The sequence below is a fragment of the Aptenodytes patagonicus genome, chromosome 1 (assembly GCF_965638725.1).
Source record: "Aptenodytes patagonicus chromosome 1, bAptPat1.pri.cur, whole genome shotgun sequence".
Classification (NCBI taxonomy): domain Eukaryota; kingdom Metazoa; phylum Chordata; class Aves; order Sphenisciformes; family Spheniscidae; genus Aptenodytes; species Aptenodytes patagonicus.
The window spans coordinates 99,952,614-100,074,509 of record NC_134949.1 but is presented as its reverse complement, the minus strand read 5'-3'; the positions used below and the strand labels follow the sequence as shown (position 1 = coordinate 100,074,509).

At 42.4% G+C, this 121,896-nt stretch overlaps 3 protein-coding genes across 8 annotated transcripts; all 3 read right to left on the bottom strand.

Annotated features, from left to right (window-relative positions):
* Positions 1-849: 849 nt before the first annotated feature.
* On the bottom strand, positions 850-12,665 carry TAGLN3 (transgelin 3). Of its 2 annotated transcripts, none has more exons than XM_076350727.1 (5): positions 12,324-12,665; positions 11,722-11,951; positions 10,689-10,863; positions 5,639-5,741; positions 850-1,404 (listed from the first exon to the last, which is right to left on the bottom strand). In XM_076350727.1, the coding sequence occupies exons 2-5, from the start codon at positions 11,899-11,901 to the stop codon at positions 1,263-1,265; spliced, it is 600 nt and encodes a 199-aa protein (XP_076206842.1). In that variant the 5' UTR covers positions 11,902-11,951; positions 12,324-12,665; the 3' UTR covers positions 850-1,262. The 2 variants fall into 2 exon arrangements, with proteins under 2 accessions (XP_076206842.1, XP_076206835.1); XM_076350720.1 differs by having other exon boundaries at positions 11,722-11,903; positions 12,324-12,664.
* Positions 12,666-20,971: 8,306 nt separating this feature from the next.
* On the bottom strand, positions 20,972-30,601 carry ABHD10 (abhydrolase domain containing 10, depalmitoylase). The gene is made up of 5 exons (XM_076350707.1): positions 30,499-30,601; positions 26,573-26,756; positions 25,636-25,747; positions 24,574-24,711; positions 20,972-23,486 (listed from the first exon to the last, which is right to left on the bottom strand). Exons 1-5 carry the CDS (start codon positions 30,599-30,601, stop codon positions 23,145-23,147), a joined length of 879 nt encoding a protein of 292 aa, XP_076206822.1. The 3' UTR covers positions 20,972-23,144.
* A 1,472-nt stretch (positions 30,602-32,073) lies between these two features.
* PHLDB2 (pleckstrin homology like domain family B member 2) lies at positions 32,074-106,518 on the bottom strand. 5 transcript variants are annotated; one of them, XM_076350655.1, is made up of 20 exons: positions 106,463-106,518; positions 98,085-98,194; positions 93,378-94,726; positions 84,027-84,407; positions 81,571-81,714; positions 80,557-80,694; positions 69,561-69,689; positions 65,027-65,182; positions 64,115-64,225; positions 63,288-63,377; positions 59,606-59,749; positions 58,593-58,766; positions 57,746-57,886; positions 57,068-57,167; positions 45,256-45,463; positions 41,913-42,003; positions 40,770-40,916; positions 38,014-38,233; positions 34,756-34,841; positions 32,074-34,009 (listed from the first exon to the last, which is right to left on the bottom strand). In XM_076350655.1, exons 2-20 carry the CDS (start codon positions 98,131-98,133, stop codon positions 33,869-33,871), a joined length of 3,999 nt encoding a protein of 1,332 aa, XP_076206770.1. In that variant the 5' UTR covers positions 98,134-98,194; positions 106,463-106,518; the 3' UTR covers positions 32,074-33,868. The 5 variants fall into 5 exon arrangements, with proteins under 5 accessions (XP_076206770.1, XP_076206789.1, XP_076206780.1 ...); XM_076350674.1 differs by lacking the exon at positions 58,593-58,766; XM_076350665.1 differs by lacking the exon at positions 69,561-69,689.
* Positions 106,519-121,896: the final 15,378 nt, after the last annotated feature.

Genomic DNA, 121,896 nt, shown 5'->3' with positions numbered 1-121,896 from the left:
AGATTGTCCTTTCATGGTGAAGAATTCCCTGGGTTTGGAGACTCACCCGCTGCTGGGTGTACTGACTCTGGCTGGGATGGAGTTACCCTTCTCCCCAGCAGCCCGTAGGATGCTGTGCTTTGGATCTGTGACTAAAGCAGTGTTGGTAACACACCACTGTGGTGGCTACTCCTCAACAGTTCCTGCACAGTGTCAAGGTCTTCCGCCTTTCTCATTCTGCCCCCACAGCTGGGGTTGGGCAAGAAGCTGGGAGGGGACACAGCTGGGACAGCTGACCCCAACTGACCAAAGGGATATCCCGTACATATGGTGTCGTGGTCAGCAACAAAAGCTCAGGGAGGAGGAGGAGGAAGAGGAAGGGGGAATGTCTGTGGTAACAAGTAACCCTCATGCACGCTGAGGCCCTGCTTTCCAGGAAGCGGCTGAATGTCTGCCTGCCGACGGGAAGTAGTGAATTAATTCCTTATTTTGCTTTGTGTTCACACACAGCTTTTGCTTTCCCTATTAACCTGATTTTATCTCGATCCACAAATTTGCCAGCTGCAGTCAACCCAGCAGACTAGGTCAGGGGAAATCTGAGCTAAATTGGGTGGGACTACATGAATCAGACTCAATGGATATTATATCTTTTCTTCTTTTTAGGAAAATACATGGGGTGTGCCTTTAGACAAACACTGCATTGGACATGTAACACAGACTGTAAACGCTATAGCAAAGAGCCACTCAGAGAGGGCTCTGGGTTAGAGACGAGACAGATCAACCACTGAAAACATTTAACTCCTCAGCGTTGTACCATATGTTTGTTGGTTTTAATTGCTTTTACCTCCTTTAAATAATGAGTCTAAGAGGTGTCTTTAATTTGTCTTTATTCTTAGGTCAAACAATATCATCACTGAATTGAAGAACGAGGTTACTGGTTGAAATACAAGTGCGGTGTGAGACAAATATGGAAGATAACACTTTGCAAATAAATTAATACAGAATAATCGTCTTTGCATAGTTCAGAAGTGAAAAGTAGGAGGCAGCAGTGCGCACGTGCTGTGAACTGACACACACCACCACGAAAACCCAAGTGCCTAGATGAACTCTTGCAGCTGCAAATAAAACAAACCAAACCAAAAATACCCCAAACCTCAGAGAGCGCTAACTATTAAAAACCAGGCAGAAAGGGAACTAATGAGCTTTTTTTTTCTTTTTCTCTTTTTTTTTTTTTAACAGACCATGCTGCAGAAGGAGTGTTTTCTCTACAGACAGAGATGCTTTTAGATAATCTGCCTTGGCATCCCATAGCCTGTCATACCCGACTGTGATGCTCCTTTGTTGCTGCCCATCTGAAGGCCTATTACGTTCTGTCCCTGACGAAGCTGCTCTTCTGAAAATCCTCGTCGATTCTGCTGTGCTTTCCTGTCCAGATACATACAAAAAAGCAACATACAGACATACCGTCATTCTGTGTACGCCCAGAGAGAGGATCACGAAAAGCAATCTGAAATGGGCTCATGCTAACAGACGTTCCCCCTGTAATGCAGTATTTCATTTGCACCATCCCATGGGATGGACAACGCTAGCTGGGCTAATCGCTTTCCTGCAGTTAGAAGTAATGCTCTAGTCAAACCTACAACACTTCAGACTTTCACTGTAGCGCTTATTCAAGAACCCCAAGGGACTTCCCCAGCAGCTATGACAGGTAAAATATTTATGTGGTGCTGTATATAACACCCATGATAGGATTAATTTGTGTTAAGCCCTGTAGCCCTTGAAAGCTGTAGTCCGTGGGATCTGATCAATGAGACACTTACCTGTGCTCTAATACAAGTTGATACCCATCTAGAGCAACAGTACCAATTGGTATAATTTAACTCAGTGGAGTAAATAAGAGCTGAATGTACCCAGAGAAACAATGGGACAGAGAAGAGACTTGCTCATTTTCGCAGAGCGGATGATGGTTGCCCGCAGGACAGAACAATTGCTCTGTTGCCATTTCCAGATCTCTCTCCTCTAAGCAATAGACTTTGTCCTTTGCACCTGTGTCTTAACTGTATGACAGTCCTTTATCTCCTGTCAAAACATACTGACCACTTCTGTTCCGTGTCCCTGGTCTCAAAAGCCCTTTGGATCAATGAACCTTTGTTGGCATTTAAAAGGAGCCTCTTTTCCCTGAAAATAGCACAGAGGGCCAAAGCGGCGGTTACGAAGCGGCACAAAAGTTTGTACTCTGCTGCCTTGCAAGAAACCGTTCATCTTGGATTAATCTTTCATTTATACAAGGTGGGGAAAACAAGTAATTTACAAGGGAGACGGATCAGTCTGTTGCTGCCAAATAAGCCGTATGAATCGGCAGAGCCCCAGACTGAGGGAGGCTTTCAATCAACCAGACTCTACTCCCACCCAGGTACAATCTTTCTCCCTGCTGTGTCTGTTTGTCCTGGGATCAGGTTACCCTGCAATATGGCATCGCCCTACAATTCCCCTTTTCTCCCCACCCCACCACTAGATGAGAACGCTAGATTAGCTGCCTGCTGTGACTGAAAACCATCAACATGATCCTCTCTGTGAGGGTCTGATCCCGTACTGTGCTGAGCACCCTGGCTCGAGTCCAGAAAAAGCCCTTAAACTCTTTGCTAGGCTCAGGGTGTTCAGGACATTGCAGGAGAAGAACCCATGTCGGCATGGAAGCCCAGCGAAGCAGAAAGGTGAGAAAGATCCACAGGAAACCTGTACTGATCTGTCATTTTTCAGAACGGGTCTCCAGTGTCAGTGTATAGACCAGTAAGAGGGCTTATAGAAGCCCATCACAGGCTCTCAGATCCCACGGCTCCTGCTGGAAAGCGTGCCGTTTTGGAGGGAGGCAGGCAGAACTGCAGGCGCCTCAGAAAGCAACCCCCTTTCGCTGCTGCTTAATTTCTTTTCCAGAATACTTACATGGGCACCGAACTACTGCCAGGATCTCCATGAGAGGATGTTTTTAGAACTACTCCTATTACCTAATTGAATCTCAGGTTCACTGTGTCTGCCTTTATTTTAATTAAAATTCCAGGAACACATTCTCTTATTTTTTTTCTCTTTCCTCCCAGAATTTTCAGCTGTGTGGTGGAATAATTCCACAGAAAGTTGAAAAGTAACTCTGAACAAGAAAAAAAAAAAGAGAACTGCAAAGAAGAAATAAAAAGAGAGACGAAAGGGAAGCCTGGATATGCTAATAAAAGTTGATTACATATACAGTTTGGATCACGTAGTGTTATTTTTACCATCATAAGCACCACATTTAGTATATGATGGTGTTACGGGTAACAACATGTACTTACGTTTTGCTCTTAGGTTGGTGGAAAAGGCCTTAGCTGAGACTGCAGAAAAAGAGGTGAGGGCAAATCTATTCCCCTTAGTGTCTCACACTATGTCACGTTCTGTTTGGCCTGTCTGCCATCACCTGGCATCACCCTTACCGCAAACTGAGCCCACCAGATCTGTCAACTTTTTGTGCCAACTTTGCACCAGTGCTTGTGATTGCCAAACCACAAGATAACAAACAGCCACGGACCCATGGACCTTGCTAAGACATGCAAGGAAGGGGGAATTGGGCCTGGTGGGACTGGGTATGTGAGACACTGGCAATGGAAAGTTAAACAGCTTAGCTCAAGTGTGGGGGTATCTTAATCACTGTAGGTCCCTGCGTGGATACTCTTATTCCATTTAATCTTGACTTCTATCAATTTAACTTAAGGCAATTAAGAACCAGCCTGGAAGCCCTGACTCATGACTATCACTGGGTGGCAGTGAGGGGGCTTGATCTGCCTGAAGGGATGGGTAAGCTACGCAGAAAACAGCTCCTGATCTGCAATACGTTGTTTCCTTATAGAAATAACACCAGTTTTCCTTAAGGCAGTGGCTATAAAATGGTATTTCAGGGGCTGCAATAGATACGGATTGGCTATCCAAGCACTACGGGCAGGACAGGCAGCTAGGGGAGAAGGGAGGTGATCACATCTTCATTTATGCCAATGAAAACTGTTCCCACCCACAATTAAGAGTCCAGATGAAAATTAATTTTTCCATGTAGGACTTTGTTTTGGTTACATAAAACAAATAAGCCTGTCTGGGTCATAGTGATTTCATGTCTGGTTTGTATTAAAGCATGTAACTGGATTTGAACCCAATTTCAAAGCCAATTATATTCTATAAATACAAATCTATTTGTGCACTGTATTAAGTTAATTTAAACTAATTTCATATAAAGAATGCATAGGAGTTTGCATTTATTCACCTAAAATTCAAGTCTCTCTTAGCCTCAGTTAAACCAGCTCAAGGTTTAAGACAAACCAAGTGAAGTTTGCTTTACTTTTGCTGAGCCTCACCTAGACATCAGAAAATTCAAGGAAACCAAAGACAAGCAGCCAGCACTCTTTTTGCTAACATGCCTCAGACATTTCGGCGTAAGAAATACTCTTGGATGGCAGAATATCATGTCAATAATACGCCTGTGGGGCAGGAGGGCTAACTGTGGGAGGATTTCCTTTTCTTCCTGTCCCTGCTTCTCAGCCTCCCTAGCCAAAACAAACGGAGTTTTAGAGCAAATAAATAGCTTTGCCAAGACAGAGAATTCTTCACAGAGAAGTGGTACTCCCCAAGAAAAAAGATGACTAGGAAAGGAAATCATTTTTTGTTTGATGAAAAATGGAAAGAAGCTTCATGCCTTCTCTTTGCTCGGTAAAGGGGTCACTATATGGGGGTTTGCAGACATCCATGACAGCCTTGTCTTCATCAGTCTTTCTGTCTGTTATCTGATGTGAGGCAAAAGTGCACTTTTCCTGCCAGCTACTCTTAGGACACATATCTGCATGGCTGCTGCCATTTTTGTTCCCTTTTTTTCATAAATGGATATAGAGGATTAGCTGAAGCTGCTAAATAGATGAATGTCATCAAAACTGGTGGCTGAATTTCCTAAGTATCATTGCTCTCCTTCTAGGGAGTAAGAGTCAGGGATAATGTCAGTGGACAAGAAAATTATGTGTCTTCTTCAGTGATCAGTGTGGGCCCCTCACGCAGCGAGATGGATATGCTACAGAGGTGCCTGGAGCAGGATGCTGCACTCCTCCCTGTGTGCACTACCAACAGCCAGCCATCTAGTAGGGTCCCCACGCATGCACACACACATCCACACCAACACAGCCTATTACAGCCTCGTTCAAAAGGGGTGCCTCCAGGAGGAAACCAGAGCTGGAGCCACGGGCAATGCGCTCCTTAGTCCTGGTACCAGTAGTGCTGTCCCAGCTCCGGGGCAGGAGGGACACGTAAGGTGGTGTGACGGGGCTACATGAGCAAAGGCTGCGCTACGCAGCTCCCACAGGGCTCCTTCCCAGCAGCCCTGGTGTAACTTTAGGCTGACAAGATATGGTAAGACATGGGCCTAGCAGTGATGCTGATAAAGTTGGGAACCAGTGAAGGGTAGAAAATGTTGCTGCCTGGTTGGGTCTTTGCTTCCCTCCTCTAGACTCCGGAGAGAAAAATCTCTCCATTACAAGGAAACTTTGGAAAGATTCTTCCCTTCCTTTCCCAATAAATTTCCTTAAAGCCTAAAGGCAGATGATATTACCAGCTCCCTGAAGAAGACAACTCTGAGCAGCTGTGCTTTGGACTTTACCTGTGAAACCAGGATGGATCCCCTTTGTAGCAGCCGTCATCCTTGGTGACTGCCAAACTGCCTAGAGCCATTAAGGTTCTCTGCACTGCTGCCATGTCCTTCCCTAGAAAGCCAGACAGTGAAATTAATATAAGAAATCCTTGCACAACAAATAGCTTGGCACACTGATAAGCAGTCTTATCCAATGTATTAACTAACTCCCTCAGCTCTCCTGAAAAAGTGCATAAATAGCATTATAAATGCTATTTTACCGTTGCTGAAATGGAGGTACTGACATGCAAGAGCTTATTAAAAGTCATCAAAGGGACAGCGTTAAAACAAAACAGTTCAGACATTTCCAGGTTTCCAGGCCTCTGGCTATTTTAATGCCTTCCCCCATGCTATTTTAAGTCCTTCTAGATAATCCTTTTGGCAAAATTTTCTCCTAAGAAGAGATCACTTTGGTGTACAAAGAATGGTAATATACTCAGTAAAATGTGGCTGAAGGAGAACGGTGTGTTAAGTAACAGTGCTGTGTCTCGGTTTCTTCACTTGTAAACTGGAAAGACTGGTCCCACCATTTAACCCCTGGCAATTCCAGACAGTCCCTGTGCTAACAGAGCTCACAGCAGTCCTGGAGAGCTCCTGTGCAGATAACTCATATCAGTCCTTCCCAATTTAACCATCCAATCACCTCCCAAATCCTTCCTACTGGCTTCCTTTCTCAGGTTGCCAAAAATCAATGCTCTGCAGTTTCATATCTTCAGTTCCTGCCATGCAGTCCACTATTCTTCCACTTCCTCTCTCTGTTACTTCACTTCATTCCTCACTTCAAAAAGTCAGGGCTCATCTCATCTTTAGCCAAGTAAAAGTTACATATCTGGTCATCACTAGTTCTTTAGGTTCCCTCCACAAACAACAGCGAGAGAAAAGCTTCTCAGGGGATAATTTATCCCATCTGTATTGGGAAGGGTGAAATTGCCTATCACTTGCTTAGAGGCACATTGTCCACCTAGCTGAAAATTCACCAGGTTTCCAAGAGGGCACCTTACACCTTTGAAATATAAGGCTCACTTTCAATAGAGGTTTGCATTTAGAAAATGGTATCCCCTCCTCCTGTCTCTCCTTCCAAAATGAGGATAATAAATAATTTTTCCTTTTTGGTCACCATCTTTTGCTGATTCCTCCAGTGAATTAAAAAAACAAACACACACACACACACACCCCCAACAAACCAAACAAGGGAGACACAGAAATTTTATAAAAATTAAGATTGCTCCTTTTTTCTTGGTTCTTCCCCTGCACTTTGTCACTTGGTGTAAAAGGGGCAGGGAACATAAAGACATCAGAGTCAGACAGACTCTAACTCATTACCCAATACAGACATGTAAACTTTTGGAAGTTCTTCACATGGGAAAACAAGTAATTCATAAAAACATGAGATACTAGAGACATGATGATGATAACAGATTTCAGAAATACCTCCAGTGGACCAATATTAGTAAAAATCACTGTAGACCAGCTGGAGCGTAGAGGGAAGCGAGAGTTGCACATTCTGTGTTTGTGCTATGCATCACCCTGATTATAGGCAGACGCAGTTCAGGGCTTTGGTTCATACAGACCTAAATGCGTAACACACTGGCTGAGGTGAGGAAGACACCCTAAAGCTGAAGACATCTAGCAGCTTCCAACTGTGGCTGTCATACAGCCTATTAACGTTTATAGCAATCTTATCTGCAGGGGACCATTTGCTCAGAAAATAAATCGCCAGTCATCCAGAATCCTCATTTTACTGTATTTGTTAATGCAAACTGTATCAGACGGGGTCCTTGCTTAAGAGGGCAGCTGAAGAGCCGACATCCCACACGCGCACGTACACAGGCGCACATGGAAGAGAGTGAGGCAGAAACGCTCGGAGCTCCCCGAAGCAGCAGATGTACCATATGCTGTAACAGATGCCACATACAACGTCCTTGGGATGCCTCCCATATAACAAGGAGCGCGGTGACTGACTGGGATGAAGAGGGATGTGAAGAAGGATTTAAAAGTGAATGAGCTGAATAATGACGGCAAGCATAGAAAAAAGAAAAAGAAACAAAAGACGGGTAGCAAAATATGATGATCGGCCTCGCATCATCTGCCAGCCATCTGGCAGCCCCCCCGCGCTCTGCACTCAGCTCTGCTTTATTTGTCAGTGGCGAGTGGGAGACGCTGCAGTGGAAAAACAGACCGAGTGGGAGCTGCGTGCCACATGACAAAACAAAGCCGTGGCCACGGCCCTGCTTTGCAGAGCCTCCTTGCTGCATATGAGGGGTGCTGGGGGTGAGGGAAGACCCCAAATCCATGTGGTCTTGTGACATTTGCCCTCTTCCAGCAAAGGATACAAGGGGCTCGGTGGTCAGCATAAAAAGGGCTGTGAAAAATTTTAAATTTCCATTAAGAAAGTCACCTAACGCTGCGGCCACCTGACAGAAGGGGTAATATGCATTCTCTGAAGCCAGGTTTGACTCTGGCATTACAGAAGATTGCGGTCAGTGTCTTCCCTCAGCTCCAGTACTTGCTCATTGACAGCCATGTGGGCTGTCTGCCCGGCCCCCAGCTTCAGCCTCCCTGAATCATGCTGCAGAGACCCACGCTGACGGCATTTCTTCTGCATCTTCAGTGTCCTCTGCAGCGTGCTTTGAATAGCACAGCCTCGTAGAGGATCTTGGCACTGTCTGTACAAGGAGGAAGGGGCCTCTGGTTACTTCTTCTGGTAAGCCTTTCTCTTTGGGGGAAACCTGGCTGGAAGGCCTTCTTCTCCAGGTCCAGAAAGGGGAAGGTTCAAACCCGAAGATGGAGAACTGCTCTGCATAGTACTCCCGAAATGCTTTTTTGTAAAGGCTGAACAAGTACCCAGAGGTACAGCTGCCTCTTGCCTGCCTGGAAATATACTGGGGAGGTATCTGTAAAAAACAGTGAATCCATCCCCATATCTTGGGCATGGATTAGGGGACCAAAAGAGAGGCGATAATTCTCCTGGACCAAGAAGTCGCAGAGATGAAGAAAAATGCACCAGATGGACCGAGTGAGTTTGAAACAGCCAACAGCAGATTGCATCCTAAAACATTTTAATTAATCATTACTAAGAATTTCAAAGCAAAGGCTCTCAGAAAACAATTAGTGCCAGAGAAAAGCTGTTTTTCAGTTACACATACTTTTCTTTCCCTATAAACATACTTTGACATCTCCTCTCTTTCTAAAGAGGTTATGGCGTGAAGTGTAGGAGTGCTGTAATTACAAAACAGTGAAGAAGAGACTGCCCTTTCTGTCCAGCTAATGCATCCAGGTTCAGACGATTCAGCCCTGAAGCAGCACCAATGCTAGAGGTCAGAGTTACGGTTAGACACAAAAAGCTTGCAGTGACTCACTGTTGGAGAGACATACTGTTTCATCTCAGCACTGAAATGAGCAGCAGGAGGGATGAAAAGGGAGTGGGAAAGCGAGGAGACACAGGTTAGTTTTGGGAAGTCCTAAAACAACAGCGGAGAAAAGTCGAGTATGTCTCCCTCCTAGGTTGTGAGCTGTGTTTTGCTTCCTGTCCTCTGGAAGCTACTAGCTTTTTTCCTTCTATCTGTTGAGAAAAGGTGATGAGTGAAAGGAAGAGAAATGAGGAGAGCGCCGCCATCATTAGGAGCTTTTTGTCTTCAAAGCAAGTCCTTTTCATCGTAAGGATCAATGTACCGTACTTTCATTTGCATGGTGTGAAGCCATTACGAGATGCAAAAGACTGCAAAGAACAGCATCTGAACTGAGCTATTACCATCCCTTACAAGATAGATGGAGCCTCTCTTTCAACAGCCTGCTAGGCTGAGGGGGGCGGGGAGGGTGTTACTCCCGGGAAGTGAAAATCCCTTAATTTAAGACATTTAAAGGTAGACTGGATGAAACACTAAAGACCGAACTGGAAGAAACAATCCTGCCCTTGTGCCCAAAGGTAGGATTTGTCAAGCAAATCTGGCACCCTGAGCACGTCACAGATCCCAGTAACTCCAGCTGTCAGTATATCCTACCCTTCTAACCTAGCCACAAAGAGCTTCCTAGTCTTTCATTCCTCGAACTGTCCTTCAGAGGAGTGACCTCTTCCACATATCCTGACAGCCTGTGAAAATAGACCCCACTTTTTTCGCTCCATGTGTGTTCCTACACAAACCAGCTTTCTCAATGGATTGCTTTCCTCTTTCCACTGTTTTATTCTCATGGCAGATTTTTGACCCTTTCACTACCCTGCAGCTGTCCTTGTTTTGAGCCTTCACACAAAGCATTTTGCATCACCTTGTCCAGAAAGACGCAGGATATACAGTGTATTTGCTTAGAGCACCAGGAAGAGATGCCTCACCAGAAAAGCGGGCAAAAACAGCCATACGAATGCACAAATGACTCAGCTCTTCAGGAACTCGAACACACAGTTTCCACTTCGAGCATGGGATGGAGATAGCCTTCACCTGGGCTACTGCAAAACCACAGGGGCACTCTGAATTTTTTTGCTGTTGCCATAGTGACCTCTCTAAAAAGACTGTATCCGTAGAGAGAGATGCTCGGCTAACATGGTGTTAGCAGTGAGTTTTGCTTCTCACTAGTCATAAATGAGCCCTCATAAGCTCCACAGAGGCATATATGCTCCTGGGAATGTATCTTATAGCTCTAATGTAAGCTTTGCTTATAATTTGAAAACTGCAATAGAATCTGGTCATCAGAATATAAGGCTTTTCCATATTTGCTATGAGAAGCTATTTACTTGGAAATAATTAGCATAGAGAACATTTGTTTTATTAGGTCTGCGGATTTCTATCAGAATGATGGGCTTTTGGATAACACATGAGCTTGGAAAGGTTCCGTTATGCCCTCCGGGCAATATAAATCCCTCAGAGGAGATAATGCACCACCGGAAGAACACCGTAATGAGGTAAGGCAAACAGAAACAAAAGATAATTACATTAGAGACTATGCCTTAGACAAAATGCACCATTACAACACATCAAAGCAAAGTAAAACGAAGACTGCAAGCTGACTTCCAGTTTATTATTTTTACCTTCCCATAAATCCACTGTCTGGAAAATATCTGTTGTTCTTACTCCGTAGATTTCAGCAGCTTTTAAGAACTGAGAAATTTGTTCCATCTGCTTGAAAGCCATTTTTGATTCAGAGATCTTTGCAATGGGCTCGTTTCCCTTTGGATGTAAACTGTTTATTAACTTGCATAACAGCTGAGAGATAAATACAGAAACAAAATTAGAAAGCAGTCACCAAACTAGAAGGCGATTTCTGCACATGAAATGATGCTGCAAAATGCTTTTGGACCTGGCCAGATTCTGTCAGGGAGATAATTTCTTCAATTAAAAACAAAGAAGTGAATTGATAATAAAAAAAGTATATTAGAAATGCATGAAAGTTTTCATTAACTGATGGCAATAGCCTGACCACGTAAATCTTAATCTGCTAGAAACAACAAAGCAATCACTGGTAAAGGTTACATAACAACTGACAGAGAAGAAACCACATGCCCGAGCCAAAAAAATAAGCAATGTCAATTGAAATATTGTTAAAGTCACTTTGGCAGAGATTCAATGATTAGCGTATTCTTACAGCCCGCTGCAAACAGCAGCATCTGCCTGTTGTTCAATAAACCAATAGAATACAATGTTTTAGCTACAGAATTATTCCCAAGAAGAAAACAGTTATGACATAATCCAATCCTTCAAATTTTCTGTGTCTCTTCACCTTTCCCTGTCAACACTGATTATTTCTTAAAGAGAAGAGTATACATCTGATTTTAAAACAGATCTCATTTAACTGTATGAGAAAAGGTGCTGAAGGAATGAGTCATACTCATATATAACATGCATGACTCATAAGAATCATAAGTACTGTGCTAATCCCCGTGCACTAGTAGAATACTTATCTTCTGAGATTAAGATTCTTGGTCAAAAGGAAATAAATCAGATGCTAAGATACATATTTATGCATTGGCCATGAGCTCTGACCAATTTAGCTAGATGAAGACAGAAAATCAGGGCACCGTGCATACAAACCCATGCAAGTATATAATTAGACAAAACACTTACCGTTCCATCCATCAACCAGGTCTGGAAATGTTGCCTTCCAGGAGGAGGGTGCTCTATCTGTTCTCCACACTGTACAATAATCCAGTTCACCAGCCTAGACTCTAATTCCGGGTCATATTTCTGCTCAATCTTTTCCTGAACTTCTCGGCTTAAGCCATAGCTTGGTCCTCTGTTAGCCATCTCTGGAACCAAAGCAGAACTTACTCAGTGGGTAGAGTCCTGATCTGCAGCTTTGAAGTACGCACCGGAAAATTAAAGAATAAAAGAGTGAGCAGCCTGCCCTATACGTTAGACAGTTGAACAGATGTTCATCAACACTGAAAGTAACTGTATGGCACCGGTTATAGCTCTTCTGCAGAACAGGGGAGGGATCAACGAGGGAATATCCTTTTCCAAAAGCACAAATCGGCTACAACATTTTTTTTAAAAAAGGAAAAACCAGAAATCCCCCCTGCCCAACCACAAAACCAGAAGAAAAGCGAGATTTAAAACAGAGCAGGTTTTAAAGAGAGGCTTCTGCTATGTTTACAGAGAATACAATAGAGTCGTCAGATCAATGTTAAAGCTGCCTGCAAATCCAAAAGCACTTTAAAATTGCCTACCTAATACTTGCTAATAAGAAGAAGGTTGTACATGGGAGCTCAAGCAATCCGATTAAAGATGCAGTCAGGGTCTTCCTCAGCAGAGATGCAGGGATGGATATCCAGAGATCAGCAAACGGAAAAGCGTTGATGAATTTAAGAGACGAAGGCTGCCACAATGCCCTGCTGCTGCTGCAGCATCGTGGTTTGAAGAACAGTGTATTGATTTGATTTTCCTCACATATGAGGAGGGTCAAAGCAGGGGCGTTGCTAAGAGCCATTAAAGAGGCCTGCCTACTCAGTCACAGCCTGGGGATCCTGTTTATCTCGCCCATCTGCAGTCTGTTTTCATGCACGTTTCCTCAGCCTTGCGCTGTTCACCCTACAGGCTCAGTTTTACTCCACCTAGTCTGCATCAACCCAAACTGCACCAACCATCCCAGTGCCGGATAGTTAGAAATACAAATAGAGGGACTTCGCCAGACTTCACGCTGTTAAACGAAGGTAACAGGAATTACTACACATCTCGTTTATTTTTAATCACAAAGCAGAAGCAAAACCTTTTTCTCCCTGTTCTGCATCACAATACTAACAGGCTTAGAGTGTGAAAAATAACTTCTCCTCTTCCCTGTTCAAGTGCTGATAAAAAGCTTCAACAAGGGGACAATAGGATGAAAAGTCAAGGAAGAGAAGGCAGGTAGCAGAATATTATTATCACCCTATCATTAGTATATATTAGGCTATCAAATAGTGCAGTAGCATCCCGAGAAAACAACTTGACCCACTAAAAACAAGGGGAAATCACCGGAAAGTAGCAAACCTACTATAAAGCACAAGGATTGTATTTTCTGCTGGTATGAGTCAGCATACCTCCAGTGATAGCAAGGGAGCTATGCCCATGTACGGTAGTTAAATTTTGATTATACCACTGCAGCGGTGGGAGGGGAGAGAGGGAGAGTTAAGACAAGAGACTTTGTTCTGGTCCGATTTGTACAGATTTACCCTTTATTAAATAAAATCATTTTGCTCCTCTCCAAGTTGCACCAGACTTTGTCAAACGTCTTTCATCCATGCTGTGTTATCCACCCTGCTACGAAATAGTTCCCTTTTGGCAAATGATTCATCTTCAGCTTGATATGAAAGGAGGTTGATAAACCTGAAGTGGATTCACAATCAGCTTTGCCAACAAAGTCCTTCTGCTGCATTTAAAAAGAAAAAAAAGGAGAAAAGGAATACAGCTCTTGTATATCTATCTCATAATGGCCTCTTCGTCCATTACTTTCTCATTTTAAGACCATGAATTCTCAGATTTATACTGCTTTGGATGCTGCTGGGCTTGAACAGACTCAAGAGATGAAAATTTAATAGATGACCTAATTCATTATTGTCCTCCAAAAGCATTTCATTTAGTGCTTTTTCTTCTCCGCACTGGTAGTTTTAAAACCCTATGAAATATTTGATTACATAACTCAGAGCATGCTACGTGACAGGGCCACCACTTGAGCACTTTCCGTCCCAGCGAACACGCTGTTGAAGGCGCAGCAAACGCGCAGTAACCAAGACTGCAAACCAAGCCTGGAGATCAGAGAAGGAGTAAACTGCAGCTGCAACAGCAAAAGACAGTGCATGAATTTGACGTCCTTTCCATTCAAGCAACTGTTAAGGGCCGGGCCTTACACCCTTTGGCCAGTTCCACGAAGAATAAGAAGCTTTATTTTGCACTTTCAGATTTTTTTGCGTTCTTCCGTTTAGAAGGTCGCTTGGCTGTTTCTGGTCACACCAGGGTGTTCAGTGCTCACTGGCAATGATATTTCATGAAAGCCACCTACCTTTGCATCAGCCTCTGACCCCGTTTCCTAACCTGGGGGCAGGGATGGGTAATTTAACTCTCCTAAGCTGCAGAGCAGAGGTCTCCCCGTTCACAGATGTTGGCTATGCAACCTGTTCTCGAGGGACTGTTCCATACTGTGAAAGCTGAAAAGCAAGCTTGGCCATCAATATCAATTTTTAATAAGGCTTTGAAAACCAGGAAAGCTGCAGAGGATTGGAAAAATGCCAGCCCCCCGCCAATATTTCCAAAGTACGAGTAATCAAATCATAAGCCTGCTTCTGTGCCATCAATCCTGGAAAAAACAATGGAATGAATTGTTTTTTTAACGGAATAGTGTTGATGCAATTTACTAATAACTCTGTAATACATTAGGGTTGGCTACTGCACGACACGTTGATTAGGGAACTAAACTGATTCCGAAACAACATGACACATTAAAGAGATTAAAGCTGCCTAACTAGTAGGTCCTATAATATGACTGTAACTGAAAAATCATTAATGATTGTGCATATTTTTATTCAGTTTGTACAAGAATGTGTTCCCAGGTCTGAACTATTTAATATGTTATTAGAAGTCACAAAAAAAGCCCAGACTCCTAAGAAGATCCCAGCTCATGCAAGCTGTGATGAGTAAACAACAAAGATAAAGACAACTTCTTGAAAGCAGTCTACCTGGAAGCAGGCAAAAATGTGTCTCATTGCAGCCAAAGTCTAGCCATCATCAGAAAAGTCCTTTTCAGAATGTAGCACTCTGTCCTATGAAAAAGCAGATGTTAAAAAAAAAGGCAGAGGGTGATGGAAGACAAGCAGGTGGGCACAGACGCTGGGTAAGACACTGTGACCGAAGGGCTTGGCTGAATAAAGTGTGGGAGGTGCAATAGCAATGGGAGTATCATATCCAGTTCTGACAATCACTCTCCAGAAAAAGCGGTGAAAGAATGAAGTAAATACAAATAGTCACTCCAGTAACCAGAGGACTGAAAATCAAAGCCTTCACAGTAATCACTTCAGAAGGATTATCTGTTCAGCTCACCAAAACCAGAAGTTAAGAAATGGCAAAGCAAATGGCTACAAAGCAAAGAAGAACTGAAGGAACTCGAGTCCCTTCTGTTGGATACAGGCATATTGAAGCCTGATGGCTAGAAATGTGATGTGGAAGAAAGGGGCAGGTTTTCAGCAGCAAGGGTACTACCGTTAGAACACTCCACCTACTGCTTCCGATGGATTTTGTCCTCTTATTTTTCTTGGTAACACAAGATTGGAACTTATGACTAAAAATAGAGATGAAGCTTGAATACTTGAAGTAGGATTTCATGCCTGTAAGAGCTATGGCTCATCTTATGCTTTCAGATAATCACAATATTACCCTATAAATTTAAAAATCTTTGTAAATCTATAAACAAATGCTGCCAACAACAAAACCGACATTAATTAGCTCACTACCCACGTTTAGATCCAGGGTAACTCGATAGCTTTCAACGTCTTCCAACTGGGACACAGAGGGAAAAGTAAAACTTATCCTGCTACAGAGCAACCCTTAACCTTTGTTAGATTCGCTGTTTGGCAATTCACTCCTTCGAAAAAGCCTGGTACTTCAGCCGTCCCAAAGCACTATCTTTCAAAGTATGCTGAGTCAATTCCCATCAGACAAAGCTATCCGGCAATTAGAATAACTGGGAAGTCCAGGCTCCATTTCCCAGGTCTGCCACTGTGCAGTAATGGACCTTTCATAACTAAGCTAAAAAAAAAAAAAAAAAAAAAAAATCGTGGAATTTTCCAAAGCTCTAGAACAGTTTACAGCATCTCCCTTCACAAGGAAACTTCTGAAGGGCTGCTGAAGGAGGCTCCCTGCATATACGCCTATGTCATGATGTCATGTTTTCTAGAGTTGCAGAGAGGATGCTAAGGTTCGCTACAAGCTCAGTGCAAGTACAGGGCCTTTTTCAGGGACCTGCAAGGCCAGGTAAGTGTTCTGCAGACCCTTGGTTTTATTCATGGCCTTGCTTTGATGTAAGATACCTGGAGATGTTCTACGCAAGAGAACTAGTCAGACTAGGGGAAAAAAGAAGCTATTGGAATATTGCCATCTTTTTAACTGTGCAAACCAGGTGGCAGAGATATCAGAACAGGGGGGCAACATTAATTTTAAAAATTCTAACTTCCCCATTAATTTGAAATCTAAAATCTAGAGAGCCTTGAAGACAAAAAGTGCTAACTTAAGCAAGTATCTTCTCTTTCACCTGCAAAAGCGTTTCTTTGCCAGCTCTTAAGATGTTAAGCCCCAAGCAAGTGCACAGTTTGAACACCACAAATTTGGGATTAAAAGCGAAGTAATTTGGGCAGAAAGGACCTTCCCGTTTGTGGGACAGAACAGAATGCACTGACAGTCTGGTCTGCAGAACAAGGCAGCTCCTAAGGCTGCCATCACCAGAGGTGTTCCTGGGATTTGTAAGTCATTGATCACCTTCCAGGCAGCTTGCCAGCAGAAACAGTTACCACTTACCACTGGAAACCAACTCCGGTGGATATAATTGCCAGCATGCCCGATATTCAAGATGACCTTGGTGGTAAATTGTGCATTTTAATTCTCAGGATCTTTTAAGTCTTGTGCTGGATTGACAGACTCCTTGAAAGAAAACCAACACATTTCATCATATCAATTTTTTTGTCTGTCCCCAACAAAACCAATACCTTCCAAAAACTACCTTGGTTTGAAAATTACGCATTGCAAAACACATTTACCAGAAGAACAGAAAAGAAGTAACATCTTTATTTCACTGAAACATAGGTCAAAACAGACAGCAAGATTTACAAACAAACAAACAGGATCAAATCCCCTAACTAAATAAATGCTGCTTCTTATGATTAGGGATTTAACTTTGCTGTCAGGGACGTTTTCAAGGGTTACTGTCCTAAGGACTAGCACGCTCTGGCACGCTTTCTACCAGCAAACCATATTCAATACAGAAGTAAAGGAGAGGATTCTCGTAAGGCCCAGACCTGATCCCAGGCAGCCCATGTCCTTCAGGGATTGCTTTTCCAGGACCAAAGTCTGGGCAGGCCATTTACATCAACCCTTAAGCGTGCTACTGTTCAGCATACTTTTGCCACAGACAGGAGCACCTGCTTCCACCCTGACAGGCAGCAGTGACCTTCTCATGTTGCCATGTAGGAGGCAAGTGGAGAACATGGTACAGGTCAGAAGGCCCAAAAAGAACACAAGCTTTCACATGCTAGCCTAAAAACATTTTAAATTTGTATTTTAGTTTCAGAACCAAGTGACTGGAAGTTTTAGCAGCTGTCATTTGCTTTTCATGCCAAATATAAATGCAGAGCTAGCCAAAGCTCCTTGCCAAACACAAATCAAGACACTGTAGCTGCTTGAGAACATGCCTATTCCTCACCCGTGAGCAGATCACAAGCTACAATTGCTGCGTCATATGGAGGATGCCCATTTCTCTGTAATGGAATAGAAGCATTGGACCATATAACATACATATGCAGGACTTGAAAGAGAAATACAAGGTCAAGCCTGCAACTAGACTGCAGTAGGTCCTGTAATTTAGACTTATGCATAACATGGCCAAGGCTGTAACTAACATTCTTCTGTTCTAGGCAAATACATATTGAAGAGAGATGAGGTCCTACAGTCTCAAAGCAAATCTGAGCAATAAAAACTAACCTATGAGCAGTAAATCTGTGAGCAGTGTATTTTTGTCCTTCACGTCTGTCTCTTCTTCCCAACTGTTACAGTAACCTCTTCCCCTAGAAAACACCTGCCAGGAGAAAAGCAACATGCACAGTGGCATTAAAACCATGTATGTAGCAAGCTGCCTGCTATTAAACAGAATAGTTGGGTTCCCTCTGCCTTTCCTGTCCCTGCTGGGCTTGAGAACAAGAGCGGAAGAGCGAGTGTGCACACTGATTTTTGGTATTTCTGTATGCATTCCTTATACAGTTGTTGAATTTTCACCAAGCTTTAGTGAAATTCTACATTCTCACACATCTGACTGAATTTGTACATCAGCTCAAAGCAGAGATCACTGATCTTAGAGTCAAGTGAAACACAACCCTCTTCTATTTCCAGGGAAGCCTTTAACATATTTTTTAGCACTTTTGTTTAAAAAAAAAAAATCTGAAAGGGTAAGGTAGGCCTCTCTATAACAGCACAACTGAGTAACTTAAAAAACAAGGAAGTTCAAATCTCATTACTCCCCGGGACACAATTTTCCCTCCCACTTGTTGTTTCCCCCTGCGCCCAGAGGAGAGGATGGGGGCCAAGGAGAAATGACAAGCACAGGCCTAATGTAGTGACTCTGACCAAGGCACCGGTTCAGAAAATGTAGTAACTCTGTATTGCAGTACAACCAGAGCATTGAAAACATTTGAGCAGCTGCAGACACATAGCTGGTTGAAAGTTTCTCTCTAAACACGTTTTAATTTGATATGAAAAGTATGGTACCATAAATCTCTTAGCCCCATTGAATAACAGCGTGTCCGAGAGAGCACGTAATCAAAATTAACATAAAAATGAAACAGCAGGAGGCAGCTCTTCTAAGGCCTATCCAGCTAGGGTTTTTTGTGAACACTGCTTTGTTTGCATTTAGTGTTGATGCAAGAGAAAATAAGTTAGCTAAACTGAAACTACATGAAACGCTTAATACCATTTCACTCAACCCCCCCCCAAAACCAGCTGAAGTGTGTAATACAAAGCCAAACAACAGAAGAGACAGAACAAGTAGAATACTTGAAAAGATAAAAATACATGCATATAAAACTGCATTAGTACAGCTCAATATACACAGAATAAAAGCACTTGTCTATTAGGAAACAAGTTGAATAAGCTTTAGAGACTCTTTCAACACATACTGGTCTACTGCAGAGTTTAATCCCAAACACGGGAAAGCATGCCTCACCATTTTCTTCCTTTTTAGAAGGCAGAATAGTTTGTTTCACAAGTTAAGTCTCAAGTAGTTTGATTTTGCAACAGCTCTGAAATGAAAATGTTGGTAAGGACTAGGGACAGTTGAGGTCAGCTGGTAATGCTTTTGTTTCTTTTTAATGAAAACTATTACCTGCTTCTTTGTTATTACATGCTAATCAAGCTTCCTGCCTAGCTATAAAAGTTTTTTGTTATTTACTCATGAAACTTGAATGACATCGACTCCTCCTCATCAGGAGTTAATGTTATGTAGTTTAAGCATTACATATAAGACAAATACCTCGAGGTGCTTATTCAACTAGTATTGTTTCATCAAAATCAACACCACAAGGAGCCGAGTTGCTCGGTTAGTGTCCAGAGCTTCCTTGTACTGTGACAGCAGTGTCAGCCCCAACATGTCAGTACTACACTCAGTGATAGATGAGCCCAGAAGTCATTTTCAGACCTGCCAAAAGTGAAGGACAATGAGAACGCTAACAATTTAATTATTTTCAGTAGCACTCTTAGCTTAAGCGTAGATTAAGGTGTTCAGAGAAAACCACCCCCCCCAGGCAGCACAAGACAGAGTTGGTAAATTTGAAAGCATTAGACACTGATCATTTTGTGCGAATCAAGCTTACTGTTGAGGAAATGTATGTAATATATTCACAAAACATACTTTGTATTTGGCAGAATTAGAAGTCCGTAAAAAAAGAAAAAAACAGAACATAAGAATTAATCACAAAGGATTTTAAAAATTTGCACCATGCAGAGCTTTCCAAATGTGTAACACCCTAGTTCAATACAGTATTTCTACAGAGGAACATGACTAATATTGAAAATAATTCACTATCTAGGCATCTACTGGCAAAGATGAAAGAGATGCCACAGGCATTAACTCAGGGGACAAACCATAGCAGCAAATCGGAATGACACCATAATATGTGAATATTACATTATTCACGTTTGTCAAAACTTCCTGATAGGTCAAGAGCTAGTCACAGGTAGGATGTAAACCGCCCTGGTTATCATCTATCTCTTCTTTCAGGCATCTGAACATGCCAAGTTGACAGTAATCAAAATGCTGGTAATTTCCAGCATGAACACAAGGAAAATGCTATGCTTGCAAAGCAAAATATCAGTGGAACTACCATGGCAAAGTTAGAGGAAGAAGTCTGTCTGCATAAGGTCTACCTCAGAGCCACCTCTTCATATTTAAAATACAGACTGAATTTACAAAATGGTAAGTGAACACAGAGACGGGCACTAGCATTCACTGAATCTCAAAATACTACCTGGAATACTGTCTCTGTGAAGAAAGTATCATCTCTGTCTTTGCATTTACGCTGTATGTAGTAAATTTTGGGTGTACCTGTAATGTAAATGCTCCCATTAATCTCCATTTAGCAAGCAGAGAAGGAAAACAGAGAGAACTACAAAACTAGCGGCATGCAAAAAAACCCAACCTCCCTAGGATCAAGTTTCAGTAATGCTGTGGTTTGAGCAACCGATGATGCAGTTTTGTATCCTCGACAATTGTGTCAACCCTGCTATGCTGCCTTCTCCCACCTGATGTTATTACAGCAGAATAATGGGGGGAAGAAAAAAACCCAACCAAAAAACCACCACCAAACAAACCAGCCTGAAAAGTACTCACACAACTGCTCCCCTTCACATTTGTTTCCAGCTATCTTGCTCTAAGGCATTGTAACAAAAAGACCTTACCCATGAAATACCGATTATTTAATAAAAGCTAAGGTGAAGCTTTGAATGAATACAATGCAGCTCTCTTTTGAAAGAAATACACAGCTAGTTTACGCAGACATATAAAGACTTTTCCCTGTCCGAAGTACTACAGTTCAATTGAATGTTTATGGGTATAACTTCCAAGTCAAAAAAATAGCTCAAAACCTTTCAGTTACTGAAATAACTTTAATACATGTGAACAAAAAGTACATCTATCACAATTGGTAACTTGGGCCTTAATTACAATTAATTACTTCGGAATTACTGCAGTCCACTTTTTTCACTTTTTTCTTCCATTAAGAGACAAAGCAATCTAAGAGATGTGACAAAAGTGGATTAAAAAAGTTGTCATAGGTAAGCTAAGAGCAGAAAGTTTTGAAGTAACTTAATTTTGATTTGACTGTGTCTTTAAAACTCACAAAATCTATTTTTCAGGTTTTATTATGCAAGTCACATGAATACATAGAAAGAGGACAACTGTTTAACAATACATAAATACGAACACAGCGCAACTTTCAGGAATGGAAATGGTTGAGCAATTTGCATAAATTATCTCAATTAATTGTTCTCAAAAGTAAAATACATATTCAAGAGGTTTTAAAGCTTAAGAAAGTTGTGAATTGCGTACTCATACAGACAGGAAAAAAGTCTACTCCCTTCAAAAACAGAAATACTTGGAAACAAGATTTCATGGAATGTTGTAACTTCTCAAACAAGTATCCTGAGCTAGATTAATTGAATTAGGGAATGGGTACACTTGCATTAGGTTTGCAACTAAACTAGAGCCATCTTTTCTACTCTCATACCAGAATTCAAATTTTTTACATCACAGCTTCTTGGTTTTTGCAGTATTGAAGCCTAAATAAAAATGTACTTCACAGGAACTCATCTGAAGTTTTTTGGGGTTTTTTTTTGTTTTGATGTTGGTTTTGGTTTTTTGTTTTAGTTGTTTGCATCTTTTTTAAACTAAACCCCACCACCTCAGCAAAGCTCCAGACAACGTACTTCTACTGACAACGTACTTCTACTGACAATGCTAACACTGAAAGCAACAAACCCTCTAGAAATACCTTACCCCCAGGAGCTTTAGTCTTTTAAGGTAGCAATAGTGATGCCATTAACTACTTAAAATAGTAAGGCCAGAAACAACTATATACTTTTGACTGATGTTTCATATTAAGGCCAGCCTGAACTAATTCTAGCCTCTCACCTAAGTGAGTTCCTCTCTCTCCCCCAAGTGTATGAATGGCACCATATTTTTGGACAAAAAAACAGGTAATAGTCACATTTGCAATTAAATCCATTTACTATTAAATTCTAAGGATTTATGTTACTAGAATTATCCAACTACCGAGTTTCAGTTACAAGTTTTCAGGCTTGCAATCGTGTACCTCAAATTCCTAACTCTAGAAGACACTACTCCTAATAATCCACAGTTCTCAAGTCATAGAAAAGGGGCAGTGATGCCCTACAGTCCTGTACTCCCCACTTAGAATCATAGAATCATTAAGGTTGGAAAAGACCTCTAAGATCATCGAGTCCAACCGTCAACCCAACACCACCATGCCCACTTCAAAGAGGTTACTATAAAAGAGTCACTGTATTGATCCAGTTTCAGTTTACACCAAGATTATATATTCTTCCCTTAATAGCAGGCCCACAAATTACCTGTTACAAAAAGACAGCCTGGAGAAGAGGACGTAAACCCTACTGATAAGCATAGATAAGAGAGCTCCATCTGCACTTTGAGGCCCTGCGTTCTTAGAAGCTAACTTCTTCCTTATGTAGTATCCCAAGCACACCATCAAGGTGTGCCTTCCACTTTTCAATTTTAACAGTACTTAAGAACAATATAATAATTTATCTGAAATCTGTTTATTATGCTTCATGTTATTCACGATTTCTAATAACAAAACTTTAGTAAACACTTAAGTTGTATTTTGCCTTGCACAGATGGTTTCAGACATAAGATACAAGAATGTTACAGCAAAAGGACAATACTGAAAAGGTGTCAAAGACATGGGAAATTAAAGTTTTACTGTACAGGCCAATAGTAACAAAAATGCATCAACATTTCAATACAAAAGTGTAGGAAGCTTGCGAAAAGGTTTAAGTGGTGAAGGAGAGGTTCTGAACACAACAGCAGCACTCCACATTTTGGACTGTCTGTGCAAATGCAGCATTAATAAAATAGCTGTATTTAACAGAGGTAGGGAAACAGCAGATAAAAGCTCAGTTCCTACTGTGAAGTCACAGGCCTGGCGTCATCTTGTTAAGAACAGGGTTTCTGCTACTCATGGAAAAGAGTCAGGTGTAGAGTTCATGCACGTATGCTACTCTGCAGCTTATGCTAGTGTTGCCAGCTTGTCAATTAAATCATCAACGGTATTCACAAGAAGTTTTGTATCCTCCTTCTCACTCATCCGATGTTGGCCAATTTTGCGGAGGATAACATCCACATCTTTGCTCAAAACACGATCAGCAACTTGCATAGAGATCTGCCAAGGGACATCACCATCCTTCATGCCATGAATGAGTCGTATAGGACATGTTATAGGAATAGGACTATTTAGCACACAGTGATTTTCTGCTTCTCTGATAAAGTCGTATGTCAAGGAATAATACCCTTCCTCATTATGCTTTGTCGGAAACTTCCATTCACCTTTTTCCTCTATTTCTTTTTGTGCCTATAAAAAAAAAAGAGAGCAAAGAATAGACAAGACAGATGTTACGAGTTCTTTACAGTGCCTCAATCTATTTCTGTTCTAAATGCAGCAAAACTTCTCCAGGCATAAAATTTCACTTTGTCCATTTTTATTAGCAGAGAAGGTACATTCCTGTTTGCCTTCCAGCATCTGAGAAGACAAAACCCCTACCACGCCACAAAAGCTACTCTGCACGTCTCTCCTGCAAATTAGTCTAGTTAGGATTCGCCAATTAAATTAAGTTTCTCAGCCAGAATCTATCAGAAAGAAAAAGATGTATAGCCACAATAAACAGTACGTCTCTCTGGCTTCAATCAGTTCACTGAACCTCAAACGAGGAGAATCCTAGGAAAAAGGAATTTTCCAGTTATCAGTCTTTGCCACAATAGCTGTGTCTAAACACTGTATTTCCAGAATCTTACCTTAGTCTTAAGTAGCAATACTGACACTACACAATACCTTACAAAAAAAAAAATTCAGGAAAATATTTTAATTATCCTAAAGTATAAGCTATTTATTGCCATCTTTATTTGTCACATTATAACACATGATTTTCTTTCCTGAAGACTGGACATTATCATCATCAAGGAAGCAACTCATAAGGAGACTTCCCACCACCTAAATCTTACAGTCTTCACAAACACACTAATCTGAAGAATTCCCCTTCCACACGCAGAACCTGTGTCAGATTCATCTCATCCAATGTCATGTCAATTGTTTTAGCAGCTACTTCTCCATCCTTGAAAGCACAAGGATCCAATTTGAATGCAAATATAAGATATTCAACACTGAAATCTAATGGACCGCTGAACTGCAGGGATCTGACTGCACGTCCTGTATGCCACAGTAATAATATAAACACATTCTAGGCAGTGTTCACACTAGCTTCATCCTAGAAGCACAGTATTTTGCAGACTTTTAGATTAATGTAAATTTTCAGCTTACCTCCACCACAAACACAGAAAAATTACCAGAAGATTTGCAGAAAAAGTACAGTTTGAACAACAGAATTTCCTAAATGCTTGACAGATTTTTTTAGATTGCACAAAAGCCAACCATCAGCATTTACCTCAATGGGAAGCTTCTTAAAAGTTGTTACAAGATGGTCTGCTGCTACAGCTACTCCAACTAGAGCAGCTACTTTATCTGGGCGTGCTATTGCAGCATGAAGCATCAGCCATCCACCCATGCTGGAGCCCACCAGAATCTTAAAAGAGAGAAAATAAGATATTATTTTACAGGAAACAGCTAATTTATTTTTTCTTTTACCAAGCATCCGTTTTCATTTTGTTTAACTACTTAAGCCTTGGGCATAATCCTGCTGTCCTTACCCAGGCAGAACTGCTGTCACCTCCAGTGGAAATTTTGCCTGAGTAAGCACCACAGGATCTGGTATTTTATTATTCTTTTTGTTTGGCATGGCTGGTTATTGCTGTCTGAGACTGAAACACTGTAAACAAAATGAGAGTTGAAATAATTCAGTATCACAGGCATACTTTATGTTTCCTTCCTAAAATAAATGCACATGGTAAAGGCTCAGTGCAGTGAAAGAGATCAACAAAAGCAATTCATAATACAAAATTGTTTTAAACACAATACTAGGTATTTCCAGGTTGCAGGAGATTTCAAGTTTCTCACAGTCATTTCTAAAGTAACTGAAAAAGTTAAATGCTGCTTCTGCTGATTTTTTTAAGCTATTTTATCATATAGAGTATATTAACTTGTAACATTCCTGCAAATCCTTTCATTAATGCATCAGCATTGGGACAGTGACACCCTTTTTCATGAAGAGGGCTGCGCTGCACTGGAACAGTTCCCTGTTCCCTGTCAGGTGGAACCTCCACCATGAGGCTTTCTCAGACTCCCTGGGACAACAGCCCTGCTCTGAGCAGGAGGGTCTAATAAATGACTTCATGGAAGTCCTGCCAAACCATGTTTCCATGATTTTGTGATCTACCTGCTTGCAAAAGAGGTCCTACGAATATGATCTCTCAAATGATTCAGCTGGAAAGCGAGCAGGTGTAAGCTGTTAAATAGAAGATACTGTTGACCAGAGCTATTATGGCATATTTTTGATTAATGTTCTACCTTGAGGACAAAAAGCATTCAATACTTAAAAATAAAATATAACCTGTGGTCCATCTGTAAGTTCATCCAGTATAGACAGAACATCTTTTCTCCACTTCCCAATTGTACACTCCTTAAAGTTACCATCTGAACTTCCACATCCTGTATAATCAAATCTGAAAAAGTAACCATCAAAATGAAACTTATAGTACTGTCTACAGCAACACAGAAGCTACCTAAACAGTACTGTTTAATCAAATTAAGCTGGGGACAAGGTAACACATTGGATATTTTCTTACATGGTCCTGCATATCACTAGCACCAGAAATCACATGAAAAGAAGTTTAAATACAACAGATACTATTAAGTGATGCAGCGTTCTCTTGCTATTTGATATAACAATACCCAAATTTACCAGGGTATTTCCCAGACAAAAAATTTCCCTTACAGCCAAAACGCAACATACTTCAATTTTAAAGGTATTTTTAAAACGTACAAACTCTCTTTCAAACTCTGTTCCCAACTACAAAGACTTAGGAAACTCAGCGTTCAACCTAATCTATCAAAGGAGAATATCACCAAGCATGTGCGTGTTCCTCTAAACCCACAGAAGGCACTGGAGAGCTTCATAAGCTTTGGCAGTTAAGAAGCACACTTACAGTGATAATTTACAGAAATGAGGGTCCTAAAACTTCTAAGGTTTTCCTTTCTTTTTCATTTTTGTGCCTATAGCCTTAATGTAACACATAGCATTGGCTAGACTACAGAAATTTATCAAAGAATTTTCTGAATTACTTTCAGAATACATTCTCCCGATTTACCTCGGGCTCTCTACAGACAGAAAGCCTACATTTGAAATGGAAGAAAGACACTTCTTAGCTTGTGTACAGCACAGCATGCATTCCAAACCAAATGCCAAAGCTTACATATTTTTGTTAAAACCCCTTCCCCCAACCCATGATACTTGTTTCATTTTCTCAAGAATGATGCTCTGAATGTACCTGACGAAGGCATGACCTAGAGAGTTGCAGAAATCTTCAAGGGCAGTTGCTTTCTGACCATTCATATTTGAATTAAAGCCTGGAAGGAAAATAACCCCTGGATTCCTGCCTTTTAGTTTATGATAAGCAAGACTTGGTCGATCTGGTCGAGTAAGAAAGCTGACTGATGATTTCAGCCTGCAAACTAATAAAAAGAGCTATTTAGTACAATCATCATGATAAACTTGGCAGAAATTCTAGTATTTTATAAAATTAGGATTCAGGAATTATGGGCATATTATGTGAAAATAAGACACTTTAGCTCAAGAGGAAAGAAAAAAGTATCTCCTATACTTTTCAGTGACTAACTAGTATTGATCAACCTGGTAGGAAAGCTGATTGTAATTAATTCTCAAATCATTAAATGCCAGCCATGTAAGGAGTTCACTCAGCAATTAGCAAAGTGGCCGACTGAAGCCAAATGCTAAGATTTCCTATACTTCGGAAACATTCGTCCTCATGTTTTATACCACCTTCAATACATTTACTCATTTCACATGAAATAAGATTTTTCATCTGCTTAGTTTAACTTTTTATTTTTCCTTCTTGTTTTTCCAGACTAAATTTAAAAAAATATATAATTTTGGGACTAAAGTACTGTGCACAATGGTAAGTTTACAAGCACATGAAGTGACAGATTTTTCATTAAAAAGTAAAACTGAAGGTCAAAACTTCATCTGCATCAAACCCCCAGATCCAGAAGATGTATGAAGGAGAAGTACAATGGGAAAGTTCAAAAGTGGGAATTGGGAAAGAATCTTGTGACTAACTTTTTCAACACGATGAACGTAAAACAACATTAGCATTGTTTAAAACCAAGTGAAATAAATAACATCTAGCCTTTTTCATATCATTAACAGCTATTTCTGCTTAAGTTAAAGATTATTGCCAGGAACACTGAGAAAAGGCTCATTTTAACACTATGCCATCTTAACATTAGTCTTTTTCTCAGATATGAAGCACAGAAGGCAAAAACCAAAATAAAGCCACATTTTCTGTGAATACAGAGCCATACATTAAACACATTCCGTAAGAAGAAACAGACTTGACCGTTGTAGAGCTATGATTTTCTTATGCATCTCCAAAAGAGGCACAGATATCCCATTATATGGTTTGGTGTATTCTTGCTGGAGAGGTTACATTATTCCAGTACTCAGATTGTTCTATGTTTATCCAGAATGAAATAGCACTTTGCAAACCTAAGTATTTTGCAAATATTAAAGAAAATGAAAGATCATTTAGCACAACTTCTGTCAAAGTGATCTGCAACATATTACATGAAAGAGAAATCTTCCTATCAGCATAAACTTAAAAATGTTTTGTTTTGGTTTAGTTCAAGATAACAAACCAGACACATTTGGAAAGCAAACACTAGGTTGGACTCTGTTATTCACATTAATAACCATCAAAAAAATTGAGTTGGTTTCAAACAAGGAAAAAAGATTAACAAAGGAAATGCTAATGAATAACTACGCTGAATCTCAACAGCTGCTACAGTATTTAATCCAAGTTTAGCAGTCAATTATACCTCTACCGTGGGTGAGGGCAACTGATTTGTAGAGAGGTGTTACGGTGACTTAATCCACGCTATTATCCCACTCAGCAAGATAATTTGTTAAACTGAAAGCTTGGTCGAGATTTCTAAGACTTTGATACTCTTGATTCTTAGATTAGAAGATGACTGGTTCTTCAATACTGTAAATCAATAGTGGGGTACAAAAACTATGCAACCCCAAATAATACATCAGGGCTTCCTAGTGGTATAATAACTGGATAGATACTGCAAAAACAGGCCGTCACAGTATCACACCACATAACTGCTCTGCAGCTTTGAGTTCTGTGTTCTCACTAACAGAGAGATTACATTCAAGGGGTTTTGGGGGTTTTGTTTGTTTTTAAACTTGCACGTGCACGAGTAAATCTGGAAGCATAAAAGATGCAGGATGCAGCTAGTATTCAGCACTTTCCTACAGTCTAACAGAACTTAAAACCATTAAATCTTTCCTGAAACGATGGGACAGATCTTTATCCTATTGATGTATCAATTATTATAAAGGGGAATAAATGCCACAGTAAAGGTTTATTTATTCAGATGCATCCACACTATGGATTTTGGTTTGTGTGTGTCTCTATCAGTAAGCCAGTCACTTCTTCACCTGCCAGTAACAGAGGAGATACACCAAGAAGTGCTAAACTTGATAGAAAAAGAATTAGGAGTATTTTTCTCCCCCTTAAGCCCTGATAACCATCTCTGAAGTCACTGGTTTTCCATCCTGCAGCACTCTGGACGTGCCCTCAAACTGTTTTGACACTGGGCAGGGTTTAAACTGCAGCTACAAGACACAACCGCTGTCTAACCTATTCCACAAAGTAGTATTCTGCAATTAACAAGTTACCGTAAATACACCAGCAGCAATCCTAACCTGAATAATGCAACACCCTAAAGCAATCACCCCAGCCAATCCAAAAGCAAGGCTCACTGGAGTCACGCTCTGCGACTTCCCTTTACACAGACAAAAACATCAATAACTGAGCAGCTACTCAGTAATTTCTCCTCCTGATTTCAGTGAAAGACCTTGGCAAGAGCAGGGAAGCACTTCTGAAGGGTGCAAGGTGGTACTTAGTATTTACAGAAGCAAGTTACAGACAGCAGGAGCTAGCTACAGGAAGACCACAGGTCCCTTGCCTGATGCTATGGAACTCTCTTCACATCAGAAACACTGCAATTTTAATTGTGTTATGACCAACAGAAACTGTGATTGAGACCAGTGCTACATGTCAAAGCCAAAGAAATCCTCCGAACAACCTTGGGAATGCTCCAGCACTACCAGGATCTACCCACTGCCAACGGCAGCAGCAAATTAACACAGCTCTGGCAGATAACAGACTCAACATTGTCCACGCTTCATTTCATGCAATTGCCTATGCTGCCAGAGTAAGAAGGCCACCAGTTCCGCCAGCAGGAACTGCTGCTTAGCTCAGTCTCACAGCACCTAACGGCACACTCAGTAACCAGCTATTCTGATCACACTATCACTCTAAACACACAGGAAGAAAAAACATCGACAAAAGACCACTGTATTTGTGTTTTTATGCAGATAGAAAATGCACACCCTTAGCGGCAAAAGTTTCACTCACTTCTACGTTGCACAACCTCAGATGACGTTCATTACCTCATCAAGAAGAGCAGTTCTGTGTCAAATTTAAGGCAATTAATAAACTCAGCAAGGCAGACAAGCACTGAGTCTAGAACAGCAAGAAGGGGCACTATCTGTTTGGGCAGAGGATCATCTCACTCAAAAGAGGATGCCAGCAAAGCTTTTCAGGTGCCTGCTGAAGCCGCACACGTAGGCATGCTTCACATCCAAGCAAGCGAACGGGCCCGCTTCCTCTTATTTCCAGCTCCTCAGAACGCAGCGGCGGCAGGAGGAGGTTACCGCCAACTAAACACACCTGGGAAAGCAGCTGCTCTGTAGAGACGCACGGGCGCGCGCGGTACCTGCCCTCCCCTGCGCACACACACCCAACCAGCCCCCTCGGGCTTGGCAGGGGGGGAAAGGCCTGTCAGAAACCCCGTCCCTCGGAGGGGAGCGGAGATTAGCATCCCCATCCCCGTCCCCGCCCCAGGGCACGCGCCCTGGCCGTTCCCGATCGGTGTGACACGGCGCTGAAGGGGAGGAGGGGGTGCCACCTCCTGCCGCCCGCCCCGCGCTCTGCCGAGAGCAAACACGCCTCCCCACGGCCGTTACACATGGTATCTACCAGCCACGGACACGTATCCTCTCCCCTCTGACTGACACCCCCTTCTCCCCCGGCCTCCCAGGCCGGCGGAGGAGGAGGAGCAGCGCCGGAGTGCCAGCAGAGGTGCCCCGAGGCCCTTCCCTTACCCGGGAGCCCCGAGGCCGCCCTTAGCGGCGACAGCAATATCACCGTGGCCGAGGCACGGCCGCCGCCCCGCGCCAACCCCCGCAGCGCGCCCGCCGCCGCCATGGCCGCTGACCCCCGCGCCGCACACGCCCCTCCCAGCTGGCGGCGGGCAGGCGCCTCACTGCGCGCGCGCCACCCGCCGCCCCGGGGTCACGCGCATGCGCCGCACGGCCTCCCGCCTCCCCGGGCTGGCGTGGCGCCGCCCGCGCGCGTGAACCGGCGCTCGCCCGCGGCGGGCGGGGAGGGGTGAGGAGCGGGCACGCGCAGGTGCGTGTGGCGGCGGTTGGCGGCTGCGCGGTGGGGCTGCAGGCCGGCTGGTCGGTGTGGGTCAGGCAGCGTGCTTACTCGTGAAACAGTAAAACGAAGTTTTGTCAGTAAAAGCGCTTAATGAGCATTTCCCTAGGTGCGTGTGCGTTCTGGAGAGGGGGCCCTCCTTGAAGGGCTCTCACCACCCCTCTCTGGTGCAAAGACCCAGTCTGGAAACCCCCAAACTTTAGGTAGCCTGTAGGTCTGCGGCTATAAACTGTTATAAAGTACACGTTTTGTAATCTATGTATGATGTAACGCACGTAATTACCTGGCCCTTACAGACGGCCAGAAAGGACATCTCGAAACCCACCGTCCTTCCCTCGGGCGCTTCTCCAGCAGCGTCGGGGCCTGCACCTTTCTCAGCCTACACGGCATTTGAACCAGCCTGTACCTCCTTACCCATCTCTCCTCCTTGGCCTTATTTGCACAGACACGGCAGTCAAAACAAGGTTTTCCTTCCAGAAAGTCTTTACGCACTGTACCTTTTATAATACAGGCCACGCAGGAAGGAAGAAAACAACGCTAAGAGAAGTCGATGTCTGCAAAGGTATCTTTCCAGGCAAGGGCCAGCCCAGCCCCTGTCAGCAGGCAGGTCAAGGGACAGAGCAGTTGAGGTTTTTAAGACATAGCCTATGTGGTTTTGCAGTTGCTGGAGGTCCTTCAGGGTAGGTGGGTACTTGACTCCCAAGGGGGTAAGCTTGGGGGGCTTGCAGGGCTTGCAGACTGATCATAAAAGATGGTGCCTACCCCCATGCTTTCCTTACCTTGTCTTGATGTCCACTACTACAAAATCCACCTCGCTTTGTGATGATGGTAGCAAACATAGTGAAAAAGTCATAAAACTGCACGGGCTTCTACAATGAGCTAATGCTTCCTGCAATTTGAGTCAAACGTTGGGAAAACTGGAAAACCCTTAAACTTCAGCAATTTCTGTTTTGCAGTTAAACAAAAAATTTGTCCATGTCCAAGGCTGGTGATAAATTTTCCAAACAGGGTCATAAAAAATGGGAAAGGTATTATGTACACACAGTAAACAGACTACACTCTTAATTTCCCTGCCATCTGAAAGATTATTTTCCATGGCTCTTTTATGGGGAAACACATGGAATGGTTAGATTAAGCATTACTAAAAAATACAAAATTGCTTGCAAAACTGTATACAACTGTTTCAAGGACAAGCAGAAATGTCTGAAGATGAAGCAGCAAGTGAATATTTAAAACAAGTATATTTTTAAAAACGTTTATTGAAATGCCTTCATTGCATCATGCAGGATACAAAAAACATTATTAGAAAACCTTTATAACCATACTTAGGAGTAAAATCAAGATACATCAGGGAAAAATAATAATTATATAAACCAAAGCAATTTATTTCTGATAGTGTTTTAAATCATTAGATTACAAGCTGTGATCATCTGTGATCTGCACAGATGATAACAATTATCTTGCGATAACAGTCCCTTCTTTCATGAATCAAGTTGAAACTGATGTTCGTCATGCTAGAGCAACCATATCACCTGTGTATACCACAAAAAATTCAACCTGTTCATTACAGATACAGGGTTTAAAAAGTATAACAAAAATAGTCTGCCAGCATACTTCTATTCTGCTTTCAGTTTTTTTATTTGTTCCATCAAAAGCCATTAACTTTTCATCAAGGAAAAAAAAAAAGGCTAATGTGCTTTCTTCTATTACACAAACCACATAGCACATAAGTTTGATTACTGAAATAGAACCTCTGTAAAGTCCTATTATAAGAGACCTTCTTGAAGTTCAATTAAATAATGTATGTTTTTGCAATATTACTCAAGGACTTGGAAGTGATTTTAAAATGGGAGACCACTGCACCCTCAGTATTTTTGTTGTTTTAGGAATCTCAGTCTCTGCTACTTAAAATTTTCAGGGTTTTTTATTCATACACTGCTTAGCGTAAACCCTCAGAACTTGCCTCTCTCTTTTTGTTCTATTTGACAGCATTGTTCTGTGCAGACATGCATTTAAAAAAAAACAAAACAAAACCAAAACTCTCAGGGGCTGAAAACTTGGCTCCAAAGAATTTAGGTAGGTAGGGATTTTGATGCTGGCTTCGAGGGGACCAATGTTTGAGAGGTTTCAGTAGACCATTCACGTGGCACAGAGTAAGGTTAGAACCACGCTGGGACCCTACTACATAAGAGAAAATTTCTGTAAAAATCCCCTCCTTATGAGGAGGTTAATACATGTGTTTCCATTTCATATCCTTGTGGAAAAAACATACCGTTATAAAGCTATCCTCCTCCTTTTTTGTTGAGCTCCATAGATGCAAACTTTAAACATAACAGTTGGTGTCACTGGGTGTTTGAACACACAGAATATCGTAACAATTTAATTTCTTTAAAAGTCATGAAGAGTTTTGGCACTGTCCCCTTACAGAAAGTTAGGTACAACTAACAATTTGAAAACATTGTAAGGGAATCATATAACTCTTTGGCTCTGTTGTAATACTTAACTACTAAGGCAAGAACTGTGTGTACCTTAGGGTTGCTCCTTTGTTTATATTTTTATAAAATACTTGACTAAAAGTTTTAAAAAGTCACCTAATCATCTATAAATGTCAAATGCTGCATATTAAAATATATGCTTATTACACCTTTTTGTTCCATTACTAGAATTTTTGCATACTGATGACAACACACACGTTTGTAAACTGTTTAGTATGAGTTTACAAAGACATTCTCCATATAAGAGAATGTGTAGAAAATTATCATTGAATCAAGATGCTGTAATTTAAATTGCCCGGTTACCCATTCTGGAGCACTACGATTCTCCCAACAGCTTTAGGTCTTTCATTCCTATAAAGATCAACTAAAACAAGTAACAAACCCCCCTTTTCAATGCATTTGTAAAACCGTCTCATTCCGAGGTTTCGGGTGCACATCATAAGGAGGACCTTTCAGAGTATTCACTGGCTTTTCGGATGTCACTGCATATGGCTAACTTCATATGTTACGTTATTGCAGTATGCCCTATTGCCCCCTTTTATTATAACATGAAGTGGGTGTAGCCTTCCGCGCCTGTAACAATAACATCCATCCATATCCTCATGGCTTCTGGCGAAGGAGCAACCATATAGTATATCCGGTCATGTGTCTTAACACTGAAAGTGAGCAACGGGTTGGGACTCTAAAATAAAGCAGAAAGAAGGGTAGCGAAAGAATGAAATCAAAAGCCATTTGTTGGCACCAGAAGTAAAATTACTTACAGGGAGATTTATGATAAGGTTAAGGAGAAAGACAAAATGCAAAATGCTGTAGCACTGCATCCTACATTGCAGCACTGGAAGCAGAGATGTGTTTAAAGTGTTTGCATCCAGCATAAACACTTTTTACGGCATATCTCCACCAGACTATTACACAGTAGTCCCGGGCTCCAAATTGTTGTTTCGTGCCCAAACAAGTGACTCCCCCGCTCTGTCCAGTGGTCAATACCACCTTGGCTTTCACAATCCACGTGCCAAGGATATATTCGGCTTGTTCACAGCTCATTTAAATTACAGATGAGAGGCTGGGGGTGCCATGAGCTGCGGGCACCAGTTAACTCCCTCCCTGACAGATGCATACAGCCATCCCTTGGTTTGCTAAAGCCACTGATTTCAGCGGTCTCGCCACTGGACTAAGGAATTCCTCACAGCAAATCCCATGTGGGACCATCACTTGGCAGGCAGGTGCTCCCTTATCTCTTTCATCAGTATAAAAAAAACCCCAGTGCTAATCACTGGTCTGGCTTCATCTTCCTTTTCCTCCACTCCGGGGTTTTTTTGTTTGTTTGTTTTAACAATGTCAGCACTCCCTTTGACTTTGCAGCAGCAGCTACCATACTTTAGGTACTGCCATATGACACTCAGTTACAACAGTAACAACAAAGTTTACCTTATATGCATTCTTTAGATGATCATAATAGACTTCTTCAATAGCTTGAAAATATATTACACCTTTTAATTTAGTTTCGTGTTTGTCTAAAATGGAAAAGAGAGAATGACTTTTGAGAACTGAAATGAACCGTACTTCAAGAAGCAAAAGCTTAATTTGCATTTCCATATATGTTCAGCTGATAAGTAACTGGATTAACACTTCTGCTTGTGAAATTCCACAGAAATCTTCAGCCTTTCTGACTAGTTGGTCGGTTTTGTTGAGAGATGCATTTCCTACTTTAATATGTTTTCTTTTCTACCTGGTTTCCAAGGAAATAAAGCTTTTGCAATTTCCTCATCTATTTGGAAGTGCCTAAACATTATGGCCGGTATTAGCCAACAGAAGGACAGATGTCTCCGAGACACATCCAATCTTCCAGTTCCATGAAAGCCAGCCAGACGTCACATAGCTCGCAGGCTAAGACCTACAGTTTACCTTCAAAGGAAAACTGTTACGATAAGCAAATTTGAAATACAATTTGATAGCAAAAGCTTTACATTAGAACATCATTTGTGCTTGTACTTATTAAAAAAACGCTTCTTCCCATTTATAATAATCTCCCTCAGTCTCAAGCTAATACTTATTATTCAGATGTGAGGTTAGCAGATTGTAGGCAAGTTTCTATGAGCTCTGACACACGGAAAAGTTTACAGGAGGATAAAAGTTCCTGGGCACCAGCTGCAGCACCATAATTGTCTGTTTGCACTCTCCTACTCTGACACCCAAGGTAAAAGCCAAATTAATTAGATGCCATTTGCCCCTGTTGCGAAAGGGACCTCCCCATTTGCTTCAGAGCGCCCGAGGTGAGAACGCCTGAATGGATAGTTACTCCGGGGAGGCTGCTGACAAGGAGTCGGTTGTTATCCAGTGGGACTGTGTTTCTGGTGCCAATATCCCACTGCAGCAAAGCTGCAAAACAGGGTGGGAGTCTTCTCACTTGAGTTTTGATATCTACAACGGAGAGACAGCTGACTTAATCTCCCTTTAAAGGCAATGGAAAGAAGCAGACACTTGCGGGGGGTCAATTCTAAACTGTTTTAGCCATCTTCTGTTATTGTCTTCAGTCCCAGCATTAGCTAGTGAATCACTAGGGCAAGGAGGATACAGACTGTGAACTTAACATCTTAACAGTCACAACTATAATGTTTCACAAGAAAAAGGAACAGGGCAGATAAGCATCTACAGTACCCTCTGTTGTCCTGCAACGGAAGAGAAATTGTTAAATAATCCCGGGGGGTGTTAAGGAGCATCACAACTGCATGTGACACTGAAGGGCAATCTTCCTTCCACTCCCAGTACTTTCATATTAGGGGATTATAATGCCTTCTGATCCCAAGTTTGTATCACCTTAACACTGAACAGTCTCGCAGAACATCTTTATCAGTCCTGTGAGAGAGCCTGCTGCCATTTAGAGCACTCACGAAACTCGGCTTACATCGTATCGGTAGCTGCAGGCAGTTTCCAAAGCTTCATATGATGGCAAAAAGAAATCCCAGAGACCAAATAATACAGCGTTGGGAATCTCCCTGCCAGCCTCCAGGGGACCAGTAGAAGTACTGAGGTATAAGATTATGACATTATAGCACACATTATACTAAGCTAAATGCAATACAAGTATACTGTCTATGCAGTACAAGCGAACAGTGATCCATTTCAAGCCCCACCTGGGGTCTTGGTTACAAGAGCATTTCAGGTACCCACAAGCTCCCATCACAACAGTCTTTGTAGAGTTCCCCGTATGCTTCAGGTCAGAAAGTGCAGATGCTTCAGTCGCTGCACTAAATTGTCAGACTTTAGGGTAAGTTCTTTGTTCAGTACACTTGCAGAACTAAACCAATATACCAGTATATTCACTTAGAGTTCAATTACTCTGAATTTACAGCATCAATATTTATTTTGGAAGCTTACTATATATTTAAAGATCTAGATGGATCCTCACTCGTACAAGCAGCTGCATTTTTGCGCAGCTGGTACAGAATTCTCATGAAACTATGTTTGTTGGCTGGAGTCCTTGAGACATTATGAAAAGTTTTCTTTGGTAATTCAAATTGCATTCTGGCAACTGTATTGCACTCAAAACCGAAACTGTTAACTATTAACATAACTACTAAAAAAAATTTAAAAAAAAATCAGTACCAGATGGAAACACTACTGTATGTTACAGGCCTTGCTAACCAATAAACCAGATGTTAAGAACAAAATTAAAAAAAAAAATGTTTGTTATATTCTTCATAGTATTACTGCAAACTAGTAAGAAATATTCAGTGGGTATGTAAGGAATGAATGTAATGAATTCAGGTATGTGTTTTAAAAAAGATGGACTGAGCAACGCATAACCCTGCCATCAATTTTAAGTTCCTTACGAGTTGCTGGAAAGCAGTAATGTCATAAAAGGAAGTGGAACTGTTTGGGTGGTTTTTGTACTCAATGTTTTGTTCTGCTTCTTAGCAATGACCATCCTACATATGCCCCCTGTCTGGCCTTTCCTAACAATAAATATTCAGAACACAAAGTCATTTTTCTGGCTTCCTCTGAAACTTCAAAATCAAACCATGTGTAGTTTTGCACAGCAATCGGAGAGACATATATGTGCTTAAATTCCAAATTTCTGGGTTTACCCCAAGATAACAAATTAACGTAATGCTTATAATGACTCCAGATATCGTATAACACAACTTAATGTACAGAATCCTCTTTAGAGTATTGCATATTGTTCATCTGAAATTCCTTAGACTCTCAAAATATGGCAAACTCAAAAAAATCTACTCCTGTATATTTAATTTCCCGAAAGACTTTTCAGCACATCAAGCAATGGGACTGCAGAAGCATTCCATTTAATTTTCATGGTAAGTATAAATTATATTCTTGTATGAAGGGTACAAGAAATCATTCTGTCATTGGGGGAAGTATATAATATTTAAAAATAAATTATGTGGAGCCATTATCCTGCCTACTAGGAACCTGATGATCTTCCATTTTTTCCTCTTGCCTATCCACATCTCTCCCTTAGTCTGTTATGCTCATTTCTGTCTTACCTGGCATTAGGGTTGAACCCTATAGGGAAGGGATTGCATGAGCTCTTCAGTGTATGTATAAAACACCCGGCGAAATGGAAATGTAAGTTTTACTCAAGGCTCCCTACATGTTCATAACTCAGCTGAGGTTGATAGGAAAACAGAGGGACAGGTGTACCCTAGTAGTGATCCTGCAACCTACCTGCATAATAAGTAAAAGTTCTCTTGTTTCTGTCAAAAACAAACCATCGTTTTTTCCATGTTTTAATTTTTCCTCCCATTTTAATCAGAAAGCCTCGGCAGGTCTTCTCTGTGAGGGAGACATGGTAACAGGTCTCTATGTTGTGACCGGCTGTTTCAATGTGACTTCGTAGGTCAAAGTCTTCCTTTCTAATGGGCAAATAGCGAGTCAAGGGACGGGCCTACAGTAAAGAATAGAAAATCATATTATTTTTAACAGAAGTCTTAACTTCTCCTTCAGTCTTTCTGCTGCAATGACATAACCGTAAACTGCCTGTAGATTCTAAGAATGAACATAAGAAAAATAAAGAGCTTTTGCTGCCGCCCTGATTTTCTTTAAAAGAAAAAAAATCCTTAAAACTTGTAACTTTTCAAAGTGTTGGATAACTTTATAAAAAGCGAGATTAGAGCAGAGGAGTTTCTTGAAATCATCAGTTGATAAGCTGGTAAGCCGGGGCCACAGCATAGAAAGGTTGTTTTAGAATTAAAACATTAATTAAATATAAAGGTGTGTTGCTGCTTTAGATGAAGTGTAAGAACTTCATTTGCATGATGTTAAGCAAACCCTTTATTTCTCTGGGCGAGATACTCACTACACATATCTCACTCATTAATATTTTACTGCTACAGGTATTTTCATGCAAAGTATAATATAAATAATAAGAACATGCTATTGCAGGAAAAATTAATAACGAGAGTGAACTGTAATCGCTATTTCACAGAGATTGCTGTGAACAAAATAGAATTATTTTCTTCTGAACAAATTAAATGTGGTATCTAGTTCACAGTCGGCAATACGGTACAGAGAGCCAAAGTGCACGCCTCTGCAAGAGACAGCAAAGCAGCACAGGAAACGGTGCCTCATTCTTGATTGCTGTCCAAGACTCTGCATCAAGCCTGGATAGTACCAGCTGGGAGAACAAGCAGGAGGTGGTGGTGATTTCGGACCTCTGCCAGCTGAGGAAATATGCTTGTTTTCTGTGCCTGAAGGGTCTGTGCACCCCCCCACACCTCCATTTTAAACACAGAAGACAAGTCTCCCAAGGCTCCTGCTGCAGTCAAGGCAGACAGAGGCTACATCACAGGGCGATTCAGAACAGAAGCTGAATTTAGGTGCTTTGAACGACCCGTGAAAGGAGCATCTCCCTCTCTCTCTCCCCCCCCGACTCCAGAGAAGTCAGTGACCTGAAGAATCCAATCTGCCCCTGCTCCATGCCTAAAGTTAGCCTGTTAAATCCCACTGTGGGTCACAAATCAAAGGGACCTTCCCTCATTCCATTCTCAAGAACCTCTTGGCGCAATGGGAGCTGTGTTGCCCGCAAGAACTCTTAGCACCCTTCTAAAATTATGCAGTCCTGTATGATACAAGCTGGCACCAGCTTTGGCAAGTGCAAAGGTGGAGTTCCCTCCCCTAGCTTACATTTCTAAGTGTCAGGAAGTGCTGAAAAAAAAAAAAAAATTGGGTCTCACTGTACAAAGGAAAGAAAAAAGTTAACAAAAAAAATCGTAGTTATTTTTGACAGATATGTTTTGTCTTCCTGCCAATTCAGTCTTCAGCCTCTCTGCCAAGTCTGCCAATTAGCAGTAACTGATAGGGCATTTTATTACAACACATGCACGCTCCAATTTGGGAAAAAGATATAAGCATCGCATCGTTGTTTACGCCATACTTCAGTTGTCATTAAAATGTCTTAGAAAAAAATAAGAAGGCATTCAAGTATGCATAAAATTTAACATTTGGTAACTACATTTTATATAAAAACAAAGGAATGGATTTATTTAACCAGAAACAGCTTAAAGTTCCTCTGGGGTTGTCCTATTGTTCTGATTTAGTGTTATCAATTAGAAAGGCAAGTTATGTAGGAGTGTTCATAAAAAAATATAATAGTAATTCATGAAACAAATATTTAGCAAAGGTAGCACAGATAAAAGCAGAAAGATATTCAAACATGATATGGAATCTTCTGCACTCAAATACATATATTGATGGAGACATTTGTCTTGCTCTACTGTACTAACGAAAAAATGACTGCCTAGTCTGTTTGCTGTACCATGTAGATCTTATTAGTTGTGGTGGAATAAACAAATAGGTAAGACCTCTAAGCCTAAAGAAAGCTCAAGATACCTCTAAATCTTAATAAGAAGCAAGACGATGTAGGAGGTAACACTGTTTTAATTAAATGTTTCTCATGTTGTGTAGTCCCAGTAACATTAGAAAAAATACAACTTTCTCTCAACAGTAGATGTGGAGCTGGAAAAGCTTCTTTATCTGTTTTTTTTTTCAGGCAAATATTTGGAAGTGACAATTCACATTCCAAGATATTTTATGTATTAAAAGAAATTAAAAAAACCCCAAAACCCAAAAAGCCACCAATGTTTTATAAAATTAACACACTCACAAATTTCTGTTGTTCAGGTTAAAAAATTCTGCTCTGCCCATACTCAGTAACAAACCTGATAGGATTAATATTTATACTTTAGGTATAAGATGCTAAATAGATCTCTATGCTATTAACTTTAAATTAATACTTGGACATCCATCTAAGGCTCCAAGAGCCCAAACATACTTTTAGCAGCACAGTTACACCTCAGAAATACTAAATCCATCTATTCAACTGAAATCAGTTCTGTTTACCATTGGCAGAAATACACTTAGTCCCTTCGTATATCAAGGGGAAGTCTTGCAATTAAAAACCATTGCATGTCAATGTATCTCACCTGTGCTCTTTGTTTCTCACGTATTTTGACTTCCTTTTCAATTAATTTTTGCCTCTGGCTAGTTTCTTCTTCCAGTCTTTTCTCCAGTTGCTCTCTGCGGCGCTTCTCTTCTTCCAGAGCTCGTTTTTTAGCTTCCATCTCCCGTTCCTAAATACCACAGCACATGCAGGACTTCAATTATATGTGAAACTATAGTTGGTAATGTAATTTCTAAGCTAGGACTAAATCCCTTTTTGCCTCTGCCCTGGTTTCAGCTGGGATAGAGTTAATTTCCTTCCTAGTAGCTGGTGCAGTGCTGTGTTTTGGATTTAGGATGAGAACAAAGTTGATAACGCACCGATGTTTTAGTTGTTGCTAAGCAGTGCTCACACTAGTCAAGGACTTTTCAGCTTCCCATGCTCTATCGACGTGAGAAGGCTGGAGGTGCACAAGAAGCTGGAGGGGGCACAGCCAGGGCAGTGGACCCAAACTGGCCACAGGGACATTTCATACCATGTGACGTCATGCTCAGTACATAAACTGGGGAAAGCTGGCTGGGGGGGCCACTGCTCGGGGACTGGCTGGGCATCGGTCAGCGGGTAGTGAGCAATTGCACTGTGCATCACTTGCTTTGTATATTATTATTATTATTATTGTTATTATAATTTTATTTCAATTATTAAACTGTTTTTATCTCAACCCATGAGTTTTTCCTCACTTCTACTCTTCCAATTCTCTCCCCCATCCCTCTGGGGGGGGGGCAGTGAGCGAGCGGCTGTGTGGTGCTTAGTTGCCGACTGAGGTTAAACCATGACAGCCTCTTAAGTAGGCAGACATATACATCCAGCAAAGCGGACTGAGAATTGGAATCAGAATTGCAAATATTACTACTCTAGAAATGAAGGTTGTTCTTAAGCAGCTCTCCTAGCAGGTGTAGGAGCAGTGCTGACCTAGCTTCTGATGGGATTTTGCCATCAGCTCACCCATTGAGATAGCAGATACTGCGTATGGGCTCAAAGATGTAGTGTGAGCGTGAAACCAGACCAAACTAAGGGGGGAGAGGTAATTTAAGTGTCTATTATGTGTAAAATATTTAGGGTCCAATGCTGCATTTAGGAGGATATTATCTAACTAACTTAGTTTTACTTATAAAGTTATGCTTACCCTGGTCTCAAGCAGCCTAGTCTTTTCAGCATGCGCTTGTTTCAGAAGTCTCTCCATCTCTTCTATTCTTGCAACATTTGAAGTGCTAGCACTGCACAAAAAAAATCAGTTATTTAAAAGAATACTTGGTATTTAAAGACATATTTTACAGTCCAACATTAGACAGTTTAAGAATGGAGTTGATACTGTTCTAATCCAATTCAGTGCAGTAGGCACTAACAAAAAATGATGTATAAAGTATATGGTACACTCTCAACGTATACATTCCCCATGCAGAGTTGTGAAAAATGCAGACTCGAGTGCCTAAAAATGCATCTTGTCAGGCCCCTGTGATCTGTCATCTTCCGCCAGATAACACAATATGGATGGAGGTGGTTACCATGTCCTAACAGAACACGCTACCGATGCTCAGAGCTGGCATTAGCAGCCATCTGAATATACCAGCCTTTCTGGCTGTAGACTGTGTCTGTTTTGTGTCTCACTGAGTTCATCATCAAAAAATGCTCGGTAAAAATAAGGAGGATTAAGAGGTATGCATAAAGGCCATTCAGTGACAGAGTAGTGTCTGGAAGGATCTACTAGTTAAAGTAACCGGCAAGCCAAAGAAACAAGGGTAATCACAAAGAGTGCTAGGTCTTGTCCCAGCACAACACAGCTATCACCTTTGCCTGTCCTTTTTTCTTTTGTCTCTTTTCTCCAATACAATTTCTTTGTTTCATCTCAATTTAACAGCCATTTCAACTGTGGCATTTCCATGGCGTGCTCTCTACTTTATTTTTCATCTTACGCTGTTCGAGAAAAACAGTTGCTGTTAAATATTACTGTATTACCATTGATAATGCCATTAGACTGAAGCACAACGGGAGGAAATAGGATGGAGTCAAATGTTTAGGGCAGAGAGAAACTTGACTTGGGATTGTACTGAAAACACTATCTGACCGCTCCAGTGGAAGTGGGTGTCAGATGGCAGATTTGTTCATGCTACTTAACAGCATACAGACCAACTGTGAAGGAACACAAATATGCGTCCCTGGGCAAGGAAAAGAAAAAAGTAAGAACACCCTCCCTTCCCTTTCTGAGCACACCTCTGATGCTTACGTCTGTAAGACCAGAATTTTTGTCAGAAGTTTGACAGTCTTCAGAAGACATTTCTCTGTCTGATACTGGGGCTATGTTTCATGACAGGATACAATACAATATAAAAATAACGTACCTCATTTAACCCAAGCTTGCAGAAAAGGTGTAATTATCTGAAATCTATCTGAACTCTAAAAGCTTATTGTCTCTGAAAAAAATGAGGCCACTGACTTAGATGCCTAAGCCTAGTTTGGCCAAAGTATGTTTAGTTGATGGGCCAAGAGAATCTGGGTCAAATAACTTCAGTAAAAGCAACAGGGCCATAAATTAAAAGCAATTTGAGCAACGTGGAAGTTAGTTAACTGCAGTAGGTTTGCCCATATTAAACTGGTTAACACTTCAGCTTAGTTAAATTCTTTCCTCCTTGATTTGCTTATCCTGCTCACAGAAATCAATGCATAGCAGAAGATCACAATTTCTGAAACCTTGGCCACGAAAAATAAGTTGCTAACGAACCTTGGAACAACTACTGTTTGGCGAGTTGATGAATGACTACAGTGGTTCTGTTTCTTCTGTACTTTGAGCACAGACAGATTTTATGCATTTCCAGCAAAAAAAGTCTCTCTCACCTTATACAAGGTAAAATATAACATATTTTAAATATGTCAGAACAAAGCATCATAAATTGTTTTCCTTTGAAGTCTGATATGACTAGAAAAGATTCTCAAACACCATCTAAAACAATCTGAATTAATTTTGCTTAAGGGAAGTTTTGTAAAGGAACATTAACTGCCTATCTTCCAAGTTTTATCCACAAAATCAGCCCACGCTCTTTTCTACCGTCACCAAAGTTTGCCTTGTGAGAAACTGAAAGATCTGTTGTAATGGGTCCTTTTCTGGGTTTTGGATTGGTTTGGTTTTTTGATTTTTTTTTTTTTTCTTCTGGCATTCTCTGGAAGCTGCAGAAGAGCCAGAGGGAGGCAGAAGGGCAAACAGCACCAGCCGAAATTCAACAGCCGTCGGGGCTCCCCCATCCTGGGCTGAAGATTCCACTTACGAGATGGCCCCGAGGTAGCTCAGACACACGCCATCTTCCTCCAAAATGGTCAGAGCAGCAAGTCAAAGAGAGACAGATTTCATACCACTGCCATGTTAGATCACTGCAGAGATAAGAGTTAATTCCCAGCTTGCCTCCAGCTATCAGAAACTTGCCGACTGTGTATCTATTTAAAACAGAAATCTTCAAAACCTGAGTCCTAATGTTTTTACTTTTAAAAAAAAAAAAACAAAACCGACCAACCAAAAAAAGAAAAAACAACCCAGCCAGCAGAATCGGTGCCACTGGTATTTTCTGAAACCCTTAACATTGCAGTGATAAAGACTACAAGAGGAAATCAGTGAGCTGATAACCTGTTACAGGAAACAGATGCTGAATAAAACACAACATGCTAGCCAAAAAAGCTGTCCTTATGTTCACAAGGGATTCTTAATCCCGTGACAACATTGTACTTAATTATCAGCCTCCACTTACGCTTGTGAAACTGTTGGGGCAGGACTGTAGGCAGAAATGAAACCACTATCATTAAAACCAGACTGTCAGAAGAAAATTGTTTGCACACAATTTTGAGACTCAGCTGGACTTTTCTTTTAACACAGATCATTGACATTCCTTTTATCTGAGGAGTGGTGTCTGAGCTGACAGCCTCTGAGGATGAGAAAAGCAGCCGAGGGCTCTGAGCCTTTCAGTGCTCTCTTTGTTTTTACTGACCCAGAAAAGGGAGAGGAGAGGGCAAAAAAGATCGCCGGAGGAGCCCTAAGTGTTTCAGCATAAGGCTCTAGTACGTTAACATGCTGGACTTGCAGAACAAGTGTACTTCATCGTCGGCAAATGTCTTCGAGAAATTTCCTATCGCAGGAAATTCCTTCCCTGTAGTGACCAGGGAAGGAAGCTCAGGTATTACCCACTCTGAAAAGAGCATCGACAACTTCATAATTTCAGTTCAGAACTGACACTGATTTCTCTGTGGCCTTCAACATTATCACTTAGCCTCTCCATATTTTTATTTTCCATCTTTAAATAAACAGGTGAAATGATAGTTAAACCTGATTACGAAGGGCTACACAAATACTAAATATTATGCCTGTCTAATGATCTTATATTTTCTTAACCAGTTAGCAGCATTCACATTGCCATAGCATCAGCATGTACATATTCTCTTTTTTCGTTATAACCCTACGACCATTACCAGAAAGGAAGATGATTTACCTGGAAATGTTATCTGGTGAGCATGCAGATATGCTTGTCTCCATACTGTCAGAACTGTCTAAGCTTAACGTATCAAAGGCATGGTCCTTGTAACTATGATCTGGGTAATGGAAGCTATTCAAATACACATTCGATTCGGATGCTGTTCTGCTGTAGAATTCAGGAGACTTCTGCCTTTGGTTTTCACAGATACGCTGATGGTTATACCCTACAGAGTACAGAGGAAACATTTATTTTACACAGAAATTTTGTGACCCAAACATAATGTGTTAGCAGCACAAGCATTTTGAGAATCACCTCAGTCCTAATGGCACTGTGACCAAGGTACTACAATATTACAGTTAATTTCACAAGTTAATCGTAACTGAAATAAAATCTTTAAATACCTGTTTTATCTATGATGGACACAAATATATGCAGATTAGTATGGGTGACACTTCAATATATATTCTTGTATGTGTATTACGAAAATTTAATTTGAATGAATGAAATTTTCATTTTAATATGAAAATTAGGCCTAATCTGCAAAGTAGTGCAGCTAAATTCAGGGATCTAGAAAAACTGACACTGATTAAATTAAAGAAAAGAAAAAGTCCTGATATTCAATGGTCTTGAGTACTTGTTTGGTTGATTTTACTGAATGTGGATTATTTTTTGTCTGTTTGGGGAACTTTGCCTTCTGGTAACTGCAAGGTAGGCTTTTAGTTTCAGCTGAAATCATATAGACTAGTTGTCACATCACCACAATTACTAGTGTAGAGGTACTTTCCTGGAGTTTTGAAACTGCAGTTCACCCTACGTGATTGAAGCAGATCCCTATAGCTCAATGACTGTAAACAAGAATAAGGTTTATGCAACATTTAAGTTCTTTGCGCTGTTATTTTTCCACAAAATCACTCTTTCTGAAAAGCCATCCTTCTTGAACACAGGGAACTTTGTTTGGCTACGTGTCCTTTAAAAAAAATATTTCTTCAGAATTATTTTTATCTCATGTCTCCATTGCTCTTTGTAAATAACGCAGCAGTATTTATACAGACTTACAGAGAGGTTGTTGAGCTTGGCTGATGAAGAGGAGAGTATAATGGCAGTTGTTTTAACTGCTGAATTTATTTTACAGTGCCCTTTTAAGGTTTGTTTATGTGATTACAAATGCAACTGCACTGCTCATCTTTTCCTTCAATCAATGCAAGAAGTGAGACTTTCTCACAGTTCTGATACTCAGTCAAGTTTATAATACTCTGCACATTCCTGACCCAAAATCTGAGCTGGTGGGAGAGTTGGAGATCAGGAAGAACTGTTAGACTACATGCAAACCTCCCATTCGTACAGGAAGGCAGCCACTGACATTCCACATATTTAAGATAGACACAGGAAAAATGCAGACAAACGTACAAACGCAGCAATGTCCAGATAAAAATTTTTACTGGGCACCGCGAAGACACTGATGTTAGGAAAACATGCTTAAAGTGGGAATATTTTCCTGCCTTACTCTATCTGCACAGACGAGGTTACTTTCTGGTATTTTTTGCCATGCCGGAGCAGGGAGAGTCCCAGTTCAGGGAGCCAACAACTGCCGCTCTACCTTGGAAAGGCTATAACATTCTCCAAAAGGTATCTGAAAAGCATGACTGAAGCTGAATAATTAAAGCATATTATTAAGGAAATCATGCCCTACAAGCATTTCCAAGGCAGATAGTTTCCTCTTTCCTCCTCACTTCCCTCTGTACCATACAAAGGTTTCTCGCAGACAATTAAAGCTGGTTTCTAAGGAACTAATAGGACTTTACTTGCCATTTGAAAGAACACTAAATTTCAATAAAAGTTCAATTGCACCGATTAGTAAAAGAGACAAAAGGGACACAAATACACCTCAGCAGTCATAGATAATAGCATCACACGACACAGGTGTTACTGATTCACATGTGCAGTTTGGGTTTTTCCCCGTTATTAGGGCAAATGCTGCTGTTATTGCAGATAAGCAATTACCTTTCATACTCGAACTTTTGGAATGACTAATTGCTCCTGTGAAATGGTTACCAATTATTCATTATGGAAAGAGAGAAAAAAAAAAATTACTGAAAGTACTTTATTCAAGTGCATGTTTTTCTATTGAGCCCTTTGCAAAACCTTGACTACTCAGAAATCTTAATTCCATATCTTATATTTCACTGAAAAATAAACCCATCTAAAAGGCATAAAGAAACATAGCAGTTTTACAAACGCTCTCCTAAAGGAAAGTCAACATTCCATGAAGATAAAGAACCCATTTTTAAGTAAAACATTTATCAGTTAAATTTATGTAATCGTGCAAACGTAACTAAACACTGCAAGAAATACACAGTCATTAGGTCGCAAAATGAGACACATTCACAGAAACAAAGCAGAATGTGATGTTCTCATTTTCTCCCCATGCCGTAAGCAACAGGCAGTTCAAAGCTCAGGATCAGCTGCGTACTGACACTGGGAAGCCCCGCAACCAACCTGCCTCCATCACAGCCCCACTTATGCATCATGGAGACACAATCTGTTGCTTAAGGAATTTTTAACTGCTCAGGTGCCCATTCACAGAACATGCACGTAAAAATATTAAGACTCCTCGTAAGATCCAGCACTTCATGAAAAGTTTCCCACAAGCCAAGATTGTATCAGCCAAGTCTAAGCTGATACATGAGCTAAAATGTTTCTTGTTGCACTGGCTTGTTTTCTCTGCAGCAACAGTAAACTTAACACTGTTAGCAGCCATACTCTTGAGCAAAATATTTCAAATATCCACAAAGCCATATCACTAAAAAAAAAAATTCCAGAGGAGTTATTGCAGAATCACAAAAACCAGATATACCACCACAAAATTATGGTGAGGTCAGAACTATAGGTGAAAGCTGTTATTGAAAGTGGCACTGTCAAGAATGTTAAAAAACCCCCAGTATTTCATAAGATCACAGTACATTTTCTTTTATTTCTATTCTCCACCCCCCCCCCTTTTTTTTTTTTTAAGAAAGATTGACATTAACATGTCAAGATACATTTTTTTTTGTGTGGAAACATGCCAAACGAGGAAGCCCAAGTCTGCCTACCTTGTCATTGTCACCCACAGATCTGCAAAGATTTCTAAATTTTCTGCTCTACTTGTGTGGCTATGAGCAAAGCAGCAAAAAATTAGGCCTGCACAAAGCTGTAGCTCTGCAGATATTAGCATTAATCAGAAGTTTTGTTGTGACAGTTATTTGACAGCAGGAAAAAAAGAATTTTTGAAGTGCTATCATTATTTAACAATTATTTTAAAGTTTTCCAAGATTTTGGGAACTACTTGACAGTGCTGATGCAATCGGTACTTTTGCCAAAACATGACAGTGATAGATACAGCCAGGTAAAGGGGTGTTTTCATACCTTTTCTGGCTTTTCCTGAGTTCAATAAGAGAAAGGGGGGGGGGGGGCGGGGAGAGCAAACTGCTTTGAAAAGCTTATAATTTGTTTGTACATATATACCTTGCCCTCAGTATACTGTTTTTCTGTAGACCTTAGAAAGAATACAGACAGTCATCCTGCTGGTACCTAACTTCTCTGTCCCAGCAGTTTTGTTCCCAGTGCTGTGTCTGGTCTTGCGTCTTAACTCCCAGCTCACCATTCCCTCTTCTCTTCTGGAGTCCATCCTGCGATCAATGGGACTGAATCGGCTAACCCTCCCTCCTCGCTCCCGCCTGTCCTTGCGCAGGCTTCTGGCACCTAGCACCCCATGGGAGCTTCCTGGGGCCAAGTTTTGACCTCTGCGGAGTGAGGTCTCTAGATTGTACCAAATAGCAACAGCTTCTTTTTTTTTTTTTGGACATGGTTTGCTTACAAAGGCATGTACACAGGAGGTGAATTTATAAATACAGTCCTTCAAAAATACCTCATGAATGGCTGCTAAGAAATAGCTTTTTCCACTAATGATTTATATCAAAGATGCATCCTCTTAAACATTTTATAAGTTGCTCTTAGCTCAGGCTATGATTACTGACAGTGACTGCTTCTTTCAAGAACAATTCTTGAACTCACATGACTGACTAAACACAGTTTTCGTAATCCGGAAATAAAGACTATTTAGTACTTAAAAAAATCTATGAAAATATTTCCTACTGGATCCAGCCTAAAATTTATTCATAGACATTACTTGTTCCTGCACAAAGAAAATGAGATTGAAATCCATGTTCAAATTCAAGTGGCTGTTCTTCATTTCCTGACTTCATTCTTAACTTTGAATTTTTCATCTCAGACTTTCACGTTTACCTTCTCGGACTGAAATAAGAAAAACTGGAGAAAGCATATTAGAGAAAACTCATTTTAGACCATCACTAGTTTAGCGATAATTCTCCGATAATATCTTTAAACTAGCTGAGCTGCCTCTTCCTCCAGGCACCGTTGAATATACTTGTTTTCAGATCTATACGCACACGCCAAAACATCTGGTCTAGAAGTTTGCTCAATGCTTTTAAGCCCTAAGGAACGCGGTAAGCTGCTAATACTGCTTCAGGAGCACATCATCCTCTTTGTATAGCAGTTTGTGGCACACTGCACGGTGGCCAGTGCTCCAAACTGAGTGGATGAAGTGGCATTTGTCATGCGAGACCCTGGCTCTCCACTGAGCCCAGCACACCAAGCTCCAATGCGCTCGGTGCAGCTGTATGCTCAAGGTATCAGTAACCCGAGACCCCCATGCCGTTTGCAATACATCACCTTGAACACAGAAAACCGACGGAGTGAAAAACCTGTCAAGTGGGAAAAGAAACGCAAGGAAAGCAAGCAGTGGCTCAGTACACATGACAAGTCGAGAACACTTTTTACCTATTCATCACCTATTTCAGGTGAACAACTAATTTTTGGAGCGGGAAGAGAAGTGAGCACATATTTATCAGTATAAGCAGTATCTATACATTTGCAGAATTCCACCGATTTGGTATAAAATTTTACTCCTCCAAAATATTCACTTAGTCTGAAAAGGCAAACCTGATCTACCTGAAGAATGTTTCTGTAAGAAATACAGTGTATTTATTATATAATAAACATTTATCACAGAGTGATGGAATAAAAGAATATCGCCAAGGATGTCCACTGACATGACATTTGGCTTAGTTTTCAACGATGTATTTAAGGATGTCTGCTGAAATTAATCTTAGAATCATAGAATCATTGAGGTTGGAAAAGACCTCTAAGATCATCGAGTCCAACCATCGACCCAACACCACCATGCCCACTAAACCATGTCCCTAAGTGCCTCATCTACTCGTCTTTTAAATACCTCCAGGGATGGGGACTCCACCACTTCCCCGGGCAGCCTGTTCCAATGTTTCACCACTCTTTCAGTAAAGAAATTTTTCCTTACATCCAATCTAAACCTCCCCTGCCGCAACTTGAGGCCATTTCCTCTTGTCCTATTGCTAGTTACTTGGGAGAAGAGACCGACACCCACCTCGCTACAACCTCCTTTCAGGCAGTTGTAGAGAGCGATGAGGTCTCCCCTGAGTCTCCTTCTCTCCAGGCTAAACAGCCCCAGTTCCCTCAGCCGCTCCTCATAAGACTTGTTCTCCAGACCCCTCACCAGCCTCGTTGCCCTTCTCTGGACACGCTCCAGCACCTCAATGTCCTTCTTGTAGTGAGGGGCCCAAAACTGAACACAGTATTCGAGGTGCGGCCTCACCAGTGCCGAGTACAGGGGCACGATCACTTCCCTACTCCTGCTGGCCACACTATTTCTGATACAGGCCAGGACGCCATTGGCCTTCTTGGCCGCCTGGGCACACTGCCGGCTCATGTTCAGCCAGCTGTCGACCAACACCCCCAGGTCCTTCTCTGCTGGGCAGCTTTCCAGCCCCTCTTCCCCAAGCCTGTAGCGCTGCATGGGGTTGTTGTGGCCGAAGTGCAGGACCCGGCACTTGGCCTTGTTGAACCTCATACAGTTGGCCTGGGCCCATCGATCCAGCCTGTCCAGGTCCCTCTGCAGAGCCTTCCTACCCTCGAGCAGATCAACACTCCCACCCAACTTGGTGTCATCTGCAAACTTACTGAGGGTGCACTCAATCCCCTCATCCAGATCATCGATAAAGATATTAAACAAGACCGACCCCAAAACTGAGCCCTGGGGAACACCGCTCGTGACCAGCCGCCAACTGGATGTAACTCCATTCACCACAACTCTCTGGGCCCGGCCGTCCAGCCAGTTTTTGACCCAGCGCAGAGTACACCTGTCTAAGCCGTGAGCCGCCAGCTTCTCTAGGAGAATGCTGTGGGAGACGGTGTCAAAGGCCTTGCTGAAGTCCAGGCAGACCACAGCCACAGCCTTTCCCTCATCCACTAGGCGGGTCACCTGGTCATAGAAGGAGATCAGGTTGGTCAAGCAGGACTTGCCTCTCACGAATCCGTGCTGGCTAGGCCTGATCCCCTGGTTGTCCCGCACATGCCTTGTGAGCGCCCTCAAGATGAACCGCTCCATAATCTTCCCTGGCACCGAGGTCAGGCTGACAGGCCTGTAGTTCCCCGGATCCTCCTTCCGGCCCTTCTTGTAGATGGGTGTCACATTGGCAAGCCTCCAGTCGTCTGGGACCTCCCCCGTTAACCAGGACTGCTGATAAATGATGGAGAGCGGCTTGGCGAGCACCTCCGCCAGCTCCCTCAGCACTCTCGGGTGGATCCCATCCGGCCCCATAGACTTGTGAGCGTCCAGGTGGCATAGCAGGTCATTGACTGCTTCCTCTTGGATTACGGGGGGTTTATCCTGCTCGCCGTCCCTGTCTTCCAGCTCGGGGGGCCGAGTACCCTGAGGAGAACTGGTCTGCCTGTTAAAGACTGAGGCAAAGAAGGCATTGAGTACCTCAGCCTTTTCCTCATCCTCAGTGACAATGTTCCCCCCCGCATCCAATAAAGGATGGAGATTCTCCTTGGCTCTCTTCTTGTCATTAATATATTTGTAAAAACTTTTTTTGTTGTCTTTAACGACAGCGGCCAGATTGCGTTCTAGCTGGGCTTTTGCCTTTCTCATTTCTTCTCTGCACAACCTAACGAGATCCCTGTACTCTTCTTGAGTCGCCTGCCCCTTCTTCCACAAGCGGTAAACTCTCCTTTTTTTCCTGAGTCCCAGCAAGAGCTCCCCGTTCAGCCAGGCCGGTCGTCTTCCCTGCCCATTCTTCTTACGGCGTACAGGGACAGCCTGCTCCTGCGCCTTTAAGACTTCCTTCTTGAAGATCGTCCAGCCTTCCTGGACCCCTTTGCCCTTCAGGACCGTCTCCCAAGGGACTCTCTCAACCAACGTCCTGAACAGGCCAAAGTCTGCCCTCCAGAAGTCCATGGTTGCGGTTTTGCTGCCCCCGCTCCTTACTTCACCAAGAATGGAGAATTCTACAATTTCATGGTCGCTAAGCCCAAGACGGCCTCCGACCACCACATCTCCCACCAGTCCTTCTCTGTTTGTAAACAGCAGGTCAAGCAAGGCACCTCCCCTGGTAGGCTCACTTACCAGCTGTGTCAGGAAGTTGTCTTCCACACACTCCAGGAACCTCCTAGACTGCTTCCTCTCTGCCGTGTTGTATTGCCAGCAGACATCCGGGAAGTTGAAGTCCCCCACGAGAACAAGGGCTAGTGATTGAGAAACTTCTGCCAGCCGCTTATAGAACGCTTCATCTGCCTCTTCATCCTGGTTGGGTGGTCTATAACAGACTCCCAGCAGGATATCTGCCTCGTTGGCCTTCCCCCTCATCCTTACCCATAGACACTCAACTGTACCATCATCACAATCGTTGAGCTCTAGACAATCGAAACACTCCCTAACATACAGGGCCACCCCACCGCCTCTCCTTCCTCGCCTGTCCCTTCTGAAGAGTCTATAGCCATCCATTGCAGCACTCCAGTCATGAGAGTCACCCCACCATGTTTCTGTGAGGGCGACTAAGTCATATCTCTCCCGCTGCACAATGGCTTCCAGCTCCTCCTGCTTGCCACCCATGCTGCGTGCATTGGTGTATATGCACTTGAGCTGGGCTATCGATTTCGCCCCCGGCATCGGCACGCCACCCCTAGGCTCATTTCTGGTGAGCCCTTCCCCCTTCGAACCTAGTTTAAAGCCCTCTCAATGAGCCCTGCCAATTCATGAGCCATGATCCTTTTCCCCCTGTGAGACAGCTGAACTCCGTCTGTCACCAGCAGGCCCGGTGCCGTGTAAACCTCCCCATGATCAAAAAAACCAAAATTCTTCCGATGGCACCAGCCCCTGAGCCACGCGTTGATCAGGTGTGTTTTCCTGCTCCTTTCAGTATCCTTCCCTGCCACTGTAGGGATAGAGGAAAACACTACCTGTGCTCCCGATCCTTGAACCAGTCACCCCAGTGCCCTGAAGTCCCTTTTGATCGCTGCAGGACTTCTCTCTGCAACCTCGTCACTGCCAGCCTGTATAACCAGCAGCGGGTAGTAATCAGAAGACCGTACCAGACCAGGGAGCTTCCTAGTGATGTCTCTGACCCGGGCCCCAGGGAGGCAGCAGACTTCCCTGTGGGACGGGTCCGGTCGGCATATCGGGCCCTCTGTTCCCCTCAGAAGGGAATCGCCTATGACAATTACCCTCCTTATTTTCTTAGCAGCGGCAGCCATAATGCGTGGGGCTGACTGCCTCACCCTAGGCAACCCCCTGGACGGACCTTCGTCTACATCCTCGTTTGCCTCGCCCTCAAGTTCCAGGGCCCCATATCTGTTCTGTAAGGGCAACCGGGAAGGTGAGGGAGGCCGGGCGGGGGTTCGCCTGGCACGCCGAGCAGGGACCCGTTCCCATTCCCCCCCGTCGCTTAGGTCCCCTCTTTCTACCTGGTGGCAAGAAGGCAGGGGATCCTCTGCTTCTCGCGGAGCCTCCATCTGCTGCCTCTGCCTCAGGGACGGTAGGGTGCGGCTCCACCAATCTATCTCCCTCTCACGCTCCCGGATACTCCTCAACCTTTCCACCTCCTCCTTCAGCTCTGCCACCAGGCAGAGCAGATCATCCACCTGGTCACACCGCACACAGGTGGTGTCTCTGCTGCCCTCCGGTAGAGCTGACAGGCTCAGGCACTCCCTGCAGCCAGAGACCTGGACAGCTGTATGCTTGCGTGTGAGCTCTGTCTGGGTCGCCACATTCCTTCTGGCGACGGCTTTCGGCCGAGTGGAAACCATAGCTGGTCCTCTTCTCGGAAGCCAACGATTACCGATTGAGTTGGCCTCTAGAGCCAGGAGGGGGGCTGTGCCTTGCCCGCTCGCCTTCCCTGCACGCCCTGCCTGCACGAACTGCCGCGCAAACATCTTAGTTACAAACTAATCTTAGTTACACAGACTCAAGTCCTGCTGATTTTAGTGGAAGCCACATAAGATTTCAGAATTTTAATTGACAATAGTATTCCATTTCAGTTGTACTGTGTGGTATGTTTAAATACTACACCACGTTCTAAACATTTCCCAAATCTCACTGTCCCACAGAAATGCACTTTCTTTACTCATGACTTTGAAGAAAAGCTTGTTTTTCCTTCGCGCACTGAGCATGGGTTTGCGGTGCTAGGGGAAACCAGAAATCACACCAAGTTGAACTCAGTCTCTTCCCTGCTCGTGCCACGACATTCATGAAGGCTATGCCTACAAGGCTGAAAGGTGCTTAAAGGCTGTTTCTCTGACCCTTCTGTATAGCTGAATAGAAGTACTCCAAGATCTGACTCTAGCCACCTGACTTGGACGTCTCTGTCCTTGCTGAGCTCTGCACTGCAGTGCAGAAAGAGCCCTGCAAAAACTTTTGTGGTGTGTTACCAAGACAAAGGAGCTTTCCCCAACCTCGAAACACGGCACTTCAGAGCAAGAGGAAGCAGTTACACTCTTCAAGCTCCTCCAACAGCAATAAATTCAGGGAGCTCCATGTTGAACACAAAGGGAATAAACCCTTCACCAACTACTAAGAGAGGCAGTCAAGCCACAAACAATCCTTGCACTCCTATATCCTTCGTGTTTTGACTCTCTTACTTTGCAAATCCTGTGAGAGTTCAAGTAAAGCACCTGTCAGCAACACTATTTCCCTTTGGCAAAGATGATGTTTCAGAATAGGCCATCTTCTAGAACTGCCCTCTTTCCTAGCATGAATTAATATCTTAAGGCTCTCTTCACAGTTTAGTATTTCCATTCAAACCTTTGGATCTTTTAAAGAATAATCGTCGTCATCTAGTATGGCAGGCAGTACAGCACACGATTCCTCGTGGCATGTGGCAAGTACTGTGCCAAGTGCCTTAACGAATACTTTCTTATTCTCCCCTGCCCCTCTTCTTTGTCAGGCCCTAATTCAGTTTTGGTTTGTAGGGTTTTTTTCTTTTTACTCTTAAGACAAGAAGTCTGCCTATACTCTTAGAATTGTCTTAGTTTTAGGCTGACAAAAAATGGAACATTTAAACTGATCAATTTATTTTTAAAACTTTTCTCTTTGCCTGTATTAGGTTTGGTAACACTTTGTAATTGTGTTTTAGGTCACATGCTAATGCTCTTTTGCAACCATTTTACAGAAATATTTCCAATTTTAAACATGTGATCTCATCATCGAATTTTATCCAAACCGTCCTTGCTGATTTTCAAACTGAAACAAAGTGTTTTCTGCACAACAGCATAACGATGAGTCTGAATGTACTTGCAACCTATTCCACCCTTGCACACACATTACATCAAAGAAGCTTCCCAAGCTGAGTATGAAGGTCCTTTTCTATCACATCTGAAATACTTCAGGCTAAGTTAGCCACAACGTGGTAGGTTTGTGGAAGGCCTGCTGCATAACTAAAGCTCAAAACCAACAAATCACAACTGGATCAGCTCTATAAAGTGAGCACAGTAAGTCATGATCCCGCAGCAAGCTTGTTCCATCCCTGTATTGAGTCATCTTGGTGCGTATGGCTGACCTCAGTCGGGCTCTTTGACCTTTAACAGCTGCTAGCTCTGACAAGTCCTGTAACAACAGGATAGATCTCTCAGCTCAGGCTTAGTCAGCGCAATTCTACATAAGGACCTCTTGCACTTGTATTGATAACAGCGATGCAGATGCCAGAAAGAAGAGAAACTGACAGATGGCACTGAGGAGCAATTCCCTGTGAAGATGGGACACTCATGAGTAACGCATCTCGTTAAAGCGGAAATTAAGTGTATCGACTCAAGTCGACAAATGACAGACACAGAATCCCATAGCCTACAGGACAATGTTTCAAAGATGTAACTTCCTTTTGGATCCAGAATTGTCGTGTCCCTATAACAAAAATGCAGCCATCTATCCACGATAGAACACCTCTCTCCTTTCCTATTTTGTAGCCCAAATATTTAAGACTAGTTACAACAGCACAGTTACAGATTTGCCAAGGTATCTCCGTCTAGGGAATTGCTTTGTCCAGGCAAAAAGTATATGCCGGTGAAAAACAATTTTTAAGATCACGACATGGAAAGAATTACAGAAAAAAAAAAGAAAGAAAAAAAGAAAGCAACATGTAATATCTTTAATATATTGCCTCAAAACCACTCACAGAAATTACCCAGTTAAACCAATGTGCATTTTTCAATATACTTTTCGTCTTTACTGGAGTATATTTGATGACCACATACTTCAAAACTGCATGTGCGCCTACATCATCATCTTAACATCTTATTTTGCTGATATCTGCAAATGACATTTAGAGCTTGCTTTTTTCACCAAGAAGGAAACTTTTATTTTATAGCCCTGTTGATTATAGCAACACCAGTTTCAGACTTATTTTCTGAAAAAATTGAACACTGACTTTCAACAGCAATGAATCAAATAAAAAGGTCTTACCTTTGTGCATCCTTCTCGACTCTGACTCTTTGGTCATGGTTGCCAGGCAGTGAGGAAGTACGCTGCCACAGCTGTTGCTCTGTCCTAATGGTAAATGTCCCTGCAGGAAATTTTGTAAATATGTGCTTAAAACTGCACTTCAAGACTTCTTTTGTATCAGCAACTAACGGTAAAATAACTTGCTTTGTCAGGGGTATCAATGTCACGTCATATCAATCAGCCATGGATATTTTAGTTGTGCACAGTCTATCAGACCAAAATGTTTTCAAAGCAGTATCTCCACCTTGCTGCTGTTTGTTGATTTACCGCGTCACAAGTAAAGAATATTTTCACTTTATACACAACCTTATCTTTACCATTTAGAGGCCTTAGGTAGGAAAAAAAACAACCTGTTGTGTCTCTTCTAGACTCAATTTAAACTAGCCTGGAAATACAATTCTTGAGATACATTAATCATAAATGCAGGATTACTATTGCAGCACAGCATTTCCAGAGGTCAAAATAAAGGCTTCATGTGTATTTCCACATGTTAAAAAACCTGAATTTCTTTCAAAGTCAATTTCAGGCATGAATTTGGGGAATTAGGTAAAGCTTACAGTGCTACCCAGCCTTACCTCTAGCATAATATAGGCTTTTATACAGACATTCAAAGGCTATTAATAGCATGCAACTACGTACTTTAGATGCAACGCTGCGTCCAAGCGTAGCGCTATTGAAGTGTGGTGATACAGACGGAGTCGTTTTCTTGCGAGGTAAAGTATCACTCATGTACATGCATTCCCTGTGCTGCTTCTTTCGCTCTTCCAGATTTCTGAAATGCTTCAAATGTAATTTGTTACACAGTTTTGACAAAATGAATTGACCTACTTGCTCAGTTATGCACTATATGGAATATACTGAAGGTGGTAAGTCTGGGAACTTCACTGGAAGGAACGAAATCTAAAATACAGAGTACCTCCTGCTTCACAGTGCTTTCCAGGATTTCTACAAATATCACATTAAAATCATCCTGATTCAGAAAATACATTAAATTCATGTGCACATTTTGTGTACGTGTCCCTGTACCTAATTTTTTTTTTTAAAAAAACTCAAGTCTAGTGTACAAGTGGAATCAAATTACAAAGAAAAACATTTATTTACAAGTTGTTCTAATGAATTGGTGGCTTAAAACCGATACAGCTTTTGAGAGGCATTGTTCAAATGTATATGAAAAATTAATTTGGAATTTCAAATGTAGCCACCTGTACTTCATTGCTGCAAGTCTTCGGAGTTACAATGGCTCCTAGACGTTAGTATTTGCCTCTGGATTGTTTATATAAGGAGAATTTTTGTTCAGTAACATTCTAAAATGCATTGTGCTTATTTTTAAATGAGCGGTGCCTTTAAGTGCAACACTCTGCAAGCAGGATCAACTTATGATCTATCATATCACTCTAAAAACTTCACATGTAAATCAACTTCATGGCCACCGTAACAAAAACAAGCAAACAAAATAATCCCAAGTTATCAGCTTTGAATCTGTTACCTGTTGTTGCCTGCGGTGTTTCTTAGCTGGCAGAGGTGGAGGTGTATCAGATAAAGGAATAGGATCTACATGAGTAGCCATGACCTCAGGCCAATGGACTGATGGAAGTTGAGCAATAGAGCGAGGAGAAAGAGAGTGAGGAAACACAAATCCAGAACAGAGAGGTGATCTTAGCTTTATAGAAAAAAGAGAAATTACACACAGAGTTTTCTTTTTGGAATTGCTCAAAAGATATGGCACATACAAGCTGCAGTTTTAGCACTGTGTTTGTTGGAGTGTTTAGCAGGGAAGAGATGTATTGTATTGCAACCCTCGAGGCGTATTTAACTACCGGAAGCAGCACAGAAATGCCAGATTCTAAACCAGTTGCTGCCTTATTGCAACCCAAAGGTAAGTGTCTTTACATTCATAAGATTACTCCATTCCTTTAAAAGGGGATTTATTCAAAATTTGCTATGGTCATTACAAAGGCAAAAATGTCACAAAGAATGAGGAAAAGAAAGAGTAAGCACGAAGACACAGATTGGACATCCTCTGTGGAATAGCTAAGATACGTAGAAGCTACCCATCTCCCCCAAATACTCAAGACATACTACTTCTACCACCTCACAGGAAAAAAAAAAGCTACAAAACAGAAAATTAACACCTAAGCACCACTGAACGAGTAATCATTAAATGTGTCCACAGGCTGTTTCTCCAAAGGTGCGTTACATTACAGTGTTTGACAGGCAAAGATTGTCACTTATTGCTGCTTGGGTCATAAGTATTCAGGTTTTTTGGCCTTTGAAGTCCCATCTACATCATCAAAGACACTTTACAACTGGAGCAGTCCTTCAGCTTTACTATTAAACCGTTATCTGACTCGGTAACTGGCAGACGGCAGTTTGCCTTAGGGTCAATTTGTTATATGTTGAATCACCAAAAAATAATAAAAAAAAAGAATAAAAAAAGAAAACAAAAAAGGCAGCCATGAAAGAACAATGCAAACAAAGGGAAATGTCTCTCAAACAAACCTCTTTATTTTGTGGCTGGCTCGTCAGCACAGCCGTGGAAGGCTCAGTGGCAACTGCTTCAGCATCTGTGGGGGGCTGGGTGGAAGGGGATATATTCGTGGAATTGCCATACAGCTCACTAATTTCACTTACACTGATATAGCCCTAAAAGGAGGAATTAAGAAGTTAAAAGGAGCAAAAGCCAAAAGACGTGCAAGAGTATTAATGTATCCAGCACGATGAAAGTTAGTTTAGGGTGATACAGCCAAATATTTGTTATCATTGAAATACTTCATCATAAATAAAATAAAATTATCATCAAGCTTTTCAAATGTTGAATACTTGGATTCTGAAAATTGTTCCTCATTTAAAAAAAAAACACATTTGTGTGATCAAAAAGCAAATGTACATTAAGTGACCAGAAGTCTTTACTAAAATGTAAATACCCTTTACAAATTAAGTAGCTCTTTCTCGGGAAAGCAGATTGGAGGAAAAGAAAGGACAAATTTTATTCACCCCTTTTTTTTTTTTATTTCTCCCCCTCCGTGTTTAAATAAAATAACTTACCCTGATTCATTTCTTGCCTAACTTTTAAGCTAGTTTAAGCAAACCAAATGACTAACAGAACTGGGAGGAACTTACATAAGGACAAGCCGTTGCTACTCTAATTACGCTGACACAACACCTTCCATTTGCATTGTCTGGAAGTTGCTTCTAACTTTGAGGTGTTACCGGGAGACTCAGGTAAGATGCTGTTAGTGTTAGCCCCGTAGCCACTACAATTTGTCTTTTTTTTTTTTTTTTTTTTAAAAAAAAAACCACAGGAGGTGATGGACTGAGGAAAGGCATGGACATCCAAGTGCGTTTCTGCCTGCAGAGAAGATTTATGCAACCAGATTTGAGATATAGTTGCAGAATACAATTATTGCATGTGTTCTGGTGTTAACTGAATAAATGTTATTTAAAAAATAAAATATGGATTCTAATCCATGTTGTATAGGGTGCCAGACTGTAAGAAGTCAAATGTCCTAACTCCTTATCCATCGAAAACAAGGCTATGCAAAAGGAAGAATAAATTACTGTCGAAGCAATGTCATAAAAATGAGATAGAAATATGCTTATTTTTAAATCAAGATGGTAAGCAGCTTTTTAACTGAGAAGGTGTTGAAGGGGCTATGTTTCTGTTACTGTACCAGCACACTGACATGCCAGCATGTATACTTTGGCAATTCAATAACAGAAGCCGCAGACTGCTATAGTATTTCTTCTTTTCAAAAATGCATAAATTTAGCAATGATCATAGAAGGCAGGTTGAGAAAAATACCAAACCTATTACCATGAGCATAATTTTCAATGTATTTTATCAGTTATTTCAAGCAGATACACAATTCTGGAAAATTAAGTATCATACTGTGAACATAGCACTCTAGAAATAGGAGGCAAATCTTGACTCGGATACCATTTGATGAACTATTAAATGAGAAGGAGACTGCGTAAGATACTGAAGTTGCCCTCTCAAAACACGGGGCCATATTACAGTAAAATAGACTCCAGTATGAATACACATAAAACTTGCTTTACAATCTTGTAGTAGCAGCATATCAGTAACCAAAACTTGGCAAGTCTATGAATGCAATATTGCATTCATTTTTATAGAGGATAAAAGCACTTTCACCATTACATGAAAAACATTCAGTTTAGACTCACAACCCCAATGGGGATTCACCGTGGGGTTAAAAAAAAAAGCAAACAACAAATGACTTTGCTGTGAATTAGCTCAGGTCCCTATTAAATTAGATTAAATAAATGGTTTCAAGTCCGATTAGGCATCCAAGTCATTTTGACAACGCTGAACTTCTAAACAGCATTGATTTTCCTCGGTTATTTAAGTACTGGGATAAGCATCCTACCTCTTTACATGAGGCCGTGTTACTTTCTATTGCTATGCATGCAAGGAGTAAGCTTCACGATGGATGGAGGGGAGTTACAAACGTGTGCTTTGGTGAGGAGCAGACTCGAGTGATAAGTGAGCAACCGCGTGGTGAAATTAACTTTTGTGTGCAGGGAGTCTGTTTAAGCCTGCGTGCCATTTGGTGCCTGATTTTTAAAGGTGGCGGAAAGTCAGAGAAAAATTAAACTGGACTGAGACAAACATAACACCTGGCAAGGAAAGGCATTTCTTTTATAGGAGAGAACCTATGGGGACACTGAGCATGGAACAGATAATCCATGCTGTTCCTTCTCTCATTTACCTTAGAGTAAGACCTAACTGACTTCACTGCAGTGAACAGAATGACACCGCTGAATTATCCATTTCAATAAAAAGAATGTCAGGCTCACTTAATGTAGTTGCATTTTGAAATATCTGTGATTAAACAAACCATTATGTGGATACGAAGATAAAAATCAGAGATAGCATCCACTCTCTAGTGAGAGAATGAACAGATCCATCTCAAAATGAAAAAAAATGAAGCTTAGACTTGCCAGATGTCCTGGTGGGAGGTCAGATGTCCAGACCAGAGTGCCACCTAGGACACCGGAAGTCTAAGCACCTGCAACGTGGCTTGCAGTGAGGAAGGGTGCTCAACCCCACTGGCATGTGCTGGAGGCCGCCCGGGTTCACCAGAAACTTCGAGCCCAAATAAGCAAGATCACATTTCCCAGGTGCTGAGAGGACAGGTGGTTGCTTTAGACTTCAAGAGCCCAACTTCCCACAGCGACACCTACATCGTTAGATGGGGTAGATCTTGTTCAGGGCTTCGATACAAGCAGATCCAGCAAGTCCAGTCAGACCTCTTAAGCAGAAGTTAATGAAGCAGCCACAGATACCTGTCAGTGTATTTTAAATGCTAGATTTTCCGCTTCTCCATTTAAAACTTCATGTTTATCTGCAATTTGCAGATTCACCAAGTCAAGTCAAGAAGATAAATATGGGGAGTTAATGCTAATATCATACGTGCTGACTGAATCTTTGCAATGCGCTGTGGCTTACCTTACACTGACCTTGCTCACGGACCTTGAGGCTTAAAGTGGTACTCTGAAAGCTCTGAAGTCTTGGCAGCTGCAGGTAAGCTCTGGGTCTCATCGTGCATTACCCAAACTAACTCAGTTTTTTTCAGCAAAAAAATATTTGACACCTTTACTCTAACTATTCAAAACAGTTAAATAAATAATAATAATAAATAGCTCAATAAGCAACTTACAACCCACAATAGCCTGAAGTCTTTAATGCAATGCTTTTTAAAAAGATCAAAACGTACACTTGTCATGCTTTACTGCAGAGCCTTAGAATAAAGGAGGGGAGGCAATGGTAAAATCTACAGTGCAACAATAAGAGTGAACTGTATTCGTACTTGAACAGAGTTATTCCTGGACCTCATTCTTCTTCACTTCAATGAGGTTTAATTGTCTATTTTGAGAAAATTACACACCCCACTCCACACACCCCTTCCCCACACACAAAAATGATCATTTTTCCAGGGCAAGAGATTAAAGTGATACCAGTTACATCTGGGAAAATGTCAAGAGAAGCTATTTTTGCTCACCCATGCATTTGGACTTCCACAAATAGCTTTACAAAGTAATTTCATCACATCTCAAAAAAATTTGTATGAATAGGACTTCACTAAATACTGCAGTGCTTTTGTATGAAGTGTTATTAAAAGTTACTTATGGTAAAGTAAAAAGCAGTGAATCTCTTTACCTCTTTTAGACTATTGGGACTGACAGGAAATCCCTTTCCTCCGGAAAGCATGGAATATTTCTTTTCCAGATTACAGAGATTCTCTTTTTCCTGTTAAATAACAGACATTTTATATTATATACCAACAGCCGTGTAGTGAAAATAAATGCTAGCCATTTTCTTAAGTGTGTAAAGAAACACGCTGGCATAGAAGGCTGGAAACTGCACAGCAGAGCTTCGGCTTCATCCACTTACAGCAGAACTGAACAAAAAAATGGAGGTACAGAACAAAAAGCTAGTGAAATATTTTACTTAACCACAGCCGAACCAAAAGGTTTTTCCTTCAGCATTTTGAAAACGCTAGTTCTGCTTAATGAACTAAACATGATTTCTCTCATGATTAAAAGCAAAACATAAAATGGACGTGAAGGGTTCATGCCAGCTTCTTATTAAGCAGATGTTAGCCGACGTTAAGTAGCTCATCTTGTGGCCTAGTATGGGCTATTACAAGTCAAAAATCTGAGCTGCCTGAACACGCTTCCAGCAGCCGCACAGGGAGCACAGGCTTCTACCAGGTGCCTCTGGCTGAGTCCTCGGAAGGGGGACACCACTAGAATGCTCTTGATTATCAAATGCCACTAGTGTTTTCTTTTAGGAAATCTGCTGATTAATTACAGAAGATTTCTTTTTTTATTAAAGGTTAATGGATACAAAAGATGTCTATCACGTCCATACCTTCTTGCTAGCTTCTGCACAACTGATGGTTTTCTCATGCTCTACATTCTTTTATTCTGTGAAACGCTCTTTTATTACACGCTAAAAATATTTGAAAGACAATAAATACTTACCCTTTGTAGCATCATTATTAAGTTGTTTTTCTCTTTTACAAAATGATCTTGTTCTCTTTGTGCTTGTTGGACAATATGATTAGCCTGTTTTTTGAGAGCAGATATCTTTTCCTAAAAGAAAATAATGGCAATTTACATGTTTTATTTTCAAAGCACAAGACAACCTGCAGCAACGATCCTATTCATGAGAGTTCAACTCATTCATATGAGTGAAGCAGTAGGAAAAAAAATTTTTACGAGACAGCTTACTGCTCTGAAGGAGAATAATTAAATAAGATTTAGACAATAAAGAGACAATTTATTCAAGAGACAAAACAAAAGAACAATTGCATATATTCTTTGATAATATGGTGACTAGCATCCATATACTGAACAGAACTGGTTTAGAGATGCAACTTCTGATCTCTGAAAAACTGGTATTTAATTGGTTGAGATAGGACCTTTACAACTGATTTTAAAAATTAAGGTATTTTCTTAATTTGGTGTTCTATTATTTTCTTAATTTGGTGTTCTATTATTATTTTAACAAAATCATTGAACATCAAGATAAAACATGAGCATAAAATAACTGTAGTTTTGTCCAGAGTGTGCAAATCTCCTTTCTTAAAGAAGAAAAAACAATGTTTTGGTACTTTTTGTAGCAAATTAAAGGGTTTAATTTTCATATGCAAATACACAAACAGGGCATGGAATTTTATTGATTTATATCCTTTTGGAGAAGCGCATGATTTGATCTGTGTGGGATCGATCTGAGTGGGATGTTACTGGGCCATCACCTTTGCTCTGCTGCAAAAGCTTTTTCAAAGATGAAAGTTTTGCATTATTTCTTACAGATGGGCACGTTGTAGATCCATTTCATCTCCTTTATGCTCAACAACAAAGAACAAATTAATCAAGTGTTAGTGCTTTTACCTTTCTACTGACAATGCTACGCTGATATTCAGCTACTTCACGCAGGAGCTGTTGTGTCAGATTTTCTTTCTCTTCATCTAACCTGCTTTCATGTTCAAGCTGCTGAAATTCCAAATCTTCAAAGTGTTTGCTTTCTATGTCCAATAGATCAGCATCCTTGAGCAAAAAAAAAAAAGAAAAAGAAAAAGAAAAGAAAAAGAAAAAAGTAATCATGCTTTCACTGACACCAGAGTAGAGATACAAACACAAAAATCAGTCTAAAATGATGTTTACGTCTCTCATACAACATGTTCAAAGAGGAGCTCAATGCTTTTAGTGACCTACCGTCATAATAAAAGAACAAATAGGGCTAATCATTGTCTCTCCATCACTCCTACTGTTCCCCGCCCTGCTGAGAAAGACGAAGCACCTGCATGGTGAGGGAGCTGGTTTGCAGCATTCAGATCAAGCTGGAGCCTCTCAAGCACCGAGTGCACCTGGCTGGGCAGATCACTGCTGTAGCCTATCTGCGACACCACCAAAGCCTGGACCCATTTGGTGAGGTTGTCACGTGCCAGATTGGGACAGCATCTGCTTACCAACCAAAAAGGACAGAAAATATCATCCTAGTAACACCGGAGACCTGCACACTGAATTAACTAATTATGGGAATGCACGCTCAAACAAAGGAGTCTGAACTGCAGTTAGAATTTCTTCTGGTCTAGCCCAAGTACCAGCACTGTTTTTATTAACAGACGTACGGTCAGATAAGACAAAAGATATGTGGAGCTGTGTGCTATCAGCACGCTACCGTCACCTCAGCAGTGACGTCCAACCATGCTGGTTGCTCAGCCAGAGGCGGCTTGTGGACCACGGAATTGGAGCTAACAATTGCTCCCTGTGCAAACACACAATCAAGGACTCTAGTTGTCCACCCTAGCCAGTAGCTGCATTACTTCAGAAGGGGCGTCAGCCCACTTTTATGCATTCCCCTGGACCAACGCCAGGTTTTATCAGGAAAAGAGGTTGAATGCTGCAGAAAAGACCCAAGAAATAAGAACACACCTGCCTTCCACTTAGGAATGACAAGATAAAGTTTACAGTGCTTTTCAGCACAAGAACTGAACGCTAATCTTTCTCCTGCAACATCTGTGTATTCATAACATGAATCCCCACTTACAAGTTCCAGGCTTCTGAATAAAAAGGGATTTTAAGTAATCACAGTGTTATTAAATGCTAAAGCTCTCGAAAATAGGCACATTGTACATAACTTGTTACATGAGAAAACCTATATCCTGTAAGCAATTTATCATTTTAGAGAAATGAAAACTTAGTCCTTTTCTTATTTCAACCTAAAGGTTAGTGACTGAGATAGGCAGATAGGTCTCTGTAAAGGCATTCAAAACCACCTTCCAGTGTACCAGGGAAAGACACGAGATGCAGAAGCTGAAGAATCCAAGTTACTATATGAAACACCAACATCATCCCATTATTCTTCAAAGATGTGCCTTTCACTTGTAGGAGACAGTGAATAGATCAAGAGCAAAGACATGGGCTAAAGATTACAAGAAAGCGGTTACCTACAATACCAGCATTCAAAACAAATGCTAGGACTTTGCCTGGGCCATGAAAGTCAACAAATTCAGCCTATTTCATACCACGTTAATTGCTATTGAGGCAGAAGAACAGACTTCAGAGAAGGCAGCCGATAGCCTTCTACCGGAAAGGCAACTGGTAGTCAGCTGAGCTCACGAAACGCTATATTCTTTGCGAGATGTGCTGTGGAACGAGAATTTCACCACATTCTGTACCACGGTGTCCACTGGGGAAAAATAAACATACCTAATTTGAAACCAAGTCCATTTTCAACTTTAAAACCCTCCAAAGGGTAAGTGGCAGTACCTTAAGCTCTGCCAGTGGTTGCAAGCGCATTGCAGCGAGATCACCAGGCAGGCAGACCCACAGGGACCCGAGACCCCGGGCAGCCTGCGGGAACAGGGCACAGCGGCAGAGGCACGAGGTCTGGCTCCGAGATGTGTCCACAGAGTCCTTGCCATAACCTTCACAAGGATCCTACTCAGCAGTGTAGGATTTGTAGGAGGATAATTGTTGTTGCTGTAGGTAATGGCTTCCTGAACCAAGTACAAGCATACTCTTTCCCTTTTATTACAAGAACTGACATCAAAATATTGTAACTTATAATCTATTAACAAACAACAGACACAATGTTTCCATATTGGATTTCCAAACCATAAATTTCTCTGGCATCTCCATTACTTCTGTATTGCCACTGGAGAAAATTTGATGGGAGAGAACCTGGCCCTTACTTCAGGATGTGGTGGGAGGTCCATAGGCCCACAACACCTTCAAAAATTAGGAGAATTTTATCTGAAGAGTAAGGCATTTCCTAGCACTGGACAGTATCTTTTCAGGTCTCTGCAGGAATCCAGGCATCGATTCTCTTTCTCCTTTTATGCGTATCTCTATAAACCCAGACACATGAGAACAAACAAGCTTTGGCGCTTTCATATGAACAGTGAAAGATGAAGCATGCTAATTAACTAACTAAAAAACTTAATTTAATTAACTAAATAAGCCATCCGGAAGATCAATGCTTTCCCTCAGTGCCTTCCACAACCTCACAGGTTTCACCAGTCTCTGATGAAGTGTCCTCCCTACCCAACAGGGAGAGCGTATAGTCATTATGGACACTGGGAAGCACACAGAGTATGCCAGCTGCTCACTGCCAACCCCAGCCCAAACTCCAGACCCTCCCCCTGCAGCCAGCTGCTACAGTGAAATTGGCTGCCCACTCCCCGGGCACAAATTACGAAGTTACTGAAGTCCCAGAGATGAAGCGATAAGGGAATTCATCACCTTCACACCTACCGCGTTGGCAGCAAAGTAGCACAACATAACCTGCTGCAAACTCAGGTATTTAATCCTGGGCTGGGCTGATCTGGGGGGAAGAAGAGCTCTTCTGTATTTTGGGTACGATACTTACAGTAATTTCATAACTGCTCTCACACTTGATATCCGTTTGAGAGACACTGTGCACTAATTCAGTCATAACTTCTACTGCTCCGACCACAGCAGCCACAGCTAACTTTCACTACAATTGGCCTGGAATAATGCAATAGGACCAACCGTACATTTAGCTGCACCCCCACATTTCAAGTTTCGTCCCACTTTCAAATCCAAAATCGTTATTAAGCCAACTGGAAAGGAAAAATAAAATAAAAAATTTAACCAAACAGAAAGCCTCTTGGTGGTCAATAGTGAGAAAGGATTTACTACCATCCCACAGCAACAAGACTGCAACTTCTCATGAATTTATACCTTCAAGTATGTGACTGCACAGGAAAGGCTTCCTTTCCTTTTAATATGTATGAGGGATTACATAATAGTGATTTTTAATTTTTTTTTTTAAGGTAACTTACAAAAATCCTTAAGTGTCTCAAAACCAGCGAACTTCTCAGTTACTACAGAAGAATTTAACATAGTTATTGCCAAAGCTGGACTTTTTTACTTTTTGCTCCTTGAAAAAATAAAACAGAATTCTGCAAATAAACCAAAATCTAAAGAATATTTCCTGTAAAGCAAAAAAAGCCCTTTTTTGGTCATTGCTATTACAGACCTTATTCCTGATATAAACACTCAAGCCAGGAAAAAAAAAAAAACAACACAACAAAACCCCACAACCTAGTTTGACTTTCAGATGGCCTCTTGAGCTTGCTGTACTGATGCTTTGAAAATTTTTTCTCCCCCTGCTAAAGCTAGCTATATGTGCTGTAAAACCCAACTTAACATTAATGAATACTAAAACCTTTCCACAGAAAATAACTGTACCTTCAGAGACAATATTGTAGCTTTTTTGGTTACAAATAATACAAAATAAAATCAAGTTGCAATTAAGACTTTATGCAAAGCTTATTACACCAATGTGCAACTGTTGAAAATGTAGGAAAAAATAAAGCTATTTTAATAAGTGGTATAATCTTCAAAATTAATTTTTCAAAGCACAGTTCAGGCTAGCAGCTAAGTTATATACTGAAAAAAAGAAATTATCCATGCCTTCGCTGAGACAGCCATTTACAGCATTGCAAAGGAGGAGTGCACAACAGGATCAAACAACAGCAGCAGGAAAGTGCTGCTAAAATGGCTGATCCCACTGACTAAAGTTCAGCTCCTGTCTTGGCTCACACAGGGAAAGAGCAATGCTCCACCATCCACCTGAACATCACAACGGCTTCCACACCACCTAGCAGGCCTAAGGTGCTAATGACAGGCAAGTAGCCCAACGCTTTAAAAACATTCAACACAAAATTATTTCTAACCTGCCCATTCACACTCTACTTGTTTGCCACCGTGCACATTATCTATTACAAGCATTCCACAAAAAACCATAACCCTCGTTACTATTAACAAGTATAAGTTGCAAATATGTTCAGACACTTTGTTGAATACTTGAAACAGAATATGTTACACTTAACTCTAAAAAAAAAAAAATCAACAAAAAAAAAGAGTTAGTGCAATCTTAAAACTTGCTACTGACCCTCTTCAGCTGCTGCTGTAATTGTTCCCTCATGGACTCAGGGCAATTATCAAGCTGCGTCTTCTGCTCGGAGTAAAGCTCCTGAAGCCTCTCTAGTTTTTCCCTCTCAGCATCAAGTTTTAATTTTTCCTAAAGCATGAACCAGAAAATAAACACAATTACCTTCAAACCCAAGCAGTTGTTAGTGATTATGACAGTGTGTGGCAAAACCTTAACGAACAGTTGAATCACGTAGGTCAAAGACAGAAACCTTTTGTTAGTTTGGATGCAAAATGATCAAAACAAAACATTAATCATTTTAGTGTGGTGATTAATTATCTCCCTCATCACTGTGTTTTGTACCCGTGCCTGGATGATGCTGTTAAAGCCCATTGCCCAAACACTTGTCTCACCTAGTGAAAAGAAAAAAAAAAAAAAGGAAAAAAAGAAAAAAGGAAATGGTAGCCATGTTAGTGAGGTAACTGATGAAGGAGAGAGAAAAGAGTACCTTTTAGAAAGCAAAATGGATGGCAGTGAGGGGAAAATGGATCTTCCCAAGAGAATTAATTACATGCCTATGTGCCTCTGTACAGATAAGTACATTTAGCAAGCAGTGAAAAACCAGAACAAGACCGAGCTTTATAAAGAAGTAACTTGGCCAGGAACTCCTATTGCAGCAGAAACTCCAAGTGATTTAGCAAATTAATTCATTTGCTTCAGGGTACAGGAACTGTAACCGGTTCTTGGGGATCAAAGGGGACTGCTCGACCTCCCTGGTCTCCTCCAACTAGTTCAGCTTTCCTCTCGTTCCACTCGAGCAGCAGTACTTGACACACTGCTTCTCACCCTCAAAAGCCTTTAACCTTTAAGCCTTTGTAATAAAATACTCCATGATTTACTGTGCAGCACTGCTCTGAAGACTGGCTGTAGATCACTTAAATAATAGTCTACAAGGTAGTTTTATCTATGGACCAAAGTTTGGGAACAAATAAATCAGAGCGCAAAGAATTTTTTCAATGCCTTCTACTTGCATCTACACTGGCCAACATAGCAGATGCATTTTCTTCAACTGAGTAGTTAATAACTGGAAAAAAACAATATGCCTGTTATGCTAGGCATAATCAATCAAGTGAGTCCCTGAAGCCCAGTGCTCCGCTACCTTCTAGAGTCACGCTGGTATAGTTCCCTTTTCCTACTTCTTGTTCTATAGTTATGCATCTCCTCTCAGATGGTCTCTAACTCTCCTTAATACTCAAAAATTAACAGTATCAGCACCAAAAGTTCAGCTTCTTTTCGATGCTCCAAGAATATCTGAATTCTGTCATGGCATCCACTCATTTGTCCTCTTTCCTGTCCCAACTACTATTTAATTTTAAAGTCAAATGCATGGCTCAGCAGGTGCTGTATGATCAGACACTCTGCAGCACCCTGACGGCAGAGGCCATAGAGAAGAAACTTCTTTTAGTATACAGTACCTGCCATTTCAAACTGTGGGATGGTCTTTCCCCAAAACCTTCTCTTTGCTGTTCCTGTCAAGGTTCTCAAACCCTCACACATGGTAGAGGCACAATAACAAACATGTATTAGCTGTCTGCTTTCTTTATGGTTTTATCTCTAAACCTGAGTGGGATTAAGGGGCTGGGATTTCATTTTCCCAGTATTTAAAAGCAACAACAGGAAGCATTCTCATTCAAGCCCAATTCAACCAAATTCCCAGCTCTGTTATTTTCATTTACATGTGCAGCTTCTCAGCTCATATAATCAGATGAACAAAATGCTGAACACAAAAGATTATTTTATTTTTTTTAAGCTTGTGAAAATGAGCAATGGAGCCAGCATATTCAATTACCTGGACTTCCTGTACTAGCCTCTGTCTTACAACAGCAGCAGCAGCAGGGCTCAGAAATACTGAGGACGTAGCATGTGCAAGCTGCACAATGAGGGAGAATCATAGAATCCTTTAGGTGGGAAAAGACCCTTAAGATCATCAAGTCCAACCGTAAACCTAGCTCTGCCAAGTCCACCGCTAAGCCATGTCCCTAAGCGCCGCGTCGGCACGTCTTTTAAAGACCTCCAGGGGCGGTGACTCCACCACTTCCCTGGGCGGCCTGTTCCAGCGCTTGACAACCCTTTCGGTGAAGAATTTTTCCCTGAGAGCCGATCTAAAGCTCCCCTGGCGCAACTTGAGGCTGTTTCCTCTCGTCCCATCACCAGTCACCTGGGAGAAGAGACTGACACCCCCCTCGCTACAACCTCCTTCCGGGTAGTTGTACAGAGCGATAAGGTCTCCCCTCAGGTTCCTCTTCTCCAGACTGAACGACCCCGGTTCCCTCAGCTGCCTCCTCAGCAGACGTGTGCTCTAGACCCTTCACCGGCTTCGTTGCCCTCCTTTGGCCGCGCTCCAGCACCTCAACGTCTTTCTTGTAGTGAGAGGCATGCAACTCTTGAGAGGTTACCTCTAGCCCTCTGTCCCCAAGGAACCCCGTTTGCCGAGATCCTCACGTCCAACATGAAAGGAAATCTATGAATAAACTGGTAGTTCCCCTCCTCACAAACCTTGCTGTCCATTTAACATTCAACCTACGGTCTGCCAGATTGTTTCTCGCTTTCCTTTTCTGCCCACCTAGCAATCTAACGCAGCAAGGACTTCTCTGACATTAGTGACAGTATCGTGCCTCTGAAGCTATTAATAGCTCTCTAAATGTCAACGCATTGCAACAAGCACGCTCATTCATTAACAAGCAAGTCGAATCTCGAGTGTGAGGAGACATCATCAGCAAGTATAAAACTCCCTGAAAATCCTGCCAGAGATACTGTTACTTCCCTCAAGAAATTAGAAATGTATTCCTTTGAGATTGAAAGTGATACTCATCTGGTCTATTTATAGCATAGGAAGTGCTAACATCCCACCAAACTGGCTCCCTTCAAAATGAGCAGCCTTAACAGGAAATATCACTTTCAGCAATGAGAGGCATTATATGTTTTGCAGCTGTGGAGTTAAGTTCGCTGACATCTCTGACTGTGCATTGGTAAAGTCAATTTAATTCACAAAAGTAATTTGATAAATAAATGAATAATCAGAATTTTTTCATACAATCTCTTCTGTAAATGGATCAAGGCAACTTCTTTTAGAAGGGAAAAGATTAATAACTTTGCAAGCTAAGTGCAAGATGCAGCTGGGGCAGGCCTGCGGCTGACTCCGCGAGCTGTTTGCTCAAGAGCAGCCAGCGGCAGAGCTGTGAACAGAACCCATGTGCTCCAGCTGCTCATCCTCATCTTAACCGCGTGAGCTTGTACTTGTTAAACATTTCTCTGCAGACAACTGCTTCCCAGCCCCAGCGCTGATTCTGGAGTCACATTAACTGGAGTCTAGCTGAATTCTCAACATCCTTTTTCTAGAGAAAAGAAATACAGCTCAGTAAAGCATAACGTCTGGTCTTAGCCTACTGCCCAACTTGCCCTATGGTCTGCCTCTAGATACGTGTTAAATGAACTTGGGGTCAGCCAGGATACAGAGCAGGGCTGACTTGGGTTTTGATGATGCTGGGGCACAGCTTGGATCAGTTTTGGAGGATATCTGAATATCGTGAAGGATGGCAGTAGAAAGAACTACTTGTTCTTCTAGTGTCACACTACGTGTGACACTGTCCCCCAAGAGCACAGACACAGGATGTCAGCAGAGCACTCATGATATGAACACAGACCATAAGTGATCAACGTGGGTCGCAAAAGGAAATCAACCTTTAGATCTGGTGGAATTGCTTATAGGGCAAAGAGAGAGAAAAAAAAGAACACATATCCAACACATCTCATAGATGATGAGGACACAGAGGAGATAAAAGGACAGTATTAAAGACAATCATAGCCCCTAGAAGAATGGGAACAACAGAAAGAAAGAGAGGGACCAATTGCTTCAGTGTTGTCTCCTGTGGTTAAGTATGCCCTATGCCTGATCAATACTGCTACTTAAAACCCTGGCAGGTCCCCACACCCCTTCTGCAGAGAAGTCATCCTACATTTCAATTTGTCATTCATCACATTCTGCTACTGCAGGCAAGCAGGCTAAAATTGTAAAGCGGCATGTGTATGTGCCTTCTGAACCAACCTTCCTGCATAAACTGGTAGACTCTGCAGAAATGAGTCAGAGTAAATGTGGATGAAACACAGAAAGCTTCTCAAAAATCCAGATAAAAATTGGGAAAAAAACAAAGCAAGAACCCTATCATTTTTAGCAGGTCACTGTGAAATGGATTGTATGGCTAGGTGAATTGGGCTCACCCTACAACCTTCCAACCCCACCCTGCACCCTCAAAAAAAAAAAAACCACCAACAAAAAAAACAAGGTATGTGTTATTTTCAGAAAGAAAGAGAAACTGCAAAGGAACCTACAAGCCATAAACAAAGGAAAAAAAAAAATACTGAATGCCTTCCCATCCAACAGTCTCTTACACTTTAAATGTTACAGGCTGAAATACTCCAGGATCTTCCTCATTCCAACTTGCCTGCAACTCATCATGTTTTAAGGTAGCAACATCTCGTTACCCACACCAAGCTTCACGCATGCGCGCTCTGTCTCTCAGTATGGAATCGGCTAGTCTCACAACTCTCACAGGTTTCTAAGAGTTAAGAAGCAGCACATGCAGTTCTTTGTTCTGAAAAGCTTCGCCATCTCATCTTCATGCTTTCACCTCTAGCCAAACTTTATTCTTTTACACTCCAAAAGAACATCCCTCCCCTTCTCCAAAGTAATCTACTGTAAAAGCTAGAAGTGGAGGAGAAAGAACAGACTACAGAAATGATTCCTTTCTCCTTAGAAGTGGTGTGATGCTACAGAGTTTGTCCATTCAGTAAAACATTTTGGAGAATAACTGGAGGAGCAAGAAAATTTGACTTTAACAACTCACTGACGAAATTGGCCTAACCCTTGCCACGAATTTGGAAGAAAATAGTCTAGTCCGTAACAGAAAGCAGGCTAGGAAATGTTATCTGCTCTTCAGTGGTTACTCGCTGACAGGGGCAAATGGTATGCATGGGGAAAGTGTTAAACCTGAGGTCTACCAACTCTTCCAGCACTCTTGCAAATTGAAAGCATTTCCAATGCTATGGCTGATACAAATCAGACCGCATACAACTCCGATTAAAAAAAATACTGTTGAAATGAAACAGATCCTCCTGTGCACAAACTGTACACGCTCCTCTTCCATATTTTTCAGAGTACTCTTTCCTGCATTCCTTGATCTCTTTCAGGACAGAAGCATAAAACTTGTCAGAATTTAGTTGTCACTAAATCCCTGTGGGTTTCATGAAAGAAGCCATTAAGAGGGGAAAAAAAAAAAGCTATGCCAGGCATATGAAAAGGAAAGTAATATGATAGAAGAAGGTATTTCACAATAGTTCTTTTTACTGCACGAGTGGTAACTAATTTATTATATAACAACAGACTGTATACAGTGATGGCATCTGTATGAGAGATCTCAATGGTTTTGTTTCACATGCATGTATAAAGCTAATGTTAAAAAGCATTTTAAATCAGAGTAAGCAATCCCTCTGCTGTAAGTAAAAAAATCACAATAGTTGCACACATTAACTTGCTCCTAAGACAACTCAAGTTTTTTGGAATTTCTAAGCTCATTCTCCAACCATTGCAATGTGTTGTCCTAGTGAACAGATGGGGAGGCAAAAGAAACCCCCTGATTCTAGAGCACTGTTCCTTCATGAATGTAGAAGAGGAGGAAATAATCGTCCAAACCAGAAGAAAAAAGTTTCAAGTGAGAAAATTAAAATCCTGTATAGTTTTCAACATCTAGATGACAATAAGAGGATTTCCCTTAGTGGTACAACCCATTCTTTTATTTCCCTCATGACTGTTTTAAAAGAAAGCTTGTGAATGGAGATTTGTCTCCTTGAGTCTTCATAATCATCTTTTTCCTCATTAGTGTTCTCTCTACAGGATATCCTTATGCGGATATATCCAGTGGATGCAAGCATTCCTCAAAATACTCTTGTGTATCGTGTCTTAAGGAGGTTAATAATGTTGTAGACACAATAACTCATCCATTTAAAACATCTTGCTGAACTGGAATCTGACCAGGAAAGATTTAAAAGGCTATGCGATGAGGCATAAATTTGTGAGATTCATCAGGATAAAACGCAGCAGGAATTTTGAATCCAGAAGAGAAAGGACTGAGGAGAGACCACGAGTATATTTAACTTTGATTGCTGGTGGCTCATCAGACAGCTGCTCTTTCCTTGACTCAATTCTTGCAAGTCTTTGCAGTACTAATTCAGCAAAGAGGCTGAGCTTCAAATGTTTTGGCATGTCTGGGATATTCTGTTAATGACTGAAAAATATTTCCACAAAAGCATGCGGACAAAATTAAATGTATTCCAAAAAAAGATGAGTTATCCGCTGCCAACTGCTCCTGATTTCTGCTCTTGAAGAGGGACAGGAAACCTGGGCTGATAAAAAGGAGTCCCAAAGTACATATTTCCACCATGACATAAGGCGAAGGTCCTCCAGAAGAAAAGGAATAACTTGCCTCTCTTAAAACGCAGTCTAAACTTTTGCATAAATAATTGTTTTGAAACTCTCTGCCAAAACTCCCATTTAGCTATGATTACCTCCCACAGCACTTCTGCTGAATTCATTACTCATTTTCAGTTATTCCTGTTTATTCATGCTTGCTGATCTATTCTTTCTTTCCCCAGCTATGTCGTTACTTTCAACCTCGTGCTTTAACTTGGAGACATCAGGCATGGTGAATCATTAAGCATCCTTCTCCACACATGCTGGACTGCATGTTTTAAAACTACCCGGGCTAAGGAAGCACTGTACAAAAAGAAAGTACTTTGCAAATCTGGATAACATCCAGTTGAGCAAATACAATTTTCTCCAGCTTCCTTATAGACAAAGGTCAATCCTGAACTAAGTCTTGTGAGCGAAGGGTCATCGGGCGGAAGTCGTAATTGTAAATAGCACCGTGGACCTGAGGTGCTATTCCACTTGAAACAACAGCATCATTACTGTACACCTACAGTACAGCAACATGAGTGACTGCCATGGTAATTACAAGGAGCCGGGCCCAGATGACAGGGAAAAGGGAGATTGGCTCACCTGCTTGCTTGTTTCTGGGTACTGCCCAGCTCGGCTCTCTCTAGAGCAGGCTGCCCTCAAAGTAATTCATCAGTATCTGTAGCAAAGCTCTTTCCTGGAGAGCTTCAAGCTCCATCTGTCAAATTGTGTTACTAGTGACTTATCAGGGCTGTCCCTGCATAACTGGAAATTGCAATTAATAGCTTAAATGCTGCTGTTCAAATATGTAGTTGGTCATCTTTTTCTGTGGATAAAACCAAATATGTAGCACACGGTTGTTAAAAAAAAAAAAAAAAAAAGAAAGAGATGATTGTAAGCCGTGCTCAAGAAGCATGGCCATGGAGGCATGGACCTTCCTCCATGCACTAGCACGATTTCCAGCATAGCTGAAAGCACAGGCCATGCCAAACAGCTCTGGAAGTAGCTACCCCAGCCAGAACAACTGAGTCCTGTCAGCACTTGTACCTGGCAGAGATGCACCACAGCCAGAACCATGCCGAGTCCTGCAACGGTGCTGAAAGGCTCTGTCATCTTCTTTTCAAAACGGCAACTGCTTATAGCTCTTATTTCATATCTTATATCAACACTAATTGCTTCATTTCTTACAATGTGTGTGGTGGCATACTCACAAAAGCAAAGGAAATGCTTTCAACTCACCACAGCGTGTGCGCTACATTATCTTCCCCACCAATTCATTTGTTCTTCCTCACCATTAGTCCTGCCACATGTTCAGGTAGGGCTGAGCACAGGACTTGAACGAGATCAGAATGCAGCATACCATATAACACACAAACCCGCTTGCAAAATCCATTCCTGATTTACAAGCAAGGTGCTGGGACACCGAGACATTGTTCCACAACAAAGAGCACACCGGCACAGCCTGAAACAACTCACAACTCTCCTGCCTTCTGCCTTCAAGTACGTTTTCCAAACGATTCTCTTGCCTTGCAAGGGCTAGAAACTGTGGCTTTAAAACTGTGCAAAAGTTGGCAAAACCTTGTGTCCTCATCTAAATGAATTGTGCACAGGGCATTAAAAAAAAAATGAAATAAAAGAATCGGGTAGAAAGTAGTACAAGAGCTTCCACCTACAGTCTGTTTCAAGTACATAACATGGCCCAATAATTAGGTTGTAGTTTATGATCTCTCTTTTTAAGAATTTCACAAGCTTTTCAAACAGGTGCATGGGTAAGGATGAAACACAACCAGGCAGGGGTTTCCTGTCAAACAGGTGCTGAGATCAGTGGCAAATTCCGGGAGACGCTCAAGTCACTCCAGAGACAAGTGCCATCATGTACGGCACTAACGCCCCGCCATCGTTTCGTGAGTGAAATTAACTCTCCCTCTCACCTCAAGATGACACCATGTGGTGTATTCAGATATCACTCCCTTACCCTGGCAGAAATGTAACCACTGTCCGAGCGATGGGACCCGACAGCTTCTTGCCAGGAAGGACCACCAAAACCAAGACCACTGGTATTATTAGGGGTGAAATATTCAGGCAACTAGAAGAAACTGTGACTACTGTGTGGATACTGGGACACTTGTTCTTGCAAGAAACAACACAAAAAGTACCAACAACAGGGTGGCAACTGCTGGCCAAAACCTGAGCCTTAATTCTGTTGAGGAGGTCATAAATTTCAAATTATTTCAGCAAAAAGGATGACCTACCGCCTCCACCCGAGTACCCCTTTTCTGGGGGGGTTGATCCTGTACTACTACAGAGCCAAGATGTTGCCTATCTTGCATCAGATCTGCAGGGCTGCAACCTTAAACGTACAGACACACAAATCAAGCTTTAAAAAATGCTGTTGTTTCCAGTCAGCCAGAACTTTTATTTGTTGACATGATCAGTGCCATCTGTTTTGCTGGCTGACGCTATTTTCTCCAGAACACTTCAGCTGTCACTTTATATTTTGCCTGTTTGCAGAAGCTTGTCTCCCATTTCTTTTTTAAACTTTCACTTTTATGCAATGCTTTCAGACATCTTCCAGAACAAAACCTGTGGGGTCTCTTAAAGTTTATTTCTGCAAAGACAATTTCAGTATTAACTGAGCCATGGCTTTAAGTCTAGAGCATGCACTCACAGGTTGGTTTTTTGTTTGTTTATTTAAAAAAATAAAAAATAAAAATAAGGGACACAAAAGAAAAGACAACTAAAATATTGTAACTGATCTGGCTAGTGGCGTGCTTCATACTGAAAAAAATGTTTTGAGTGAACTTGCTTTTAAATAACAAAAGTGCTTTTTCTAGGCTGCTTTCCATGTTTCAGTTCAACTGAAAATTTAAACTAGACCTGGCAGTTTAATTTTCTGAGTGCTACACACTAATGTTCCATCATACGATTGCAAGGAAATTTAAACAACCTACCGGTTTTAGAATAATTTCCATTAGTTTACCTGAACTTTGAGGCCACTAGAGAACAAATACAAAAGGCAAAAGATCTCCTGAATTTCTGGATATGTTATTTGTTACCACTTACCAACGAAAACTTCTAGCAGCGTCCTTTTGGAGGGTGTCTGCTTGCACCACCCTGTCTGCCGTTACCAACTTTAAACTCATTTTTATGCTAAAAAGCAAGTATGAAACATGTTCCATGGACAACTTAAAACATGACCACAGGCAACACCGAAAGCCGAAGGATCACTGAGGGGTACACAAGAACAAGGAAAAGTGCAGGCAGGAAAGTCCACGAAAGTTCAAGCTTAAACTGGATGTGCGCTGTCACTCCACGGGGCAGAGAGGTGGGAGCACCGCCCTCCTTCTCGGGCACAGGCTTGATGAGTACAGCCGCAAAACAGCGTTAAGGCTCATGACAGGGTAGGCAGAAATTGAAGACAAAAAGCTCAGAACAAAACAATGCAAGCTGTAAGGTGTGAATTAAATGGGAACTGTGAAAGAGCTAAAAATGTGCAGCTTGTCTAAGCAAAAGCAAATAATGCAGAAGACTTCCAGATATTTCTGGAACGCTTAAAAAAAGAGGGGGAGAGACTAGCTAGAGTATTTCCACAAGTGACAGGTTTAAGTTATGAGGTAGAGGATGAAATTTAAAAAGGAAACATTACTGGCTGAAAGCCCTGGAAAAACTTCCTGACCTTGAGATATTATTGTCCGTGGCACATCCCCCGTGGAGAAGGGAACTGCCCGCCTGGAGAGGCCAGCAGAGAGCCTGCTGGAGGGAACCAGCGCTCCCCGGTTTGAGGGGGACAGCTTCATCCTGCAGGCCCTTTCTGTTTCCGTACTTAAAATCTTATTATAGTGCTATCATATTTCGCAAATATATGCTTATATACATTTGCTGCATATTTGAGAGCAATTAAGTATCTGACTGTATAGGAGAACTAATTAATTCCTTGGACTTAATCACAGAGAGAATGTTCTACAGTACTAAAATTGTCAGTCAGTAAGCAAAACAAAATAAACCAACATAATTGCTTTAAAATTATGTACTTGATAGATGTCATATATATCATTCTATATAATAATAGATAAAGCCATCTTCTGAAACCATAGCCTTCTTTCATTCTGTTCCTTTGCTGAGAAAGGATTTTTTTTTTTTTAATTCAAAATATATAACCTACAATGGAAGGTAGTGGAACAGTTCAATTAATATGGTTCTTTTAAACAACAGATAACCCAAGTCCAAGCCCTATATGGATTTTTTATTAATCAAAAATATCTTCACAGTAGGTCAGGTCTTTTTACTCAAGCGTACTGTATTTTGCTTGTCAAGCATACCTCGGGAAACAAGATTGTTACAGGGAGATGATGGCGAGACAACTATTTTTTTCTTCCATGCTTATCAAGTAAATTTACTTATAGACAGTACTTCAATAACCAACCTCCATCAATACGTTAATCATATAAATGTATTTTGAGGATCAAGGGGAACAGAGCACACAGCTAGCTAAGATAACTCAATTACCTTTGTCTTTTCACCAATAACATTTCTCTCCAGCTCAGCTATTTTTCTGTTTAGATGATCCAATATTTCCTTCTCTTTCAGCAGCTCTGTTGTTTCAGATTTCTGTTCCCCGTCCAAAAGGGCACATTCCATATCCAACTAGGAACACAAAACATTTTTCAGAAGCAGTCCAGATTAAGAAGAAATCTTGATACACGCTATTTTTCTGGGGGAAGGGGAGTGAATTGGTGATTATTCACAAGAGAGAAACATTTAAAAAAGGGGGGGGGGGGGGGAGTAAGTTTTACTGCCACAAAAGTAAGTTAAAGAGAGATCACAAATCTGAGAAAAAGTAAAACTGCAACATAAAATACTGCAAAATAAAGTCCAAACCAACTTTAGTTTGAAGATTCTTTTTTCCAAAACTTTTTGTTTTCTCTCTCTTCTATGTGCTTCCACCTGTTATGATGCCGTACCAACTCTCTGTGCCCAGGCTCCGTAGGAAACCCTTCTGGAACAGCTGTTTCTTTCCTGTTGCTGATAATTGGAGCAAGCACAACCCAAATGCCTGGCCAGCTTAGTCTGCAACTGTGGGATTCCAGAAGTCAAGAGGGTGCCAACATACCCTTGCCACCGTAAAGCCACGGAGGTTTGAAAGGAAGTTGTCTCACTTCCTTTCTCTTTAAACCGTCACAGGAGATACCACCATAAAACTCCCAAGTGACACAAGGTATTTAGATCAATTGAGTGACCATTAAACAAGCAAGATTGTTCTAATTCCACTTAGGAGTATAATGGTTACAGCTGGGAAAGGCTAATCCAGGCATCACATCCATCTCCCAGCTGGAGAAAAATAACCTTCATAGTAGGAGACTGCCAGGTCTATGATTCTGTGCCTAATCCTGGTGAAAAAGCACAGAATATGAAGGCGACGTACATCCATGAGTTCCCTATGTACTTGCTGAACCCATCAGACTTATGCTAGGTAGACATACCTAACAAGCAGGACATTTAAAACCAAAACATATTTCATACCTCTCTCGAGGATTCATCCATCTGGTCATTTAAATCTTTGATCTTCTGCTCAAGTTCTTCCAAGTTATTTAGTATTACTATGCGCTCCTCCTCCAGTCGACCAAGCTCCTGCCCTCTTTGCTCATCACTTGTGCATTCTGGTATCTGCAGTTGCACGTTACAAGAGGTTCATTAGAAAAAGATTTAAACACTGTCTTTCCTCCCCCCTTTCATATTGCGTTCATTTTAGACAAGTACAGTACTGCTGGTTTTGAGCCCGTTACATATTTCATATCTACTATATTGCTATTTCTATATTTAGAAGGTGTACAAGAGAAACAAACATGATACTTTACTTCCAGGCATTGGAAGTAAATACTATACTTAACAGTAAATACTATTCATTCTACAGGAATTATTAAGACCTAAACCTTTGAGAGGTTACATGCTGTGCTATTTAGGTTGTAAAAATCCAATTTTTCCCTTATAAAAACAACACAGATAGATGAATATGCTTTTTATGTAAATTTCAGCTGTTCGTATAATAAAAGCCAGGAGGTAGGACAAGATATTTTTGTAACCAGCCATTAAGATGGGCAGCTTCCGTAAAATAAGGACAAAAGTTGGTTCTGTCTCCCCAGTTAGCACTGAGGAAGTAGTACCCTTAACGTTGCTCTTTTCATTGCCATTTACTTACTAGATAACTGTGCCAAGAATTAAACATTATTAAGAAATACCTGTGATCTTATACCAGCAAAGGCTAGATCAAAGAGTATTGAGTGTCAAATGTATTCTTCATGTTCATCTGGCCCCAGGGGCCTGCGATCCAATTACTCTGGTAAGGCTGCTCGCTCATTGTCCCCAAGCAGAATTAGAAGTGGGTTGCGTGCAGGGCTCCGCGTTAACCACTGGACCACACAGCCTTGCTCAAAAGAGGCTCAGCTACGGAATGGCTATTCTGAGAGCAGGCATTTTATCCTGAACAAATCTGATCTCGATATTTTAAAACACAATGAGCTGTGTTTCATTAACACAGTTGCTTGTTACTGCTTTTCTCAGGGCTTAGCAGAACCCCCTTTACAATGAATGGATGAATGATATTCCTTGATTAGCATTAGTAATCCTAGCAGGAAAACCTCTTTTTGTCCGGTATCCTGTTCGGATAATGCTGACATAACGTCTTCGATTTCAACTTCCTAATAAGGATTTAAAATAGGATCTCTGACTTGCACAAAGAAAGCAACAAATGGGAAAGAAATGCAAGACCACAGTAACTTTTAAGTAAAATGTCTTACTACTTTTTCAACACAGAAAGACCAAGTAAAGCCATAATAGCACATTTCTGTTCAACATAATTTCACACCGAAAGACTCAGCAGACAGATTTCCAGAGAGATACCCCTTTATAAGATAAAATATTTTTCTATTGCACCTCTCTCCTCTTCTACACACACACACTTCTATTGACTATAAGGATGTAAGTTAAGCAGAGGTTAAATACAATTCATGTTAGCCATATAACCGTGCTGAAGCTCATACAGTGTGTAAACAGTAAAAAGGAGAGACACAAAGTATTTTGAAGGTGTGAATTTGTTAAACAGAAACCTGCTTTTTTGCCTTTGCTTAGTCTTATTATGCTCCTGATTCTAACTCTAGAATATAGTTATTTAACACACTGCCTGTCACCAGGATTTGCTGCACTACTGGTCTGGCACACCAGAGCCGAGGCGCTGACCCAAGACGACGAAAGGCCCCTGCCCCAGCCCGGAGGAGGCTGCTGCTGCCCTAGCTGAAGGAAACTGTTAGGAATGCTGTTAGCTCATTTTTTAAAGGACAATTTCCTTTCAGTAATGGAACAGCAGTGTGAAGGACACAGGAAAGGAGCTGCAGCTTATTGAACACAGAAGTTGGGTTAGAGAGGCAGGAGGCTGGCTGCTGCCGGTGCAGCCCGTGAGAGGAGGCAACAGCTGATTTGACAAGTGGCTCAGGTCCAACCCCGGGAAAGGAGACAGGACAGTAAATTCGGCTCAGGCAACTCCTCTTCACCTCCCGTGTGACTGTTCTGGTTTGCCCACGAGAAAACATCCTCCTCTCACACAAGACAGGAGCCTCAGGCTGGGAGAAGATGGCAGAGCTTCCCTGCCATCCTACATCCCAGCATGGTGCTAAGCAGGGTTCCTGAAACCTTCCTTATTTAAGTAGCTATAATTGTTCAAGCAAATCCTTCTCCCTCAGAAAAATCTTAAAACTCTTCCTGAATTGTACATCCCTCTGAGAAAAAAACAACAACAACAACAACTTTGACTACCAATAGCTTCCACAGAAAATGAAAAAATCATTTGCTGGCTGCTAAGTTGTATGAGCTCCGAGATTAATTCTCACACCTAAGCCATCCTAACTGTGGCCCCTGTCAGGACAGCCAACTCCTAGAGGAGGAATTCAAGCAGTCGAACCTGGATTGTACTCTTTCAGTGTTACCTTTGGTGTGATGCTTAGGTAGGACGATTCGGTGGCATCCTTCAGGAAGCCGGGAGCAGCAAAAGGTGGAGGCTTCGCGCTTTCGTTGAAGTGCTCATCGGCTCTCAACCCTCTCGAGAGGAAAGCAGCAGTGCTGCGACTGTGGTTGCTCAGCTCCGAGAAGTCCGAATCGCTTGCAGATGATTTCAAGTGGCTCCTGAACCTCGTTTCCAGATTCACCTGTGAGTCCTCAAACACCGAATCCTCATCGGAGAGCTGAAGTTTTTCGAGTTCTTTGTTAATTTTTTGAACATCAGCAACTGTTGTAGCTGCAGCGGGGGCGCTGTCAGATTTGGAGTATTCTGCACACAGATTGAGGATTGTCTCCAGCCGCTGTCGTTCCTAGTTTAAAGGTAGATAATAGCACTAAGCTTCACATGTGAGCTAAAGTAAAGATGAAGTTAAAAAAGTTTGCTGGCTTTTTTTTTTTTTTTTTTTTAAAAGAGTGAAGGGTTAAAGTCCTCCAGTTCCATGTATGTCTCTAGCACTTAGATATAATAAACAGATACATAAATAAATTACAGTGCAAGATGAAGAATCAAAGTTAACATGGAAGAAGAACTTAAAAAATTAAAAGTACATTTCACAGAAATGAATAGCTACTTAAATGATGTCCTGACACTTATTTATCTTTCCAATGTAGAAAATTTTAATATTAATATTGTTTATTCAGGTTGTTGTAACCATACCCCATTTGTGTTTACACATGTCCAGTGAGCTGACTGTATAAATCACTAATTGTTCCACTTTACACTTATGCTATACTCCGACCAAGCTGCAAAACATTGCACAGATTTTCCATGAACTCACTCATTCCTGACTTTTTTTTGTTTTCTGTTTTGTTAACTTTGATTCCCTTCTTTGGGAGAGAATTAGTCCACATTTTGAAACACACTGTTTTAGGAGCATTAACAGAAAGAAAAGTGAGGCATCACGTCTAAAATACAACAGATGTCAAATGCACAGAGGTGGGGGAAATCTTTATTTACCAGTTAACCCAAATACCATATGGATTCATAACAACATTTCAAACTTGAGAAGCTGAATAGCTGTGCCAGTTTGACCTCACGTGCTTCAAGTTGCTATAAACATCCAATTCCTGAAAGATTTCAAAATCTCTATGATACTTTACAAAAAGTATCAGAAAGCTGTATTTGTTTTATTTTAATATACTAAAGAGGTGATGCTTTTATGTAATTTCATGTTTCTTTTGCTAAAGAAGAAAAATAATGTAAATAAAAAATTGCTTACCATAAGCCTATTGAAAATTCTGCTGGAAAAGAGATCACTGTGAGAGTTCCATGCTTGGCATTAATACCTGCACTAATGATCCCACTTCTGATTTCTAGGAAATCCTTCTTATTTTTAGTCATATTTAAAAAGAAAGCCAAAAAAACCCAAAATCCTCAGCCTCCCTCCCCAGGAACCACTGCAGATGTATTCGCTTTCCAAGCTCTACCTGGCATGACGTTTGCAAACAGGATTTGCAAAGCAGCTATTTCTGACAGTCCTAACACTCTCTATGCCCATCAGCAAGTGATAGCAAGAATCAAGCAAAACAGGTCGGGCCATGCATTGCCTGCTCCTTCCCTGCAGCAAGCCATTGGAGTTTTATGAAAATTTAACACTGGTTTACAAGCACCCAGCTTTTTATACAGCTACCAAGAGATTACCCACGTGTATGCACTACATGTTCCCATCACCCCGCATCACCCGCAGTTAAGAGCTGCATTTCTGAGCTGGAGAGAACCCATCTGAACCCATCCGTTTCCAAGCACTACCCAACCGAGAGAGCACCGCAAGACAGAAATTTTGCCTTCAGGTAGCTTATTCCCAGGTTCCCACCGCAGCTTTCCTCTGAAGCCTCCTGTAACAGCACTGGCAGAGACGAGCCGCTGAAATAACAGAGCCCTGGGCAGCTGCGGGGCAGCAATTGCTAGCTTGTATTTTCCATGAAATGGGTCCAGCAGATTCTGCAGACATCCTTCAACCCCAAATGATCGACATAATTATAACTCCCCAAAGCCTTGTTCCCTCCAGGCAACCACTGCCAGACCCTAAGCCTCTTCCCTTACCCTTCCAACGCCGCTATCCTCCCTCTTACTAAGCCTTTTGGCCACACAACCCAATTCCTAAAGTGCTGTGCAAGTGCTGGCTGGGATCGCCGGTAATTATGCAGCTCTCCCTGTTGTGACAGCACCGGGCCTGGCCCTTTCATACAGTCGTCGTAATGGTTATAGATGGGAAACACGGCATCAGGACATGAAGTTCCATCCTTCCCTGCAACAACAGGGTGTATCAGGTTACCCCACGCCAAGCCTCCATCCCTTCAATAATAACAGGAAACGGCAAATTTCAAAGCGCAGCCGCTGCTCATCCTAGCCTAAGCGGTCAGGTAAGGGGCTTTCACTGCAAACCCGTCCTTTGCTGAGCAGGCAGAAGAAAAAAAAAAAAAAGGCATTTTTTCCCCCAAGTCTCAGATGCTCAGGAAAACTTCTGCCAGTCTTCAAAAAATTCCTGATGAACTTTCAGACACATTACAGAAATACCAATATCTCTCACTTCTATTTTGACATGTGCCGAGAGGCTTACGGACAGGAAGCTCTGTGGTTATTTTATACGCTCTATTCTCATCATTTCATCTCGGCCAACTCATTCCAGCTCCAGCACACCTGCATTTAACTGTTTCCAACATAAATTTCTGAGTCAAGCAGCGAGCTAGGAAAGCACCCCTGCAATGGAAAGTGCAAAAGCAGTAGCACATGGAAAATCCAGTCAATAATTTTGCAAGAAATACCACACAAGTTATTTGTGACGCTGAACACAGCAGAGGGAAAAAAAGGTATGTCGAAAGAAGGAAACTGGTTTAAAATTGGCTCTGGCGGGAGGCAGGGGGTGTTGAATCAAGCCTTGTAAGCCTTTCAGTGTATTTCCCCATAAAATGTCCTTTCTAACAGACTAAAACTTCTCCATGTATTTTCAGTGGATCTCTTACCTGCTACGAAAAGGGGTACACAGGTCTTGTGCACTTTCTGCCTGAGCAGTTTCACCACTCCTGGCTTTGACAAAGCTACACATCACCTGTGGGTGGCTGGAAATTTAAGTGCTGAAGGAGAAAGGTGGGATAAGGGGATAACAACCCTCCTCTGTTATTGATTAACAATGACATTAAGAGACATCCCTGGCACACTGTAAAGAAAAATATTCCAAAATAGCAGAGATAAATACCTCCCACTTTTTTAACAGCAACCATGTCAGTGATTCCTGGATTTGTTCATCTGCTGCATGTCACGTATGTGAATTTTACAAATGCGTAGAGGTGATGCTGTATCTAGATATCAAGGCAAGACTTGGTTAATCAGCTGTGGCAAGCAGGAAGCTTTTTAGATAAGTGTCATTAGCAACTGGATAACCCCACATTTCATTAAAAATGCATGTGCAGTCTATCCTTTGTGACCAACGCTAATGAGAATTATGGCTAGTCCGTGCAGCCAGGATTCCCTTTGTCTGAAGAAGAGGTTGTCGCTCTTTTCAGCTACCAAAGCACAGCACTTTTCCACTGTTGCTCTTTAAAAACCTCACGGGCAGGCAAACAATCAGCTTCACATCAAGAGCTTGGAGCAGCAGCTAGTCAAAAAGAACAGGGGGGAAAGAGGCAGAGAGACTGGGGAAGAGAGCAGCAGAAACTCCCCAAACTTTCTTTCCTACAAGTACATTCAGTACCCCACCAACAAGAGGCAGGAGAAAGGTTTCTCTTTCCTTCCTGCATTTCTAAGGAGCTGGTGATTTCACACCTGTCAAATACCGAGAAGCTTATTTCAGAGCTAGACTTTAACTGTGTCTGAGAACAGCTCGCCAACTGCTCTTCTCCTTCCCTCCAGTTTGCACCAGTTTCTCACTCCAGCCTCATTTATTTTCTTATTTTCAGTCCTTGTTTTGCTATAGTCAGTCTTTTGGCTCTGAGGTTACCACTAGCAGCACAGAATTCAGAAAAAGCGCCCGTATTTCATGTCCGTCTCTCACAGGCGATGCGCAGGCAGCCTTGCACAGCAGAGGCACCTGCACGGAGAAGCGCTGCAGAGAGACCACCTCAGCTCAGAGCAGAGGACCGGGTGCAGGGACCAGGCTGGCACACCTCGTCCTTACCTTCCCAGTATAGGCACAGAAGAAACGGACTGGTAAAAGCAGGAGAGATCAGTGGCACGGAGTAGAGACAGCCTCCAGGGAGGAACTGAGCAGAGGACTTTCTGCAGAATTAGCTCCTGTATCTGCAGGCGCACACACTCGGCTCCTGAGGAAATGCCGTCGGCTTCCAAAACAACAGCGTTGTTCAGACCAGTGCCCTTTTGCCCCTACAGTACCTATGCAGATGCTCCTTTTCAAATTACACTGCGGGCAGGAGCCTGAAGGAGCTCCAGTGTAGTACTTAAGTTCTGTAAATGAAAATAGGTCTCCTGAAATTTATTTCTTCCTGGCCCATATTGTTCATTTGCATAAGACATATAGCTGCAAAAATTAAGTATATGTAATCCACACTTTGGATTATTAAAAATCCCACAGAAATGTTTTGGAACACAAATAAAACTGAATGCTCCTGAAAATTTACTGAGTTGTCAGTATTAATTATATGCTGCAGGGTTTGGGTTTTTTTTTTATCCTATTATATGGCACTTGTTCATTTAGTAAACTAAATTGATGTTAAGTAGCTATTCTGTAACACTATAGAGATTGTCAAATACTAGCGGTGGGAAAAATTACCTTGATCTAGCCTTCATCTACTTGGCTGAGGTTCCTGTAAGAGGTAAGTCACACTTTTATGTACAGCTTGGGTACTTTATGTTTAAAGGATCTATAAAAAGACACAGTGCAAAAATAAATTTATAAAACATGTATATGAGATTTTTTTCCAAGCTGTATGGGAGGTTTAAATAAGCTCTACTAGCCATAATTTTAAAGCAGTACCACCTTGAAAATTCCTAAGTAATACATCAATGCAAACCAGGCACAAAGGTATTCTGTATTATTTCCTACTTGCTGAATAAACTTAATGAAATTCAATGCTCTTCTGACTGTGAAAAAGTGGACTAGGGAATAAGCTCCTTGAATTTTATTATCGCTTGTTCGGGCATCAGTCATATAAGCTGAAATCCTTCCCAGCACAATTCCTGCACCTAGTAAAACTTCATTAACAAGAATATGTTTACAGAGCCATACAGACAGCTGGACTATGGATGGTATCATGCAGATACAGCACATGTAATTTTTAAGTACCTACCACCATCTAGAGGAAATATATTGTACTGCCTAAAAACCAGCATTAGAAAATCAAGTTCAGTGTTATTCAAATAAGCGGGTGTCAAACAAAACAGATGGCCTTAATATCTGTCTGACTACGTTGCCCATGCTGTTCCACTCCCGACCTCCCCACAGGCTGAAGAGAAAGACTGCCTTTCAGTTCCAGCAGCTACCACAGTTGGGCTTTTACCTCAGATAGGAAAAAAAAAAAAAAGAGTGATACTTCCTCTTCTAAAAAAAAAATTCAATAGCTAACTGAATCTCATTGAATATTCTTAGATCACAGTGATAAATTTTGTTATTGTTTATAAGGCTCCTGGGCTAGCTTCAGCAATAGCTAACTCTGACTTCTACTTGCGTAAAACTTGTATAAACATCCCTACGCCAAGATGCGATGTCCGGTCAGCTGGGCTGGAGAGGAAGCAGAAGCAGATTGTGACCCACCAGCCTGCTGCCTGTGCAAGCTCCAGGAGCAACCTTGCGCCGTCCCACCCGCTCCCACAGCCCACCGGTCCCCAGCGCTCAGGAGTAAGGCCAGAGGGATGGCAGCAACAGGAACTGCAGTTCCTCCCGCTCCTCAAGTCACAGAGGGACCGGCTGGCAAAACAGAAGTGGCACCAGTCTTCAGCTAGTTTGGGTGAACCCAGCCGTAAAAGGCAAATCAAAAGAAAAAGAGAGGGAGAAACACCAAATCCTACACAAGTACATACATGTCTTTTCTGTTTGGTGCATGGGAACACATTAAAACTCAGACATTTAAATCATTAAAAAAAACCCCACAAACCTGAAATTCTTATTTTTACTGTTTGCACCATTTTTTAAATTCTCCGTTTATTTCTTTGGGCAATGACAGCAGATCATTTGGTTTCATATGCAGGCCATAGCAGGAGCTCAAAATGCAAACTTCCAGAGGAGCCTCTGTCACTTAAAAACTGAACTAAGCACAAGTAAAACTCATAGAATCATTTACATGGAAAAGAAAAAGAATAAAAAGTGAAAGCAAATAGAAGAGACCAAGGGCAGATACTAGGACAGACTACAACGTGTACATAGGTTTTACTAAAAAAACACAAAACAAACCACCACCAAAAAACAAACAGAGGTGAATAGCAGCTATCAAACACAACACCCCAAAACCACTCCGTGCCAGCAGGATAGCTACAGGGGCAGTGCAGGTGCAAATGAAGATGCTCTCCATTTCATTATCTGGGCTGTAGAGCAGTCTAATGCTCTAAAGAGGCTCACGTTTGTGATGAAGTTCTCTTGAGTAGTCCTACATTTCTCTTCTCTCTACCTTGGTTCAAAAACCACAGTATGTAATAGTCTAATACTTGCGTAAAGAGGGACTACATTTCCCCTGCCATTTACCTACCAGCCACTCAACCTGGACTTTTACTCAGTGCTGAGAACCCAAAGCACGCAGTTTTGCTATCCATGGGTGCTTGTTTGGTTGGGGTTTTTTATTCACACCTTCCCCCACCCCCCCAAAAAAAAAAGAGACCTGAGCAGACCTGATCTCTAACCTTTGTCCATCTCACATTTCACAAAGGTCAGACAAAGCTGCTCTTTAGAAACTCAGGCTGGATATTATAGAGACCCTGTTTGGATAGACCCATCCACTCAGAAGGACAAAAATGAAACAAAGAGGACAGGCCCTAATGTACAAAGAGCTGATGTCGGGATTTATTTAATTTTTTTTTTTTTTTAAAACACAAATACATTCCTTCCTCTCAGAGATCTTAAAAGCCTATTTATGGCATTTTTCAGACCCTCAAACCATTGGAAGGAGGCACTCTCCTGATACTCAACTCTTCCACCAGATAGCTCAAAACAAGGGGGAAAAAATATTGAGCAGGATCCTGAACAGAAGACGAACTCAAGCAGGCAGAAGTCCCTTCGTGTTCAAATTATATGCAACACACAAAACATTGTCTTTTTTCAAAAGCTTTAACATGCTTGGAAAAACAGTTTGCAAGTTCTCTTTTTAAAGAATCAGGACTTGACAGAGGTATGGTCCATCGAGAAAAGAAATAGTGAAGAAAAAAAAAATGTAGTCTTTACATCCAAATATAAAACCAGAACAACTGTTAGCATTACTGAGCACTGCAACAACCCCATATCTTCCATCCCTCACCACAAAAAAAAAAGAAAAAAGAAAAAGCGCTGTTCTCTTTGAAATACAAATACGCTCTACTACGTTGTCTTTTATGACCGATTATCTGAGGTTTTACAGCATGACTGTCTGGAAAACCCTCTGATAAGAAGCAAACACCACTTTGCACTCACAAAACACCAGGACTAGGGAGAAGAGAGGAGATTTCCAAAGGGAGTGGAGGAACAGCAGGGAGAAGGCAGCAGGAAGAAACAACCCGCCAGCATTTCTGCTGATGCTTCCACTTCTGCGTGCACAAGCGCAACAACTTTTCCTAAGCCGCTCAGTCATTTCCACTCGCAGCTGGCCCTCCTCGCCCCAGGGAGCCCGGCCCCTGCTCCAGAGAAGCCGCAGCTTCAAGGGGAGCTGGCGGAGGTTTCTGGGGGCAGAGGGGGCAAGGCAGGGTGGGGGTGTGCATGCCCTGCCACTCACCGAGGGGGGGAGAGGGGCACTGCCCGCCACCCCCTCACACCCGCGCCTCGACTCTACGGCTCTGGCTCTAAGCAGGCAAAGATGAACATTTTCACATTTTTGCAAACCAACAGCGTGTGTCTTACAGACTACAGTGCTGAGCGGGTTGGGGACGGAAAGGCAGGCTCCTGCCTGCGTAACAGCTTCCTCTCCAACTTGCGTCAAGGACATAGGTGAGATGGGAGGGAGAGACCCAAACAGGTCGCAATCCTTCAGCTGAAGGTGCAGCTCGAAATGGGAGCGGTGGCCCTGCACAGGCGCTGGACCGTTGCTAGTGGTCCCTGATGGGCAGCCCCTGCTCCCACATCCCCCCACTGCTCCCGCATCTCGCCACTGCTCCTGCATCTCGCCTCCCCACGGTTTTTCACCCCGGCCTGCCCGGGAAGTGAACTCCCCTGCAGGCTCGCTGTCTGTATGCAAACCAGACAGGTTTAAGAGTATCCTATCCCCATTTTGTTCAAATGCATGAAGATTTGAATTAAAGCACACAAATGTAAAGTTATGTCTCAAATCTAAGACTCAGTAATACAAATTGGTCCATCTAACGACCTTGGTTTCTGTGTGGGCTATAAAATCAGTACAATGCAAACGCATGTTAATAGGATAGGAGACTCTTGTAGCCACTGGGAAAACTTTTTTCAGAGAAATACTAAGTATCCTTTCAGAGACAGTTCCAACAAGAAACTGTTTCAACTATCTTTGTGTGTTCTGAAGACCTTTTTTTTTTTCTTCCTACCCAAAAGTTGTTACAATAATACAGAAATTACATTTTACTACCAAGTTTAATCCCGAGCTGAAGCAGTATGCACTGCTTTATGTTGACTAGAGACAAAGAGAGAAACTCTGTCCCCCTCTGCTACTCTCCATTTTGGGAGGGGGAGAAGCAAGGAGGCCTATGTTTTAATGAAAATACTCAGAAGGAAAAACCACAACCAAGCAGAGAAAGCTCCGATGATGGATGTTGAACCCACACCAATGTATACCTGACTCCGCAGCACACACAGCTGAGCAGCTTATAGCGGGGTCTCATTTTTTTTTTAGCCACTTACCACAAAACAGCGCCATCAGGATCCCTGCAGTGCAACTTGTGGGTTTTATGTATGTAGACATTTTAACAGATCCCGCAGGATGACTGAACGCCATTTACATGGTTCCAACATTTTTTTTTTAAGATGGCTGAATGGTACTGTCTATCCGAGCTGTTACAGCAGCATGCTATTTAAGCATTAGCTTCATGGACTGTGATAAGACACAAGGCACCCGAAGCAGGCAACATTTGAATTTCAAAACACGGCAGCTTATGCTTTGCTGTACCCTCCTGATGGCTAGGTCTGGGATGGACATTTTGCAAATACTAACTGCCACGAAAAACTAAGAGGAAGAGAAAAAATTACCAGCCGTTCCATCTCCTGCTCCCGAAGCCGCTCTTCCCTCTGCCTCCTGTGATAGTCCATGAGGTCTTCTCTTCCCGAAATGGAGCTAATGCTGTTCTTCCGCTCCCGCATGGATGTTTGCAGTGAGTTTGGCGTCTGCCTGTAACTTTCCAGATCTGGGTCATCAAGTTCCACAGAACTGGTTGAAAGGTTTCTTCGGACAGAGAATGACCTGTCAAAATCCAGTGGGGAGAAAGAACTACTGGGACTTGTTCCTGAGAGTCCAAGTCTATCAAAATCTTCGGAAAGATATGGGGAAGAAGGTGCTAAAAGCATTTTTTTAGCAACTCGAGGGCTTGCGGGAACACTAAGAGTTGAACTGACGTAGGGATTATTCCCAGAGACAGAGTTTGCATGTGGTGAAACCCCTGAGCTGCAAGAAGAAAAATTCAGGTAATTATCAGCATCTAAAGCATTCTGAGGTAGATCTTTTTCTCCAAGTTTTTTCCTTTTAGTATTACCCAGAGAGCTTCTGGGGGGCAAACTTAACGGCACCAGCTGGCTTTCTGTTGATTTATAAAGTCTGGGTAGGGAACGACTGTACATTCCCATATGACTTAGAGATCCACCAGAGTATTTCCTGGGCCGTGAACCCAGAGTCTCCATCATCACATCCTTGTGCTTAACGGGTTTTATGTGAATGGCCAGGCTGTCTTCAATATTCATTCTCCTGCCTTGCTTTGGGCTAGAAGGCATGCTGGCCGCCCCCGAATTGCTAGCAGGTGAAAGCATCAGTTCGTTCCCCGAGCTTCCATTCCACATGGTCAGAAGAGAGCCCGAGATCTTCTTCGTCTCCAGCATTCCTGGGAAGTAGACGTTGTCGTACGATTTGTTCTTCTGACTGTACTTTGAGTAGTGAAACTTATCGATGTGTCCAAGGGATTTTTCATTTTCTCTACTGGCATGAATATCAAAGTCTGTCCTTCCTAAACTGTACCCGCTGAGGCATGGAGACATGCCCGAAACAGAACCCAAATGCTTTACAGAGATGCTTTTATCTGGAAGATATGGGCTTTCACAGGGGAACTGCTTGCCTCCTTGAATTTTGGTAATAGAGTGTGTATTTTTAACACTGGAGGAAGGATTAGGTTTAACTGGCATAGGTTGTGAAAGGGTTAAATACGAGCCAGCATAGTCCCCGTTTGTTTTAAATTTGAGACTTGATGAATATTTCTTCGGGTTGAGGTTTTCCATAATATCCTGGAGACCATTTTCAAGGGAATTCGCCACAGAACCCTTTCCCAAACTAGCATTTTGTAATTCCATCTGGTTTTGTGCGTGGCTATACTCTGCCATAATCTTACTGGAATCTGTAAGGAAGAGAAAACAAGAAAAAAAAAGTTTCTAGCAAGTAAGTAGCCTCTTGCATATGCATGCCTGCACATTAACTTGAAAAGAACACTTTTTGTAATAATTACTGTGCTTGTAATAAATGCGTCTCAGATCATTAAGCAAAGGAGGGGATGCACAACTTTCCCATCTCTGTTTTTGCAAAAGACGGAGACCAAAAAAGAAGGGGTAGAGGGACATCACCAAATTCATACTACAAACCAGCACCGCAGTTGGAAAGAGGCTAGACTTTCTTTGGTGTCCTACCCATTGCAGGAGTCTGTGGCTCAGCCTTCGTAATCCTGAGCCTCCTAAGGTGTCCACGAAACAAGGAAGCATTACTGTCCTGATGTTTTACAGCTGAGGAACTGAGGTGCAGGGAGAAGATGCAAAGCAGACAGCAGAGTAAAAAGAACTGAACACAGGTCTCCCAAGGCTCGGGATACAGAACATAAGATACTGCTCTCGACCACCTCTTCTTTTAACCTGTGCAGCTAGCGCATCTGAGCCCCAATATGCTAATGAGCTCAATTCAAAGCTCAGTAGGAGTTTGTCACCTTTCCGCTTACTCTGCAGATTGCCACGCAAAGCTTCATGGAAAAGTACAAAACCGAGGCACATTTTTCAAGGTGTTTCAGCTCAGTGCTCTTAAAATACAAAGCTGTAACTACACCTGCAAAGAGCACTTTAGTTAAAAGATAGCCTTAAGGAAGTATAATGCTAGGCTCCATGACTTCATTCAAAACAACAACAAAATCACATGACCATTAAAAACACCGATGGGGTTTAAGGTTCCAGGTCGTAACGCTTGTTCAGAATTATAATTTATATTCTGGAAGAGGACACCGACCAAAAGCGCCTTTGCTGTGGTGGATGTTCCCGTTCAACAATGTGTCAGCCTCCAGCCTACAGTTCTGAGCCCCACTTTGCCGAAAGCAAAGGAAGGAATTCAGCTCCTGACAGTGTCAGTCACTGCAGGACGTGCAGGACCCCCAGCAGGCTTGCACTTAGATCTCAGCTGATGCAGAAATGGCACCATTAACATTTACAGCAGCTCCTTGGATGTGCTAGGCTGTGTTTCGAACTAATAAAGCGCTCCTCGGTGTCAGTTCCTGCAGTGCCAGCGAGTGTTGCTTCTGAAAATATGGGTCAAATCTGGGATTTACTCTTGGCTCAGTCACATTTCACCTGTGACTTCGGCCACCTCGTGAGAAACCTAATCTCAGCTTGTCACTCGGCAGGAAAATCTAACATCCAAACATGTAAAGTACCTTTAAAATCCTCAGAGGCAATACTTTAATCCTCTTCCAAGTACCACTTCAGACAATTATACAAACCTAGACACAAAACTTGGATTCCCGCCCCCCACCAGAGCTGATATGATCTGGTTTCATTGAGGATCACTAGGTTCAGATATCTAGTAGAAGGTGGCAATGCATTCTTTAAGCGGGTCCTCGTTTCTGGGACCTTCCTTGCTAACAAGGCAAAAAAACCTGGAATTCATTACTGTCCAGGGCATCATTCAATAGACCTCTGTTGCACAGGCTTCCTCTACGCAAACTGTGGTAAGTCTGAGTGTGTAGCAACACATTCTCCTCAATTCTTAAGGAACAAACCCGTAAGTTTAAGAACAAAGGTAACCATCATTAGTAGTGTAATTGAATAGGCAGAAGATAAAAGGAGTCAGCATTGGGGGAGGGGGGTCTGGGGGGTGTGTGGAACAAAAAAAAAATTCAGACACCTTCTCGAGCACAGTGGACCTGGCTAAGCATGTGTTAATTACAAGCTCTGGTAGTGGCCAAAAACATTAACTTGCAGCTTCAAAACTAAGCCTCAGGTTTACTACTACACAGAATTTAATATTTTTATGCTGACTCTGATTTTATTTGCTGTAATTTTAACACATTTGTTATGATGATACAACTATCTCAGTTGCCTTTGAACTAGTAAGTTCACAGAGCTCTCCGTCAGACCATCACCACTGTGAGCAGTGAAACTGCAGTTTCTTATAATTTGACATTTTACTTGACATTTTTTAGCTATTTTTGCAACTTTTCATCAACAGCAATGATGAAGTTCAAATGAACAAAAGGAGGAACGTGACCCACGTTCAACAGAACTTGTCGGGACAAGACAAAATCATCTGGAAGAGATCAAGCATTCATCATATTAGTGGTGTTATAAGGAAGAAGAACAAGATGTAAAAGTTATTTAAGAGCACAGATATAAAGCACAATGTATATGCCTTGTACACTTAGCCTTCCATTGTGGAACGGAACCTAATTTCCATCCTCGTCTCTTTCTCCTTCCCTCTTCCAAATCTCTCTTAAAATTGAAAGCTAATCTCATATCAAAATTGTACTGTCCAAATCGTAACTTGAACACAGCTGAAGTGCCAATGTTTTTGCATAAATTCCACTGGCTCCTATATAAATAGCTTAGCAGACACATTAATGGGACATTAATAATTGTTTATTACTCCCTTGCAACACCAGTAGGGCACATTTAATCCTAAAAAGACTGGATGCTTTTGCCAAAAAACAAGTTAGCTCATGGAAACTTTCAGGCCTGTTCACCACAGCAATGAAGGGTTCATTGTATTTGAAATCCAAACAAGTACAGTAAGAAAAGGTCATGATACCTTCATGTAGCCCCTCGGATTGAACTTTTCTCTACTATACCTTATGCCAGTTCTGCGTTTTTGGTTCCAGCACACAGTGCCCGCAATCATACGGTTGAATCCCAACTGGACGACAGCACATGTTTAGCTGAACCGTAGCTGCTTCCCACAAACCAGATCTTGTTTGTTTTGTTTATTTTTAGGGTAATGTTTGGGATGAGACTTTATGAATATGCCAGGATGTGTGACGCTGCTTTCGCATGCAGCTATAGGGACTGAGGCCAGGAGCTCCAGCACGTGGCATGCCCTGAACCCATCCTGCATCCAGGTCAGCCCCAGCTTTCGCTTGGTAACCTTCAGCGCATGGCTCCTCTGTTTAGCAAAGTATTTGCTGCCTGGAGCTATACAGAAGGAAATTCTTCCATTTTTTAAATTTTCTTCCCCCCCCCCTCATTCCTTTTCTTCCTTTCCCGAGTTGTTTAGCTGGGGGTCACTGATATCCATTCCAGCCAGGCATTAAACTGATGGGGGAGGGTTGGCTGTCTGCAGCGTATCCAGCTGTGGCCTTATTTTGGCTGGTAAACAGAGTTAGACATGGAATAAGAAGAGCGCGCTGATCTTATCCATGTGTCAGGAGAATTAAAGGACCAAAATCAATAACAAATTCTGAAAGATCTCAGTACATTTACAAACAAACTTCATTATTATTAATTGATTACCTGATCCAACATTCTGAAAGGAGGAGAGGTTACTTCTGTTTGGCATCATATTCGTCTTCTACAGGATGGTTAAAACAGCACTAATCTGAGTGAACCAGATAAATTTTGACCTGCAAATAAAGTAACAAAAGAAAAAAATGTTGTGTTAAGAAGTGTCTTCTGAGAACGTTTTTCAAGTGTATAATAGAGACCAAAACTGGCTTTTCTTATGGTAAAATTCCCAGAGGCTACTCAAAAAGAAATATGTTAAAAGATATTTGGAAAGGGCACTCCATGTTTAATGTGGAGACTGTGAAAAAAACTGGCTGCAGTTGTTTTATCAGTTTAAAAGTCCATATAATTTGATTTGATAATCAGCTATTACCTACGATCCTGACTCTGTGCAGGCAGTTACTAGTCACAGCTCCCAGGTTTTGTCTGCAATCCTGTGGCTTCCTTAAGAAATCGTTAACAAGGTTGGACTTTTCTGCCTAAGATTTTATTTTTGAAAGCCCATAGCCCAGTTTCAGCCCACGCAACAACAGCATCTGCAATCATGAAGAAACCTATGGAAAAACAGGTATGCAATCCAAAACACAGAAAACGTTTTGGCATGCTATGATTTCTGAGGTGCCAAAGCAGCCAGACTAGGAATGCAAAGAGATTCCTTAAAGTTTATTAAAAAAAAAATACAAAAAAATTGAGAGAGCTACAAGAGAGACTTGGCTTAAAAGAAATGCCAAAATTAAATCGCAGCCACTAAAGTCTAAAATTAAATCTAAATCCAAATAGAAGATCTCTAGTGAGTTGTTCTATTAAAAGATTTATTTTTTTTATACACACATCTGTTTTTAAAAGGCCAACAGAAAAGCTTTAAAAAAAAAATTGCATCAAGTGACAAAATTAATGGTGACCATCTGTAGGTCCTCTGGGCTTTAACTCCGGACAAGCAAATACAAAAGCAGCAGAAAAACAAGTGAAGAATGGAGACAGATGTCTGGGGCTGTCTAGAGACGAGCCACCTATTTAATTAACCACAGTCATCACAGCCGCAACATTTCAGGACTCCATTGCACAGACTTTTCGTGCCATGCTTTTCCACGTTATTCTCCTGGCAGAACAGCCCTGGCAGAAGGGAGCTGGCTGCTAATCCCTGCAGAGGGAGGCTCCTTTGCCATGACCTCTGGCTCCTCCCTCACCTGCTCCCCCCAAGGTGCTCTCCCACGGGGGGCCAGGCCCTGTCCTCCTATCTGCTCCCCCAGGAATCCCCCTGTGCTGGTCTCACTTCGCAGTGCTTTTTCTTTCTCTGCAGAGGTCATTTCTCACTCCTAAGGAAAGAGTTTCCACCCCATCGGGCACGTCTCCCCCACCTCACAGTGAGAAGTGGGCTTCACCCTGACAGCCTCCTCCGAGAGCACACAATCTACCATTCCCCAAAAACGGCACCGCTCTCCAAGGAGCCAGGGTGAGGAAGGAGACCCTCAGAGCGCCGTACCTCCTGGGGGGACTCACCCACCACATCTGCCCTCTGCAGCACCAGAGGACTGAAGTTCTCCAGAGCAGATGGTGGGAAACAGCCTGTACAGCAGATAGCTTTTCAACCCAAGTTTCATGCTCAACAGGTTATTTTGTTGACATGAAACATCTACCATCCTTTTCACCCAATGGGTCTTCCACCCCATGGAGAGACTCCTTCCCTAATTCCTTCCAGCTTGCCTCGCATCCTCCAAACTTTCAAAACCTGCGTAGCATCCCAGGTGCCTTCCTTGCCAGGAGTGGGGCTGGGGGGCTGCCTGCGGACCCCCCCGGCAGGGCCGCGGCTGACAGGCAGCTGACCCCAGCAAGAGTTAACAGCAGTTCTCCCACTTGCCGGACTGGCTCTCTGCCTTTTGCCTGCCTACTGAACATGAAGGACTAAGACAGAAATCCTGTTAAAACTGCCGCTACGTTACCATCTTGGCATATCACTTGTGTAATCTCTATTAAAAATACTGCACTTCAGGCCCAGAGCTCCCCAGAAAAGAACCAAAACTTTAACTTTTCAGTTCAACTTGACACAGAAAACTAGTGACTCTCAGCACTTCACACTGTTCTGTAACAAAAGTATAATTATATCATCAAACAGAAAACTAAAATATGGGCAACTTGGAATTAAAAGACAGAAGAAAGGGTTGCTTTAAAAGAAAGGAAAAGGTATAATTGGATTTCCTGTGGCTCTAACATTGCTGCTTTATGGTTAAAATCATTGGTAAGATCACCAAAAACCCCGTCCTTTCTATCCCATAAGATGATGGCTACCACTTAATCAATGTGACAAACGTTAAGGAGAGAACAGCTGAGAGGGAAGGGTTTCTATGTAATTGAAAATTCAGTCTTCAGTTCAGTTTGGTGAATACCTGAGTTTGCTAATAGTCGAACGGAAAATGTCTTTAAGGTTAAATATTTATATGGTTTCAGTTCAAGTTTGAGAACCCATTACACATCTCTCTCAGAGGATGAGAGATCAGAGAAGTCGTCACCTAGCAATAATTGGATTCAGGGAGGGGGGAAGAACTTTCTAAAACTCTCCACTGTGAGCATAAACAAGAAACAATGAATTAATGAGCTAAGCAAATGAACAGCTCAGAATCCACAGTTTATCTTCTCTCATGAAATCATATTCTTTCAGATGAGGGTTATGCAGGGCCTCATCCAACAACCAGAGAGGCTGACTCTCGTTACAGAGCACATGCCACGCTCTGCCTTGGCTGGAACGAAGCAAAATGATTTCATCTGGGGTTTATAAAGTCATCTGAAGTGAATGTATACAGCATTACCAATCATGTTTCATCTCTACAGTGCCCAGGCCAAATTAAGTTTTGTTTCACTAATGACCAGAAGAAACAGTTATTCACGACTCAAACAGGCGGCGAGTCAAACAAAGCATTCCAATTTTAAGATATAACACAGGGTGGCTTTACAGTAAAAACTCCTTTCCCTTGGTGTAGGAGCCTAGATCTGCAGCTCAACCAAGCCGCAGGTACAGCTCTACCCAACATTTAGCCCATAGATTCAGGGCGATGGTTTCTCAGCACGTAGTTTCTCTCCCCTTCCTTTACTGCTGCCGGGGCTGACGCCCACCTCCCTTTAGCAGAGCCTGCTATGGCACCGACTTTGCTCTTACATTACCAAGTGGGTTGCAATGCCTCAGGCATTGCTAAAGTGCTCCTCTGACTGAAAATAAACAGTCAATTTTAAACAAAGCTCTCGAATGCAGCCATCTTTCCTTTAAGGCTTTTCTGCTCTTCAGTGTTTCTTCATTTTCATTTCTCACAAAACATTACCAGTGGTTCCCGGCAGCTCCTGTCCCCTCTCCTGTCTCTGACACTTCTCTTCAGAAACTCTTACAACAGCGTACAGCCACCCACGGAAAACAGAGGAAATCCCAAGTGATGGAAGGCGAGGACAAAAACCCATCTTTGCCACCGTCCATGCAACATCATTAGAGTTTAATTTGTTCTGAAACAAGAAGGTTTTCAAATTATTACGGTCTGTTTCCACTGTTCCAATAAAACACACACTGTTTTGGAAACAAGAAAGACTCTTAAATTTTTACACCCTGAACAAAATTTGGTGAATGAGTGCTGATGGCTTCGGTGCCCGGAGATTTAACTTTCCCATGGTAGAGCACACCTCCGTGCATAAATGGACTGCTCCATTACCAAGTTGATTTACCCTTTTCCTGCACAATCTGAGGACAATGTACTTGCTCCTGATTAAATCAAGCCTCTTTTTTTTCCCCTGACTTACTTTGCTTATTTACAGACAAAAGTCTTGATAGGCTCAAACTGGTGCGAAAGTAAAACTCACCAGGATCTAGAGTTTACCTCCGAAAACACTTAAGTGTAAATCCATCTTTCCCCAACCCCTTAAAGCCTACTGTCAAACTAAAACAATATATTCACAGAAAGGCACCTGCATAATTTGGTGGAGATTCTGTACCCATAAACTAGCGAATTAACACATCCTTAAGAGAGAGCACAGCCATCTCTGCCAAAAACTGCGCAACTCGGCAAGGCTGTTATCTAAAGGTTGCCTTAAACATCCTTTTTCATTTCCTCCTCCTCATCCTCCCCCGCAACACAATATACTAGACCCTAAACTACAGCTAATTTCCTGCCAGCGTAGCCCTGAAATCTGCTCAGTCCCTGGCTTTTCACGATATAGGTCCTGCAATACATTGGTCCCCACGGTGCAAGTGAGCACAAGGTCTGGTTACAGGCATAAGGTGTTTTAGCTCCCAAAGCTCGCAGCTTAGCACCTTCACCAAGACTAAATAAATTAAAAATCAAATATCTGTGAATCAGATTTGACTAAGTCACGCCCTCGTAATCCTGCAGGTTTCCGATGTGGAAAAGGGAGCGGCAGAGGAATTTGCTCTTATGGCTTATCTCTTCCTCTGAGAAATTACCATGTTGGATATTGGAGAAGGAGCAGAAAAAGGGCAACACAACAACAACAGAAAACACCCTAAATAACTTTATTCCCCTCATAAACTACATCTATTTTACTGGAACAACTACCCCAACTACTCTAAAAATTGCACCCAAATACGACATTTTTTAATTACTCTGTCCTGCTGTATAAGCATGATTGTCTCCTACTTGATAAGGATTGATGTTGTAGGCATTGTCAAACCAATTGCTCTTTCCAGTAGACTGAAACCACAATCATTTTAATCAACTGACATTTTTAAACGCGCATCAAAAATGAAAATATTCATTACCATGTAAATACTATAGTTTGGTGACTACAAATGGAGATTTAAACCACTGACATAAGAGACACCGACTGCTGAGCGTTGAAGCTTTATAACTTTTGTGCCATAATAGCTACCCTTACCTGAAATTGAAACTGTTAAAGTAGATATTTCAATGAATCTAATCTCATTGCTATGCATTTGGTAGGACAAGAGATTAGACCACCTACTCAAAACGCATTATTTTAGTAGACATCACTGCCTCCTTATTTTGCAGTCACACAAACCACTGTTTCATCTGGCCTAGTTCACTGAGATAAGTTGAGGTATGAAGAGAGTTAATTATTTTCTGCCCAAACAAAGCCACCAACAGGTAGAAACTTATTAGAATAGATTTCCGTGAAAACAATGAACTCTTTTCTTCATGCAGAAAAACAGGGCTGGCAGAGGACAAGCCAACCTCCGGTCATACTCCTCTTTTCTATCTTGGTACCTTTCTGGTAGTTAAGCTTAAGAGTCAGTTACCTGACCCAATCACTGATTCATCTAACGCCAATAACGATGAGCTCCCTGGTATTATTCTGACAGTATTTCATTATCTCCTTTCCTATTGAAAATAGTCCCAGAAAAATCTAAGCAGCTAGAAAAACTAATCAGAACAGCTTCAAAGATCATCTACTCCCTTTTTCTTTTCTTTCTTTTTTGGCCTTCTTGGATGCCCTTACCATTTTTTTTTTCCCTGTCTATTGCATTTTCCCACTCTCTCAGGCAACCTTTGCCCACAATCTGCTTTCCTCTGTGCTGATTTCTTTCACTCCCACTTTGTGCCTGTCACTTCTTTCGTTAATCAGTTCCCTCCAGTGCCCACTTATTCTGACAGTTTCTGCCTCTCTTTGTTCATTTGTCCATTTCTCCTCAATTTGTCTCCTTCCCAAGATGCTTGCCCCATATTTCCAAACGTCCCCTCTAGCTCTTTAACGCTTCTTCATTTTCCAGCACTCTCAGGGTAGCGAGCATGCCCCCAGACTATATGCTTCTCATCACACTTGCTTGGCAAACCACATCATGACAGCGACAGCTCAAGTGGCATCCGCCGTGGCTGTTGTGCTACCAAGCCATGGGCCTGCCTGCATAAATACAGGGCAGCATTCATCAGCAAGTCCCAGGACTGCATTCCCTCAAGCGAGGAATATAGGTACTATACCTGCACTTACACCATTTAATATAATTAAGGGCGTTAAATAAAACGGTTCACTTAAAAACTGATCCCACCTGCATGAGATCTGAGTAAGAAAAAACAAGCCTGATCACATTTATGGAGTTCACTCCTATATTGCAGTCTCTGGAGGACCTTCTACAGGGGAAAACTTCCCTTGGATTTCCATGGCATCTTGGATGTGCCCCATCAGTCTAAAACAAAATCTAAATGAACAGCATCTTCTCTGAACACCCGAAACAGGGCATCGTCTTATAGCTGTTTAGTTAATTCAATGGGAAGCACTGTTTGCTATACTGGCAGTTACTACACATCAGAACTAACTGCTTGCTTTAATGAATGCAAATGGAGAGAATACACTCCACGTGCAGTGAACACAGCATTAATTCCTTCATAAACAGTCACCAGCACTTTCCCCCGCCCACTTTCATTATTTCAGCTTTTCTCTGGATCTTCAAGTGGAAAAGACAGACAAGATCTTCCCATCCAAACCCCTTTAGTCCTTCTGATCCAACTCCAGCCTCAAGGTGGACTTTGTTCCTTCCCAACAATGGTCAAGTGGTATCTTTGCATACTTTCAAGGAGCTGGTTGCTAATTGTATCCGATAAGCATAGACAGTAACTGATACGGAAAGAATGGAAAAAATGACTAGTCTTCCTGTCCTGGTTGCTGCCAAAGATTTCCATTCCCTCAGTAAAAACATGGGCACACAAAAGAGCCAATTTAGCATTTGTAAAAATGGAAGGGAAATAAATTTCTGGTGTGGAAAAGGAACTGCATAAAACAAAAATGGTACTATTGGCTCTGGAAATGATACGCTGTTACTATTTGACTGCCCTAAAAAGCATCTCTTTCTCCGTTACCCTCTTAGTTCAGCCTACACCTCCCCTTGACAGCAGAGGTAGGCACTTTTCCATCTTCTGATTACTTCATCTCCCTTCTCTCCTACATTGCTTTCTTCTGCTGTGGGAAAGCAAGCCCATCCTCGTCCTTTGCGAGTCCATTTGGCGCTACCATGCCTTACCTCCTCCCATTTCTCTTCCTTTCCCATGTTAATACCTTATCTTTGGGGACCTTATCTGTGAGAATATAAAGGAAAAATTGAGAAGTTCTCCAAATGTGAGAACTTGCAAACCTGCCTCTCTCGTCTCCCTCTTCCCCCAAAAGAGAGGGAATGTGTGGCACAAAGATGAAATATTCACCACGTTCTGACTGGTAACATGTCCACCCAGCTGCCCTGGAGATGCAGACATGGAGGATTCGGGCACGTGCAGAGTCAAGGCACACAGGCAAGATGACACATTGACAAGATGAGCATTTGGGGGAAAAGGAACTGGTGACAAAAGCCATGTGTTTAAGATCACACAAGCACTCAGTGGCAGGAGCAGAAAGCCCATCGCTTGAGCCTTTATGTAAGCACAGCCAGCCTGTTTACTCTTCTGCACATGGGGAAATTCCTCAGGCAGCTTTGGGGCAGGAGGAGAAGGAGCGGGGACTGTTAGCTTCCAGCCCGTTCCTCCTTTCGCTGGTGGGCAGCAGGTAGCTTTCCGAAAAGGCTCTGATCTCCAGGCTGAATTCACCACCCAGCGTGCAGCTCCAGGAGTCACCGAAGCACACCCCGGCCCCGGCTGCTGACAGGGCTACACGAGGGGTGACTTACGAGCTCTAAATCTGTCAGGGGAGACCGAGCCCAAACCCCTTGATTTCCGCAAGCCAATCAGACGTAATGCCGGATTCCTGTTGCTAAACTCCAGCGATGCCGAGACGGCATCCATCACCAGCTCGGCCCTGGGAGAAACCCATCTCCGCCGGGCACAGCAGCCTCCGCACAGCCGCCGGAGGCTTTAAAAGCCACCAGCCTAACAAAGAAGCGCGGACAAAGAGCCTTGTCCTAAGTCTTTCCCTCCACCAGGTAGGCTATTGACGATGGAAAACCAACCCAAACCACGCCAAGCCCCGCGGTTCCTCCCTCGCCTCCTCAGCCCACGGACGCGCGGGGACGGACGCCCCCGCCGCCGGCCGGGGCAGAGGCTTTGTTCGCCGGCGGGGACGCGGCAGCGCCCGCCGGCACCGCGGGGGGGAACACCCGGACAAAGAGGAAGAGGCGACCGGCTCCGAAAGGGATACGGGGGGAGTCCCGTCCCTTTTAGCTGCAGGGTCTCTGCCGAGCCGAGCGGCAAGGGGGGGACCCCGCCGCCCCCACCCGTCAGAAACGGGAGGGGGCGGAGGGGTTTGGCACAAACTCCCCTAAAAGTAGCCAGAAACCGGGGACAGCTGTGAGCAGCTGAGCCGGCATCAGCCCGGGCTCTGCGTGCCCGAGGGGGACCCTCTCCCCATCCCCGCGGGCAGCCCCGCAGGGCTCCGCCGCCGAGAGCGGAGCCGCCGCAGCCCAGGAGCGCTACACCCACCCCGCAGGACGGCGCTTCCCCCGGCCCCGCACTCACCGCCGCCTCCTGCCGCCGCCGTCCTCCGCGCATCCCTCTGCCCGCCCGGCCGCTGCTGCGAGCCGCCTCCCGCCTCCCCCCGCCGCCGCCGCCGCCGGGAGCCGCCCCCCACGCGGCAGCCAGCACCGCCCCGCGCAGGGGCGCGCCCGCCCCCCGGCGGGGCTGGGGCGTGGGGCACCCCCGCGGGCGGAATGGTTCGCTCCCCTCAGGCCGGGGTCGCGGGAGCGGGGCGGCCGAAGAGGAGCCTGAAGGGGGGCGAGGGGGGAGGGCAGAAGGTAGACGGGCGAAAAGAGGGAAACGCGCGCAGGGATACCGACAGCGCGGGGTGGGGTGGGGGAGCTCAGCCGACCAGGCGGCGGGGTCTTGCCGGGGCCGCCCCGGGGGGACAGCCGGCGGAGGGGCCGCTGCGGGCGCTGCGCGACCCATAAATATGAATCGCGAGGCAATTTCCTGCCCGCGAGATTAGCTGAGCAAACAGGGCGGCTCTGGGCGTGGGCGGGCCCGGTTTTCCTTGCCTGGGGCTGGGGGTGCGTTTACCTGCGCCCTCCCTCCTCCTCCTCATCCCCGGGGGAGCCGTGCTGGAGAGGGGGCTGCCCTCCGCCCTCCCAACTCCGGAGGGGAGCCGGGTTGCCTCCGTGCCCTGGTGGGGCGTCCGTGCTGCTCACCCCAGCCCGGGGGTCACACCCTGCTGCCGCCTGCCAGAAGCCTTCTTGTGATTTAGTCTTACCCGAAAAAAATACACATGTGCATGTATGTGTGTACGCATATATGTATGCGTACACGCACACAGGGCCCCCAAAAGACCCCATCCAGGCTCCTTGCATCAGCAAAGGATGCACGCAGGTGGCAGCTGCCGCCACCAGCATTTCGCTGTCCCAAAGTGGGGAGTGCGCCAGTGAGCCTGGCCAGGCCTTGCTGGCGGGGCTTTCAAACCAAAGCAAGCGTACAAACCAACACCATCTCGGCAAAGCGTATTTGCCCGAGCAGCGCGCCTCGCCTGTCCCGTGTTTGGTGAGTCTGATCCAGACCCCTTCAGAGTCCCCACTCAGGAGGCTGCTCAGTGACAGAGGCAGCGAGGCTAACCGCTGGGTTGCAGCTGCCACCGAGGAGGAAAACAAAAAGGGCGAAGAGCCTCTGGGGAGGTGTCGTCCCTCCCCGGGGATCGGTGGGTGCTGGGAGCCCGGGGAGTATAACAAACCTTCTCTTTCGAGTGTACATACAGGGTCAGCTTGGTAAGGAAAACTCCAGCAATGAGAGGCGTGAGCCAGCCTGGAGGACCGCGCTCAGGGCAGCCATCCTGCATTGTGAACTTGTTTCGCGCTGTGTGGCCTCATCACTCTACTTTTCCCCGTTTGTTTCCCAAAGAGGAAATTCGGGGATCACAGCGCGTACCTGCTGCACTGGGGTCCTGCGGGATGAGTTGAAGCTCACACGGCGCTCGGCAGATGTAAACTGCTACCGCGATCGCTGACTGTTCCCATCTGCCATGGGGAAATGGGGTTCGTTGCGATCCGGTTCCTGCCTTGCGTATTCCAGGGGATAGTTTACTTGGCTAAAACTGTTACTTTACCACAATATAAACTTTGTAATAACTCATTAAAATCTGGACTCTGTGTAGTAACACCCACAGTACCAGAGAATATAAAAAAAAAAAAAAAGAAATGGCCTTGGCTGTCCTGGTGTCCTAGTTTACGTATAAAAAGACAAGCTTTTGAGACTAGTTACTCCAATAGGCCAGAACCTAGATGGGCTCTTCTTAGGTGATGCCTCCACAAATGTCCCAGGTGCTTCATTTACTACTAGTGTTGAACCTGGCTCTTCTGTTTTGTTCACTGAACAAGCAAGAAGGAGTACACACAGATAAAAAAATAAAGACATCTATGTGTAACGAATGCAGAGTTAAGGACATGCTCACAGCTTGAAGAGGCGAGAATGACTTTTAACCCTGCCACAGGCAGAGCCAAAAGCAGCCAGCCTTTGCTTTGTCTCACGTGATCCTCCTTTTCCTTTTAAGTGGGAAAACTGTAAGTAATAGCCTGCAAAAATCTCCCTAGGGAAAATGATGCCTAATAGTACAGAAAGAAGTAACTTTGCACTTGCAGTTAAACTGTTACTCTGAAGGACTTTCGATATGCTGGCTGAAATGTTCCTTTAGTTAGTTCTTATGCAGTAGGTGAGGTGGCAGCAAAGCTGGATTAGGCAGAACATGTGTTTCCCCTCATACCTGTATGCTGGGAAAATTTTATCCGAGTCAGTGTCATCTGTTTCTTGGCAGCAAAGGAGAGAAAAATAAGGAATAAAGCTTATTTCTAAAATAACAAGAGGTACTCAAAACCAGCCATAGCTGAGGCCCTAAAATAACTTGGTAAGTTGGAATGTCTAACAGGCAAGAGTCTGGCAATTTAAAAACAAAAATATGCTCTCTTGGATATTTTATGAGTAGGAAATACTTAAAAATTAGCAAACAAGTGAAACTCCAAAAACTACAGAACTGAAAACTCTTGTTGGAACAAAAATGACGATACTACTATTAAAGAAAGCCATGAAAAAGGGTATGGAAACTTGCACGAGAGCTACAAGTCTTAGATGGGTTCAACAGTCCACCTAGCTAGCTTTAACTGTTTTCATGACAGTTGCACGGCTACATCAGCTGTATTCCATATCGTAGCAGCTTTTAAAATTCTTCGCCCCTGAGTATGCAAGCATGCCCAATAAAAGTTTAGTTTCCATGGTAATTCAAATAAGTAGAAATCAAATGTTGGAATGTTTGCAAAAAAGTATGCTTTAATCAGGAGCATTGAAAATGGTAATAAAATACTTCAGCGCCATGCTTCTGTAACGGGGAAGGAGAGATCTCTTCAGCCACTTCAGAACTGAAGTCACCTCTGAGCAGGCACCCGCAACCACCACCTCTGCGTTACCTGGTCCCTCCCCTTTACAGATGTTATCCACATCCAGTGTGGACATGACTCTATTTCTGTCAAATGAGGCAGAGCCCACAGTGGGGAGTTGGTTCAGGCTTTATGCTGCCTGCAGGAGGAGAGACAATACCCAGCCTGACAAAGTCGGTTGAGATAAAGCTATCCCTCAATGACTGGGTCTAGTTACACCCAGTCTTCTCTTTGGTGGCAAAACTGGTCTGGTTGCTTCCCTTTCCTGCCGTAACTATTCCTTTGGGTTCCCAATCTATAGTCTGTGACCTTCTTTGGTGGGCTGATGCAGTTATTTGTGAAAACCAGATCAAGAAAATGATCCAGGTGAAATCTCTTCCTTTCCTGCACCTCTCCCCCTTCTGAAAAAGGTCCAACAAGTAGTTGAGTGGTTGATGAGAAGAGGAGCGACATAGATCTGAGCAGCTGTGCTTAAGACCAAGCCTCTGTTTCTTGAACCGGTGTCACCAATACACCAATGGATTATTAAATTGCACCATTTTTGAACGAACATGTGGCAACAAATGAGGTTGTAAGGATTCAGTGCTTTGCAGCAAGTAACCAGGGCATTTTGAACCACTGCCTCAGTGAAGAAACCCAGCTGTTGCTTGCCATTGCAGAGTAAAACTACACAATTGTTTATAGCTTGAAAATAATAACAATGGTCACCACCAGAAGTTCTCGTGAAACTTCAAAACGAGTGGTGATTCTTCTGTTGTAACTTCATCAAGGACATTTTGAGGCTGGATTCTAGGTGGTGAAAGAAACTTGGTTCTTAAAGGCTCATTGGGAAACTGCAAAATAAAAAGCCAACCTGGAGCTTGACTGCATTCATCAGTACCATTCCCGTGAAAAAAAATCACAACCAATAGTTACACTGGTCGTCCAAGTTAAAATCTAAAAATCTATTAATGCAGCACATGGTACAGAGGTATATCAAACAATAATAAAATAATGTAAGCTGAGGTTCAACCAGTGGAGTGCTCTTGTGACTTGGCCTTAAATTTCTTAAATTGTCACACAAGAGCTATCAAGAAGAAACTGCCTGGGGAAAATAAGTTACATGAGTAATCAAATCTCATGCTCCAGGGCACAAGTCAATTGCTGGAAGGGTCAAGAAAGGAATTTCCTCACTCTCTTCCTTTGCACAGTTGTACACAATTAACTAGGTTGTAATTGCAAGGCAAGAAAGCGGTTAGGTTTTGCATTCCTATGAATCATCAAGTGCTGGCTGCTTTTGCAGCTGAACTCGGAGCTTAAGGGATGCGTCTGGTATGGCGGGTTTTGTTGTACTTCTGTGAGGCTTTGCCTAGATTTGCAGTGCCGTTGTGAAGTCTGCTCTTCCTTTGACGCTGACTGCTTAGCTCAGAGAATGGCTGCATTGCAGAACTACCATTAAAGTGGGGACTCGACTGATTTAGGCGGTTAGTTTTCTGTTAATAATAAGTAGTTACCTTAAAAACGTCTCTATCAATAAACTGCACGACTCATAATGACTCATTTAAGTAGCAGCAATGTTGTAGCCCTAATGGCCTAAAGATATAAACAAAACAAGATTTGTTGAAAGGTAACCATTTTTATTAAGGCAACTAGACCATTTAGTGCAATAGAAGATCATGCTATTTCTTCTTTAAATAGAACGTTTTAGTAATCAAAAGGATTTTTGCTAACACAGGCCAGACATTACTCTGCTTCAAATCACAAGAGCACTACCCTATTAGCTTGTGTATGGCTATCTGTCTTTGCAGCTCTTTAATTGCTTCCCTTTGCTAGAATCAGCATGCTTCTGTGAATGGCGGTGGCTTAGGGCTTAATTAGCCAACTCTGATACTGCAGCTAAGCTCACTACAGTGTTGCTAAAGTTTTTCTGTACACAAGTACATTTTTGATATATGACCTGTGAGCAAACATGTTGAAAACTCCAAGCACTAGGTCTACAGGCAAAACCTTGGTCCATGCTCCTCACAGATATTAAGTCGGTAGGCAAACGGTTGGCGGAAGACATGATGCAAATGCCATAGCTACGCTGGTTTACAATTACAGTCACAGATTAGGGCAGCAACTCATTTTGTACTCAGTGGTTGGATACAAGAGTATCTTCATCCTACAGTTGCCCCTTCTAGACATCTTTTTCCCAGCAAGCAATAAGCAATAAGCAATTCATAAGTTCCTGTATGCACCTTAGTTTGGGGCCTTACGATTTGCCTCTGATGCCAAGCCAGGGCATTTCTGTTCTCCTTTGGTCTCTATCAAATCTGATTGCAGAAGTCTTTTATATATCTAACAATGATGTGGTGGGTCACGTCAGTGAGATAGTACCTTCTTTAATAGGAAATTAGAAGACATCTTAAAGTGTTTAAGCCACTTGTCCAAGGTTATACAAGAAATCTCGGCAGGAGCAAGGTATTGAATGCAAGAACCCAAGATACTACTTTAATTTCACAGTCAACCTGTGTAAAGATAGACCTCTGTGTTGAAATAAATACTCATTTGGTTTCTTCCTCCTGCAAAAAAATACTCTTCCCCTTCAGGTGAAACTCAATTAATTAGTACAGAGTCAAAAGAGGTAAAATGCATTTCTACCAAAAGGAATGATGGTTGCCAAAACTTACTTCATTCTGTTTGGAGTCATTTGGGCTGGAATTGATGTAGTGGCTTTCGTAAAGGAAAAAGCTCTGTCTAACAAAGTTTGGATAAAATATATCCGCACAGCTGATTCATGAAGCTGCCTTTGCTGACAAGTTTTTATACGTGCATTGAGAAGGGGTGTAGAGGTTTTTTCTCAGCAGATGGCCCCCAAATGTGGAATTAAGTCCCATTACCAGCACAAAGGATGACACAGTATTGCTACTACTTTCCCGCACTAATAGGGGCAGACAAAGATGCAAAGATATATTTTAGCCTCAGCTTTCTGAGGTTTTTCTCCAAATAGGGGTGGGATGAAAAGCAACTGAAAAATATAAATTATAACCATTTTGTCCCTATGTAGCCCTTACTCAAAACTGCCTTACACGCTTAGACAATGTATACAAACCCCAAAGATAAACATCCTGAAGATGCACTAATGCCCAATGCAAAATCAACCTAAACCAAAATAGTAGTCAAGTTACAACCTCCCCACTGCACTTGCACCCCCTTCAACAAAATCCTAAAAATATAGCAGTGTGGGGGAGAGGGTCACAGAATCAAATACGTTCGGGTCCTGTCAGAATATGCAGGGGAAGCGGGGAGATGGACCAGCATCTCCCCGCAGGTTTTTAGCTGATGGGTGCGGTAGGAGTCTGGCCCCTGAGGCCAGGACAGCTTCTGTACCAGACAGCTTGTTGGTGTGCAAAGCACGATATGGCACATAAACCTCACATATGCCCAGTGCCAGATTAATCCATATCCTGTTCTTCCCTTTCCTCCTTATGTCAGGCCCATTTTGGGTTACCCTGGGGAATAACAGGGGACCATCCTACTGGTAATGCTGTTTCCCCGTGCCTGCTGTTGGATATGTCACCTTCATCATGGGGTCTGTTGGCATGCCGGTAACAGGATTAGCCTCTGGCAGGCAGGGCAGGGGTGAAACCGTGGGAGGGCTCTGGATGACCTCGCCCTCCACGTCTGCGGGGAGGCTGCAAACTGCTGGAAGAGCTGTTGGCTCCGTGAGCTTACTCTAAAGAAAGTAAAGCCCTTGGGTACTTCAGATTCAAAGCTCAGCACCTCTCCACCTGCCCAGCCTGCGGTGGCTAGGGCCCCTGCGTTTTAACTAGAAGCTGAAGCTTTACAGGGCAACACCTCAGCTAATGGTACGATGGTAAACTGAAAAGCAAACAAACTCAGCTATTCGGGGAATATGAGAAGTTTGGAAATGCTATTTTACAGGAGCCGGACCATGTAAAGCCTGCTGATTTGTGCACATATTCTTGTCTACGCTGCTTACCTGAGAGCATCCATCTCCATCCTGCAGCGCTGCTCCCGGCAGCCTGGTTAGCCTGTTTGTGAAGAAGCCCTAGACATGCTCTTCAGTCTGGGCTTGCACCGCTGTGGCCACGACACCACGCGCTTCCAATGAAATTCCCACTGACTGATGTAGGATTAGGCCCACAGGAAGCAATAAAATATGCTTGCTGATCCCAGAATATCACAGGAAATTAACATATGACAATCTTTAACACATTGTTTTAATAAATTATAATTTTGTACTGTAGTTTAAAGACCACTGTGAAATCTGAGATAGGCAGCTGAGGGTGGTATCACTTCTTTTTCATAATGCCTTGTTTGCACGTTGCATTTTTTTTTCCTTCCTCTTTGTACTACTGAAACCTTAAAACAGTCGGGGAGGCATCCCAGCGTTCGTGAGCAACAACCTTCATTTTGGCTGCAAGCTCCCCGGACCGTCCTGTAAACTAGAAACCCATTCTAACCAAGAAGAGAAATGCACTATCATCTTAGGGATACACTTTGCTGACAGGACATAAATTAGGTAGCAATATGAAATGAGGACACAAAAGTAGCCCGTAGGAGCCAGGCGATTAACGCATAAAGAGAGGAAAGGGCTGACAGCGGATCCTCGTTAGACTTAGGAACAGTTTGTCATTAGCGTGCTTTTTTAAACCTCAGAAGTTTAACAGGAGAAAAATGTTTCTTTATGCCTCAGATCTCTTTAGTTAACGGAGGTTTCAGGTTCCCCCTCCCCCCTTCATTTCTGGAGAGGCTGCCAAGTTTTCCCAGAGCTAAAAGCAACAACTTTCTGTTAAACGTTACTTCATGCTTCTGGTATTAATCTAATAGGAGGCTAGATGGGGAGGAGGGGGAAGCAGCAATGAAAGCTGATTTCCTGCCATGCAGTGGGAAATCCATAGAAAATTCAGATCTAACACTAATTTTAACAGCTGGATGACTGCTTTGGCTTTTACTTGCATAGGAACATGCAACTGCATACTTTTTTTGTTATAAAAAGAAAACAGACGTCAAGCAAAAGGCAAAATAAAAAGAGGGCTTGCAATTGTGAATACCCTGCTTAAACCATCCTATTCAGCTATGCTGGAAATATCAACGCATTTTGCAAATTGCCTCTCATTTCTGTTAACATTTCTAATAAGAATGTTCATGGAAACAGACAATATACAAGGAAATCGTCTTGCTAATAAGCACTTCAATAAATATTTACTTGGGAAGTGCTCCAGCAACCACTTTGAAAAGAGTCTTAGCGGGTTTGAGAATCACGCAATCGGGACATTGAAATAAAACTCCCCGATGGAGGTGAAAAAATCATAGCAAAAAGAGCAGATTGCGAACACTCAACATATAAGTCAGAGACAACAGTCCTGTAGCAGTTCATGGCCATGTATAACATACACCGAAGAACTGTTAGCAGCACCCCTCTCAAGCATGCAGCATGCCAGTGGTTAACTTCTTATATTCGGCCTCCATTCTCTGGATAAGTAAGTTCTTTATTAGGAAAGGCTTGTCTATTTATTCTGATAATAATTGGTGGGAGGGTGATGGCCACAAGTGTAGGCCTTTATCTTGACTGTTAAAAAAACGGGGTTTTTTTTCCTCCTTTCATGCTTTTTGCTCAGCCTTTGCTCCACCTGTTTCTCGCACGCCATATGGCTCAAATCACGACATATTGCAGAAGATTTTTTTACATTGATGCAACGAAAGCTTAATACAGTACGCATGCTGAAATCGAACCCTGTTTTGTAGGTAAAGCAGGGCTATAGCTTGTTTGTGCATGCTGTGTATACTAGGAAGGATCCTTACCGCAGATTATCTCGATTATAAAGCTTTACCTGCCCACTGATGCATGTGATCAACAGAACATGGCAGCTGGTTTTTATGTCACTAGCTACAGCCAGCTGTTAGACTGAAAGTGTTGATAACCATTTTCATCGGTCCCAGGCTTGCATTAAGCAAACTGAAGACCCAAAGACTCTCGGGGGTAGTGATGGCAGAAAAAACCCAGAAGCTAACACCCAAAACACGAAGTAGAAGCTACGCTATGTGAGCCAGGAGGCTTCTCACGGGGCAGATAAACACAGGGCTGGAACATTTGATAGCTTGAAGTACTGATGGGCAGGAGAGACGAAAAATAAAAGCCTTGAAAACAAGTAGGAGAATGAGAAAAGTTGCTGTGGATATCACATTAGAAAGAAGTTTAAAGAGATGGAGCTTCTTAGGGGTGCAATACTGCTGAAAAGGCAGAGACGTCTAAAAAGAAAACTGTTTCCAGTTTCTTTATTCTGTGTTCATAAAAACCAGGACATTATGCACAATTTTTAAGTCGACAGGACCATTGCCATCGCTCCCTCTGTGCTCCAAAAATTCCAGCTGGTATCAGGTTTTCCTTGTAATGGAAACAAGCTGGCAGAACTTCAAAGACTTGATAACAGCTTATACAGAGAAAGGACAGCAATAGTTAGTTATACTTCACTATTAAAAATGTTGTTTTCACCTCTTTTTTTTTTTTTTAAGAGAAGTTGGATAGAATTTTCCAATGCTTAAAATGATGCTGCTTGTATCTGGTTGCAGCTCAGGAAGAGAATGTGAAAATGTAGCTGTACTGGAATTTGTTCAGGAAAGGCTATCTAACAGCTCAACTTTCATCAAATGTGCCGTGGCCAGGGGCTACAAGCACCATGAAATCACTGAGCTCAGTTGGACAGCTTTTAAATACTGAAAAACTGAAATGGGAGTTTTGAAAAATAGGGATATACGAGTACCCTATTTATTTCTTTATTTGAAGGCACAGAAATCACCCAACCCCGATAAACATTGTCTTAAGAGCATGAACACTCCGAAGAACCTAGGAAACTGAATGAAAAAATGTTGAGTAAGTGGAAATAAGCCTTTAATTTATAATTTGATATATCAAATTATATAAATTTGATTATTTGTTTTATCAATTAATTTGATGTATCAAATTATAAATTTGCCTTTGATGGACAAATCCAGTTCAAACAATTCCCTCTCAGTCTTAATGTTGCATCTTTTCTTTTCTGATTTGTGACCACAGCAGGATTGTAGGTTCAGTTTCAAGACTGTCCTAACTTTCCATGTAGTGCCAAATGGCATCTGTACTACATTAAAGCAATGTGATCCGTGCCACTTTGCAGAGATTTAAGAATTATGCTGGGACTCACAGTAGCCAGAGGCTGAGTATCTATATCAATAAGACATTTTTACTTCTCTGGAAAAAATGTTTTTAAAAGAGAATTAAAAATATTACAGTCCCTCATTTCTTTTCTTCCTCCTCTCCTTCTTCCCGGATCATATCCAACTGAAGAAACGGCCTTTGTTAGTTTTTTCTGGGCTGGCAAGAAGCCCAAAGGTCCAGCTGACAAAAACCTCATCAGCGAATCCAATGGGAGGAATGTCCTTTTCAGAGCCCCCGTTTCACAGTCTCCCTGTCACGGAGCACCTCAATAGCGCCACACAGAAGAGCCTTGCGTGGCCCTTCCTTACAAGGTGAATCATCCTTACTCTGTTCCTTGTGCTTAAGTAATTAGCTCTCGTTACCCACCCGTTGCTGCCCAGCATTTGCACGCTGAGCTCTGGGGGAGGCTGATGTGACAGCATCGGTCCAAAACGAAGCTCCCGTCAGTGGGTTCAAGGAGCGATTGCGAGGCTCAGTGGATCGGCTCCTGTCTCTCCCACCCCTCGTTACGCCTGTAACATGGCATCCCGTACTCAGATGGAAGCAGCTTGAGAGGGCTGTGTTAGCCTAGGCAATGTACGGTCAGCAAAATGTCCCCGAGTTAAATACGCGTGTGCTGCTGTAAGTCCTAGCCCACTACCGGATCACTGAGTTTGCACCAAAATTTCTAGCATGAAAGAGTCAAGGACTTCACAGAAGCTGCTGGTTCACAGTGGTCAGTAGTCAGAAAAACAGGTGCTGCGAACAAACTCAAAGGTCTATCTCATGCATTAGTTGGATAAGATGAATTTGGAAATTTTTTCCACAAAGAAATTCAAGAAAAAAGGAAATAAAGGAAATAAAGAACACAGTAAATAAAGACTTCACCAGGTGGCACAGCAGTCTGCACTACAGCTTCGCAGCACAGTAGTTCATCCTGCAATCAGAGCACTTCATATAATGTCAAAATAAGCACTTATTTCTCACGCAGTTTTCTTTCCTGAGCCTTGCCTTAGCTGACACAACAAGCAAGCACTGTTCTTTCTGTTCTTTCTCCTCCCCTTTCCTCAGCGGTCCTTTGGTATTTACCTCCTCTCATTTTGGATTTCCTGTCTGCACCCTAGGGAAAGGATTTTCCTGTGAGAAACAAATGTCACACTGCTGATCTGTTTGGATGCCACTATACCAAGTCTATCCTCCATGTGAAGCAAAGCTCTCGTCTACCTGCTATCAGAATAGTACTGCCCTCAGATTATTTTTTTTTCCTGACCCATTTTATTTGGAACTAGCTTTAGAGAATTAGCTTTCTGGTCCCTAGCAGAGCTGCTATTTCCATGTATTAAATTAAGATGGATGCAACTGTTTTGGGTCAATGAAGACCTAAACTGGAGTAAATCTCAAAATTAAAACCAAACATCAAACATTCTGAAAACATACCTACTTTCTATAGCATCCTGCATAGCACATATCTTTTTGGTTACTGTATTTGATGTTTTGGTCTGAGAGGGGGAGAAAAGCAAGTGAGAATACTCCGTACCTTTTCTGCACATGTACAGAGAGCAGGGCACAGCGGCTCTGCCAGAAGCATCCAGATATGGTGATATTAAACATACGCAGCTGTTTCTGAAATTACAGAAGGTGGTTTTTCATGAGGGGGGAAATCTTTCTGGCAATTCACACCTGATTATCCATGGAAATGAAAGCCACCAGCACGACATGGGAGGAAAAAAAGCTCTGTATCTGAGCAGCAGAAGTCCCGGGAGATGTGTCTGCTCAGATGGTTGGCACCCAAAACTTACTGCACCTCAAACACAGATTAGAGCTTTTGTCTTTCCCCAGCGACCAAAGAGACCAGTAAGAGACCTCTGGGCTGGATCATGGCCAAGGCTGCCGAGCCCCCAGGCGGCTTGCTGACAGGCTTTGGAAGTGCTTGGGAAGGACAGAGGTGCCACCTCTCTTCTCTGGCTCTGCAGAGGCCAGAAGACACAACACAATTGTGCCGTAAAGACAGAAAACTCATTTCTGGAAGATCACAGGGGAATGTGTTTATGCGCATGCATGCTCAAGTACAAGGTGTGCATGCTATATTGAGCACATGTAATACCAGCAGAATGCAAAAGTCTGGCTAAAGAATGTGGTAGGATATATTGCTTAGTGCATTTTCGTTTAGAGGTCTTCAGGGTCTTTGGTGCTTAGGATGTTGAAAATGCCTTAGATCTCTTTGCTATCCTCTTGGTACGTTATAAGAGATGCTAGATCGCCACGATCGCAACAGCCCAACTGTGGCAAAAAACAGTCTGTGGCTTTGAATGGGTTGTACTATATATCTTCAAGCTGTTATAGAGCATTGGGGAGTGTTTTGTGGCTTGTGGTATATGCAGAATGGGTGATTTGTAGACCTTTTGGGTCTAACCAGCTATTACCCCTGTGCTTGTGAGGCACTGGATTGGATGACCCTGGTGGCTTATTCCATGTACAGTGTGTGGTATCTCACACTGCTCACTATTTTGTGAGAAATAAATAATTGCCTTCCTTGTATTCTCATTTTGAAAGTTGACTAAAAACTTCTTTATTACTTATGAAAGGATTTTTGCGTGCAAGAGTCTGGAGGTTGAACTCTGGGTAACGCATTCTGCAAAGCTCAGAAAAGCCAGTACTCTGACCAGTGCATCGCCAGAGAGCTAGCTGGGGTTCAGAAGAATGCAGCAGAATTATGTACAGCCTTGCTTCAGTTTTACCTTAAGCCCATTCACTTTGCATTTTCTGCAATGTAAGCATAAGAGGAATCTAAATCTACACTTAGTGATCATCCATGGGACTAATGAAAGTCAGATTCAGACGGCGCTTTAATAAAAGTCAGACTGAGTTGTACAGGAAATTACATGGAGCCTGCAGACACTTTTAAACCAGAGGAACTATCTGTGGAAGGCACTGTTTAGATGGTCTTGAACTTTGTCTCAGTTGCAGCCCAAACGCATAATATTAGAAATCTCTTAAGGTCATGCTTATAAATAGAGTGTCAAAAGTCTTTTTCAAATAAAGACATAAGGGACAACCTTTCTGTCACAGCCAGACAGCCCGTTCACATGCTAAATCCAAAGCAAACATTGTGCAAAAAACCTGGTTTCTTCTAAGCGATGAGATAGGTGAATAATGAAGTAAAGCTCATTCAAGAGAGTGAGCGTGTGGGACACTGTAATAATCAGAAAGATGAGTAAAGGTTAACTGTGATCAAGCTGACCGTACAATAAAGAGAAAAAGCAAACCTCCAAACCCAAGTGTAAGTCTCACTTTGCCAAATTCAACTCTGTAGCAAGTAAATATTCCTATGTGGGAAGCTCCAGTAGAATCTACTTAGGCCAGGTGGGCCTGGTTTGTGGTTTTTTTGTGTTTCCCTTCTAATTGATGTTCATTTATATGTCCCACACTGAAATCTGAAGCTGCGTTCCCTATAAAAGACTCACTTGCTTAACTACAGCTAGAAGCAGAGATACCTGCTTCTTTGCCACGGCAATAATGAGGAGATCCATCAGAGCGTTACCACGTTCTGAGCTGGTCAATACTTCTGCATCATTTCTCTCTGGCAGATGGACAGATGTTGGAACCTGGTACTGCATTTTTTTGATACAAAGCCTTCCGATTTCAGAGCACCTCCTTAAACACAAGTTCTCACATGTCAGTGAGAACTTCAGAGCAGGTAACACCTTGCTTGCTTGGAGCTCCAGCTGCCTGACCTCTGAAAACCCAGCTTTTATTCAGTGAGGCAGCAAGGGGACTTTCTTGATGCCTCCTCTGCGTGCTGCTCTGATGTCTTTCTGGTTTCTTTTCCACATGAACAATATTCAGCCACCTGCATGTTAACTCAGCCCGTTATCAAACCCTCCACCTACACAACACATTCTTGAACAGTTTTGTACATACCCTCATTTTTGGGGTGGTGGCTCCTATTGTTTCAGCTATCTATTCCATAAAGTTTAATTGCACTTTGCAGTTGACTCAAATGAAGGGTGGTTGTTACACCCACTACCTTCAGCAAGACTTCATGCAACTGCCAGCATCACAAGATGTGCATTTTTAGTACCCAGGCAAGCCATTGCATTTATGTCCCTCAGAACTACTCAACAGGACACTAACCACTGACAACAAGTTTTCTCAGACACACAAATCTCTTCCCATAAAAATTCTGGAGCTGCAGACCACCTTCTTCTATCTTCCTACAGTAAAGAAGCCCTGTATTTAAATGCAGCAGCTCCCGTTTCCTTGACAAAGGTAGAATCTGAGTACTACAGGAAAATGGCCTGTTCCACTCTTCCTCCTGCCCTTTAAATCACTCTCCTCTCCCCAGCTAATTCCCTTTTCCAATTAAATCTGCCAACAGGCTGTTCTCTTTGCTGCAAGAGATGGATTTTCCCTTACTGTAGATTCATAACTTTGTGAAACACAACTCTACACATTTCAAAATTAACCTGTATTGTCAGCTAGCCTCAATGCGGTAAGACACAGCATAGCCAAAATACCTTGGGGGAAAAAAAAAAGGAATTTTTACACAGTCAAAGCTGGCATTTTTGGCAATGAGTAAAAGCTGGTTTTGTACTCTGGAGAGCTCTTGGCAATGGGACACCCACATTCAAGTTCCTGCTGTGTTCATCTGAGAAGGTCTGGAGTTAAAAACCTCTGCTCCAAGTTAGGCAGAACTACCACTTTAAAGTGGGATGCATCCTGTGTCAGGTCAATGTCTGATACCACAAAACAAACTTTCACAAATTAAAACATCCCATTAGCATCCAAAAGCAGACACCACCACAACTGAGTTAAGAAGAAAAATATATATGTAAAAAAGAGTAACATTTCAAACAGGTCTTTCACTCCAGCATGGAATAAACAAATTTCACACCTCCAGCATTGCTAAGGAGCAAGCATCGTACTCCAGCAGTAACAGAACTGCAGCACTGGTAGCAACGGAGTTCAGGCAGAAACCTTTAGGCTTCCACTGTTCATATGGTATTTCCAGACTTTTGGATGGTGCTTCAGATATGAGTCTCCTAGGAACTGACTTGTGCTGACTTGGCACTCCCCAGCGTGTTCAGGTTTTTTTACTGCCTTTGCTTCCTGGGCAGAGGCCGACAGGTGATGGAACGAGGACTGCTGCCCCTTGCAGAGCTTCACAAAGCTCAGGATGGTGCTCTGAGCGCAGCAGCAAGCTCTCTTCCCTGGGCCACATGCTCTTGTAGTGCGGCTGATCCCCCACCGCGATCCTGCCCTTTGCAATCATCTCCTTTAGCACAGCTTCCGAACGCTCACGTCTAGATCGGGCCAGTTCCCAGGCCGAGGAACAATCCCCATTTACCTAACGACACCATCCCGGCCTAGAATAGGGATGT

Excerpts from the sequence above, each read along its gene's own strand:
- PHLDB2 (XM_076350655.1), bottom strand. The coding sequence starts at position 98,133 with ATGATGCCAAACAGAAGTAACCTCTCCTCCTTTCAGAATGTTGGATCA. Across the intron at positions 94,727-98,084 it reads CTTTCAGAATGTTGGATCAG|ATTCCAGTAAGATTATGGCA; the intron begins GTAATCAATTAA and ends TCTTCCTTACAG. Across the intron at positions 34,010-34,755 it reads ATCTAAAGAATGCATATAAG|AGTCCCAACCCGTTGCTCAC; the intron begins GTAAACTTTGTT and ends GCTTTATTTTAG.
- TAGLN3 (XM_076350727.1), bottom strand. The coding sequence starts at position 11,901 with ATGGCTAACAGAGGACCAAGCTATGGCTTAAGCCGAGAAGTTCAGGAA. Across the intron at positions 10,864-11,721 it reads CCTGGTTGATGGATGGAACG|CTGTTATGCAAGTTAATAAA; the intron begins GTAAGTGTTTTG and ends TTTATCTCTCAG. Across the intron at positions 5,742-10,688 it reads GACAGTGGATTTATGGGAAG|GGAAGGACATGGCAGCAGTG; the intron begins GTAAAAATAATA and ends CTGGCTTTCTAG.
- ABHD10 (XM_076350707.1), bottom strand. The coding sequence starts at position 30,601 with ATGGCGGCGGCGGGCGCGCTGCGGGGGTTGGCGCGGGGCGGCGGCCGT. Across the intron at positions 25,748-26,572 it reads CTAGGTCATGCCTTCGTCAG|ATTTGATTATACAGGATGTG; the intron begins GTACATTCAGAG and ends TTACTTTTTCAG. Across the intron at positions 23,487-24,573 it reads TTAAGAAGCTTCCCATTGAG|GCACAAAAAGAAATAGAGGA; the intron begins GTAAATGCTGAT and ends TTTTTTTTATAG.